The following is a 132,711-nucleotide window of genomic DNA, read 5'->3' as shown; positions in this document are numbered from 1 at the left end:
ATATTCTAGGATACACTGGAATGTCCATCCAGCCGTCTACTGTCAGCATCATAAATACAATCCAGTGTGACAGGCTGGAGTTTGACAGCACTCCACTTGACAGCGCTCTGACAGCCAACATGGTGCTCCAGCTGAAAGCAGACAAACAGCTGGTCTGACTTCTGAATTTGTGTCGAATAAATGAACTCCGGTTCATCCTCTCAGGGCCACTGGGAGCTCCGAGGGGCCGGGCTGGAACCACTCGGAGCACTCTCACCCTTTCTTAGCCATTTTACAGCCAGGGTTCTTGTGCATCAACAGAGGCGTCGTCCTGGCTCGTGCTACTCGGACAAACAGGGTGGAAGCAGTGTCAAACGGGACCTGCTCTCTCACACTCTGGATCATTCCAGGGTACGTCTGAGTGAGCAGCAGCTTCCCCACTGTGAGTCACAGCTCCTGTAACTCTGAGCCATAACAGTTTGACTGAAACAGGTTTTAAAGATCCTCCATGTCTATCACTGTTCACGGTTTAGGTCTCTGGTGCGAGGCAGAGCTCGGCCGCCTGGGTTTCCACTGTTGTGTTATTTAATCAGAGCTGTAACTAATACAATTAATGTCACCCAACTTGCACAAAATACACATTGTACCTCTCCTTTAGTTAGTTGATCGTGTTACAGCTTTTAAGCAGCTGTTGAGATATGGTGTTAAGGCAAATTCCCAAAATACTATCCTGCATCTTTGACCAGACTGTCCCCACTATACTAAATGCCTGTGTCTTTCACGCCCATAAGGTTTGTAAGTTTGCAAACTTTATATATAAAACTTCAAGGACTCAATTTCAACAATCTAAGCTCATGGTTCTAAAAAGCAAACGGTGCAAGAGCATTAAGGGAAGAATCCAAATCCAATTTTTTCCGATTAGCAGAAGAAAAAATAGTCACTGTACTGGTTTCATGGTTCATAGCGGTGGTACTCTCCCGCTTAATTAATCATGCCTGTACTTTATGTACAATATGCAATAAACCAGTCAGAGTGCCGTCTCCTCGTCCCTTTTAAAGGCCAGGTGTGCCTGCTCCGTGGTGGTTTGCTATTTGCCAGGTAGCAGGAGTGAAGCTTCTCTGCAGAGAAAACCAATCCTGTCTGTGCCCGTGTGTGGAGTCTGACAGCAGACCATCTGTGTGTAGCAAACACAGAGTATGTGAATTCTGCACCAGCCTATGTATGTGTGTGCTTGTTGTATGATAACACACCCTTAAAATAACAGTGAAATACTGAGCCACTGACTTCAGCTACTGTTGGTCAGTCGCACAATCTCTTTCACTGCCTCAAGAAAGCAATGCACCTGAGCAGACGCACATTTGGTATGAAATATGAAAATGACAACTGTTGTGTTGAAACTAACAAAGATACTGGCACTCTTTTACCACAGGTGTAAGAGAGGGTCTAAGTTTCAAGTCCACAGCCAATTGTATTTATACAGCACATTAAAAATAACTTGGTTCACCAAAGTGCTTCACAAAGTAAAAGGTACAACAAGAAGACAGCAACACGCAATACATCAAGATACCAACACCAAAAATAACATAAAATAAGATAGAATAAATAAACCAAGATAACCTAGATGACATCACTATGACATCATTCAAGTTGAAGTACTGAAGCAGCTGTTAAGACCATAAAGAGTGAAGTCAAAATATCCCCCTGCATAAAAGCTTGCAGAACATTTGTAGTGTAACCTTGTAGCAGGTGAGTATAACTTTAGCATATTCTCTTTACTACCTGGCACTCGGTTTGACACATTTAAATACATTGTTGAATAAATGTGGGGCTCTTCGATTCCGAGCCCGTGACGAGCGCCACGTCAGTGAAGGTGCACGAGCAGTTTCAAATGGAGTCGTAATCCCTTTTAGAAAAATATTGTCATTGTCGTTAAAAGAAATCGGGATTTGACTTTATGGTTTAGCGCCGAGCTAAGCTTTATAGTTCAGCCAGAGACACCTGATAAAAGAGGCCGTGGCACGTCTCCACTGAAGGTATTTAAGTCGACATGCACCCACCCCACGCAGCTCTGAACACTAGCCTCAGGCACTTTCCCCAAGAAACAATAGAGTTCCAGTGCCTCGCAGCGAGCTTTGTGTGGCAGGGAAATGTGAGAAGTACTTGTGAGAAATACAGAGAAGAGTCACCTAGAATAAAAGTCACATTAACACATACTCTTCTTTTTATAAAATGACTCTAAAAGTGTCGTTTTCTTTCAGGTTTAGACTTGCACTTCATATATCATTAAAATTTATTTTCTTTGTTTCTATTTCTTGACTGCATTTAACCTATTTTCATATGTTATTCACTGTATGATGTGTTTCTATATCTGTGGAGCAATGTAAACTTATTTTTAAGGTGTAGAATTTATTTTATATGAGAATGTGCAGTATTGTCGTTTAATATAGTGCAAATGTGTAAAACCTGGAAGGTTGATTGAACAGAAATACAATCCATGCTCATTAAGTGGATGTGTGCGTGTGTTTGTGCGTATACTATATAATAGTAATAAAAACACACACATATATATAGACATGGAGAACATGGAGGTCTACCATGTTGCTGTTTTCATGCACGGTCTCCACAACAAACCATCTTTGTCTTGTCACAACAGATACAAAAGCTCCATATGACTTTGTCAGGCAGTCAATGTTTTGTTTGTTCTCTCATGACTCTTGTTTGCTTTAAAGCAAACACAAAATAAATTGGCTCCATGTCATCACCACTACCCGGCGAACAGAGGCTCACAAGACAGCAGCACAAATCTGATGCTAAACAAAAGGGTGTTTATGACACGAGGCATCGTGATGCAGCCTGTTATCCATTTATAATAATCAGAATGGAAAGCCTGGAGTCGCAGTAAGCTGTTCAGCTGCTGAGCAGTAACATCTGTACATCCATGAAGTACTAAGTGTCAGCAGCATGCACGTGATGGTGCGGGCACTGTTTGAATCCTTGTGACATGCGTATCATGTGTACTCACGCCGACAGCAAGGACTCGCTGAATTAACCCCGTCCTCTCCTGTCACCCCTCGCCGCTTTCCGGGCAACCTTCTGTTGATCGCAGCTCTGTGTGACAAGACCTCGCTTTCAAAAACACAAACGTGCACACCTGAGGGAAGAGGCGCACGAGAGAAATCCCTCTGTGAATGTGCCGTGTGCTTTAACGCAGGGAGGACCGGAGTCACTGGAACCGAGTTTTAGTGCTCGGTTAATTCGGTGGACCCCTAATTAGGTGTGACGTCCCATTTCCATAAATTCAAGTTATAAACAAGAATATGTGTTTGACTTCAGAAGCAGGAGCAGTGTAATGGGGTTGCAGCAAATAAGAAACAGAAATACAATTGTGTTAGTCCTGCTAATAACACTTTATTGTGTATAGTATTGTGGGTGAGTCTCTGCAGGTTCTCCTCTCAAAATGCTGCTGATCCTCATGATCCTAAAACAATGGATAGTTGCCAATCTCTTGATTAGTCACAGTTACATTAGTATTTATTGTTCTCATGATCAAACTAATATTCAGAATGTTTTAAGCTTTAATTAATACAAATGCTCACCATCATCCCACATGATGTCTCTACCTTGACGGGGCCTGAAGTTGTGAGTCAGTCAGACCTGACATCACAAGTTTCTCACTCGGCAGATAAATACACCTGAGGTGGCAGACTCATTCATTTCCACTGACAGCAGAAAAACAATATAGCACCTTAAAATCCTGTCGAAACATTCAGCCTCGCCGGCGGATTCGACGGGAAGCCGAAGGTTTGAAATCACCCGAGACGTCTCGTCATGGACAGAGAGTTCAATCCGATCGCTTGTTGACACGTCTCTTTTTTTTTGTTGGTGTGTGTCCCCGCTGAGATCAGCAGGCCGTCACAGCCGTCGTGTAAAGTGTTGTGTACCTGTCAGGGACGAGCCTTGTTTTGGAAGATAGAGACGACATAATTCATCAGGCCGAGGGAGAGGCTCTTGAAGAATGGAGAAGTGACAAAGTCGATTCTTTTGAGAATAATGACGGCTGCCAGCGTGCTGAATGGATGGAGTGTCTTTTAGGATCTATCAAAGCCTTTTTACGAGAGGCTAGAAAGCCCACAGGTGTGATGCGCCTCGCTGTCACTGTCGTGTCAAAGTATCTGAAGGACTCAGATATTTATATGTGAACAGCTCATTTTTTGTTGGATTCTGTAGTTTGGCTAATATTCAGTTTAATTGAATTATATGAAAATTCACTTTAGAGAGTAAACATAACAACAACGCACCTGAGAAAAGACACACTGGACATTTCTTTAGTGCCGTTTCCACTATCTCTGCTGCATATATCATGTATAGTATAGTTTCACACAGGCTACATATACCTTATAAATGTTTTTTTATTTTATGTACATCTTGTTCTAGATCTGTATCTGGGTATATGGGAAATTTGTCTAAACTGGGGCAACGGTGTGTGTGTGTCTGTGTTTAATATCGGACTGTGTATGTTTCTATTGGAGTCTGGATGTGTGCTTTTGAGGACCTAAGAAAAGGTAAATAGGTTACACCGGTGCTGCTGTGGTTCCTCTCGCAAATTCCTCATTATTTGGAACTATTCCTGGTTGTGGTTGCCAGGTTTGAATGTCAAATGTCGCATTCATTTCATCTTCAGCTGTGCGAGGAACCACTGTCAGGCGGTCGGGTTTAGACCCTTGGACAGTGTGACGAGTCTCATTCACATTCTGTCCAAACCTGACATCATTTGCATGAGAATAAGCCCAAAACTCTGCAAACGTGACACGTCCCAGACAGGGGATCACAACTTGGCTGTCATATTAGGCCGGTAAATTCAGGTGACACAGATCCTGTGTCCTCATCTGGGCCAACCTGACAGTGGTTCATGTTCCCTGCTGTCTTTTTCTGAGGGGCTTTGTGGGGGGGTGGGGTTGCTTTTAATCAGCATGACGAACCCTGCCGGTGCACACACAACCACACACACACTCTCACACACACAGACACACATATGTGAGAGTGGGCATATGCTGAGGGGCAGTGGGCTGGCCGTCGTGCCATCATTAGTCCAAGCCTACACGGCAAGCTTCTGACACATGTCGAAGGAGCTTCATTCGACCTACAGAAGGCGCATCCGCATTATGCAAAGGTAGCAGTGTCTTTATGTGCAGCACTACTGTCAGAGGCTTGAAGGAAGAACTGAGGAGGGAAGTGCAGGGGCCCGGGGGAGAGAGAGAGGGAGAGAGAGGGAAAGAGAGGCAGAGAGAGAGGGGAGGAGCAGATGTGGAGAGATAAGCTTCAAGTCAATGAGAGAAGTGGAGGAATCTGAAAGTCGTGTTTTTCCGAATAAACAAAATTGTTTCTCGAGATTCTCTTTGGCTTTGAATCCAAGGAGTTTAACAATCTTCCTCAAAGTAAAAGCAGTTATTATATATTCTCATTGTCTCGTTGTTTTTAAGAAAGCGTTGTTTCTGTTCTGCATTTCAGAGTAAAAGCTGTGAAAAGGCATTGTGCCGTGAAGTGGCATTTTGTGTTTCTGTGTGTGTGTGTGTGTGTGTGTGTGTGTGTGTGTGTGTTTTTCCACCTGTGCCCTCTGGCATTCTGATGACTCACTCTGAATTGGACGGTGTTCAAGTCCGAGGCACAGTAGGACACGTGTCAGTAATGATCACCAGCACTTCTGCAGTGTTAGTGTCGTGGACTGGACTGCACGACACCAGCTAGAACACTAAAAAGGGCACAGTGTTGTGTTTCGTTGTGTTTTTGTTACTTTAGTGTGTGTGTGTGAAATCCACGAATGAATCAGATACAGATGCTTCCAGACGTCTTTTGTTTACTGTGGAATATTTACCCCTTTAGCAGATAAATGTGTCTATTTAAACTTACACATATGAGGCTGACGTTGCAAAATTATTTAATCTATCACCGGAAAAATGCATTTTAATGCTTTAATTTAAAGTGCCTATCCCTTTTCATCTTGCACTCACATAACTCAATGTGCCTCGTGCACCTCTGCCAGCGAATTCACCTCGTAAAGAATTAATTTTCTTTGTGAGAATTAGGTTTTGTATTTTGCAAATGTCACTGCACATAATGCAAATTCTCCCCTCTTTAAAACTCCATTCTATACAGTACAGACAGCTTCTATATATTGTTATGTGCTGTTGTTCTGTTACTTTGTTCAGGGAGAACATTGCTTATTGAAATATCATCTTACCTAAAAAGAGCATTTCTAAAAAAAAAGGTGCTGCAGGAGTGACTCTGCGTCCCCGTGCAGCAGACACTGATTAAAGTCACTTTTCGTTGTGTTTTTAAACTACTGGCTGACTTAAAGGTTAACTGTCACACCAGCCAATGAGAACGCACGCTGCTCTCGGGCCGAAACACTCCGGTCTGTGGAGACGTGGAGGTAAAAGTTGGAGGCGAGAGGAAGTTGTAAATCATCACCCGAGTTCCTCTCGTCTCTGGATTCAAACAGCCGCTGTCTTTTAAGAGATGTGTTAATAGAAGAACCGACAATCCACCTAATGCCCAAAGTGAAGGGTGGAGTCATATTTACAAGTCCAGTGATGAGCTCCTGCTTTCATTGGCCCACGTCAGGATCATGATTTAGCACCGAGCCCTGCCAGTCCTTTGTCACTTGGGCACTGCAATCTTTCTCTGTCACTTGCCAGGGGGGAGGACGGAGATTCCTCTTCTTTTTTTTTTCAATAACGCTAAATGCATCGGCAGCGGCGCATGGTCCAATGGCTCATGAATATGAATATACATATAAATAGACAAGTTGAGGAGGCGGATGGATGTTGGCCTGTCACTTCAGCCTTGCCGCAACATCTCCACCGAGGATAACTCGTGTCCCGGATCTGCAACAACTTCCCACAAAGTCGGAGGCACGCTCTCCTCCCTCGTTCTCCCTCTTCCACTGCGTTTAACTGGTTTATTCTCTGCAGCCCCAAAGGAAATCCCCATCATCAGCGTGAGTTTAGCATCTCTTTAATTAACAGTTCTCCAACACTCCCAGTGGCAGACGGAGTGGAGTGACGGAGGATTGACAGGAGGGCGGTGGAGGAGCGATGACAAGTGTGAACTTTGCAGGAAACTGTATTGACATGATGTGTTTGTTTGATGAGGCAAAAACACCCAAACAGCTGTTTCACCTGCATCTAGAAGAATCCAAACCGAGGCCGATGCTACTCAGCTAGAAAGAGGAAATCTGAGATGTTTATTTCATCACATGGCAAATGACTGCTCGGATGTTATTTATTAATTTACGCTCGTGATTAAGTGCTGTGATCTTGATACGGATTCTAATGTGGTTCCTGTCGCTGTTTGTTCTTACGCGGCTTTTATTCTGTTATTTCCAGTTAAACACGTTTAATGAGGCGCTCAGGAAACAAATAAGAAGCCTCTTTGTTTATTTGACAGGTACATGACAGTGACACTATAAGGAAACAGTCAGCAAACAGACAACATCAGACTTCAAGTGTACTGGTTTTAAAACAAACCATCAAATTAGCTGAAGTTTTGTGTCGGAGAATCAAAGTCAAATATTTGCTTTACTTAATGTGTCGAATGTAGATTTCCATCACACTTTACAGACCAACTCCCTGGTTCACATGTGATCAACATGCCCAACCCTGTGTTCTAGAAATTATATTAAATGAATTTTCTTGATAAACTTAATAATCTTATCCTTTTCTCATTTATAATCCCTGTCATTGAAGTGATATTGTTTTTCAGCACTGGTTTCAAGTGTTTTAACTGGTGTTATATTCATCCAGTTTCTCAAATCAGGACTGCTGCCCAACCCTATGTCGTCCTATAGAGCTATTGCAGCGTCTTGTCAGATCGACCATTGAAGCTTTTATTTGCGGCTCTTCAAACAACTTTATTCATTGTTATCTGAGACTGAACTTCCTGTCACTGCACATTTGGTGCTTCCATAGCCTACATCGTCCAAACCAGTAAGCCGGAGGTGAGGCTGTAAGGTGACAAACTGGGGAAAAGTTAAATGTACGTGTCACAGACGGAAGAAACAATATCCCCATATCTAAAAATGAACCTGTTATCTGTGTTAATACAGACTTTATTGAATCAAAGAGGATCAACCAGACTTAACCACTAAATAACAGAGGAACCTTATTATGCAGTTTACATGCTGGTGAAGCTCATGGTTGGAGCGTTCTTCTCGGGGGAAGCTCCACATATTGCTCTTGTCGTACCTGTCCAGCAGACGATGCAGGAAGCAGCTCTGCTTTGTTTGTCAAGACTCTCACCAAACTCGGCTCTGCAACTCCTGGTTCGACTCCCACACTGTCACTATCGGGCTCGCGGCTCCACCGCCGTGGGAGTATTAACAGCGTGACATCTACAGTGGCCTTAACACAACACACCGAGATTGAGTTCCTCATGCGGCCTGCGTGCGCTTCTTCTTACCTTCACTCTGAGTTAAGCTAAAACCCCACTGCTGGGAAAGAGATGTGACAAAACCAGGGGGAAGGGAAGTGGAAAATAAGGCAGAGCCAAAGCCGAGCTGCCACTCAGCGACAGGCGTTTTGACAATCATAGGCTGTCATCACTTTCTGATCAGACCTGTCAGCAAGAAATGCGGCAACAAGACAGTGCTGCAGACGGAACATCCGCATACCCCCCTATCCCCGTCTTACTGCACACGCACACACACATACACGCACAGATATTCAGAGTTGTGTTATTTATGTACACTCACATCACACCGAGACGTGCAAACACATCAAAAATGTCAGAAAGTGCTACGTACCGACCCCTAAGAATAAAACAGGTTTGGTTACAGAGTATAGGCAACAGTGAATTGAGTGCACTTCCTGCGAGTGCTGCAGGAATATCCCTGAAAACAAAAAGGCAGCACGCAGTGGCATTTCACACCGACAGCTGACGGAGGAGAAAAGTATTCAAGGAGGAAACTAGTTAAACGATTTCAACACGGAGCTCGATGCATTGTGGCTGGAAGTCAAATCCCATCAATCCTTTAAGGGCAGTTTTTTTTAGCCTTATATTGAATTTGAAAAACACTTAATTTTTCTTGTTTTCATAGTTTGCACTCTGTCGATAGCACAGGGTTTAATGCTAAAAATCAATATCAGCAGCGGTTTGAAAACATCGTGGAGCTGAAACGCACAGTGAGCGGAAAAAAACAACCATTCAATAGATCCAATTAATATCCTCTGTCCAAACAGAGGAAAACAAGAGACAGAGAAATGAAATAACATCTGTCATGTCATCTGAATCTAACTGCCAGTCAGAGGAGCCCAGCTGCCATCTGCCTGAATGCTGGAAATGAAAGGGAAGCTCGGAAGCAGTTCTTTGATTTAAATTATTAAACGACAGAAAGTGGTGGGAGGACATTGTATTACATTTTGTTTTTGTATTGTTTGTTTTTGATCAGCTTTTAAGCTTAATCAGACTTCAGGGGAGCAACTAAGTCTGTAGTGTAACCTGGGTTATGTGATGAAGGCTGAGAGATTTAATATATTTGTAGAAAATTGGAACATAATTACTTATTTTTAAGTTGTTGTTTACTCAGCCACAACTGATACCAAGGTTAAAACACCGAGAAATGCTGCATCAAACCAAAATGTTCTCATATTTCCTATAACCTTAAATGCATCATCAGATTGTGGACATTATACTTAGATTTCAAATTATCAAAAGTCTTGTTGGATCTTTTGAGCTTCAGACAAAAGTTTGAAGCTCTAATTACAACGTGAAGCCTTGAAAAGACTTAGCACGATGAATTGTCTCTTGTGTTGTTGTGGTATCAGCATCACAACAACAACAGAGGTTGATTCAACCCGGTGATGAAATGAAGACAGACACGTACTTCATGTTTATCTGTGAGCCGCTGCTGTTTCCGTGCGATCTGCTCTGGTCATTATCTGTTCATCTGTCACTGCCGATGATCATTATCACACTAACGGCCACTGGAGCCGAGCAATTACTCCACAGCTCTGAGACACACCAGAGGCTGTGAGTGGCAGCTGTCATCTGCCTCATAATGACGAGTGGAGTGAAACAACACGCTGGTCATATCAATGTGAAGCGGTTCAGTCAGCGAATGAAACAGGCCAAGAAACTGTTGTCTTCTTATTTCCGTGTATTTCTTAATCTTTCATTTCAGTTTTGCATCTTTTATTGATACAATTACTTTTGCATTCAACTTTTGTCTTGTGGTTGATTATTTTTGAATCGGTGCAGGTTCAAGATTATTCTTTTTTATTAAATCTATTTTAACAATCTAAGCACATGGTTTAACGTGCCTGCTGCAGGTCTACTTCTTCTACTTCAACAACAGAAGGTTCAGAAGTGTTTTGTTCTTCTCTGCTTTCCTGGTCTGTCTCTTTCTCTACATGCTTTCTGTAACAAACCAGAGAATACTAACACATGTAACCAATACAAGGTTAAATACCAATAATAGAGCTTTCCACACCCGACCTCTCTGAATTCAATTCTGAAGCCATTACCCACATAACGGCCTTAATGGCACATGACATCACTCGACCACTCAACTGCCACTCTAACATGTTGTGATCAGGACGCAGGTTCGGGTCAGTGAGGTCCAACAGGGCTTCAGCAGAAAGAACACGTCCAGCTGCTAACCCGGCTCTTTACTGGCAAATCAACAAAACCAACTCAAAGCCACATGTGCTCACTATATGGCAAGTTGCTTTTATGATGGAGAATTGACCAAGTAGAAGGACAATTAGTTCTCTGCAGGAATGGTGCAAAGTGAATGACATCTGCATCCGTCTTTTTTCCAGGCGTAAGATTTGGCCCATCAAACTATGCATGATGAAAAACCATTCTTGATTTGTTTAAAACCAACCTGCTATTTAAACCATTAACCATTACACTGGTATAACAATATGAATGAGATTGTTGAAAGTGTCGGCCCCAGGATTGTGTTTTCTCTCCCACACACAGATTTGTTGTTCTTCTTGTTGTCTCCTTGTAGCTGCTTGGAATTCACTCGGGAACAATTTTACCTTTCACGTGAAATCAAGGTGTTGGAGGGAGGACGGGGAATTCCTGCTGCCAAACTCCTCTTAATTAGAAACCTCTCTCGCTGGGAGCCGCGAGCCTGTCTCAGCCTGCAGCTCCCAGCTCGCACCCAGCACTGTCCTGAATCCCATTTCCTGACCCACACATGCCCCCCCCCGATCCCCACAAAGTTTACTGTGCACTGTTGTGTTTTTGCAGGATAATTATGACAAGAGAGAAAGCAGGAGGGGGACGGTCCGATGCTGTGGCAGGCGAGGAGGACGCACGTGGAAGTCCTTCCTGTCGTCCTCGGGAGCCACAGTCTGGTTGGCGTATACAAACACAGAAACAACAAACGCGACAACACACTTGGATGATCACAATCAGCTCCAGATTCCTGTCTTGAAGCTTTCGTCTAGTTCCTGTGATTGTTTTTTTTTCCTTCTTTCTTAGTTCCTCACACAAACAACAAAACAAACACGGCTCCCACAACCCAGTGCGTGACTGGTTAGCCTTCATCTCACTCCTCAGTTCCTCTTCAGCTCTGTTCCTCCCACTCAGGCGTCACTCCGACACGTCGCCATTGTGTAGCCTCGCTCGCCGCTTCTCGATGATCCCGCGTTTTGAGTGCGAGTCTGAGGACATCTTGGCGGCTCCTCTCGGTTTCAAGGTGTTTTACAGATATTAAGTGATTGTTCCACGCGGCCCTAATTAAAAAGGTGAATTTCAAAAGGAGGAAATGAATATGCAAATCGTCTGTGTCTGCGCCTCGTTTTCTGAAGTGCCGATAACAATGTGGCTCTAAGCTCTTCTCTTAACTGTAATTTTCTTTATCCACCGTGACAAACAAACAGAAACGATAATCCTATTATATTTTTAATGGCACGGTTTTGTTTTCTCAAGGCAGTTGGTGGGAGAGGCTGTTCGCGTGTGTGTGTGTGTGTGTGTGTGTGTGTGCGCGCTGTTTTCCTCACCATCACTGACAGAACTTGAAATCAATTTTCAGCCACTTCTGTTTCAGTCTGCTCAGATTTTCAGCTAATTCCTGTTTCTTCTGTTTGTCTCCATTGTTGTGATGTGTGTGTTTGTGCAGCGGTCAACTGAAGAGAGCGCACGTTTCTTCTCCAGGGCAGAATTTACATTAAGTAGCTTAGCATCACTCCAGGTTATGTGCACATGCTGCCATTTTTCATTTCTTCGGGGAAGATAGGTTCATTTGTTTTGGAAGGTTTTTCCCGAAACCCTTGACGTTTGGAATATTCCGTTGGATTTGAAGTAATGTCTCTTCGGTGAATTGTGTGTTGTTTAGCTCAAACTTAACAGCGATGGGTTTGTACTTTTGTCTGAAAGTCAAACCCAATATAATTCAACTGCTTCCCGGTGCTTTATGCAAATCAGAAACAGAACAGCGGTCAAGTTATAATTTACATTGCTGAACTTCTGACTTCTGACGTATTTCTGGAAAGCTGTATATCTAAATGTGCATGAAAAAAAACTTGAAAATCTCAATACTATATATGAGCTTAGTATTAAACTTAGTACGTGAAAGAATAATTTGATAACATCATGCTAATAATTGGAGGAATTTCCTTGACAAATACCCTAAAATATGAAGGAATTCTTCTCTTCTCTTTATATATGTTGAATTGTATCTTTACCAGTATTATACATCACAATCATCTCTTTAGCAGACCTGCTGTCAGTTCTAAGACTCTCTATAGCAGTTCATTTGGATCAAATTACTGATTGTGTAGTAATTGCACAATGTCTTTGTTATTCCCCATTATGAATACGAAATTTACTAAGACATTTCTTGGGAAATCATTGGAATATATGGACCTGTAAAATACAATTTTATATGATAATTGCCTTTTACAAATTACTTATTCAGATGTTTGTAGAAAAATAAACCTTTGAAGATTTACGTCTTCTGCACTAGACCACTAGGGGGTGCTATATTTGGAAATGAAAATGTTCAAAACGTTTGAATGGTTTTCGATGTTGTTTATAAAATACTACACAGAAACAAAAGACTTTGTGACAGAACAATCTCAAGGTTCACTTACTAGCTTGTTCTGGACATTTCCACCACATCCCAGTGGCTTCATCGGCAGAGGGAGTTTATTCAGACCGTTTCACGAAGCTTAAATCTCTGGAACGAGCCTGTAAGAGGACCTGGAGATGAGATTGTTGTGTGACGCTGCCCTTTCAAAGGTTAATCTACTGTCAGAACTACATGAAATAACATCACTGTTTGTCTATTATTCCCTGAAGATGTCCAGAGTGAGACAGGTAGCGGATTTGCGTCTCTCTGTCTCTCTCTCTCTCTCTCTCTCTCTCCTCAACCCAGGTTCTGACAGTCACCTCTCAGCCTGCCAAGTTCATACAAATGGCCACTCATGTTTGCATTCAGCAGCACCGGTCACAGCTGCTTGGACGTCTGACAGGCCCGTCTAGAGTTCAGCAACCCTGTCTGTGTTGACAGCTTCTGCTATTAAGGACACCAGCAGTCCACAGCTTCCCACTGAGCTGCTGACTGGTTTCCAGAACACAGTGAGTGTGTTTTCTTTCTAAACTCTCCAGTTTAAAAAGACATGGAACTCGAGTGTCTTCGTTTGTGATGCGTACGGTCATTTTCCATCAGCGGGGGGGGGGGGGGGGGGTCATAGGTCATGAGGCTGGATGAAGGAGTTTGTGTCAGGGCTTTGTTGAAAGAGACAATGAAGGACAACAGAGTATAAGAGTCACTTCAAGAGAAGAAGAGTCAGAGATTATGAGAATAAAGTTCCTATAATATTAGATTAGAGTTCACATATTATTAGGATAAATGTAAAAAGTCATGAGTTGTATCAGAACTGTCTATTCTACAGGAATGAAACGGATTGACGTTGCCTCCTGTGTAGAGATGGTAACGTTTGTTTATTGTTCTGGCAGTATTTTTTTTAATAATTTAATTACGACTTTATTCTTGTTGTTGTTTATTCAATATAGTATTATTCTCGTGATATTAAACGCTATTGTCATTAAAGTACAACTTAAACCTTTTTATTATAATGAACTTTTATTCATTAAAATTAACACGTTATACTACAAATGGGATTTCCGTCTCAATTAGCACCTACTTAAATCATATGAATTGGTAAAATGACAACTTAAATCTTTTAATATTATGACCTCATTAAATCACAACTTTATTCTCATTGAACTGTGACTCTATTAAAACTTTTTCTCGCTAAATGTTACAACTTCATTCTTGTTGTATTAAGACAATTTCTTTCCCTACAGTGTAACCTTAATACACTGTGTCATAATGAAGAGCAGCGATGACAGTGACTTCACGTACGGTGCGGTGTAAGTAACTCGAGTTGTATCTGTGTGTGTGTGTTAAGCCCCAAAAAAACCTTCAATATGAGCCCAGGGTGTCAGGGCTCTAAGCAGGATACCCTCCAGGAACCACTCGGGCCCGGCTGCCTATTCCTCCATGACAGCACATTCATTTCCCAACTAATACCTGAACTAAATACCTTCCTCCTGTTCAACTCCAAAGGCTTGTAAACCCACCGGCATTATGTTTTCCGTGCCACTCGTCCTAATCAGTGAATAATGGCCTCAAGCATTTCCCCCCTCACGACTTAAATAAACAGAACAGAGTACTTACGCTTGACAATGTGCGGAGTTTCATTTGGAAATGTTTTACCTTCTGCTCCGGCAGAGAAGAAAAGTCAACATGTAATTATTGTGGAAGTGTTTGTTTGAATCTTAGTCGACAGAGGTATTTAAGAGCCTGAGCCAAATCCTCATGCAGTCTCCCTTGAACCCGACAGAAGACACCGAGACCCCTTTAATCTCGGCGGTAATGCACTGACAAGCTCTTCTGACGCACCTTTCATTTGAAATGTTTTAATGTCTCCTCACATTCTGCTCCTGTCAGCTCGCTCTCCTTTGCTCCCCTCAGTCTCCTCACTCCTCTATCTGGAGGTGGGCGTTGTCAGGCGTATTTAAAGAAAATAGAGAGAGAGAGAGAGAGAGAGAGAGAGAGAGAGAGAGAGAGAGAGAGAGAGAGAACTCAAACCAACTTCTGAGGAACATCAGTCCAACTTTCATCAGAATTTCACTGCAGCTATTTCACAGAAGCTCATTTAGTAAAGTGACGGTGTGCCCGTGGCGTCCTGATCTGTGCCTGCTCTCGTATTTTCCCAGGAGAGGAGAAACCCAAACGTTTCTAGTTCTCAGCCATTAGAAGCTGTTACACACAGTTTGGTAGGTCTCTCACTGACCTCCATTCAGTCAGGGAAGTGGCTGAGGACCAGGATGGAGTATTGGCCAAAATAATCTATAGGGCACGACTCTTAGACTGAGATGCAAATTGATCTGTTGTCATTTTCTTTGTGTTCATTTTGTTTTTCTCGTTTTTGCATCTTTGTAGTCGTTTCATGCATCTTTGTTGTCATTGTAGGCGTCCTATTGGACATTTTGTGTCCCTCAGGTGACCGTTTGCATTTCTTTGCAGTTATTTTGCCTCTTTTGTTGTAGCTTTGCATCTCATCCTTTTGCTTTTATTCCAGTTTGTGATAATTTTGCATCTTTTTGTTTTAGTTGTGTGTCTCATTTTGTCATTCTTGAAATATCACCCTCTAAATATTGAAGTCCCATTCAGTAATGGTGTCAGGGACTGGGGGTCAGGGAACTGGAGGTTTGGTTGTTCACCACCTCATTTTTGGATTCAGGCTTTTAGTAAGAGGGTTCTGGGTTTGACTCCAGTAAGGTTCAGGCCTCGTGAGACTGTTTCCAGTTATTCTTTAGTTTCAACTCAGAACTTTAAGAGCAGGAGAAATAAGTCTTTCTATCGTGAAGCTACAATCAAAAGAAAAGTGTCAGGGTTAAATTTTTCTCTTGCACTAATAAATACATCTGCAAAGTGAAGTTTAACATTATTTACCTGTCTCCGTTTCCTTCTCGTCGCTACATAATGGACTTAACCCCAGTTGGTCCTTAATCTCAAGCACTTTGTTAATCACAGCCTCTTAATTGTCTGTTTCCTCTCAGACATCAGACTCGGGTAAGAGGATTGAAATGCGTCACATTCTGTACTTTTCAGACTGATTTGTCTAAACACCAGAACCAGACAGGAGGGAGACTTTTGAGGATTGTTTAGTTGAAGGTTTGAGGGCTGATGAGGCTGAAAACTGTCCAACGTCCCACTGAGTCCACTGCAGGTGTCCACACTTCACCATATGGAGACGCGCTCCCATGTTTCACGTTCTGTAATCCAGAGCACATCCCTACTAGTGTCCTACATGAAGTGTGTTTACACTGTGCAGAGCCGCCAGCAGGAAGTGAAACGGTTTCTGACGACTTGTTTACTGATTTAAAAGACGTGAAGGAAATTTAGAAAAGTGTTTCAGTAAATATCCTGGGATCGGAGACGCTGATGGAGCTGACTTCCCCTTTATTGTTTGAAATCTTGGATATAACCTTTAAGTGGAGCTTTAGATTGAAGTGCATTGCTGCTTTCTCCATAATAAGTGATAAATTACGCCAGCCTGTTTCCTCAAAATAATGTTTATTTATCACTAGATTGCTTATTTGGTGCTGCTACAGAGGAACTGTTGCATTTGACATGTTGGTGTTCCTGTATTAAACCCAGACAATAATCTTTTATTTCACTATCCTTATTTTTAAATGCTTTAAGTTTAAGACGTGGCAGACATTGAGCTGCAAGATCATGCGTTCTGGTGGGAAAACACAAATTATCTTGTGTTTTCCCGCCAAAACAAAAGAAAAAGCATCGTCACTTACTTTATTGTTTTGCTTAATTTCATTATGAAAATGTTTGCAACTTATTTGAAACACATCCTCTGATTTGGGTGGCGTTATGTTTCCTTTAAAGCAAAATTGTTGTATATACAGTGTATTAAAGTACAACACTGTTTACTACCACAATGTTTTGTAGCCTTTATGATCAATAAGATTCAACATAGTCCAATCAACACTCATTTAAATCCTCAGTTGTACGCAACAAAATATAATTGTTAGAAGAATATTTTACTCTAATGTGTCAAATCGCTGATATTTGTAGTATTTCTCATCTGCAGCCAATCAGCTGCTGGGATTTGGGCTTCAGCAGCTCGGATTTGTGCAGCACCAGCGTCTTTAATTATTGGAATAACAGGAAACTGCCTGGAGACGTATAAAATGTTAAATTCTATTTCCTGAAGACAAACATTGATCGCAGATGCGAAAACAGTTTTGTGGCCAAAACAGACCACAACCTCCCTCCTACCCCGGCAAATACACACACGCACACACACACACACATACGCACACACACACACGCATCATTAATGTATTTCACTTCAAAGTCTTGGCAATTTTCTGATGACATTCACACTCCTCCAGGGTCAAACAACATCTCACTGCCTCCGTATCAATTATTAAATATTTTAAGCAGCATCCCGCCTTCACCTCCGTCATCCCCTCAAGACCGATGCCGTTATCATTTTTGTCAGAGTCAGTTTCCATCTGCATTTGTCATCCCCCGCGCGCATTTACAAGTTATCAATCGCTGTGTCAGGATGCAAAATAACTGATGTTCTTTGGGGCGGGATTGGATGGGACTATCTGGGGCTTTCAATCAATGCACATTCTCTCTCGCTTCCCTCCCCTCTCCGCCGCCACTACACCCTCATAAATCCCAATGCATTGTGGGGCTTTAATGTATTTGTGAGGGGGGGTGAGGGGGTGGAGGCCCGGGCTGTGGGCGCAGATGAGGTGGGGGGTCTGGGTGACAGAAGCAGTAGTTATATTATCAAACATTACACCTTAGGGGCGAACACGGTATCAAGGGCTTTCAGACTGTGTAAGCTCGGCGCGGTGGCGAAGGAGGAGGCACGACTACAGCGCACAGGACAAGAAGGGATTACTTTCTGTCGTCCATAAATCAACTCTCCAGCTAAACTAATCTTTCTGGCGGGGTGACAGAGTAAATACTCAGGGTATAGGGATGTAATGTGTGCTTGATGCATCTGGTTATGGCTGCCTGGCTGCACACAGAGAGGGCGAGGGAGCTCTCCGCCAGCAGTTACAAGTTAGTTAATGTACAGTTTCCTGCGCGCTATATCCTTCTCCATCTTGTTTCAGACGACTGTGGTGAGTGGGCCAGCAGGCATGATAGTGTGTGTGTGTGTGTGTGTGTGTGTGTGTGTGTGTGTGTGTGTGTGTGTGTGTGTGTGTGTGTGTGTGTGTGTGTGTGTGTATGTGTGTGTGTGTGTGTGTGTGTGTGTGTGTGTGTGTGTAGATGTGTCGTCTCCTGTTCCTTAATATTAGGAATAAAGTCAAATCAACAGAGTTAAATAAAGAGCCTTCCATTGGTCGATTGAGCACTGTTGTCATTCTTTCACGATTTAAGGAAGATTGACATTAAATGAATAAACTGCATTAAAATATGGAGGAAAAAAATGTTTAAAATACCAGAATTTGTATCCACTCTTATTAGTGTGAATGACCCCAACCTGTTTTTTGTTAAAGAGGGACAAAAGTCATGCAATTAAAATGTCCAATATTAACCCACATAATTATTTCTTCCTTTTTTTTGTTTATTGTTTTTCTCCATTTAACTTTGATTACAGGAGTCAAACAGCCTGAATGATTTAATCCATATGATGAGACTGTGCACATTTTATATGAGCAACTTACTGCACAGAGTCACCGACATGTCGAGGATCAGTTCATAAGCAACAAAATAATAATAATAACAATGCAATAGTGTTATTAATCTGGGTTGTGTTAAATATATGAACATTTTTACATTTGTGTGGCCTCTCTGCTTTTCCTCCTTTTGTTCTGTGACGACCTGGAAACTATCCCTCTGAAACCCCTCCTCTGCAGTTAAACACATGGTTATACAGTGAGACTGAACTGATGGGGGCCATTACCGCGTGAGGGTACAGTGCATCACACTGCAATGTGTGAGCAGTGGGAGGGGCGACATAATGAGAAGCCAGGCTGAGCCCTCACAGAAGCAATTTAAGCTGAAATCAGACCAGAGGGGAAACAAAGAAAACCCTGGTGACATGTATCCTGCTCAGACTAAATCACCTCTCGCATTGTGTCTGCGCTGCACCTGATAAGTTAGTCGTTTTTTTTTTTTTACATTTCCCGGTGAGAAGGCTTTTTGCCACTCGGCTTGAGGACACCACTGGGGCCTCTGGACCTAAATGACAATTTGAAATTGCAGCGTGGCCAATTGTGCATCATTTGGCTCTCCCGGTGGAAAACAATAATTGACTCGGAAGATGCATAAAGGACTCGTGGAATTGTAACCGGACGTTGTTGAAAATGATCTGAACAGATAGTCTCACTGCGAACTGAGCAAAATAAACCAAGCTAGAGGAGCAGCTCGTCTGCAGGAAGCTGCTGTGAAAACACAAGTCCGTTAATCATTTAGGAAATAGAAAGAAAATTTGTTTAGAAATAATAAATCAATCTTACAAATACATTTTCAATCCAAATGATAATTTACCTAATTCAGCCTTTCAGTTGTAAAGGTTTGCAGCTTGTATATGTTAAATGAGATGAAATTGAATATATGTTTTAGTTTTAGTTGATGATCTTTAGCCAGTGAGAAATAGTTTTTTACTTTTTTCTATAGCACTCCATTATGTGATTCTTAATTAATCTCATAATCTGAATTAAGCAATTTTCTACGAATCACATAATGAAATAGGATTGGCTATTTTCAAATGGTCAGGAAATAATTTTGTGAGAATGAGTTCACCAACCTATCTTTATTCATTTAGTTTGTTTACACATTCATTCATTTGGTTGTTTGTTTATTCATGTATTTATTTCTTACCGTTGATTGTGTGGTTGAAGGTGATGACAGATAACAGATTATTGACGAGGGTGGTGAACAACAATCCACTACTTCATGGTAAATGACAAATCAGTGACTGCGACAAAAATGAAGAAGCAACTATTTAAAGCCGGATCGTTTTATGTATTTATTTATGCAGGATCCTGTTGAATTTTCAATTTCAGTTCAGTCAACACTATTCAGTTTACTTTACTTCACCAGGAGGATTTACTTTGTGTCAGTGCAGCTGTAAAAACTCAGCTAAGATGGTTACTTTCGTGTTTTTGCAAGCTGATATTTACTAATTAGCACTGAACACAAATTACAACCGAGGCTGATGGGAATTATAGAGATGTTGTATTCCAAATCAGAAATATCAACCACATGGTGGCGATAAAGAGGAAGAGTCAGGGGGTAACCAAAGCCAGTAGGAAGTATCATCTGGCGACCATGAACATGTGCACGGCAATCTATTCAATAGTGAATAAATGGTACGGCCTTAGAATAAAACATGTTAGTTTTAAAATAAATCGTATTTAGTTTACATTTAAATTTTTTTGGCTATGGCTGTTTCGTGGAGATAAGGACCCTCAGTTGACCCTTTGCAAAATGTCACTTCCTCTTCACATTTATTTAGGGAAGATTGAGTTTTGTGATCGGACGTATATGTTGATTAAATTCTGAATATTCACTTCGATGATATATAGTTTGGACCAGGAATTAGAACAGTTAACAAACAAGTTAAACCAGTATCACATCTGTATCTGCACAGCCCTGAGGTCACATGGTGAAACCCTAATAGGATCTGTTGACCTTCATGTAAACACTAACACGTATTCGTCTCCTTTTCTTTTCTAACTGAGCCCTTTGCTCGTATGTCGACTTCCACTCATCTGGCCGTCACTGTCCACTATCCAGCTGGCCACTTGCAATATTGCATTATTCATAAAACATAAACACACAAAATGGATTCCTCTGGTCCACTCCCCACCAAAGTCAGAAGATTAATGATTCACTCTTTAGGTTATAATTCAAAGTTCATCCTCACATACATCATATTTTGAAGCACATAGATTATAAGAGAGAGAACATTTATCATGTGACAGGGCAAACGCAAGCTCCCCTGCACACATAACACACACACGCTCACACACACACACACACACACAAGCGGGACTCCTGTCTTCCGCTACACACACACGCACACACACACACACAGACTCATGCTCACACAATTTGTTTTAACACCAGGCCCCACCAGAGTGAACCTCCTCGTTCACATCCAGTTATTCTAATTTTATTCCGACACATCTCCTCTGAAGCAGTAAAGTGCCGTTTGCACAAACAGATGAGAGATAATAGTCGAAGGACCTGGTCACTCCTATAGTCTGCTGCCCTGTGAGAGCAGGAGAGATGATAATCATTCATCACAATAATCAAACCGTGAGACACACACACAGGATTTCATGTTCCTGCAAGTGTCCGACTTCCAAAATTTGTATTTTTAAATAACAGGACGCGAGAAAAACGCAAATTGCAGATGGCAAGAGGACGACTATTCATTTAAATGCTGTAGTGGGTATTAATTCTAGTCAAGTCAAGTTTATGTGTAATGCACATTTATAAGAAACAGAGTTGAACAACAAAAATATAAAGAGAAGTACAAGAATGTAATGAAAAGAAGGAAATTGAATTAAAAAAAGGCAAAAACGTGAATTAAAAAAACTTAGAGTGACTCAAAAGCCCAAGAAAGCATTTAGGTCTTTAGTATAAACCTTAAAATATAAACACTGTATTGTAAATGTGAACCGTTCCAATGGTTTGAGGCGGTTACAGTTAAGTGTCTGATCGTTTATAAATCTTGAAATATCTTTTCTCCCTTTTTAATAGTTCAAAGCTTACTATTAGCATATATCCCTCACAGCATTTACATTGCAAAATTACTTGTAAAGATTCCGATGTTACCTCATGATACATGCTGTATTACTCCACAATACTTTAGCTTTACCTTGCGATGCTTTTGCGTTACCTCTTAATACTTGTCTTCTTCTGTTCCTTCTGAGCTGCGTACAGGAGAGAACCCGACACGATTCAGATTTTAGTGTAAAGCTGCAGTTTCGTTACTAAGATCCTTTGGGCTCCGTAAACAGTAAATATACAGTTTGTAGCTAGCCAACATTTATTTGGATGTCGTTATAAATAGTTATAACTAATAGTAAGTTATTGTTTCATCAGAAGTCAACATAAAGGCTCAATTATGATAGTAAAAGTTTTTGGAAAAAATGCTTATTAGCTTTCTTTCCCAGTTAGATTCGTACTTTGACAACACTCTCGTGATTTTACATTAAATATGAAGCTACCGCCATTTAGCTTAGCCTAGCAAGAAGTGAAACGTTCCTCAGTCTGCAGTCTTTGTGCTAAGCTAACTGTCTGAAGGCACCAGCCTCCACATTTACTGAGCCCTGACTGTGACCATTACATTTATGGACTGTATCAACACGCGTGAAGATTGATGAAAAGCACGATGGCAGGCTCATCAAAAATGATTCTTCCCAGAATACAACTCTGGTGCATTGGATTAACCGCCGGTCGTAAATGAAACACAGACTTCATCAACTTTCCAGCAATTTCTACTGACAGCTGATAACCCCTCAAACATCCCAGCAAACATTAGCCCTGCCTCTCAAAATGATAGACTGTATTATGTTCTAATCTTCCCTCAAATACTTGATAAGAAAGGCTAATTTGAGCGCTGATGGAGTTGAGAATACGGCTGAAGCCCAGGACTATAGATACAGATATCGTATCATAATCACAAAGAGGCCTGACTGCACACATTTAGAAACAAATTGGTCTCTTCACAAGTCCAATCGCAGTTCCAGAGAGTTGATGCGGGCAGATTGAATTCCCTCCAAATTGGCATGGCAATGTCACAGATGCCACTTCAAATGAGGTTTGAACATATATTCATTCTGTAGCTCATTGGCTTATGTTAATCCTTCCCATTTGCCACTTGTCAGAGGCAAGTGTCATTTAGCGTTGGCATCATCTCGCCGTCTTTCAGCCCCTCAGCGACTCGCACAGGACGTGTCAGTCTCTCAATCAGCCGGCGAGAGACTTTCACATCAGCTTAAACTTTTTCGAGATAATAAATTACGCCAGAAATGCGTCCAATTTGGAGAAACACCACGGCTTTGTGGAGTGATTTATTGCTCTCGAGTTGGTGATGTGGGGATGTGGAGTCAACGCAGCATTGACGGACACGTGATGAGCGTCCTCTGTCCTAATTGACCTGTACAATGTGTGTTACCACAAGTTGTCACACTGCAGTGGGACCAAATATCAAACTAATTCACATTCAGAATAATTCACAAACAAAGAAAATGCTGCAGATCCTATTGTGTTGCTGTTGTCTACATGTAACCGTGTGTGTAACATGGGATTTAGTATCAATGTAGGATTATTTCATTCTGGAGATTTTTATCAGTAGAGCTTGTTCGCACTTATTTTTGTTTCATGGAGTTTATTTATTGTGATGAAATATGAAAACTTAATTCTGAGTATTTACACTTGACTGTTTGTGATACGTTTCCACGTTGTTTGCCATTTTTTGTTTGTTATTAGAGACAAATTATATTTTTTCTATCGGTTCGTGAGTATCAAGTTTGTTTTGCAGCTTTTTCCTTAAATATTTGTCCTGTTTACCATCTTCATTCTACATATTTCTCCTCCTTATGTTGGGTGAGGTCTTAACATTTCAGATTGAAGCATGCTCTAAATATTTTTAGACCTTGTAACACTTGTGCTTCTGTTTTAGCATCACGCTGCTGTAAAAATCAGCTGTTTTCAATCTTGAACTACTATTGTTCTGGTCATCTGCTTCTTATTTATAGTGATCATCTGCTGTGTAGCTGCTGTGTCTTCAGGCTGCTTCTACCAGCCCTGCATCAGGTGGGTTTCTGGCTGGTGCTGCAGCGTCGGGCCACATGCTGGACGGATGGACGGTAGATTTACAGGTAATACAGCTGCCGGTGTTGGGCTCTGTGTTTAATGTGGTATCTAAAGCTTTATTATGGTCACTCATCCATCTCCGCTGTGCTGAGCTCACTGCAGCCGTGAGTTATGAAGGAAGTACGATGTGTACAAATTGAACTTTGTGCTCGGTTTTCACATGACTGATCTTTTCCACATGATATCAAAGAGTCTGGAAATGTCAAACTGAAGCGCTCCCATTTTCTTTGTTCTTACATTTCTACCGATGTGTGGCTTCCGTTATTTATTCATGTCTTTTCATTTATCTACAATCGTTTCCTTCATCATGATAATTTCCTTGGATATATGCAAAAATATAATTTGGAAAAATGCCAAATTTCGCAGTGGTTAAGAAATTGAGAACAATGTTTTGGATATGCACCATCGTTCAGATCTAGATCCTGGTTTTATCTTTCCACCAAGTTCTGTGGAAATCCTTTCAATAATTACTTTTTGCATAATCCTGCTGCAAACTAATGGACAGGGAGTAGAAACTCCTCTGCAGAGATAATAAACTTTAAAAAATTCAAACCTCCTGTTTGGCTTTAACTATTTTCTCGACTCGAAACATGCAACAATAAACACACAACCCCCAATGGTTGTTACTACCATTACAAATAATACATTTCAAGTTACTTAACACAAATGGGAAAAATCTGATCTTGTTTATTCGACCTGCTGAAGGAACCCCCCCCCCCCCCCCCCCCCCCCCATGTTTTCATTGGCCGCCTCACACTCGCCGATCTGCTCCGCGGTTCCCCTGAGGAGCATTGTGGGTAGGTCATATGATCTGGCACTACTCATCATCTTCCCTTTGATGAACAAATGAGAAAGTCCTGCGCCCTTTGAAGCATTCTTTGCGTGGCACGTTCAGGCAATTAATGCGCGCATGAAAAGCCGAAGTGAGAGTAGATGAGAAACGGTGACAAGGAGCGCAGGAGGAGAAGGAGAGGAGGGGACAGGAGGAGGGAGAGAGGAGAGGACGGGAGGAGAAGGAGAGGAGGGGACAGGAAGAGAGGAGGTTTCGAGCTCCATCACCTCTTTTCCAGGTGTTTCAGTCCGCATGATTTCGCCCGTGATCTGCAATCAACTTCCTTAATGGAATAAGTAATTAACATATTATAATTGTGCCACAGTTTGATTTGACAGAAGTCATTTTCCATATCTAATTCTATGCTAATTTAATCTGTTGCTCGTTCGCCAACACGACCTTTTGTGATTAAGTTTCACGGCAGATTTCGTCTGTGCTCCCGTGTGTGGGAGGGATTTATTTCAGTGGCTGAAAATTAGACGGTTTTACAGGAGATATATTTTTGGAAAAAAACTTTGTGTAGGAGCTGAAGTTGAAGGAAGCTGACTTTCTCTACTCTGACTGTTATCCCTGTGACTGCTTATACATGAGTAATACACTGATATGTTCGCAGGATCATTGTTGCTGCAGATTCTCACCTTGGGAAGGTATCGGCAGTAATCACATTACATTCAGTGACTGAAGCTACAACACATCACACCAACACATAGTTCAACGGCTACGGATATAAGGTCATGTGCTAACGTTAGACTACATCTTAGTCTTGACCATCTGATGACAGTAAACAGTGAGGAGGGAATACATCGTTCAAGCAAGTAGGTTGTTGGTCATTTAAAACACTGTAAATTTGGAAAATACAGTTTTACACAAATACTCCCAACCCCCCCGCTGGAGGAAGCTTTATACCTATTGGACAGACAAGAGAGTGGTAACAGTCTGTATTTATAAGATCAATGCCATCATTTTAACTTCATAGAAGGACTAGCTGCATTCATTTGACAGGGAAATGTAAGCAAGTTGAGTAATTAGAGAGAAGTCATAAAGAATCATAAACTTTGTTTCTGCAGATACCCTGAGCTGAGGTGTTTTATTATCAGGAAATACAAAAGTTGGATTTATGCATCCGTCCGTTTGAGTCTCACAGCGTTTGGCTCCTCAGCTTGTTGCTCCACATCGTAGCTGCAGCCGTGTGTTAACGTCATTATTTCAATTCCAGCGGATGTTGTTTTGTTGTGGCGTCTCTCGGCCGTCCCTCCTGCCACTCTCCACTTTCCATCGCGGCGGAGGTGTCACAACAAGTAGCCTCCGATGGAGCAAGATATCCTCATTGATACAGAAGAACATATGATATGTTCCCGGGGTTCTCAGATAGCAGCAGAGCACTCGGCCTCTTCAGGGCACTCCTCCGGGCTCAGAATCATCAGACTCCATACGTTCCAAGAAAACAAGCTGCCCTCAGCTATCAACGCACGAGCAATCACGCTCCTGAGACACTGTGGACGTCCACGGGAGACTCCTGCTATCACCATCACAAGTTTCCATGTACGGGAGGATTTCACCCTCCAGAAAGAGCGGAATGAATATCATTTTACGTAATTACAAAAGGTCAAGCAGTCTGCGAGGGATGTAGCAAGCGGAGAGGAAGTAATCAGAGCAGCAGCCTGGCGTTAGGAAGACTGACAGGATGTGAGCCAGCCAGTAACGAGACGGCGTATCGGCGCGGCTCTTGTTTTGGATGATGGCTCCGAGGCCTCGGGGGTGCGCTGACAACATTACCACACTCTTCACCTCCGATACACAATGCTCGTGTCACCATCGCCTCGGTGTGGCGTCGCCCATTTGGGACTTGACACTGTTGCTGTTTTACAGTGTCACTTAAGGTTTCAGGCATGAGCTTATTAGTTCAATCAGCCTCAGCGCGGTGCTTAGCGTGTGCCGACTTAAAATCAAATCGGAGCATGTTGAATTCCGACTTCACCGGATCTCTCCCCATGTGGCTTTTACAGTTAAGAGTACTATTTGATTTCCTAGAGCGGATGATGGCGTGTAGCCGTCACAGTGACGGATCTGAGAGGAGACTTTCATTTAATCTTTATTTGGAGAAAAAGTAGTTAAAATACAGTCGCTCTTGAGTAAATAGCAGGACTGAGGTACAAGTGTCTGCGGCTGTCATGTGCAGTTTTATTGTCCATTTTGATTTTTTTATTCGTCTGCTTAGCGTCTTTCCCCTGAGATCAGTTTTCACTGCTGTGATATGTTCTTTCATTTTCTCCGTTCCTCACTTCTCTGCACAGTCGAGTCCCAAACCACGACAACCACAACCAGGCTGTCGATTCTGATGGGAGAGCGACCAAGCCAGGCAACTGAGGTGGGGATGGATTTATGATTTGAATTCAGGAAATAAGAGTAAATCAGAAGGCCTATGATCTATTATTCGTCTATAAACTGTAGAAAACGGCTTCATTTTTAGTTTCCAGACATTAAATATACTGAGTGAATGTGCCAACATATCCATATTTATAAAAATCAACCAGAGTATAAACCAGTAGCAGTTGATTAGTTTTCAGAATCCATTGTTTCAAAGGACAATTTATGCCTTTTGTTCAACAGCCTGATTTCTCACCTCAGGATTGATATGACAGAAATGCAGCGGAAGGAAGATTTGAGCAGTTTTCAATAAAAAGTGTGATTCTACTTCTTCATGTTTGTGTCGCTGAGTGTCCGACAGAATATTTTTTCTTCTCTCTGTAGGTGTGATGAAAACACAACAAACTAGAAATGGTCAATCCCAGTTACCCAATATCTACACTGGTGTCTTTAAAGGGTTTGTTTCGTCAAAAGACAAAAACCCAACGAGATGTAAAACAAAAACTTCCAAAATCTTCACTAGTCAAAAGCTATATATGGAATTATTCTTTTTAAATGAGTAATCGGTTCCAAAGCATATGTATGAATATATAATTATTATATTAATCAAGAAACTGTTTCAGCTTTTCTGGATAGTTCAGATTCAGCCACTGAAATAACTTTTATATATTCCAGCTAAATTATGACATTGCAAACTCACACTGTAGATGTTGATGCATGATGATAATGGCACGGTGCAAAATGCATTCCATTTCCTCAGTCCATTTCAACCTTTAATTATTGACTGTTTGACTTTGGCAATGTCAGGCAGTCAGGTACAAGCCAACAAGCCAATCAGCATTTGTCACAGGCAGAGGAGGAAAATCTTGTCTATTCCAACTGTCATCGTATTTCACATTCAGTGTGATATTGTTGTTAAAAGGGAAACAGACACTATGCTCTGATAGATCTGTTCACTTTCTGAAGTGTGTAAAAACGGAACATTTGTTCACATTCACAAGTCAAACGTGTTCGCATCATTTCAGGCAGCATGAGTGACAACATGTTAAAAACATCTGGCGTGTGAGTGATCGAGAAAACAGAGTGTTTCTGAACATACAGACACACACAGGAAGAATAACAATGGAGAGCAGGGATTTGAATTTTCGTACTTTTTCACAGAACAATGAATAAGTTCTTTATTCACTCCAATTATACAAATTCATTAACACATGCTCATCACTCCGGATCTCCAAGCAAAAAATCGCAACACATTAAAACATGTTTTATTATATATTCATTATGCAATCAAAGTTAGAATTCAGAGCAGTACGATATGTTGTAGGCCTATTTTACTGAGTATGATATGTGTATCTATGTAAGTACTGCTTTATTGTTTAAACATCTGGTACTTATAACTCCAGTGTGGGTGTGCTTTACTTGTGTGTGTGTGTGTGTGTGTGTGTGTGTGTGTGTGTGTGTGTGTGTGTGTGTGTGTGTGTGTGTGTGTGTGTGTGTGTGTGTGTGTGTGTGTGTGTATACATGTTTATGTTTGTGTGCAAAAGAGCTTAAGCTTTTCACGACACACGCTTATAATTCTGCTATAAGCACTCAGTCACACAGCAGCTCCCTGGAAAAATAGATTCGAGTAATGTCGGAGAATCGTCCTCCTTGGTGTTTTCCCTCTCCCCCTCCAACCCCGCTCTGTCCTCACCCTCACCCACCCCCACTCCGTCCTCACCCTCACCCCCCGCCCCCCCGCCCTCGTTTCCCCTGCAGTCTCTGTGAGTGGTATCCATCTGTCAGTTGTCAGTGCCAGGGAGTGATACAGAGAGCTGTCACTTCTCGTCAGCCTGCATTGCTGAGGCCTTTTGCAGCTGCCCTGCCTGACTCGGGGCCAGAGGAAGAGTGTGTGTGTGTGTGTGTGTGTGTGGGTGCTTGTGTCTATGTGTGTGAGAGAGAGAGAGAGAGAAAGCAGAGGGTATTCAGGGGGCAGTAAAGCAATTAAAGCCGAGACAATTGCAGGAAAGCTGCAGAGAGATTGGAACCAGTGCAGGACACACAACAGACTGTAAATATCACATTACCTTAATACGCTCAGCACTGTATCACTATGTGCTCCACAGGACATGAAGTCATCCGTGACCTTTATCAGCCTCTGTTGGTGACCAGCAGCAACTGCAACAACATCCACCCAATGTTGTGAACGTGTCTGGTACCAGTTGGACACTCGAGGAGCGCTGGTGTTATTTTTCCAAAATCAAATCAAATCCACAAAGAGCAGTGTAATACAGCACTGTAAGATACGTCCAGTGTTCTCAGTGGGACTCTGTGTTTGATCAGTGACGACCACAACAGACAGATGAGCTTGTGAGTCAGAAGAAAACCAGTGGAGTTATTTTCATGTGCTTCTTCACACACGGGCTCCTCACAACTAAGGGGAAAAACTAATTAAATGCATTTTAATGCAAGCAACACAACTGAGTTGGATTCAACAGAGTAAACCTGCCAGACTGAAGTTTATCAGGAGCTCACCCCCTCCCTGCTCCCCTCCTCTATGAACAGGGGCGTTAACGTAGTAATGGGCTACACAGAAATTGATAATACGTCGAGCGAATGACATAAAAACATTAAACATTAACGTAGTGAGTCCATAAAATAATAGGGATACATAATTTTATTATAGACTGATGTAATGAGCCATCCAGTATTGGAGTGATTTCCCTTCATAGGCCCATAGCAATTACAAAGGAGGGAAAGTAGATTTAATTTTTAAGATCCCAAAAATTGGACGGCAGAGAAATGACTGTGGAACCGCTTTAATTCAGACCTGCACTGAACTCTGGGTAATCTCCTGAAATCACAAGGAGAGGCTGAACGTGAGAAAGCAAGCGTCCGATTCGGTTGCTCCGAACATTGTCTGGAGACTAAAGGATAACAAAAATCTCAGGCTGACAAAAGGAGCCTTACAGCTAGAAGACATAGACCAACATGTCAACTTGAAAATACAACAGGATTCGAGAGCTGTCGGCGATAAGGGACAATGCCGCTGTTGTTGATGTGCTGTTTAAAAAGAAAACACGTGATTTCGGCCGCAGAATTTGAAGTTCGTTTTCTGCTCTACCCAGACGCCACTTCTCGCCTGAACGCACCTCAGAGTATCGTGCTGTTGGCAACATGTCCGATCCAGACAATCTTTATCTGCCTTGTTCATTTGTAAAAAGGCAAAGTCAGAATTAGGTCCAAGCGGGAAAAGTGAGTTACGTGAATTTAGCTTAAATCATGATTCGAGATACAGACAAGTGGGGAACATGTGAAAATGGAGACTTGAATTGACCTCAAATTCGACTAGTGTGTCCCAAAACAGTAAATTGTGGATTCTTTATACCGAGCTTGAAATGTCAGTAAATATGGGTCATGAGAGAAAAACTGTGAGCTTGATAGAAAACACTGAGCCACAGCAGCAGCAGACAACAATAAGAGTCTTTAAATACTTCAGCATCAATCCTTGACTTGTCACCATTAGTAACAGCTGCGTGACTCTGAAGCCATTTTTGGTAATTTACTGCAAAAGATGTTTATCGGTTGCAAATGAACAAAGTTTGTTTTGTTCTCATCGTTTTCTTCTCGGGAACAAGTTGGAGTAGAAATTACAAAGTGTGAACGAGCTGGGCTCTAGTTCTAAATCGGGTTCACATGCAGAGGAGATTAATTATCACTTAGTGATTTACTGACAGAATTAATAATTTATTGAATGTGAGCCAATAGATCAATATGAATCTGAATTCATCAGTATTCGTGTGTATCTTGTGTTGTTAAACTCTCCCTCTCTGAGCAGCTACACAACTGACCAACAAATGCTCGCGGGCCCTTTGTGCAGCAGTCTCTCCCTGGAGGATGTTACAAGTGAATCATTGTTACGATCTCGTCAAAGATGTGTGTGTGTCTGTTGACGAGGACGCAAACCCCCGATCGTATGTGAGCGGCTTTCATCTCCCACTGAAAAACCTACTTATTTTCCGCTCTGACGTCAGTGTGTGTTTCTTCACCTCTCTCCCTCCTGGGCCTTTCAGATGAAGCGACCTTCAGGAACATTGAAATGACAAGCATGACGAGTCCTGTGTAGTGGTGAGGGATCCGAGAGCCGAGCCTCGGGGGGCCCTCACCGTGAGAAACACTTTCTCTCACTTTATCTTTCATCTCCCCGTTGAGTCATTTTCGAATAAGTCTGAGAGAAACAAAGATAAAGCCACAGCCGCCGCCGCTTCGGTATTGATAGAAATACAGTTTAAAACCAGTTATATTGATTTGTTGCTGCACTGGGAGCATGTGTTTGTGTCTGCGCTTTTCCTTTTTTCTTTCTCTTTTTTAAAGCTAGACTTGCCAATAAATGTGCGTATGAAGCTCTGCCCCGTGAAAGAGAAGCTCGCTCACCGTCCTTCCTCCTTTTTATTGTCGAGTAAGATGAGTAATTTGGCAACATGATTGCCACCTTCAGCGACGCTATAATTCAGAACGGAGCTATTATGGTGAACGCGGCAGAAGAGAAATGCCCACATCTCTGCAACATGCGGACTCAGCAGAGTTTATGAATCATTCGGTAACACTACACGAGCACAGTCACAGCACCTGAGCTTTACGGCCCGGGAGTAACACACATCAGTGGGAAAGTGTCACTTTATTGTGCAATGCTGAGGAATGGTGTGTTCGCTGGCAGTTTATGACCAGGGTCAGGAGGAAGAGCACTGTAAATACAGTCTGGTGTATTTTTGTTTTTACTAAAGAGGTGAAAGCAATAAGGTAGATGTTATGATAAGTCGATTTTTACAGCTTGATGGAAAAGCAGCTGAGCTCTCTGCCTCTCACACACACAAACCCACGGTTTTCTTCACCTCGCTTATCTCACTATAGGCTTATCATCAATCTCATCTCTTTAAAATCTTGTAGTTTTGCTCTGTGGCGCAGGTAACACAGTAATTGATGAAGAAAACCCAAGAATTCAGTTGAAAGTGCTATAAGAAACACAGTAAGTGGAATTTGAGTCATAATAACGATGCTGTCTTCCTATAACAATCAGTCCTGGCATCTAAAACATAATCTTCAATTTCACTGTTCTTATTATTTTTGGGCCATTTTATGAATATTTATGGTTGATGGCCAATAAAACACAAATAATAGAAAAGGAGGTGGAGACAGAGATTGTGGAATAAAGTCAGAGCCTTTCTTTTACAGACTAAACAATGCAGAAACAATGAGCATGTATGATAACCTTACATTAAACTGTTCTTTTTATACTCAATTGCAATTTATGTTGAAATCTCAAGTCTCAATTACCTATGGGTCACGACTCTAAGGTAACATAAGGGTTTGATAACAACATCTAAGGAATCATTGACTTTTCAAAAATATACATATCGGTCGACATATTGATTTATAGTTATGGGAAATGTTTACTCTCCAATAGTGGATTTTTTCCGTTGCGCCCTCAAAATCTATATCGATCGGACTTTCCAATAAAAGTCCTCGGCTGGATTCTAATTCGGGCAGTTGCTGTTACAGTTGGTGACTCAGCCTCTATGTAACCGATGTGCCTCAGTACAATAGTTCTTAAGAGAATCTCTACAGAACACATTGAGACTAAATGTTAAGATGGAGTAGTGCGGATGAATAGGAAAATAATAAAAAGGACCAAAGAGGAATACAAAATATTGTTAAACCCTCCCGGTTCATAAGAATGTGTGAAAACGTATAATCTTAGAGCTCGGTAATGTATTCTGTCTTTAAGAAACATTTCTCTGATCTAAGAATGTGTGCGAGTGTGTGTCTGTTGTGTGTTTTGCTGGTGCGCCTGATACCTGACATTAGCAGGATAAATAAAAATCAAATGCTGTTTGGAGACGGGAAAAACATTGCACACCTTTAAGAAAACTCTCTTCAAAGCCTCGGCACTGAAGCTAGAAATTCCTTCCTGAGGCGTCAGTCGAATCAAAAACAACAAACATCGCACTTATGCTCCTGTTTAGTTTCTCAAATTTAGTTGCATTTTTTGTGTGCTGCTAAAAAGGAGCTGTACTCCAGCAGGAGAGAGAACCCAATATCAAAAAAAGTTTAAAGGCACAAACAAGCTGCGCTACCCTGTTGGAATTTATCCGTTTTTTATCTTCTAATCTCGGCACGTTGGAGGCAGACACCCGCAGAGCTTGTTTGTTTGTTTTTGTTGATTTGTTACAAAAGGTTTGCAAATTGTGACAAATTACTTTTCGTAAATATACCTCCTCTTCGGTGGGCTGCACCAGAAAGAACGGATTGATCACAGGACTTGTGTTAATTATGTTTTATTCACACCGAATCCTGTGTTGGATTAGAAAAGACTCATCTTAACAATATCAAGCAAAAGTTAATTAAGAACTATCAGAATATATCAAGACCAAATGTACGACAACAGCCTGCCCTGCTGGTCAGCGTGTTGTTGGACACACAGTAGTTTGTGTCACCGATGGAGGTTCAGTGGTATTTGGTTGTTTGTGGATGGAGGAGACTTCTCACCACTCAGGAGAGAGAGAGAGCGACAGAGGGAGAGAGTTGGAGTTCTTGCCCTATATAGACGTCCCCATGGGAGGGGCTGGGAATCTTTGATTCTCTCTGAGTAGACATTTTGTCATGTTTTATATCGTTCAACCAATAAAACACAAGTCCTTGACTAAAGACTTGCTCTCCCCCCGGACGTCTGCTCTACATGGGCAGAACTTGTTTTGCCTCAGACGCACTCCTCCGTCTCTTCCCTGCGTCGCCAATTACCTAATGCACTGTTTACTGCCCCAAAGCTGCTCACTTACCAAACGCTAGGAATATTAATGCTCATCTGAAGGGTTCTTTTAAATCTGGACACAGGTGAGTTTAGACAGTTTGTCTTTAAAACCAATATCTGACTCATATGTGTATTTTCAAACTGGGATGTATTAGATCAGACTGGGGATACAATATCGTAAAATTACATGATTTACATCTCTCTGCCATTTTCCTGCCAAATTTCAGAGGCGGAAATGAGACATTAAAACATTTTATAGGTGAAACGTTGATATCAACAGCAGTGCTAAAAGTCAGGCTCAGATTTGTTCGGAGCTACTTCCAACCATAGACTGTATTTAAAGATGGACGACATGACGGCTCCACAAAAGTGAAGCCAAAGCTTCTTTATCACCCCCTGGTGGCTGTGAGCAGTGTAGGTTATGAACCCCACCTCCTCTGTTAGCAAATGTGACTTTGACCAAACTAAAAAGAAAAAACACACGTCAAATACATTTTTCTCAAAGATGGTTTCTGTCGTTTATGTAGCTGAGACTGACTTGTGATTGGTCGAGCGGAACCTCGATGATGCAGCTCCAAACCCTGATCGCTGTGGTGTCGACTCCACCTCCAAATGACATCATCGGGGCAAGATGGCAGCACTCGTATCCGGGATCTTCTGCATGATGGTAAGTGAAGATACGCTGGCCATCTTTATATGGCAACATTTACTAATTAGCCCTAGACACAAAGCCCAGTCGAGGCTGAATGGATTGAAGAATAACAAAATATCGACCCATGTGACTAAAGTGCAACATCAGAATATTTCCCTCCACATTTCATCTCACGCACAAATTAAACAAATACATTCTCATGTTCTTCAACATTTTGTCCTGCGGGCGGGTGAATCCCCTTCCACAGTTTGTGTCCTCTCTCTCAGGGAATTTTAAAAGGTGAGAGCGGAGGGGGGGGGGGGGGGTTTATTGTTAAGTGGGCTCGGACACAGTAAAGATCCAGGAGCTGGTGTTTAACAGGACTATTAACAGCGAGATAGGAGATCGATACGGCGAGGTAGAGAGGAGGCGCATCTCTGTCACTGTGATGTGTTATTAGTGCCCGACAGTGGAGGGATCTGGCTTCCCTCCAGTTCCTGGGCCTTGTCATGTACTTTGCTCCACAGCAATTAAACCAGAGCCCCTCTCTCTCTCTCTCTCTCTCTCTCTCTCTCTCTCTCTCTCTCTCTCTCTCTCTCTCTCTCTCTCTCTCTCTGCGCTACAAATTCAAAGTCTATAAATAAGCGTTTCATAAATTACAGAAGCATTAACAGGTGTCGGCGTGCACGCAGATCTTTGACATAAGGAATAATGTGTTTATCTGAGAGATTTATTTTGGCAGCGTCGAGATATCCTCCTCTCAGTCTATTTAACAACTGTAGTGGAAGTGGGTGAAACCTTCAAGGTCCTGGATGATGCAGATAGATTCTCTCATTTTCATACCTGTTTTCGCAACGTATGCTTTTGCTCCTCCTACTGTTCGGTTGATGGCCGTATTATGCACGATGGCTGCACGCTCCCCTGCCCCGTTTGACTGATGCTTTTAAAGCAGATTCGAAAGATTGCAATCTATTTTTTTGCTTTTTTGCTCCATGTGAGTGATGCAAATTGCGATGAGCAGCTGTTTAAAATGTCGAGGATTCCTGTTGGAAAGCGGGTTCAGGAGAATGACTCTCAGCAGGTCCTCGCCATTTAACAAAAGAATCCAGAGCAGTGAGTGAACCTAATACCAGGATCACCTGTGATAAAGAGATTCTAAGTGTTTGCACCCTGTTAACTTGCCTGTTTAGTAGAGGAAGGTAAGATTAAGATCTGGGATGTTAAAATAACCTCTTTATGCAGAATATACATGTGATTTTATGAGGATTGCTTTATAGAAATTTTAGATATACCGTCCTGCACCCCCCAAAACCTGTATTCCCTTTTCTCACTGAATTTATTTTTGACCCTGACTTTAGGAGCTCGATGCAAACTGCTCCCTCCCTGCTGCTGAGCCAAGCACAAGAAGTAACACGTAGACAAAGATGGTGAATAACACAACAGCACAGAAGAAGAAACTAATTTCTTCGACCATTATGTTCTCATCTCCGATCACAGAGAGGCAGCACGACACGAGTGTAAGCACACACTTTAATTACACCCTCTTTATACTTTAGTCTAAGCACTTACAGATAAAGCAGAGTTATTTTAAAACAGTCATGTATCTGTAGATATGGTGACTACTGGTTAAATTAAAAGATGTAATTTACTGTAAACATTCACAATGTTTTTAAATTTTTGATCTCATTATTTTTAATCGTTTTCAAGTTATGTTAAAGTCGGCATTCAGATATTTTGCGTATGTGGCATTGAGAGGATTGTAGATGACTGACAAGTGAAAAATGGAATTGAATCTGTATCATGTGGCATTTTTATTTTCACTATATATATTTATAATAACACACAGTGTTCTCTGCAGCTGAGAGGAAAGGACAAATAATTCTGGCTCTGAGTAAAATCTCCAAAAGGACCTGAGGTCAGATAATATTTCATTTTATTTCCCCACGCAGGGAAAAACCAGCAATAAAACCTGTGATAAATTGATAGTATAGACAAACATGCAGTCTACAGTATATCTATATCTAGCTTTCCTCTGTGCTGGAGGCCACAACCATAGGCTAACATGTGTCTTTGAATCTTATGAACAAAGCCACTGTGGTGTATTTGTGGTGGGGCTGTAAACACTCACTAAAACAGAAGCTGTGTTTATTCTTGTCTGAGTAACTTGAACATGAAGAACCCAACGACTGAGTTTTAAAAAATAATCTAAGCAAATAGTAACGGCTCTAGTCTTTTAAATCGAGATATGTTCGAAATAATACGAATTCAGAACCAGGTCTAGTAATCGTAGAGCTTTATCATTTTTTAAAGAGAAAGCCGTTGGTTTGGGTCCAAGCTGTAGATCACGGCAACAACACGTGTTCACCTTGTAGCGGTCGAGATCATCGCTCAGCGTAAATCAGCGGGGAAAAGAATAACGTGTGTGGAGGCGATGCAGCGCGAGTTAGATAATACCAGAAAATAAGAAACAGCAAATTGTTCAACTAAATAGAGGTTAGATTCCACTCGATAAAATGTAAAAATTAAAACGTACATCCCTTTAAGACACTTTATTTTGAAGGGGGATTATAAAATATGACTTATTTTAACATCTGATGGCTCCGATTAGAAGCAGCTAAGGATTTATGTTGTGTATCTTTGTCAGCGACTTATATTATATTGACCTCTGCCTTATTCAACAACAAGCAAGGGATAAATATTGTGGGTCTGTGGTGACTGTCTTGGTTTGATGTGTATTCGGCTTTTTAGACGATTAATATTAATGAAGTCTTCACACTGCAACTCCTGTATGTGTGTGTGTGTGTGTGTGTGTGTGTGTGTGTTTGTGTGTGTTTGTGTGTGTTCGTGTGTGTGTGTGTGTGTGTGTGTGTGTGTGTGTGTGTGTGTGCGTGTGCGTGTTTGTGTCGTGTGGAAGTCCATCCTTTCGATAAAACCTGAGGTTCCGACACAGCTTTAACCTCGCAAACAAATGATTTGTTGTTTACTTCCTGTTTGTTGTCGCTGTTTCATCCGAATAAAGTCGTCACGTGGATTTTTTTTCTCTCTTCCTCCTCTTCTTTAAAAGTGTGTCCTAATGGAGAGTGCCCTTCCTGTTTGACTTTGTCCTCCAGATGTCTCTGTGAACTCCAAATGCTCTCCAACGCTGTCTCGTACCATCATCCCTCTTCATCCCCGCTAACAATTAGGTAATGAAATATTGATTTTTAGTTAGATTCATATTGATGCTATTAGCTTTGCATTGATAAATCACTGATGCCGGGAGCCAGAGCAGGAAGATATTACTGTGTGTTAATCTGATGGATATGTCTTCTTCTTCCTGCACGTCTCCCTCCACCTGGACTGTCACCCTCTGTCTTTAGTCCAACGTCATTACGACCCTGTTTTCATTGCATTTAGGTTTTTGAGTGAGGACTTAAAATGATTTTCAACATATAAAGAAGAGAGTAAACGATGCAACCCAGATTAAAATTTGAATAAAATTTGTGCAAATAAATAAAAGATGAGATTTAAAAAAAAAAAAAACTTTGTATTCTGAGTATCTCACAGTATAATAATGCATCTCTGACCCTCCTTACTTTAATGCTATGCTCTAACATTTTTAGGATGTACCGGACATCTCCATCACAGACTGGGGCTGCAGGGAAATCTCCTCATCACCAGTGTCCGACTGTCACTATTCCAGCCCAGTGTCGAGTCATTCCTGTCACAGTCAGCATCTGAAACTGAGCCGCAGCAATTCACAGAGACTTGAAAGGAATTTAAATGTGCTTTTATATGGAAATGTGACTGCGTGCTAAAAAAAGGTGTACGCCTAAATTAAGATATGTAAAAAAAAATGTATGACTATCATATAACGAAGAGGTCAAAGGCCGTTGGTTTGTGTTGACCACTGTTGTTTCCTTGGGGCATCTTAATACCAATCTGTGTTATGCCTGATGATCTCCACCCACTCAGATATTGTTTGATTATTTTTATTTTATACATCATCTTCTTAAACTATCACAGATTTTCAAAAGCCAGGTCCCAAAGTTAATCCAACTCTTTTTGGTCACATGTTCAGAGCTGTAGATCCACGAGACTCTGTTCATCATTCTGGCCTTTTACACATTTGATTTATTTATGCTTCCTCATTTCTTCCCACATTATTGTCTGGAGTGTAAATTCCTCCAACTTCCCTGTCTTTAGGTCGACCCTGTTAAAACATGTCTTTTAGTTTATATTCTAACCTTAAACCACCCAGCATAGTTACTTCCCAGTCCTAACTTCAGACTGGTTCTTATAAGGACAGCAGTGCAACAGTGACAGCTGTCACTCCAATCGGCCACCAGTCCGTCTCTCCTCTCAGCTCGACAACATCCAGGCGTTTCACTGTCAGACAACATATGCCGCTGCGTTTGTGCAGCTCCGAGCGGCCTGACATTATCTACTCTCAGGCCCCGTGGCCGGCTCCAACCCTCAGCCCTCTCGCTGCTGGCACTGCAACATGATCTCTGATGTCTCTCCCGCAGCTAACTGATGCTGTCACTGCACCAAGATATAACACAACCCTGCTGACAAACACATTGTGACAAGGACATACAGGCACACCAGCGTGTACACACAGACACACACACATGCACGGTGGCACAAGTGCTCATGTGTCGTGGATGTGCCAGACGACAGCAGCTGAGAGTACAACCTTTATTCAGTATTTATTTTCTCCTCCGGCTTCCACCGACCAGATAAGGTCAGCTGTGCATATGTTGACCGTCACGAAATATATTAGAATACAAACGTTTTTCTGGGACTCTGTGACTTATTGTGTTTTTCCATAAGGTTAACGTTACACACTTGACACGTTTATGAAAGCTCAAATGCAAAAAAGTTTCCCGTGGATTCAGTGCGGCCCCAGGTTTGAGATGTAGCAGATCTGACGTCTCAATCAAGCCTGCAGGCACAGCACTGTCTGCTGATGGAGGGAAATAAGGCCTCATCTATAATTCGAAGCTTTGTCTTTGTGCCATGACAAGTCTATAGTGGGAGTTTTAGGGCAAACACGTATAGGGGTTAGTGGTAAAGAAAAAAATGGCACAAAAAATATAATGTCACATGCAGCAGTTATGTAGACGGTGAGCAATTTAACCAAGAGGGGCAGAATTTGTAATGAAGCAGATCTCACACATTTGTAGTTATTGACTTCCACCTGCTGGCAGAAGGGGTGAACTGCAGCAAGGATAAGGCCCAATTCAGCTCTGATGTGTTACTTTTATTTATTTACAGAATGAATTGTGGGCAATTGATCATATTAATAATAATGTGATTGTGACTGACATAATTCCTAAAGTCATCAGATTTTAAAGCAAAATTAGGAAATCATCTGCAAATAGAGACTAACAACAGTCTCCATTTTAATATGAGGATCATTTGAAGAGAGAAACCTAAATACTAGACATTAAAACGACTTGTTCGTGACCCTTTAAACTGAAGCTAGTTGAACTTGTGATCCCTCGTGGTCTGTGGCCTCTTACATCAAGCAGATGTACACATTGGTTTGACTTCTTTTTTTATTATCAACCAGCACAGATTATTGGTTAGAAACAACATCAAAACAAGAAAACGACTCCTCAGATTGATCCTCTGGAGAAGTGTCGGGACCGAGTGCTTTATATCATTTGTAGGAAATATTCTCAATATTCCTCCAAAAACTCCAGAGATGAGTCTGTCAAAAACAACAAGTCATGTGTGTTTACTGATTCATTTATATGTTAATTTGAATGCTGGAGTTTCTGTACTTCAGGACGTTTGGTCAGTCGTCACTGAAACACCATCAAAACGAGGTTTAAGACTATGAAGGTTTGGGGAAAGGATTATGTTGAGATTATGGTTGGTCGGGGGTCGGAGGTTATATACTCACAAAGGTAGAAGACAGGAGATGTAAGTGTTTAAGTGTAGTGTATTGACAAACCTCGACACTCTTATAAATCAAGAATTAAACAACTTTATTTGAATAATTTTACAGACAGACGTAGAAGTGGTGAAAATAGAAATTCTGATACCGACACAGTCACAACAATTAACCCAGTAAGAGCTCAACCTTTAGTTTCACATTTAAGTTCAGGCTCACTTACAGTAAAACGTCACTGTCTCATGGTTTCCTGCCAAACTGTCTGCAGCAGCCTCCTCAGACTACTGATGAAAATAATTAAAACAATAATAATAATAATAATAATACCCGCGGCAGGTTCTTCACTTCCTGCGGACCCTGCACACCTCAAGTGTCACTGGAAAAAACAAAAACTGAATTTTTTTTTTACATTTTCTGCTGTTGCTACAAATATCAAGTACTGAGGAGTGTTTAATACCACTCTTATCAAACAAAAATACCATTAAATAAAACTATCATTTACAATATTTATCAAAACAACAATTTTTCCACACAAGTCATAGAGTTAATACTCCTGCAATAATTTATGTATTCTCAAGATCTCCCGAGAATCCATAACTCGATGGCTTTCGGTCAAATGCATAGACTATTTCTCTATGGGAGATGAATACACTGAATCGGTGGAACTAAAATATAAACATACTAAACAAATCTGCAAACAGAGAAGACAGGAAAACAAAGTGAGAATGAGGTGAATTCCAAAAAGTCAAAAACAAATATTTCTACAGTTTTTTTTTTAAACCGTAGTTTTCTTTTTCAGGCAGATGTTGGTCGGGACCACATCAGTAGAAAGTCTTGCTACATGTTCTAATTCTAAAAAGAAATTACAGCATTAAATTGCTACATAACAAGAACAATGTGAAAAGATGTTTACACCATTTTCCTGATCTGCGACACAAAGGACAAATTCAAGCATCTTTCACCACAAACCTGTTTGAACAAACTCGTGAATTTATATCATCCTGTTTTCTCAGAGTAATTAATCATCTATTCTGGACAGTCATGGTTTGGAAATAGATAAAATGATATTTGATGGTGAAGGCCATGGTGCCATTCTGCTGTTCGATCAAAATAGGATTGAATTCTAACCAAGTTGATGCCAGTTTACAGTCTGAGGTTTCGTTTGAAGCTGTAAAATAAAGAGTGTGAACCTTGTGCCTGGTACATTGATGATACCCATCAACATTTTGGATGTGGTGCATATTATGTTTAACGATGTTTGTGTTATAACATATTTCATTTGAGTGACAATGAAAAATATGTATCATACAGATGTGGCCAAAATAAGGGGAATACATGTTCCGGGTTTTTGAGTTGAACCAGTTCACCGCATCAGATTTTGTGCTGCAGAACCATTTGATCAAATCGTTGAGTTTTAAGTGAAGATGACACAACCAGTGCATCCTGTTCTTTATAAACCTGTGTGGGATGGAGAACTTAATAGTGCCACAGCTTAGTTTAGCTCTAATTAAGCTGGTGCTGGCAGAGGGAGGATGGTGATGTGCTTTGTTAGTGACTGTGGAAGAGATCCTCTGCTGCTTCACTGTAACTGAAGAGGGAAATAACTGACTGGGAACCCCTCGGTATTCACTGTCATGATACACAGCAGAGATAACAAAAATTGGCCATTAATCACTGACAGTTCCAGGCTCAGGTCAAGTTTGAATAATCTGTAAATATGGACAGATTTCTCTTTATCATTTGATTGCCCTGTTGTAATAAGAATCCTCCAGAGCCAAAACATAAGCTTATAAGCGCCATAAAGAACATTCAACTGAAAATGTAAACATACATAAAAAAGGTCAAAGTGAAATTAAACATCTTGGGTATCCTACTAATAATTCTGTAAGTTTTAATTAAATCGTTATTTGTAAGATTTGGTATTCCAGATTTTTTGTCTCTGGGCCCTTCTCCAGTTAAAGTTGTTCTTGTCCCAAACCAGCAGATGTCCTTGTGTCTCTGTTCACGTCCACATGTGCTGCTGTTCCAACACAGTGGATCCATCATATTTACAATAAGCTCAAATGGTTCTGCCTCCTTTCCTGGGAACGTTCATCCATGTGTGTTGCAGTAATTAATATATCAACATTCTTAAAAAAAATATTAATGAATTCCAACACTTCAAATAAAACAACCATATATTATCACAAAAGAAAGGTGAGTCCACCTCATTGCTTTGCATACAGTATAATGTGGATTAACCTTTCCCCCTGTCCTTTAGGAGTTATGGCTGGTTCCTGGAAAGAACAACAGGCGTCTTTGTTCAGCAGTTATTGTTGTGCTCGCTGGAAGCCGACAGGAACACCATGTGTCTTCACGTTCCTTTATGAAGAGACCCTGAGGATGAAGTGGAGCGGCTGTTTGCCTGCAGGACACAGAGTTAGAGGTGCAGCAGTTAGATCCAACAGTCAGGGTGCACACACAATATACATTCACATTATCTAGACGTGCAAATCACAATTAGGAATATTCTAATATCATAATACGCCATTCATTATTAAAGCAACACACTATATTATTTGTTTATTGTTGTCTTTAATGGAGGATGCTAGATAATCTATCTTCTTGTGATATGATGATGGTCCAGCCAAAGTAGGACACACACAAAGAAAACAGAAACAAACATTTTTAGACAAGGAGACATAAGAAAAATAAACATGTATGATGAAGAAAAATAAACATCTTTCATAATTTGTCAGCTCCTCCAGAAAAGCTATATCCCCACGATACTGTTTAATATCACCCACAGTGTCATCCATATTCATTTCATCTGATTTATAATCCCTCACCCCTACACGAGGAGATGCTGCCAATCTCCTGTGTTAAGAAGTTACCCACACATTCCTCTAGGGGGGAAAGACAGAGCAGTTGTAGGTAGCATCAGGGTAGGCCTGACTGACAGGCTGCTGATGACACACAATATGGAGATGCTGGGCGAGTTTTACCCTGAGGGGCACAACTGTGTCTTTTTTTTTTCCCTTGTTTGTTTGCCTCTTCCTTGTCAGAGCCTCTTATAACAAAAAAGCGAAGGAGGAGACAGCCAGGTTGTGGAAGTTGACAGGCGGACACGCTAACACATGAAAACACACGTGTGACAGACTCTTCAGACGCAGACAAGGCACAAACAGGAGGACAGGGACAGTTAGTGGAGATGGACGTTCATGTTGCTCTAGTGAAGGATCACGTTTGATGTTGACTGACCTAAGTTGCACATTTTAGTTTAAACTTTAATTAAAGCAAAGGTCTGATTTTAGAGCTGACACTCAATGACGTTATCTGAAATATTAATATTTCCTGATTCTGTTAATAGTTGATTCGTTTGTCAGCTGTAAAACAGGCCTATATATATTTAGAGTAAGAAATGCTTTTATTTTTTTAATTTGTGGGAAAACTTCCTTATAAAAATGAATATCTTGATAAAATATAATTTAATTAGTGAAGATAAGTTTGAAGGAATAAACTTTTTAGTAGCCACTTATTTGCTTTAAATCCAGACCCATGTAGTGCCGGTGAATGCTTGAGAGGAAACTCACTTGTTTGGAAGCTTCAGGAAGGGAATGGACTTCGTTTCCAAAATTTCCGTTTAACGTCAACATTGCTGTAAAAACAAGTGTTACAACATTATAAATATTCCACTCAGCAGGTTTGATCAACAGTAATGAAGAAAAAGAAAATGTGACACGTCCATTTAAACATCACAACATTAACAATCAATCTAGATGAGCCTTTATGAACTTTAGTTACACAGTTTGTTCTCTCTGCCTACAAAGAAAATAAAAAACTAAAGGTCCTCCTCACCTTGTGGATCGATCCGGGGGTCGATGAACCCCCAGTGCTGATAGATAGCAGCCAGGTCGTGAGGATTGTAGTTCTTCAGGACACTCAGAACATCAACGTCCATTGGCATTTCTACTGTCGACTCACTCTTTCCCTGAGCAAAATGGAGTGGATCTAAATAACCTTTGCTTCCGTGTAGCCCCCACATGTTCATGGCAGCCCACAGATCAGGACCCTTGAGCCCTGAGGAGGAGTCACATGACTGCCTGCGGGGATTGAGTCTGTCTGCAGCCATGTTAGAAGTCCCACCGTGGCTCCTGGCCAGCATAAAACCCAAACCCTCTTGAGGGAAGTTCCCCTCCACTGCAGCCCTGTGGCCTCTGTGCTTGGGGCTGCTGGTTGGCTGGAAACTAGAGACGCTCTTGTTGTGCACTACACTGCTCGATGAAGTAGCTTGTACGCTGGAGCCTTTACTTCCCCCCTCTGCTGCCCGGTTATGTCCACCAGACTTTTTCGGAGGTTTGAGTCCCGCCCTCGCACTAGAATGTGTCCCTTCTACAGAGCGCGACTCCTTTGACTGTTGCTTGGACTTGGGGACACCTGACTGGGTTTTGGACTGAGCATTGGTGCTTGCTGTGTGCTTCTTGCTGGGGGTTGGGGGGCCTGGGGGCTGCGTGCGCTGAGTTCTGGGGGCTGGTAAAGTTGGACAGTCCTTGCCTTCGAGGAACGGAGGAGGCCCAGTGCGTCTCCACTGGGAGACACCAGCCTTTGGACTCTTGACATTGTTAACGCACGGTGCCCACTTGGGCGCCATGGAGCTGCCGCCATCCACCCTGTGGTTCACCCGCTGATGGATCCACAGAACTTCTGGGTAGCCGGTCGTGTGGGAGCAGTACGGGCACTGATGTCTCACCAGGCCCTCTGTTTTTAGCGGGTAATTAACAGTGTCGTCTTCTTCACTTACAGGCAATGCAGACAGATTGAGAAGACCGCCAGCATCATCAGTCGTAAGTCTTTGCCCTTTGACCTCTGTAACACTGGACTTCTCCGTTTTAACATTTGACTCTATTAAGCTCTGGCTGGGCAAACATGGGTAAGGATTCCAGTATGGCTGACTGAGTAGTACACTCCTGTTTCTGAGGTAGTCCATGTATCTTGAGGTTTTGGAACCACTCTGGCTCAGGTTGTCCGAAGTGGTGCCGTGTTTGCTCTTGGACCCCAGGACGTCCTGGTTGTGCTTGTGCAGGTGCGACCTGAGTAGTGAGGCGTCAACAGTGTGGAAATCACAGTGCTCGCAGAAGTAGGGCTTTTTATCTGCAGTAAGAGAAACAAAAGCAGTGTAAGGAACAGACATAGAACTAGATGGTGTGTTAGTGTCAGTTTATCAGATATAACATATAAAAAAAATACTTTGATTGAATATAAGTTTTCTGAAAACCTTTAGTGATTGTTATCTTGATCATTCTAATATTCAGACTTGGTTAAATACAAATTTGTGATGTGGTTGATAAAGCAGCCCATTAACAATCCTTCCCCTCATCAACTATCAACTTTAACTAAGCAAGATATTTTAATGTTAGTCAAGGACTTACAAGTAATGTATGTTACCTGATGACAATGCAAAATTTGAAGAGAAAACTACACAAAAAAAACTAATATATTTTATCGTGCCTTATTCAAAAAAAAAAAATGGATCAAATTCAGAATTCCCAATGAATCTCTTTGTGTGTCATCTTCTTCCTCAAAAAGTGTGCAAAGAGCCTTCTTAAGTTGTAAGCCCTTTAAATCCAACAAAGATTTTTAACTTTTTCTTTAAAGAATACAACAAACACTACACAACAAACAGGTAGTTGAATGGTGTTATCTATCAGCCCATTAGATTATTTTGAAGCCTCTGGAGAAAACCTAGGATGTTCATTTTCAAACGCTAAATACAGTTGTATTTCATTATAAATCCACTAGAGGTCTCCCTCCCTCACAATATAATGGTAGTAAATTCATCTCTCGCCTAATACAAAGCGGTTACATTTGTTATGAATTGCTGTTGAATTGCTGGCCTGGTTGGTGTATCTTACTTTAAGGCAAAAAACGTTTGATCTGTCCAGGAATGTGGTTCCATGAAACATCCACAAACATGACCTTTGATTATTGTTTCCCAATTTAAAGGAATTCAATCAACTATGTTGTCAAACCGCTCTGATGAGGTGCAGTGTTCTGGACTTACCCTCCAGGTCCAGGCTACTGATGCTCTTGGTCTGTTTAGGTGAGTAATGAACATCTTTGACCTTCTTATTATGCAGCGCTTCATAGAATGCATGACCAAGTCCATTCAACAGTATCCGATCCTTCTGGGATATCCTCTTGTCACCTCCTTTAGCATGAGCCAGGCTGTTTGCCGTGTGATCGAGGCCTGTGTCCCCCTTCCTCTTCTTAGCGTTGGAGCCAGAGGAGTCGATCTGCTTCCTCTTCTTCTCCTGCTTCAGGGGAACATACTCGCCCTTGTCCATGTCGTATGCCACCTCAGCATCGGCAAGTCTTTCCTCCCATCCCAGACATTTCTCCGTGGCCTCTACTAGTCGTCCCTTTGTGGCCAGCTGCCACGCCTGGTAACTACAAACTGGATCCAGCTCTGCAATTCTCGTGCCCACGGTTTCTGCCTCAGATGTAATTCTCTCCCCGACATGTATGAGGTTCAAACTTTCCAAAAAATGGCTCTTAGAATTCTGCAGCTCAGAGGCTTCAGCGTCTTCGTGTGGTGGATTTTGTGTTTGACTGTGATTCAGTTTATGTAGCTTCTCGTGTGTTCGCAACGTCTTGAGGTCAAAAAAGAAATTACCGCAGCCAGCGCAGAGCTCATAGAGGCAATCTTCATGTATCAGGGATGCTGGGTCCTGGGGAACTCCATTGATTGTAGCAGGCGGCTCGTTGCTTTTGCCGCCCTGCAGCTGGTCTTTGACCCGATGAATGCGCATGTGACTTTGGAGGAACCAGGCTTGGCGAAAGCGACGTCCACATATCCGACAACCATGATCCTGGCCGTTGCGGTGTCTTTTCATGTGGGATTTGAGGAGCAGTACCTGAGGGAAAACCTGGCCACAAATGGCGCAGGTAAAAGGCTCGTCATCATCAGCCTGGACGCTCTCTTTTTTCTTCACTTTTTTCTTGGTTTCTTTCTTTTTCACCTTCCCGTTGACATTGTGAGCTTTGTCCGATTTGGGGACGATTTCAGGAGGATCAGGAGACTCAGTGTTATCTTTCTCCTCCTTGTTTACGTCCCCCTCCTTGTCACTGGGATTGTGGCCCAACAGGCCCAGTTTATGGCTTCGGATGTGGGCTTTCAAACTGCCCTTCTGAGCCGTCCTGTGCTCACAGTATGGACACTTGTAGGGCTTCTCTCTTGTGTGTCTTCTCATGTGCTGGGACAGAGAGCTGAGAAGTGGAAAGCTGCGACCACACACCCCACATGTGTGTCCAGAGGTCGCGTCTTCCTCTGCCTCAGCCTTTATACTAGCTGTGCGTTTTTGTGAAACGTCTTCCTTCTCTTCTGTCTCCATTACGTTTCCTGGAGCACAATAACCAAAGCCTTGTAATAAATCCTCAAACTATGCAAAGTTTATGTTCCAGAAGTTAGTGAGCTCTCAGTTGCAAAACATTACAGCTTCAGTATCCATCCTGGTCTTTGTCATCTTTGGGAAGAATATCTGAAAATAGAGAATACATTTATTAGACATGCAATATCTACCTTATAATCAAACTCAAACGGGCACACGGACGGATGGACGGACGGAAAGATCCCGACTTGCGTGTGCTCGGGCCGGTTCAGTGCTACAATGTAGCCATAGTTTAGTTTAATATACTTTGAATATTTGTGATAGATAGTTAAACTATTTATGAAATCTCTCAGTAAGGTTTGAGGTCAAGGTTAGATTTCTAATTAGAAAGACAACTAAACATGTAAGGCCTAAAACTGATATGAAAGTCTTTATTGATACTTTTTTTGCGTGTTTCCTTTTATTCAACCCTAAATGCCACAGAATATAGTAAATAAGGACTTTCAGAAATCCGTGATTAGTTTGTTTTATCATCAGTCAGGGGATTGGTTAAAACTTCCTCTTTAACTCAAGGTACAGACAACTTGAATGCAGAAATGCAGAGGCTGGTTTTCTTGTAAATACACCAACAGTGACATGTAAGGCAGTTTCACTCAGCATGTGTCAAAACCACAAGCTCTGTTGTGGGAGAGATGGCCCACTGAGGTAATTTGCATCACACAGATTTTAGAATAACCTTTTGTCCCTTAGTGGAAGAGCGACGCCTGTCTGTACGTATTAGAGCTCGGGTCAGTGTCTCAAAATGCGTGTGTCCTTTGGTTTCCTATGTCGAAATTGAGTGCATGAGGTGAAGCATGAAGAGATGTATTCATTCCTGGCCGACCAGGATGGACCCCGAGGGGCAGTCCACTCTAATTCGCGATCAATAACACATTATCAACAAACTTCATTTCACAAACTCGCACACAGACCAGACACAGCCCTGATTTTACGATGGAGTAAAGATTGTGGTTCAAGGTAACAAGGGACATCTGTTTTTCTATTGTCATCTCGCTGTCACTTATGACCTTGTGTGTTAACCATTATGTTTTAATCCTTTTTATAATTTACAATCATAGATGTGGGCTTAACTATGCCAGCGACCTGGAAGATAACATTGACATAAGAGGCTCTGATATTTCTGAGAGATCTGACCCAGAACAAATCCAGCCTGAACCAAAACAAGCCTTGGCTGTACTCTATTTAAAAAAAATAGTATCATTGCACACTCTGATGCGGTTGAACATGTTCCTCGGGCAAACATTACTATCTGTTAGATTGTTAATAGCTAAAGAAAGTAATCTGTGGTGTATAGCCAGCCAGCCAGGCAGTCAAAAGAAAAACCTGCTATTGTGTTGGCCGCACTAGAACTGTCACATCGCTTCATGTCTGGCCCTCCACCCCTCATTGGGGGGTCAAGAGAGTTATTGTTAAAGCAAAGAGGCCTGGGCCTACATGTCACTGTCTTCGAATACAAGTCTGAGCAGAGAGGCAGGACAAAGGACAACTCCCGTTGTCTTGTCAGGCTCAAAACGTGAGGAGAAACTAGGTGCACGAGCACTTAGAGGCTAGAAAACAACCAGGCCAACTCTAGTAGGATTTTCAGGGGATGCGATTGCCTGTCTAATTATCTGTATTTGCATCCAGTCGCATCTGTCCGCATGCATGCCTGCCTGCCTGCTCGCGGTCATGTGTGCTGATCCGCTCACGCTGGAAGGGGTGCAGTATCTGGAATATGGGAGGAGTTTGGTAGGTTTTTCCGGACATGGCAGGTGTTTGGTAGGCAGACGCCATCAGATTAGTGCATGGGCAATGTGGCACACTGTCTTCAAGAGGGGGAGGATGTGCAAGAGAAACTGGAGGGTGGCAATTAAGGGGTTAAGGTTAAGGCGAATGTAATGAGTTAACACAATGGGGATAAAGTCAGAGAGCTGAGGGCAACAGATGGGAATAAACGGGCCATCAGTGTGGAGTTAGCCGCCTCTACAGTATGAGCTTAGGTCTTTGTCAAAGCAGCATACATGCTTAGTGTGCTCTATATATTTGCATCTGCAGTATCCTACTGTTGCTCACTCATAAATTATATATACGTTGTATAAATGAGGGAATGTGTGTATGTTTATGGTTTTCAAGACCAAAATCAATCTTTATGTAACATTTTGAACCTTCTGTCTTTCTTATCCGGTGTTTTTTCACCTCCCCTGCTCTCATCCCACAAACACTGAAAGCCCTTTGGAGGATCTGTAAAGTAATGCAGATAGCCAAACATGTTGCTCCGGGGGTTTAGCGCATTTCTTTTAGAATCCCTCGCTTTTTTTCTCTCTCTTTTCTTTGGCAGATGAATAGGCATGTCCAGTCAGCTGTCCTCGCATTGATTCATCCTGACGTCCCAACCAGCTCAGCACAAACTCCCTATGGTCAGGGCACTGATGCTGAGAGCCTGTGTGCTGTGGTGTGTGTCTGTGTGTCTGTGTGTGTGCGTGTACTTGAATGAAAATATCCACTGTTGTATGTGCGTGCACTCCTCGTGTGTGCCTGGTCGCTGCACCCAACTGAGGGTGTAATTTCCTGCCAGGGACTGTCAGTAGAATTTGTCATGTAGGACTGCAACTAATAATTCAAACAAGCCAGAATATCTCAAACCCCTATTTTCTATTTGTTGAAATGCAGAAATGAAATGTAGACTTATAGCTAGTGTCTGCAAAAAGCTGTGACCACAGGCGTTTTTCCCATCATGCATATGTGCCTGTGTGAAGTGTGTGTGTGTCTGTGTGTGTATGTGCTGAAGTCATCCAAATATTCTCAACAACCAGCAACAAACCTGTGCCAACATACCCCTGACTGGAGATAGCATGTGACTGTCCTTATGCTAGTGTTCAAAGCCATAGTCGGTCGCTAAGCCTCACATCTACTGTTTTGTATCCAATAATCCTGTCGGTCTCTATCAGCTGAAAACACGACAGAAGCATAAAACAAAACCGATTCACAGATTGAGAAGTTGTCTTTGTTGTAAATGCAGTCGAGATACAAGGTGCTGTTTTTTTAAAGATTGTTAAGACATATGTCTTTAGTCTTAATCTTCAACTCATCCCTCCAGCTCTGTGTCTGTGTCTGCTGTGGCCCCTGTCAATGCATCCATGCACAAAATCAAATCAATGTTTTCTTACAGAACATTGAAATTGCTATTACACAATTTTCGATACAGTAGACATGCATGTCAAAATGTTGGATTCTATATGTACCAGAGAAAAATTTAACAGCATGTATGATGTAAGATGCAAGTGATGAGATTATTACTGATTCCTCATATAGTGGAACACTTTGCTGGTTAGAGATATGAGGCAATATTAATACAAGAACTTATATCTTTCATGCTGTATTTTACTTTTGGACCTTATTATCCTGCACTCGTTGCGAGGTACATTTAGAAGAGTGTCTACTTATTTTGTTGTTAGATAAGGTGTATATATATATATTAACATCTTTAAAATGTTGAACCTTCTGCTTCTGCAAATTTAATGAAGCTCAACACTTATATGATATTTTAAAGAACAAAATGAAGCACAGCAAATCGTGTCACATTTTTTTGAAGAATCAAATCTCTAAGATTTTTAATAGACAGATGGCCTCTCAGAATGTGATTTTTATTGAAGAATTTCATATCACCAATGCCTGAAGCCATTAGGGTTGTGCTACTACCCTTCGAACTGAAGCAGAAACATATCCCGCTCAAGGTTGTTGCACTAAAAATTAACCCTTTCAGCATCAGCATAAAGTGCAAGCTTAGATTGGCACAGCAAGAGGACTGCCATACTTATAAATAGAAGTCACAGACCACACAGTCGGCCATATTGAGCACCTGCAAAGCATTACACATGACCAAAGATAGGAATTGATTTCTTATCGCCTCCCTTGTTCCAATACAGCTTAGTGTATGCAGGAAAAATAAGTAGTTACTGCTTCACTGCTGAAACAGATGGAAATGACTCATTCCAGATGTACTGGAGTCAGACCTCAGCCCAGGTGGCTCACGTCACCTTGCATTGAGCATCACTGGAATGGTGAGTGCAATAGAAAGGGCCTTATCGTCTGAACAGTAACCTGTGAACACTGAACAACTAAGTGCTTGACAAAAGAAATATAAAGTGAATTACATAAAAAGGTGTTACTCACATCCCTCCCAAACAATCCTGCACTCTCCCTTGTATGAAACACACTGTTCGGTGTTGCACACTATAATAAGCACTCAGTGACTTGTGGGTCACTGACGCATACCAATATACCTCAGTACAAACTGTTTCCGATGCATAATTGACACATGACCCAAAGACGGTTTTCAGCATCGTTCCTCGAGTTACTTAATTGCACGAAAAAGCGTGAAGCTGCACAGGACTGTGGGCAAACAGCCTAATATACCTAAGAGATTAGATAGCCACGGGCTCAACAGTCACAAGCACGGACAAACTTGCACACATCTGAGCCCATCCCCCTCCTTGTCCAACTCTCCACTCAGTTACACAACATGTACACGGATTACTCTTCATAGCATGAGATGAGCTGCTCAATGAGTGGTCTTTTTCCGTGCATGCCCCCTCAGTGCAGTGAAGCACACACAGGAAAGAGATGAGAGGGGTACCTGTATTTGAAACATAAACCAATACTCTGTGGGTAAAAGACACTGAATGTGTGATGCAAACCCAAACGCAGACATCAGTAACGATGCCATTGAAAGCAGGAAGGCAAAGGTGAGGAGATGCGATCTCTTAAGACCTTTTCAAATGACTCTGGAAACTGTAATGTATCCACTATGGTGAGTGTGAGGATCCACTATGAACCCAACTCTCTTTTCTGTGTGGATTGGCTAGTGTTGGAGACACTGGAGTATAATCTGCTGGCATTAACTTGCTCTCTAAAAAAAGCACTCTCGACAGGGATTAGATTATCATGGCAAGGTCAGCTCAGACTCGTGCTGACAGTCTCTCTTTATGTCTCTCTTTACGTCTCTGGATCACTCTGCTTTCTGTCTTTCTCTTTATCAGTCTTCTTGACGCTGTCTGTCCTCCCAACTGTCTTTTGGCAGGTGAACGTTCAAACACCGTCTTTGATTTCAAAAAGATCACACTGCCGATGCAATCAGCAGAAACCATCAACAGATTAACACAGATTAAATATACCACATGTTATAGTACACTTAGCAATAAGCAATATTCATGTTACTTCAGCTACTTTGCCATTTTTGCAAAATGGTCTTTGAAAAGTATTTCTACTATAGAAGAGTATTTTTTAAAACAGGAATACTTTTCAAATAAAATAAAAAAGGAAATTGTGTTTTGTGTATAAAAAATATATAGTGTTTGTTCTATTAGAGAAGAAAACAATCTCACAAGGGCTGCAATTTAAGATTTGCATTATAAACTCAGATGCCAATTTTTATTATCGCTAATCATTAAATTATTTTGCATATCAAATGTAAAATAGATTAATTAATATTAAAGAAAACAAAAATACACAGTTAACTGCAACAAAGAGAAAAGTAGAAATTCTTGCATCTGAGAAGCTGTAAAGTGTTAATGTTAATGAAATTAATGAAAATTGCTTCAATAATTAGCGGATTATTCAAATAGTAGCTTGAATGTTACTCAGTAGAGCTTATACCTCCTCCAAGGCCACCACTCCTCTTTAATTCAATCAAGCTGCACCAACGTTGACACACATATTAGTTCCCTTAATATGCCTGATTTGTTTTCATCAAGATCTATGAATTATTCTTTGGGAAAATGGTTAATGTTGAAACGTGCCACAATGTTTAAGAGCATCCTCCACCTGATCTGGATCTGTATTTAACGGACTCTCTCCTGACCCACAATGCATCTTTCCAACCAGTTTCATGAAAATCCGTTATGTTGATTTTGTGTAATCTTACTGATAGTCAAACCAAACAAACAGGGGTGAAAACATAACCTCCTTAGTGAAGAGAACAATTTTTTATCTTATCTGCAATTCGGTTTATAGACAAGTCGTTTCAGCTCTAAATCTCTTTTGTGGTTTTAATCTGATGGATAATGAAAGATGCAGAGCTCTTACAGTTGTACTTGATTCATCTTCAATGAAACAATTTTAAGATTTAAACTCTGATGTAACCTTCAGTTGTAGTGGAACCTTGAACACTTCACTATTGACAGTAGAACTTGATAAATCTCACTCCCCTTTTATCTTGATTACCTCAAACAGTTGTGATACAGTTAACTCAACACTGTAACTGATTGTGGTTTCAACACATTATTTTCTTTTATACATGGAGTCGATGTAAATGGTATCATATCCCCTCAAATTGTTATTGCTACAGACTGGAGTGTTTACATTTCTCATCTGTGTTTTAGATAAGACTGATATGAATGCAACTGTTTTTTCAAAATACAATTTCAATAAACCTACAGCAGAACCTCACAACTATTTATAAGTAGTTTCTAATCTGACTTTGCCTATAGGTTTGTTGTTTTCATGGTATATAATGTGGATATTATCAGTGTATAAAGTCAAAATTGCCCTTCTCCTTCCCATACTGTGCTATGATTAAGGTAAGGATTGAGGAGGGGTAAGGCGATACCTGCTTAGCGATTTTGCCCTGGAGCAAAAGAATGACAGCTGGCAGCAGGGTCTGGATTAGGTTTCCTTAGGGGTATTGCATCTTTTACACCAGCGCTTCTTTGGAGTAGAATGGGCCGATAGTAACCCGACTCCCTCAGACCCATCCAATCTCGTCTCCCTCTGCCTCAATGGGGCCAAACAGAAGGGATCTGTGAACGCCTTACTCATCCCTCCCATCTTCCATCTGGACATTTTGTCGGTGTTTGCACTCCAGTTCCTCCACTGGAGACTTAAAGGGGAAGTTCTGTCTATTTTCTCCTCATTCATCACAAACTGGGGAATCTTTTCAGTCCATTCAATACTGACTCAGAAAGGTTGCATCCTGAACAGTGAGAAATGTTGCACTTCGTTAAAGCAATATTTCAAAATTAGATGACAGTTCCTTTTATATGAATAAATACTATTTGCAGTAGCAGATACATTGACATGGTTACTACTGTGATATCCCTGCTTTTTTCCCAAGACTTTTTTGAGGTGTGCACTGATTCTACTTTTTCATGAAAGATAGCAAACCAATTTCCTGATTAAAATACAAAGCTCAAGTTAACATCCAGTAACAATCGTCTCAGTTTTGGAATGACCCAAAAGGTTTGTATTTTCCCACTGATCCGCTTACTAGCAAATTAACTTATTTTTTGTATTCTATTTAAAGAACTTTGCTTTCTATAACATGGTTCAGCAACTATCTTAGTCTTTTAGTTGCTGTTTTAAAGGATACATGTCAGAAGCGCTTTTATTCCCATCTGTTCACACATGTAGTCCCTCTGTAAATAGATCCACATTCAGGGCCTGAAGGTGCAGGTACCACGACCCACACAGAGAGACGACATGGGAGCGACAGCTAGCATATGTTAACACGAGGCCGAATCCAGTACGGTCCATCTGCATGCTCCGCTCTGAGGTAATAACATCATAAGAGAGGATGCACCCTCAGCAGAATGTGCACCTGTATACGTGCACAATCATTCATAAGCTGATATCCATATTTTTTACTTAACTACAGTGCAGATGACAAAAAAATAAAATAAACCTGTTCAGGAGATTTGTTTTGTTAAATTCTGGAGCCGTGTAAAACATATCCGTGAGATGCTGTGCTGCGTTTTACCTGTAGATGCAGATGTCAGTAACAACAAGGTTCTTAACAATTAAGAGTTTCATAGTTACAAATGAGATGAATGGATTTTTAAATATTTTGGGGGGTGTTGGTATTGACAGCAAGTGGAAAAAGGGTTTGATAAGATAGAGATGTTGTCGTCATAACTGATTAACTTCCTGGTTTTGCATGAGCCTTCATCAAGTGATGATCCTACTTGCACAAGTGTCTTAGGAGACATGATGAATAGTCTCCCTTGTGTTTTCCTCCCTGCAGAATCAGCGACTTCATCTCAACACTTGAAAGCTTAGTTTTTATCTGATCTGTGTCATTTATTTCCAGAACAGATTGTCACTATTATTGTTTGATTAAAGGATTCTCTCCAAATTAGGTTAAGAAATGTGAAACAGAATATTTGCCTCGGTTTTATCTTTTTCAAGAGATGCTTTTGTTGTTACATACTTAATAAATAATAAATTCCATAAATGTTATTAAGTGTATTTGCATCCATTTTTGGGTTTCTCACAACAGTGGCTGTGTCACCGTCTATTTGATGCTTTTGCTTCCAGATGTGCGGCCGTATCTTTCTTTTGATTTGACTCAGATCGAGAACAAAAACCAAACTGCCCCAGCCCATTGTCACACGAGGGGAGCTGCCCAAAGTGGAGATTGGCCTAACCCCACACATCTTCCTGTCTGCTCTGTCTGCACCCTTCCCCCCATCCCAGCATCAAGCCCCTGTCCACAGACCCCAGTCTCCTGACCCAGTCTACACGATTAAATCATTTTTCTTTAGCACGATTTTTTTGTGTGTCCCCCTGCTACTACGTCTGGTAGTCGTCGCGCATGCACACCCTCCCCTATTGATCGTCATGCTGAGGAGATTACCCTAATAGCTGGGATTACCTCCCCACATGTTGGCTGACCACATACTGGGGGTGGAAGGGGGGGCAGGGATGGTGCATGTCGTGCATGATGTGCAAGTGTACAGGAGGAAGGGGGGTGGAGGAGGGAGGAAGAGATAGAGACAGGTTTGTTTATTTGTCGTCTGCGATGATCGAACGTAAGAGTGGACATGGGCAGACCTCAGGTTGTGTGTGGGATTTAATTATACTTTTTTTTCGCAGCCTACATCTCTATCTTTATCCTTCGCAGGCGCTGATCAGATGTGCGACAACACACAATCTGACACATATGAGACACATGCTCCTTTAATGTGTCCAGTTCAAGGCACAGCTCCATGTACCTGCAGTGAACCAAGAACACAAACAGAGAACTATTTGGATAATTGATTAATTGTTTCAGATATAAAGTGAAACATCATTTGGCCTTGGGTCATCCGATGTGAGGCTGTTCAGCTCTACTTCCTGTTGATTCGAACACAAAGCAAAGCCACTTAATCACCTTTTGTGTACTTGTGACAGGTCTTCTTTTTTTGTTTCCCTCCTTTCTGACACGTTAATAAATTGCACGATGAGTATTAGACGCAGCCTGGTTGTTCTCTAATCACCAGCTTTCCTGCCACATGCCCTGACAACAACACCTCCACCCAGGGTGCAGGGCAGCACCGTCCCATCCACATGTTTCCCCCGCAGCTCATCCCGGGTCAAGCTGCTGCTGCTGCTGCTGCTGCTGCTGGTGGGTCAGTTTCTCCCAAGTGCTAAATGTTTGGATCAGATATAAACCCGAGGGCCAAGGAGGCAGGGATCGAGAGGGAGAGAGAGAGAGAGGGAGACTGGAGGCCATTCAGACGGTGCAGAGAAAGAGGAATTCCGTTAATCCGCCGCTGATCCGGTACAATGGCAGCCTTGTTGTCTGTCCCGTTAGCGCTCACTTAACCACAAGTTTGCGTGCGTTGACAGTGTTCGCTCCGCGGCCAAGACAATTACAACCCGCCTGATAGCGACGGGTAGGTGGGGGGGTGGGGGGACAACAACGCGGGGTCAGGCTCCGGCGGCCGCGGAGGACACTTGACTTGGCGACGTTTCACTATAGCTGACATCCGCGTTACAGCCTCCCCCGGACGGGATGGTCGCGGCTAACTTTCCTCCCCCCGAACAAACTCCCACACAAAGCCGCCACACGAGCACCCACAGCCCCGCACAACAATGAGCCCCGCTCCCCGCTCGTTAGTTCAGCGGCACTTTGCCTCTTACCTCGCACTCGGGCTGGGGGTTAGGCGGCGGGTCGCTCCTGGAGGAATCCCATCACCGTTAAAGAAAACAAAACAATGGCGGTTGAAGTGATACAAAAAAACACTCCGGGGCGCTGCGCTTCACCTTCCTCCTGCTCCTCCTCCTCCTCCTCAAACTTCACCGTCCCCTTGTTTCAGTTGCAGCGGAGCACCTGCACCGCGGTCCCTGTCCTCCTCCGCCTCCTCCTCCCGGGCAGGCAGCAGCAGCAGCGGTCGTCGTCGGGGGGGATGAGTGACGCCACAGATAACGTTATTAACGGTAATGGAGAGCCGGCGTGCGCGCGCGTCTCTGCCTCGTTCACCGCAACCTGCAGCCACCGACTGCGGTCAAGCCAGCCGCCACAGAAATTATACTGCGCGCATATACTGACATTTATGGTAAACGCATTCTAAGCGTTTTTTCCAAATTAAACTGTTGACATGGAGCATATACAAAATGCATAATTGAAAAGGAAATGGATTGGATTATATTAACAAGAAGTATATATCTTCTCTCGTGTCATTTGTATGAAAAGCTTTTTGACTGTATCAATTAAGAGATTTTACAAAATAAAAGTCACACATTTTTAGCTTCAAGTTGCTAATTTCTGGCTACTTCAGAGCTCTATAAAAACACTTTGCTCAATAAGTTCAGAGAGAGACTGAAATGCCTGTGTTCAGGACCTCTCTGGCTACGTACCGACTGAATATCAAAACATTGTCCTGTATAGATTTGGAGATAAGTAAAGTAAAGAAAGAATTTCTAAAGTAGAAACGTGTTAATAAAAAACAATACCCATGTGGGGCAGCAGAGGGCGCACTTGGTAGTCACTCAACGTTACACAGTGTTTCTTTAAAGATGTAAAATAGCAAGAGCAGGATGATAAACCCAACACTTTGCTATCAAAGAAAGCAGAGGACTCTTTGTGTCTTTGTTTTGTCGGTCCATTCAGTAGTACATAGATATTCTCCCCTAGGTTCTCTGAGCGAGCCTCCTACTTCCAACCAATCAGAGGAGGCCAAAGTCAGTGGTTGGAGCTCACAGCTGTCAAGCAGTACGAGAAGGCGCCTCTGGTCTGTTATGGCTCGGGTACTGATGAAGCTCGAAGCTCAGAATATCTGCTAAAAGACCTCACTTTACAGGTCAGCAAAGTAATATCTCAGTAATATCAAATCTATTAATGGTGAATACACAAGAGATGTATTTTTTGTCTTACACGTTCACATATTCCTTCACTGAACACTCCACCACAGAGCAAATGGGTTTTTGGTTGTTGGATCTAACATTTGTCACCAGAGGGCTCACTTTAACTGAGAGTGAGTGCTGAGTGGAGCCCCCCTCCTCCTCCTCCTCCTCATTCTCATCCTCCTCCTCCTCCTCCTCCTTCTCTCTTTGACCCTCTGTTGTATTCCTATTCTTACAATGGGTGGCGACAAAGCGCTGTCCTCACAGACCTATCCCCCATGGCACAACTCAGCATGGTGCACACAGCATGGTGTTAGAGAAGGGAATGGACCCCAGTGTGTTATCCATTTATAAAAGTGGAAACTAAAATATAATGTGTTTGACAAGAATAAATCAGGTTTAAAGAAGGACATTTCATTCATTTTCTTCTTTGGAAATTTTTGGTGTCTTTTTTAGTTGAATGTGCATGAGCATAAAACCTTGTTGCTCATGTCACAGTCCCTGTTTTAGAGTGGCTTTCAGTTTGTCCCACATATGAGGTAAAAGCACTTCAACTCTCCCAGTGTTCCAGGGGTAGATTATCAGCCCTTTTGAAAATCAGGTGAAACCCGGTACACCTCATTGTTCTTCTTGGACATTTGAAATGCCAAAAGTAGGTCACTTCCACTTTTCTTATTTAGTAGAAAAACAGAGATATGATTGGCCTTGAGTCTCTTTTGATTTTATATAATGAGTAAGCAATGAATTTATCAAAGGGTGGAGGCTAGTGAGGCATCTTTAAATATGGACAGAGACTAAAGAATAAAATCCTAGAAAATGAAAGAATTTAGGGCTGAGTTGATGAAATAATTGACATTGAATGGATTGATAATTAACAAGGCTTGAGTCGTGCTGCAGCGGCTGGAGATTCAATCCCACCTGGCCTTTGCTTTGTGTCGTCGCCGGTCTCTCTCTTCCCTTTTATTGCCTAGAAATATATCCCAAAAATAATGATAATTAGTTTGACATAATTGGAAAATACTTACCTTCTTACCAAGACTTATTTGGGAAGATGTGTATACCAAAACTTTAGCTCAGCATAAAGACAGGAAACAACTACCCCTGACTTTGTAACTAAATCCTTTACAGCTCTTATTATTTGTCTAGCACTTAAATCCTAATTTTTACACTTTAGGTTTCATGCAAAGTACAATACCTGAGATATATTGTATAAATTAGTGAGTTTTAGAGGTGATAACATAGTTTTAACTTTGGAGTCTGAATAAGATAGAAGAGAGATACGCTGCTTTGAATGTACAGGGGATAATTAATCTGCAGTTATACAGACCCCGGGAAGATCCTTGTCTGAATCAAACACTGATTTAAAACTGTTTAAAGATAATTCAAGTTAGAATCTTCAGTCACTGTGCAGCAAGTAAAAATAAGGAAAAGAAATGTCAATGAAAAAAACTGGCAAAACAAGAAAAACAGGGAGAGCAATTGTTGTTCCAATGAAAACATTGGGAGTGTGGGAGCTGTATGTTTTGTCCAGCGATTTTATGGAGACGGCTCCACAGAGCAGCATTAATCAACTTCCCCACGCTTCCGCCTCGTCCAGGCTAATCTCATTTAGTCATTCAGTGCTGATGTCCTTTCCACTATCAACATTTCTTAATGAGGAGTCGTCCCTGCTGCTCAATCTAATCTCGAAGCAACACAACAGATATAAATAGAAGAAGAAAAAGCTAATTGTCTAATTTTCTGTCAAAGCCGTGTCATTTGTTTTACCTGTACCTGAGGTCAGAGTGCCTATAATGCCTCTGGTGTTTTCTTCCATGCAAAGACCCACAGTGTTTATTTGATTTTAATTACATTTTGACTCTGAAATGACAGGCTTCAAATATGTTCCATCAAATTCATGTTTAGGTGAAGAAAACGGAGAAATAAATGGTGAATGATAAACCTGTGATATTGATTAATATTACAGCATATCCCAGATTGACAACAAATAGTAAGATTTCAAGAAACTTTACAAAGAGTGTTGATTGAATACGGATCAGAAAACCCCGGTAAATATCTGAACAACAACAAAGTAGGCAAGCCTCAAACTGGTGCATATCTTTTTGAAGTGCTTTACCAAAAGTCAAACCATTATAGTCAACAGCAAGAGTAGCTAAATTCAGCTCCCAAAAACAGCAGGTTGCAGTTAGAGAAAGGAAGAAGGAGGGTGAAGCACACACGTTCAGGGCTTTGTACAAGATCACTGGTGACTCACATTTGTTTGACTTCCTGCTGTTACAAATTCTATAAAATGCCACATAATAGCTTTGAGTACACGTGTGTAGGTCTAACTTTAATTGCACAATTTGTTCAAGAGTTTTGACATGTCACACATGTTGGTTGAGATATATATATAATTTATATAATACATTATAAAATTATACATATGGATTTGGGTGAAATCGTAGAAAGTGTGCAGAGAGAGTAATTTAACAAAAATAATGAATCAAGGAGATTCAAGAAAAAAAATCTGTTCTTTAGTTCCTCACTCAAAACAACAACAAAAAAACTCTTAACTTGGCAAATTATCCAGAGTCCAAACAAATGTGTTGGTATATTCTGCATTATTCTTTGCTTTAATTGTTTGTTATTCTGTTATTCTGTTATTATGGTAATCTGTTATTCTGTTATTCTATTATTTTGGGTTTTTACTGTTTAAGGTGGAGCTGGTGTGGGTGTGTGGAAATGATGATGCTGGGTGGAGCATGAAAACAGGGTGGGTGACAAACACATTGTCGTTACTGTCGTTCTGTGTTATGCAGCAGAGCTGGTGGGTGGACTGTCTGAATACTGAAGATCTGCCTCCTTTGGTAAATATCAAGGTAAGTTCCTCTTTATCTAGATGTAGCTGAGAATTTGTGTATTTAACGGACAATCACAGCTTTTAGGCCAAGCAGCTTCAGTAGATTTAACTTTTTTATGTCTGTGAGCTCCTGTTTCAAAACAAACCTCAGTCTGATGTATCTCTGTTAATTTAAAATGTAGATGAAATAGTTTAGTTACTTATTCCACTGTTTCTGGAGTTTAGTAATAAATGGCAGCTTGGATTGTAAAACAAGGCGATATGTTTTATCCATGGATCTGGTACATCTAGCTTCAAGAGTCATTGCTATCTTTGTTTTCCAGGTGATGGTGCATTGTAGTTGTTCATGATGAAGTGTGATGGCATATGAGGATTAATCAAGTAATTCATTCATCACTGTTTTAAATCAGAAAAGTTCATATAAAGTATCTAGTCACTTTACAGGTTCTCGCAAATTTTACTTGATTAATGTAACTACACAAGCAGGTGACAGCTTTTGCTTTTTATTTGATTTAAACCATGAAAAGACGACATTACTCCCACGAATCTAAAGATGAAATAGATCAAGTGATAATTTTTTTTAAAGCTCCTGTAAAGTGTGTGAGTTACAAAATTACATGAAAGTTAATCCAGATTCTATTGATTTAAACTTCAGATATATTCATTATTTCATGTTGAATGTAAAACTCCAAATTTTTTAATAGACATTATGTAAATATATGATTTGTGAAGATTGTTCGCAGGCTTTTCCACTTCTTAAGGTGAATTATGTTTATTTTTGGGTCCTCCCAGAGATGTTCGTTTCTTTGAGATGTGAATTAGATTAGCTAATTCTGTGGCTAACACTTTAGCCTAATCTGTTTATCTGACAAGACTAATCTACTTATTTGCTCATAAACAGTGGCTGCCATTATGTAATAATGATTTCCGCTTTCCTCTCAGGGATAGATGAGTGTCTGCCAATAAACCGACAACCAGAACTTCACATTTTTAATTTGTTCCTTAAAGAAGGAGGACGAGAGATCCACATCTTGAGTAATAAGTGAACGACACTGACCCATCAACAGTTTGTCAAAATGTCAAACAGCGACTTCCAGAGACTTGAGTTCTTCCGCAGCCTCCTGAGCGGCTGCAGCCTCGGCCCGTTCTGTAATAACTCCCCCCTATATTTCCAAAACACAAGTGATGACCACGAGCTGGAGATTCTTGAGGATGGACCCCCCTGGTTGCGAATCGTCATCTCCGTCGTGTACATCATCGTGGCTACTGCCGGAGTGCTGAGCAACTTGCTGGTGATGTTCCTGCTGTATTCCACACACACCATCCACACCGGCACCATCAATTTCTTTGTGTTCAACCTAGCTCTGGCCCACCTGCTCTTCTCCCTGGCCTTGCCGTTTTGGGCCGTGGACATTGCTCTGGACTACAGCTGGCCTTTCAGCCTGGCCACGTGCAAGGCCGTGTCCTTGCTCACCGGACTGAACGTCTTCGCTAGCTGCTTCTTCCTGACGGCTATGAGTTTGACCCGTTACTGCTTGGTGGCGACTGCCCTCAGACCCAGGACCTCCCTGTGCAATCGATCCTGCACCTCTCCAGTGGCCGCGGCCTTTATCTGGGCCGCAGCGCTGATAGCCGCAGTGCCCCGAGCTGTGTTTGCTGACCTGTCACTCGTGGGCAACGACACAGCATGCCTGCTCCGTTTCCCAGCTGGCACCGCCTGGCTCGGAATAAACCAGCTCCTGCGCATGGTGCTTGGTTTTCTTCTGCCCTACGCCATCATACTCCTCTCCTACCTGCTTCTGCTGCGCTTCCTCTGTCTCCACAAGCTGAAAGGCAGCAGCTCTCGGCGAAAGGCTGATATTTCAAAGTCTGTGGCGGTGGTGGTGCTTTCCTTCTGCGTCTGCTGGTTCCCGTACAACGTCCTCACGCTTTGGGGCGTCCTGATCCAGCTTGACATCCTCGATATCAGCCTCTCGTTCTACGCGGCTCAAACATACTTTTTCCCTCTGGCTAACTGCTTGGCTTTCACCAGCAGCTGCTTCAACCCTGTCATCTACTGCCTGGTTAGAAAGGAATACCGCTTGGCACTCCACAACGTGCTCCTCAAGTTGAATCTGGCCGTTGTGTCCAAGGTGCCCTATTGCATTTACTCCAAGGAGAGATCGGCACAGGTTGGGCACCTGGCTATTCCTCTCAAAACATACAGCCAGACCACTCCATCTCACACACAGGGATACGCACCAGTGTCAATGCTCCCAACTGCAGTGTCCGCTATGTAAAGCCAGAACGATCAAATTCTTTACTCCTAGACTTCTAGAGAGGATGCAGCCAAGCTTCTGTGGGGTCCTGTGATTTACAGTTCGCTCTCTGTATCTCCGTATTAGTTGCATGAAGATTTGACGCTGAGTCATGGCTAACCCCTAACCCCTAACCCTAACCCTACAATTCACAGCAAATGTAACATCTGCATGAAACCTCACTATTGCTTTTTCTTTTTCTCTTTCTTATGATAACGAATAAGTGTAAGATGGTTTATTATTGTATAAAACTACTGTGCACATATTTACTGCTGCAGTTTGGACCGACTGCACTGTACTTCTGGTTTGTTATTGTCTTAGCTTTAGATCGTCAAGAGTGAATAAATATTGTCATTTGTTTGAGAAATAAATAAAGTTATTTTGAATCTATATTTTCTACAACTTTATTGTGTTATCATTAGTGTAGAAACTTTCAGTGGATCAGTGTTTACAGAAATAACGCAGAAAAATCAAGGAAAACGAATTTTGTGACAAACAAGTAGTGGCTACTGAAGAACTTTTATTGCAATTTTCCTGGTATTTTGGGGGATTCTTTTTGAAACCCCCTGAAATTCTTAAGAACATTTTCAAACATTTGATAGTTTTTGATTTCGATAAAGATAAGGGTTAGGTTTGGGGGGGGGGAAATTCCATGCATTTTTGGAAGATTCATGGGATTTTTATCATTCATTTCCTGAAACCTTTAGGAATTTGTCCTAAATATTTTCCAGGAAATTTTCTTGAAATATCCCGCAAAATTTCCCGAAATTGCTATATTTTGGGTCTGTTGTCCCTTCACACCACAAGATGGCGGTGTTCTTCAGGTTTAAAACCAGCTGAGTCTGAAACTGATCCCACTCACACTTTTACCATGGATCAATAATAAAAGTTCTCTATTTAGGGGTTTATTAATTTATTGAAATCACTCAGAAATCACCTGAAAAATGAATACATTCCCTTTGTTCAAACAAAACAAATCATATCAATCAAGTATAGTTACACTAATAATAATCATTACAAGCGCAATCATACCTACAATAACTACCATTGTAAATAAAACTACCAACATTAAACATCCACCATATAACATCAGGGGTCTGGAGGGTATGGCTTATCCATGGGGCATGGCTTATTTCAAAAGAAATGTCAAGTAAATGAAGGTATTACATCCAGTAGGCCGAATTCAAGTCAGAAACCCCACCAACTATATATTTGTAACACAGTAGATCAATTGTGCAGAATAATAGCTGCCAAGAAAAATACTTTGTTAGATTCCAAAACGCTATACATCCATTTTATAAACATAAATATGTTGATTGTTGTTAATTACCTCTTTTTCTTAAAATATACAAGATATCTCATATCATTTATAAGGTCCTGCTTTAGCTCCAGCAAAGAGGCAGTTCTTCTGTTCCCCTCGGGTCAACAAAGGTTCATACATCCTGTAAAATGTCACGACTCTGTAAACATTAAGCACTTCCTCCATCGTAACTTCAATAATAATTCCCACCAAGTTTTATTACAGTGGAGTCTTTATCACATTTTTTCAGTGGGAGCAACAGACAAAACTCTTGGTTCCTTTTAAATGCAACAAATGATGAGATAAGGGTCAGGAACCAACCAAAAGAAAAGCAGAGTAGTTTCCTTTAGAGCACAAAACCCTCATTTCGTATGTGTTCAGCTTCTTCGCCAAAGATTGTGTGTCAATAATTTGTGCATTTTGGCATCAAGGGTATGAAAAGATGTGTCTGTGTTCCTCCTAACACCTGAGAGTCTGACAGATTACTAGAACACGCTCAATCTCATCCCATTAATAAAAAGGAGATTCATGTGAATGTTACGGTAACGGCACTTAAATGCAGTAGTAAACAGGACAGAACTTTAGAAATGGCCCTGTGATGGCAAAGGTTTTTATATAGAAAGTCTTAACAACAAGCAACCAAAATTAAACCTAAAACTTTTGTATCTACTTATGAACAAAATTAACTATTTTTCTCAGAATCGCTCATAAATAAATAAGCTTTTTTGGTGGGGAAGGGGCAAATGGAATAAAGTATCCTCTTAGGTTGTGGTATGAAGAGTTCAGAGGTAGCACCCTGTACCACTGCAGCTAATACAGAGAAGTTTCAATAATATATGGTTCTAACATATATATATATATATATATATATATAACATATTATTTATGTCTTTAAAATCATTTTCCTCAGTTTATGGATTGCAGCTTCTTGTAAAATGAAAACAGAAGTGCTTTATAACGTTTCAAAATACTGTATTGCAATGCAGGATAAAGAAATAAACACGTATTTGAAAAGAAGATGACTTAAAACTGCAATCCAGTATTGTAGAAAGCACCACAGCTGTTTGGGTTCTCACAACATTGGCAAAGATGTTTTGAGAACGTGTCCCCGTTAGTTCATGTGAGACAGATGTGCTGGGAATTCGTCCGACCCTCGTCCCCTGAACGCATCAGGGCACCGGAGCTTCTGGATTGCAGCATTAAGAGTTATAATATATAAGAGTCGGTGTTTACCACACGTCCAACATGCCTGAAGGCCTACCCTTGATTTGAATACATTTTACATATAAGAATAAATATACATTAAGCTATTTTATACATTTCTGGTAACATAAACATATAATCTTGTGTCGTTTTTATTTACCTTGAAAGAAAATGTCTTTTTAAAGGCAAGAGGTTAAGATAAATTATATCAACCATGAAATCTGTAATATAAATGATTCTGACTAACATACGGAGTAAACCAACACACTGCTTATTAATTCATCACCTGACTACAAAAAAAAGGACATTTAATATACAAAGTTTACAAGTTGCTTTGTGTCTGCATTGTTATTTGGGGCCCAGTGTCACGGACTGTAAGGCAGTCGAGTCCTATGCACATATACTACACGTTTTTCTCCGTCTCTCGTCTTTTTGTTCATCCTATCCTCCCAGAACTTTCTTGTTGTATAATGCAAAAGACTGAATGCTGCCCTCTTTGGAAAAATAACAGAAGAGTCAGCAGGTCGTAATAAAAAAAAACAAAAAACAGATGCCTTCCGAGAAGAAAGCCCCGTTTTTATTGTACATTAGAATATCTGACTGCAAACTGATTTACTCGTCCTCATGTTTAAAATAAAAAAAAAAGCTCATGCAGAAGTGTTGCACATCGATGCTTCAGAAACAAACACACAACATATGAATAATTCTATACTTCCCTATAATATCATTTGTTTCCAGTTGCAAGTTGTGATTACAATCATAGATATTTAAATGTATTTATATATCGCACTTTTCAAAAGTATGTTGCAAGGTGCTGTGAAAGAAATCGACGTAAACATGATAAAAAAGCAGAGGTGGACGGCTGAGAGGATTTGATCACTTTGAACAGGTTGACAGGTTTAGAAAGCTAAAGGCGAGTTGTTTGTGGTTTAGTTTAGATTGATCCAAGAAAGGGACCCTAACCCTGATCAACACCATCCCTCAGATTCAACCAGAAACAAACCGACTCCGTCCATTTTTATCTCTCAAGTAATTTACTCATTAGCGTGTCTATCCAATTAAATATCAGAAAACGGCAAACACCAATTTCGAGACCCTCAAACTCAAACCCAAAGATATTCAGCTGCAGCTGTGACAGGACGTTAATGTCGTAGCTTCTTTGTTCCCTCGAAAAAGGATGTAGTATGACATTCACTGTCGAGTTCCACTGTTTGAAATGTTGTATATATTGATTATTATTGTTTTCATCACTATTATTATTATTATAAAGTGAACACTGCATTTTGACTTCCAATTTCTTTTGTAAAATAGGACTTTTCTATATTAAAAAAATGTGTAGCTTTAAGAAATACTTCAACGCACAGAAATTTAACAGATTGTAGTTGTGGTTTTATACTGTCCACCACAGGAAAACAAGGGGATGTAGATTGTATTTTAAGCATTGATAATATACGTTGATTGTAGGAGTTGTTTTGTGTCTATTCACGTAGGGTAGCTGGAATATAAATAATGCAAAAAGATGCAAAAATCATTAATGACAACCACCTCTCTGAGTGCAAACGTCTTTGCGGTGAGAATATGTTACGAAAGATTTTTAGCAGTGTCAAATAGTAATAATGTACAGCAGGTCTCTGGTCAGGCTCTGATTCAACAACGGGCTGGTTCCTCGTCACCAGGAGGAGATTTTGTGCTTGTTAAAGCCGTTTCTACATTTTGTCAGCAGCCACTGAGGTGAAAAGCGAGTGTGGCACTTGTAACAGGGAAAAACAAATCATAACTCCATTTTCCTCCTCACCATATCTAGTCTCACCTCTCCCGATCAAATCAATAAATTCAAAGGGTTCAGTATTGCCGTAATTGTGGCGTTGGCTTATATTTCAGTCAACGTGTGCGGAAGATACACCGCACGCGTCGGTCCTCACGCTTAACTGATTGTCAAGTTCTGGTACAGGCAAAGTTTGAATATGTGCAAAGTTTTTTGTTTCGTTTTGTTTTTAAGAATGTCGGGAGATGAAGCCTCCAGTCGTCCTGCTGGATCCACTGCAGAGCTTCTTCTTCTTCTTCTTCGTGTTTGTTTTCTATTTCTTTGTAGAGGATCTGAATCTGAGTCTTCTCTCGCTCAAATGACCATCAAGAACTCTGGTCACTCTGGAATTGGCAGTCAGGATCCTGGATGTCCGCCATAGCCGTGGTTGATAGACTGGAGGGGAGAGAAAACAGGTGAAATTACAAGTTGCAGTTAAAACCTCATGAATGGTGGAGCTTTAAAATAACAGTTTACATTTTTTGGGGGTTAAATGTTTATTCCCTTTCTTCACAGAGATTAGATACTAGTGGCAGGAATCTCAGGGTAACCCACGATATAATACGCAACTACGATTATATCACGATACAGCGATAAATGTAGGATGAACATAAGGTGCAGTATCGATACTTCCTCCAATTAGCTTAGCACAAAGACTGGAAACATTAGGAAACTTCTAGCCTGGCTCTGTCTGAAGGTGATTTTAGAAAGAGGAGATATTTCTTGGCTGGGATCTATTGCCAGGCAACCAGCAGAGACTCCAGGAAGTCACTGCTCCTGGCTAATTATAGTCCAGCACATGAGCCCCTGCCTCAATTCTCCATTTCCAGTCCTTGTGCTAAGCAATTCAATGCTAACCAGCTGCTGTCTGTAGCGTTATAGTCACCTGAGTGTTATAAAGTTGTACGAGTCCTTGGTAAAGGAAAAAATAAACGTATTTCCCAAAACTATTGTTATGGATGTGAAAACTGTTCATTCTCACACATTGTCGTTGAAACTAAAGCACCGATAAGCATTTTAATTCTTATCTTAAATTTGATCATGACTTTGAGCCACAGAGGACGGCTCCCAAACTATAGACTTTGGATCATCGTATTTGTTTGAGTCTGGTGTAGAAACAATTACTCTCTCACAACAGACCCAGTGGAACGCTTCTATAAACGGTCTGATTTTCCAACAGGCAATTATATCTGTTTGCCCTCCATATTGATGGCTGCGAGGAAGGTGACAGCGAATTTCAAGGACGGTAAATGTTTCTACAGAGTCATTTTGGAGTAAACACAAGTGCACACACACACACACACACACACACACACAAAGAGCCTCTTCCACCTGCGTCACAATCCAGCCCACATGGTGCATTTATAAGGCTGAGCCCTGAGGAATTACTGCGATGCTGCCGGTGACTCACAGACAAGGTTCCTCTAATGATTAATGCATTATGTGGTAAAACAATAACCTTTAAGTTAAGTGCTGAATACATCTTATCCCTTCACACAAACATAACAACCTCTGTAAGCTCAATCCAGCTGTCAATCGACCCCCCCCCCCCCCCCCCCCCCCCCCCGGCACATGTGCAGTAAAATGGTGAAAGCTCAGACGTGACATGAACGGACTTCTTGAAAAGATGGGAAGTGGGTGACGTGCATGGCAGCTGCAAGCTCCTCTCCTGCACTGGCTTAAGCGAATGCTCTGGGTAATGATGTAAGAATGATGCAAACTGTTTGTTTTTTTTCTGTTTTTTTTCTCAGGACAAGACTTGGTTTGGCGAATAGAGATGATAACAGATGTAGACACAGGCACAAACCTGGTCTGTGAGGATTCGAGGCTTAATATCAGGAATGGCACCCCCTCTCAGCTCATCTTCCACAGCCATGAGTCTGACAACAGGGAAAATAGAGACAAACAAACCGGTTGACAAAAATAGAATGACGAACCCGGCGTTCTTCAGATTTACTCTAGGATTATGTGGCCATATGATGATATTAAGGTCCTGACACGTTTCCGGGCACGTTCAGCTATCCTCCTGAAGCTCAAGCTGAGCTGCCTGCAGAACGCTCAGACAGTTCAAATTCAGCTGTCAGCTTGTGGAAACGTACGCGTGTGTGCAGGATAGTGAAGTGTGCACCCATCTGCCATATCTGCATTCAGACTATTTAGGAATAAGTTAACTCTGAAGGAGGCTTTCTGCCAAATGAGATGAGACCTCCGTGATAGTATTAAAATAATGCTGGCTTAGTCGCCTCTATGTTTATACTTAATTCATATGAAGTATGGATATTTATTTCTGCATTCGTCATGATATTTAAATGAGATACTTTTAAATGAATATTTTGGGAAATAATAAATGTATTTGCTTTCTGAGATCTGGATGGAAAAAAATGGTAAAAGTATAACCCTAGTAGTGCTATGGGGATATGTATTTATTCATTTATTTCTATGTCATATTCCACTAGCATGGCCATAATAGTCATGTTTCCAAATATTGCACAAATACTATCTGAATTTCCAGAAAAAATAAAAAACGAAAATGAAACTTGAGCCTGTGCATTTCATCTGCTATCATTAAGCTATCATTGGCCTTCGGCGGACAGGAAACCTGAGTAAGGTGTAGCTCACAAATATTTATCTTAGATAAATCTGTTGCATTATGCTATTATTGATAAATCAAATTCCAATTTAAGCATTTGCATGGAAATGTAAAATAATTTATTTGAGGTTCTACTGGGAAGAATGTTTTAAATGTTCTGACAAAGCTATTCTACCTCCTGCTTACAAGCTTAATGCTAGGCTACGCTAACTGGCTCCAACACAAAGTAATGAGTAATATGTATTCTCCAATTAACTCTCAGCAAGACAGCAAATAAAACTATTACCATGGACTGTAAAAATGTTTCAATCAGATTCATATGACACAGCGCTAGTTGTATTTTTAGTGGAAAACTTTTAAATTTCTCTCTGAGCTGGAAAACATTTTGTTGAATTGGAAAAGACTCACCACTTCAAACCTTTACGTTGCATGTTTCCCTCTGTGTGTCCCTGAAAACATTTGCAGCCTGTTACACTTTCCAGCAACAGCAAATACTGTTGTATAGTTCCCTGTCAGTGCCTGTCCAGGTCACGTGAACACGAGGGGCCTTGACAGACTGGAAAGTATCTCTGTGGTCAATGCACCGTCACTTATAGATGTACAGCTGGAAATAATTCGGAGATATGCCACATGTGGATTTTAAGTTTGCACAACATATTTCAACCTGAACACAAGTCACCTGTGGATGATGCCTGTGATCTGAGAGTCCTTCTCCACTTGCTGCTGCTTGAGGCGGCGCTCACTGTCGTCCAGCCGGTTCTGATACTGCATCAGGATCTTGCTGGTCGTCTGCTCTTGTGACTGGAGCCGGTGCTCGTACTCCTCCAGCTTGCGATGGGACATCTTCAGCCGTTCCTTCAGGGAGTGGATCTCTTCTTCGTACTCTCTGACCTGAAACAGGAAGGAAATATGGTAAAACAATTTTTGATGAGTGATTTTTATGTATCTATAAACCACAGATTACAAACATCTTTTGATGTTGTTCAACCTTTGGTAGTTTTTTTTATTTATTTATTTTCTTTTTAATGATTTGTTGTCTTTCTTTTTGTGCAGCACTTTGCAGCTGAAAAGTGGAAAGTGCTTTGTAAATCAAGTTTATCATTATTACTAAAATACCACAGTCATGTAATATTTGTAGAAAGAAATCAGTCCAAACAACCTCATGGTACTTATTGACACCATTTCTACTTGTGGTGATTTAAACACCGTTCATGTACAATAAAATAAACTCTACCACTTTGTTAACAAAATATAAAAGTCGTGCTTCAGGAAGTCCTCTATATCTCAGTCACATAGTCTTTAATATAACAAATTAAACTTTGTTCTTGGATTTGGGTCAATAATTGATCTTTATTGATGATACTATTTGGGTTCTGGATGGCTCAGCTGGCAGAGCTGAATCTTCATGTATGTTTCGTGTCTAAATATACATATATATATATATATATATGAGAAAAACTCACAACTAAACAGACCAACCATTGATTCTTGCAGCTTAACTGACAGCGTCCTTTACTAGAGTTTTTCACTCAGAGTGTGTGCGTCACATATTAAGAAAACTTATTTTTTAAGGCGAGCAGTTGTTTTATGACATTACGCCTTCAAGATAATGTTTCTTTGAATCTGCTTCTTCCTGTAATCCTCCATTTTCATCTCAGCTCTCACTATAATTAGTCATATTTACGACAGACACACACACACACATTCCCACACTTGAAACTGCTGTATTTTTAGCCCACTATCAAGGGAAGCAGGTGAGCGCACTAACCCTCTCTAATCGTGACTCATCCATGCTCTTGGAGTACTCCTTCAGCTGACCCTCTCGGTCCGGCCGCAGGCTCTCGATGTCAGCAGACAGATGTGGCATGTTGGACACCCAGGCCACGGTCCGCTCGTTCAAGTTCGACTGAGAACCCTGGAACAGGAACACACATTTCAAACTGATGCCTGAATCATGTCCTAAAAATAAAAGTGTTTTTGACCGAAGTGGGAAAATCAAAGTTGCAAAGGTCCAGGGTGTAAGATTTAGGCGGAAAGGGATCTATTGGCAGAAATTAAATATAAAATCATCCTAGTGATGCTTTCACTAGTGTGTTTCATCGTAATTGTATGAATTGTTGTTTTCTTTACCCTAGAATGGGCCCTTTAGATTTAAATCATTTATGTTTACATTGGGAGCGGGTCTTCTCTACGGAGGCACCTTGTTTTTTACAGTAGCCCAGACTGGACAATCTAAACACCTTTTGAGTATTTATGACAACTGAAGTCTACCACAGGTTCTCCTTCATGTTTGGAGGGGTAGGGTGAGGTGAGGGGTGTTCAGCTGCAACATTCAACTTCACCACTAGATGTCACTTAATTCTACACACTGAACCTTTAAATCTACTGAAGGTTTTCAGGTTGGACTCACCTGTTTATTGACTGGTTTGAGCAGATGCTGCTGTGGAGGCTGCAGCTGTTGAGGCTTCTTGGTGCTTTTCGTGGGAGTGTCAGTTGACTCCTCTGCAGCTGCTGACGGGCCCTGGTTCTCTTTGGCAGCACTCGTCTGGTACGGAAGCCCGGGAGCCGGACTGTCAGTCACCGACAGCTGTGTGTCCTGTTGTTGCTGCTGAGTGTGTTGTTGCTGCTGCTGCTGCTGCTGCTGCTGCTGCTGAAGCTGCTGCTGTTGTTGCTGCTGCTGCTGAAGCTGCTGCTGCTGCTGCTGCTGAAGCTGCTGCTGCTGCTGAAGCTGAAGCTGCTGCTGCTGCTGATGATGCTGCTGCTGCTGCTGATGATGCTGCTGCTGCTGCAGTTGCAGTTGCTGTTGCAGCTGCTGCTGCAGCTGCTGCTGCTGCTGCTGCTGTGATTGCCGTTGTTTCGGCTGGCTGCCGCTGAAGCTTGCTTCAGAGGAGTTGAGGAGGAGGTTCCTGCTCTGTGGGCGAACCTTCGGAGGCGTGGCGGTGGCCGGATTGTTAATGGACCGCTGTGACTTGAGGTGTTGCGGGGCGATGGATGACTGGCGGACAGGATGGACTGTAGTGGGAGGCGTAGCCAGAGAGGCGGGGGTGCCCGTCCCAGTGGGAGTTTGTGATGCGACTCCCATCAGGTGCTGCTGCTGGAGAGATTCCTGAGAGGAGGGAATAAAACGACACACACACACAATAAAAAAGGAAAAATAAAGCTCATTTACTGAATGAATTATTCACTTAAATCAGTTTCCTGAAAATCTGTATATAGAGAATTTGAAATGATCACGCTCTAATGCCCCCCAGTGGTAAAATCCAGTAATACACAAAGGCAGATTTGAACATGACTACCCCTTAAGTCCAAGTCATGTGTTTGACCCAAGGATGTAAAAGAAATTCTATAATTTCACCACTTTCTTAAACAGATTCATAATTTGTTTCCAAACAAAAACTATATTGCATCTGAATCGATACGAGATGCTGCGAAATGATTACATGGATGGACATGCAGATGGATTTATACAAGACGTAAAATGACATTAATTCAACAAATAAAAATTGTCCAAGCTAATATAAGAAGGTACATAAGGAGGATGTAAAAACCTAGAACTAAATAGAAATACATTAAAAAAAATGAGCAAACATTTATGAAATAAGAATAAATGTTAAAGCCTCACTTCAACTAAGTGGTGCTGCTCCAAATTCAATTTTAACAAAAGGCTTTTTCTAACATGTCTTGACAGTTTGAGCTCAGGTTTTCTGGGGCATGAAAAGCCGAATGCTGATGTCTCGGTCGGACTCTGGACTCGGATGAGTGTACAGCCAAGACCTTTTGTGTTTGGGTAGTTACACAATTTTTTGTTGTTCCGGCTCTGTGCTTCAGTATGTAAAATTTGACATAAAATAATGGATGTTACATTAGTCTGAGCATTAATTGGAGTGCATTTGTCATTGTCATGCATTTGCATTTGCATACTTAATTGTGGCATCAATTATTTTATTTAATGTATAAAAGCGCAGAACCTAAAAATAAAACATGTGTACCTGTTCTAGTGTGGAGGCATGGATGGATGATTGATGCCTAAAGCACGGTCCTGATCGCACCATCTGTATTAATAAAACAGGACGCTCTTGTGATGTTTGTTCCATTAAGGCCCACGCAGCAGGACAGGAATAGCTGAAGACGACATGACAGTGTCATTAAACACTGTAATTCTACACGGACGCGCTGTAGTAAACTAATGAGTGTGATCGTGTCCACCAGTCACTAAATTCAACAAAATACAATAATCTCCTGAGTTTAATTTCTATGATTTGACTGAAAACGCTCAAACTGGAGTCATCAGTGTAGATGAGAGTTTTAACAACTCTCACCAGCAGATCTAAGTCCGATCTGCAGCAGGCCGAGGTTTGAATTCATATAACATGATGATATTTGTACCGTCCACAGTTAAGACACTTCTCGCTGCTCCATTGACCTTAAGCTAGCTTCCAGCCCTGTTGACACAAGGACGCACAGTGTGATAGATGTCGAGCATGCTCCACAGCTCGGCAGAGGAGGTGAGGGAATCATCTGGCCTCAGCGTGCTAGCTGTTGCATAACGAGTGTCTCTCAGAGGTGTCCTTAGATTTACATATTCCACACTACTCAGGAAAACCACTTACGGTAGACATTTGCCATTTTGTCTGGATCTTTGTTTCGTACGGGAAAACAGAAGGGCTGATCCGAGTGGGGCGATGAGATGGTAAAGGTGATTATGTCTGTCAGGCAGTTCGGCTTGGAACACGAAAATTTGTCTCCGGGTTTTTTTCAACAAATTCTAGACTGTCCTCATCGCAAAAATTAAGGAAACTGTGGGAAAATGTGGAATTCAAACCAGCATTTCCACGGATGTTGCCAAAAAATATAAGAAGAGTTAAAGAGTTAAGATTGTAAAAGATGTTGGTGCCTCATAGGTCAGGTTGGTCATGATGGTGCATCAATACATGCACTTTAATACACAGGTTATGGGTTTGTAATATTTTGCTTGTCACCTACAGTAGTCATCATCATTTTAACCTTTTTGTGTTTCTTAATGAAAAAACAAAGCTTTTAACGAAGGGTTCTGCAAGAGACAAATATAGTTTGAGAGTTTCCTACCTGCACCTGCAGCGACAGCTGGTGCCAGGCGAAGTCATTATTCTGATTCTGTCGGGTGAAATCGTCACTGTAGCTGTGCGAGTGGACGATGCTGGGCTGCACCAGGCTGCTCTGTGACCGCAGGCCGGACAGGTCCTCGCTGCGGGAGAAAGCACTGTTGCCAAAGGCGGGTGTGTAATCATGGTGGCCATTCTCCGGCTCTGGGGCGAGCAGGAGAGGGGGGGGATGTTGCTGAGACTGAGCTGGAGAGTTCTGGGCGGCCAGATGGAATAGCGGGTTCTGGAAGGATAGTGGGAAGTGCATGGCCGCTGCTGCCTGCTGTTGCTGTTGAGAGATGGATTCTGTGGGCCCCCCGATGTGGCCCATCTGGCTCAGCCTCAAACCGGAGCCCGACGAGCCCGCCGGCATATGTCCTCCCATACGCAGAGGACCGCCGAGGTTCCCAAAGCTGTGGCCGAGCCCGGCGATGGAGGCTTGAGAGGAGGTGAGCATGTCTCCCACCGAGTTCAGGTTGGAAATGCTATTCATGCGGGAGTCCTGAAGGTCCATCATAGAGACACTTTTATTCACACTGTGGACCTGAGACACAAAAGACACACTGTGATTGTAGATTAATGAGTTTTCAAAACAAAGAATATTAACAAAAACTAAAAAAAATCTCTCAGTTCCCTCTGTAGATTTTATTACAGCAGAGATAAAAGCTTTTTATCTTTAATCTCATCTTTTAAATGTAATTTCTATATTTTAACATCTTATTTAGAGCACTTTGAGTAGCTCTGTTGTTTTAAGGTGCTTGAATTACCTCCTTGCTGTTGTATGGCTCCGCAAAACAGTCTATCCACATCTGTCCAAGCTCAAACTATACTGTATGTAGTGAGGATTGTGAAGCAATTTAATAAAAAAAATATATGTTTTGGCAAAATATAAGTTTTCACTCTATTCCCCAAATATTCTGGTGAGAAACATGCTATTATTACTCTGAGACTTGTTTTTCCAACATGATGTTGAATAATGAGCATAAAAGTATTTTTGCAGAACATGATGATGTCACATGGGAAGTTAACCTTAGACCGTTTGGATATTAAATTCTGTCACTTCATAATTGGACTATGATGTGAAATCTTTCAATTAGTGTATGTTATAGCCAAGAAACTGATTTTGTAAAGTCACAGGGATCTTGACCTTTTACCACCAATTTGTAATCAGGCGCTTCTTGAGTCCGACTGATTGTTTGTAGCAGGTGTAATGAAATACATGGACTGACGGCCTCTGACCACTGCTGTCTCCAACGTAGAGGTCTTAAAGTGAATGCCTTTCCTCCCTGGGGTCTCAAACACACTCACAAAGTTGTCAAAAGAGCTTTAAAAGCTTCTTAATTATGACACCAGAGTGAAAATAAACGACTACATGTCCAATTTCTCACCACACCTTCGGATCGGGCTCAGTAATGTCCGAGCTGCTCGTGCAGTACGCAGGGCTGGATCGAGCCAGCGGTGGACGGGTCACGTAGAAAACCTCCCTGGACGAGCGGAGGTCTCGCTCTGCGTGGCGCCTCATGTTCAGATTGGATGAGAGGGACTCGACGGCTGACACTCCCGTCGTAGGGGACGGCAGGCGAGAGACGTCTATTGAGCTGCAGGAGCAACAGGGAGAGATAAAAACAACTGAATACGGTTTTGCATCAAATAATTATCATGCATGGGCCCTGGGGAGGGAAGCAAAAGTGTAAGCACACAATGAAGAGTCCCAAGTGGTATATTCGGCTTTCTGTCCTGTGTTTTGACAGTATTTTGGGATGTGTTATACCTTAATTAGACCAAGGACACTGGAGAGCTGAGCTGACAGGAAAGGAGAGCAAGAAAGAGGAAGAACAGAATGGAACTAATATGAGGAAAGACTCCTCAGATTCCCTGTGATCAGCCCTTAGCTCCTCTAACACTGCTTCCGCACACGTGTGAGAAATCTGCTCTTTATTGGAATATGTTTTTGTTTTCTTATTTGGGCAATCATCTCGATTTATCCAGTTTGCAACTGCATTCATCTGCGAACCCCTCACAGGGTGATGAAAATCATTTTTAGTTACAGGCCTAAATAAAGTGAGCACACATGATTCTAGACAAGATGTTTTAACCTTCACACACATGTCTATGGGATTAAAAGGTTTGTGAGACCTTCATGTTTTATTAAGAATGATGAACGAGGCCTGACTCCCTCCTGTCACTCACTCTGAGCGCTCTCTGAGTTTACTCCGGCAGATTTTGCTCCCGGCAGACAGCCGCTCGGTAGGAGGAACTTCTAATAGAAAACACAAAATAGCTGCGGTGGCGTCCTCTGATATTTCCTCTGTTCTCATTCTCATTTAAAGACTTTAAAGACTAATTTAAACAGTTAGGCTGTAATTAGAACAACCGTCCCCCGACAGTAGCCGAGTGCTGACGTGAATTGAAACACAGAGAGAAACAGGGTTTAGGTAAGAGCGTGTGGGAACAGATGGTGCCCGACAGTTATGGATTGATAGAATACTTAAAAAACAGCCAGAGGAGTATTATGGGCTCTTTAGAAATACACCAGTGTTTTGTTATGAGCTTTCGAATTCTCTCCCTCTGTGTGATATCGATCATAAGACAAAAACCACGATACCTGTTTAAGTCCCGCATCATCAGGCTTTGGAAGTCGGAGGACATGAGACGATTGAAAGACGGCCGGGAGAACAGCCGGTCCTTCGGCCGGTCGGGCTGGTGATTTGCCGGCATGTGCAGCTGCGGGTTCCTCAGGGCGACGCTGATGTCGTTCAGCAGCCGTGGTAGAGGTCCCAGTTTGAGAATGGCGTCCTGCAACACAGAGACAGTCGTGAAATCAAGGAAATCAAGCTTTCTATGTTCAGATAGACAAAATGACAATAAAGTTACTTTCTATTGTAGAATTCAAAGTTTAATTTTGAGAATACGACAGCATAGTATCTGATCTGTACTCGGTATTGACAGATATGCTCATTTTAGGTGGTGGAATGTGTATTGGAAGAACTGAAGTTGGATCAGTGCTTTCCTAAAAATCATTATTCAGTGTTTGTTTTTGCAGAATGGTATCGTTTCCTGCCTGGAGGCAAGTGTAACCGAACCACGGCCCAGAGGCTGAGAACCTCGGCTGTAAATCTCACTTCATCTGTTCTCTAAATTCAAATGATCCAGGAGGATATTCGGGGCTGACCACAAAGTATTTATATCTTTAATTACCTTGAAACTACAGTAGAAATTTGGTTACATTAACAGTGCAAGAGCTAGAGTTAAATATTTAAGTTCTAATTCCACTTCTGTTTTCAAAGTTCAAATAAGATTCATTATGTGAGTTAAATGGGAGAATTGCAGAACATCATTATCCAAATTAAATCCTATTAAATATTTAAATGATCAAATATTTAAATTGCTCTCTAAAAGTATTGTATTAACTAATGTAATCATTATTCCACCCACCTTGCTGAGCTGGCCCATGACTTCCCACAGTAAGCTGTGGAGCATGGACAGCTCTCTGCCGAGGTCGATGTAGCCCTCGAAGCCGCCGGCGTTTCCTCCCGTCTCCATGTTGGAGATCTCGTAAAGAAACTGCTGCATGGAGCCCCACTCCATCTCCAGGAACTCGTTCATGAAATACATGTACTCCTCCTTGGGTCCAAATCTGTGTGACAGACAAACAAGGGAGTGAATATGGTAAATGGATTTGTATTTATATAACGCTTTTCTAGTCTTGATGACCACTCAAAGCGCTTTACAGTACAGTTTTAAATTCACCCATTCACCCATACATTCATACAGTGCATCTATTCGCAGCACTTTGTTATTCTATGGGGGGGCATTCAGGGTTCAGCATCTTGCTCAAGGGCAGTTCGGCATGCAGATGGTTCAGCCTGGGGATCGAACTGCCGACCTTCAGGTTGGAGGACGACCACTCTACCCCTCAGCCACAGCCGCCCAATAGAGCAACCAAAGAGTGGATATAAGCCATCGTTAGCCATCGTATGGGAACATCACATTTCAGGTGTGGAGCACCACTGGTACGATATATTTCAGTATGACAACTGTGATCATCAGAATATTTTTTCCAATGTTTTTCTGAAAAGTTGACTTTAATAAATTACATTCAAATTTGATGTTTTTATTACATGTTCCAGTTAAATTCAGTAATATTCAATGAATTTCAGTAAAACGTTCAGAGTGAAGGATCGAATCTGTTCAGAGCTCAATGACCATGAGTGACAGTCCAAACTGCAGCTCTCCAACGTTTCACTGTGCACGAGCATCAACGTCCACACCTCTGAACCCAATCAGAGGGTGTGGAGATCCGAGCGAGGACGAACACTCACTTGTTGAAGCTGGCCAGGTTCTGCATCACCTTGGCGATGAGTGTGAGCGTGCGGGAGGTGCGCTCGGCCGGGTACTCCTGCATCAGGCTGAACAGGGAGGGCGACATGATGGCCGGGCACATGAAGCGGAGGAACAGGGAGGAGCTGATGAGGCTGTCGGCGAGGTCCTCTCTCCCGCGCTCAGCACATCTGGCTCTCCACGAGGCGAAGACTTCCTTCAGCTCGCGGGGGAATATGCTGAAACGGGAACATGACCTTAGTACCAGCTGTCGAGGAGGAGGGAGACGTGCAAATCTGGCGTTTCATCAAGTTCCAGAGACGTACGGAAAATTACTGGACTGTACCCTGCTCAGAATGAATAACATACTTATAAAACCCTATGAGACAAATTGTGATTTGTGAATATGGGCTATACAAATACAATTTGATTGATCGATTGATAAAACCTTTTTCTTAAGAGGTTGGCTCTAAGCTTGTCACCCTGGAGGAGGTGGTGGAGGAGAGGATGCTGGCAAAACTGCTGACAATCATGGACAATCCCTCTCACCCCCTTCAGCTTCAGCCACAGACTCATTCAACCCCGCTGCTCTAAGGAACGATACAGGAAATCGTTCCTCCCAACCGCAATAAGACTATACAACTCCTCTACCTCTGTCAGAGCCACCATCACTGAACTGATCTAAATAAACCTGTTTCCTTGCACTGTGTACCCTGTAAAACACTCCACTATGTGTTAATATAGACCATATTGATACTATATATCATTTTATACAATAATATTGTCTTTTGCACACTGTCTACATATTCTTACACTCATAGTATATTATATTATCTATTGTATAGTCGAACACTTATATTTATACCTCTACTATATATCATATCATATTATATCATACTCTTTGTATATTCTTTGTATATAATATTTATACATGTGTACATGTTATTATTATTATATTTACTATTATTATATAAACTGTTGCTGCCATTATTACTATATACTGCTATTATACTGGTAGAATTACTATCATATATAAATATATATATTATGTTATATTATATACTATATATACAGTACTATTGGTATATACTGTCTAACAATAACATTACCATCATATCATCAGTACTATTACCATCATCTTGCCACTGCACCTTATCTACCTATTTATCTTGTGTTCCTGTTTTTTTTATTCTTTCTACCTCAATATATTTTTTATTTTATTCTATTGTATTGTATTGTATTCAAATATACCTGCTGCTATGACGACTTAATTTCCCTTCGGGGATGAATAAAGTAATCTATCTATCTATAACACTGAATGATAATGTTCAAATTTCTGTTTCAATATGAGAGTTTGCAAGAAGAAAGCTTTTACATTGATTTTACTTTTTTTTGATCATTCATTAGATAAATTTGAGAAAGAAAGCGTCACATTTGAAATCGAAAGTTGTGGTGCTTATTAAAAAAATCTAACAATATGTGATTGTGTTGTGTTGCATGTTTTATTTCTGTCTTTACATTTATTTTGCTTGTTGAAAATGACATTTGTCTCCTCTGATTCTATAATGAAACACTTTCCTTGGGATATAGTTTCTTGGAGTGTACAAACTGACCAGAGAGAGTTGATGATCTTGCAGAGTAGCAGCTCGCAGCACATGCGCAGGTTGGCCTGGTGGTCGGCGAGCACCGAGGGCGGGACGCGCATGGGGTCCACCTCACAGTTCTCCTCCGACTCGTATAAGGCTCGGATGAAGTCACCTGGAGGTTGAAGAACAGCCTTTCGTTATGTTTCCGAAAAATGCATCATCAACTATTTTAATGTGATGTTTATGTCTCTGACTTTTTAGCCCTCGTCCAAGTTATTATTAATTCAAATGTCATATATCAGATTCTGTTGGTCTGCCTTTGCAGAGCTGAGCTGCTTTAATCTTAAGTCCCTGTCCCACTGAGAACCCACGGCCGGATCAATATTCAGGAGGAAGCATTTAAGTCACCTGCAACCATCTGTGTTAATAATTAATTACAGTGAAATAATTACTAGCAAATGTTACCAATACATATTTTCTATATCAGATCATTCTCCTGTAATCTGCCAGTTGCACTACCTCCATTCCTTTAGAATATTATTATTAGATGTTAGTTTGTCGTGGTCTAATACTGATATATAAATATAGCTTTAAGCATATTAACACATACAGGCGGCTTAAACATGAAAATACTGTCATTTTTTTCTGTCTATGTGCATTAAAATCATAATAACTATAATCAGCAGATTAACATTTGAATAACGTAAAAGAATAATGTTGTATTTGATGTATTTGCATAAGAGTTATAATGGCGTGATTCATATTTGCTGCCATTTAAACGTTTCTTCTTCAGCTCAATTATGTATTAAATGCTGCCTCCACAACAAATAAGGGGACCTCTGGAAAATGTCACTATGTCGACTGTAAACGTGACATTACCTTTGCTAAATGCCAGACGTTTGGATAAAATGTTGAAGTGTTGTTAGGTCTAAGACATCAACTTATCAAAATATCAGATTTACGTTAAACTTACACATATTCCCTTCACTCTTTCAGCAGGAAATAGGAAACACGGTGGTGCTCAGGTTTACCTATAGCGTCCTTGAGGTATCTGTGACCTATCAGCTTGAGGTACTCTTCCACAGCCTTGGTGGCCAGCGTGTTCTCCCGGAAGATCAAGTGCTCGCGGTCCATGAAGCGATCCACCTCGCACATCGCCATGTCGGACAGGAACTCCTGAGACGAGATCCCGTTTGCAGGTCAGTGGAGCACAGGCAAAGGAAACAACACTTTTCCGTAGAGACATTTAAAATGAACTGGTCATAGAGAACTGTACGGTGGTCGACAATGTAAAAAGCCACACAACGGAAACACAACAACAACTCAAGTGAGCGTCTGGGGTCAATTTGGCATTTGTGAAACTCAGAACGAGCCGATTCTCTCTTAAAATGTAATGCTTGTCTATTTGTGAGTTTACGGTACAGGTGTGTTTTTCCTTTTTGGAAGCTTCAAGCACCTGGACTGTAATACCTCCAATAGACAAGCATCACATTTTAAGCGCCAACTGATGGATGCACTCAGATATCTTCTATCTTCACCTTTGTCTTCCCTGTGCTCTGAAGGATGTGCACCAGAGCAAACGCCACCTCCTCTTTGCTTTTCACGCTCAGCAGCGGCTCCAGGACGGCACACAGTGTTCGGTAGTTGTTGGTGATGTACTCGGCGAACTCCTTGTACAGCTCCATCGGCAGGATGTTCATCGTCTGGTAGCGAGACTTGACGCGCAGCGAGGCATTGATGACTTTGCCACTTCCGACGCCGCCGCTCTTGGCCAGAACGCTGGACTGTATCACCGGGTACCACTGCTCCACGAACTGCCGGCCCGTGATGCTGGAGATGGGGATGCTGACCAGGCCCAGGTATGTGCTCTTTTCCTGGATCATGAAAAACAGAACAACATGTTTTATTAGCTCCATAAATCCATTATCTACACCGCCGGCGTGTTCAGCCTCACATTTACACCTATGAACAATTTAGCATCTCCTAATCCCAATCTCATCTCATTATTATATACCAACCCACTGTCCATCCCTTTACTGGCTATACTAGCCCCATGCACAGACTTTACCACTACATATTCTTATATATTTAGATATTTATATATTTTTTTTTTTCTGCTGTTTTTATATATATACATTTTATAATCCAGCAGCACAAGAACACTTTCCTACTGGACACTGACACAATCACATCATTGCATTCCATTCCTGTATCTGTAAATTTGTTCTCCGTATGTGATTTATGTATGTATGTCAGTGATGTGTTAAGTGTACAAGCTACTGGATGATCTGAATTTCCCACAGGATTAATAAAGTATCCATCTATCTATCTATCTATCTATCTATCTATCTATCCATCTATCTATCTATCCTTGTGGTTGGACTGTGGCAAGAAGTCAGAGTAGGCCAAGAAAATGTAATTAAAAAAATCAGGCACCAGTCCAAAATAGTGCCCCCCCATTTATATTCTATGGTTTCACTGGCACCCTTCCTCTACCTTGCGTCTTTTTTTGTCCGTTTCCTTGTAGAGGTGCAAGCGAAGGCTACGAATGGTAGGCAGATTGTTGAACTCAAAATGCTCGCCCCAGAAGACGGTGTCCGTGCGGGGCTTGCTGGTGGTGCGCGCGTACAGCATGTCGTCCAGGCACAGCTCGCAGTAGTAGCGTTTCTTGGTGGGGAGGTCCCGGGCCTCGATGATCCACAACTTGAGCACATTGTCCACCCGTCTGCTGTTGTCCTGGAAGCGAAACGAGGAGGTCTGTTACTGCATTATAACAGTCCTTTTTCACAACTGACATTGATGTGGCACCCTGGGTTCTGCTGAGAAAGGAACCAGTGGACCATAAAGAAAAATCTATTGTATCAACCTTGTTGGGTTTGACAGCTCGCTGGAGGTTCTCAATCCACTTGTCTCTCTCTGAAGCCGAGCGGCAGGCAAAACATTTTGTCCCTGAATTGGTCGTGACCTTCAGAAAAAAAACAAGAAATATATATTTGTCATAACCAGGGATTCAGCTTTTTCTGGCTGCAAATAACAATTACTTTATTTTGATAAATTGAACTCATTTTTTATAAATTGTTAAAAAGTACGAGAAATGATAATCACAATTTCTCACAGCCCGTCTTAAAACTGAATAATTGTGATTGTGTGTAAAAACAGAATAATCATGAAATTTAAAGGTAAACCTAATTGATACTTTAATACAGAGCATAAAATTAGTATTTTACTTGGGAGAGAAGGAAGAGAATCGGGAAAAAAAGTGGGAGAATTGTAGAAGGGTTAAACAGCTTCACACACCTCAAAGCAGTACTCCTGTCCTAAAATACTCGAGTGGACAGGTTTGATTATGGCCTCTTCATCCAAAACTAGGTCCAAAGCCTCCGCAGCACTGCTCGGCGAGAGCAGGGATTCATGGGAGTGGGATTCTTTGAAGCTCTGCATCAAGCGAGTCCTGGCATGAGGGGAGGAAGATGAAGAAGAAGAAAAACGAGGGGGAGATTTATTGACAATTCAAAGTCAGATGTGATTATGTCAGTGCTTCATACAATACAAAATGATTCAGTGGGGCTCAGGAATCCTCGTGAGTTCCTCCTGCAATTTCAGCATGGTTCCTCAGACCAGATCCTTTTATAATGAGTTTATGGAGACGTTAAGACAGCCAGCCTGTCAGTTCACAGTTTGCTCTGTTGACTCAGCTCATGTGGCTCATGCTGTATGTTTTTTAAGAAATGGCCGACAGTGTCTCAGATTATAAAACCCATATATAAAAATCTTGATACCATTCAATTTTTATAACATCTTAAAAATCTGATGTAGAGCATCAAACTCTATGTATACATTGATATTGATGCATACACTCCCCTCATGAAACCACATTTAAAATTACGAGATCCATATTTTTATTTGGATCTGCACCAAATTGCACAGATCCAATAAATAAATATCAGTCCCATAAACACTGCAGACAGATTTTCTACCATCAAGATTCATGAATTCTTCTCTGAGAGATCAATAAAGTGTTCTAATACACCCTATCTTTCAAAGTTCAAGAGAGTTACAAAAAATATTTCAAATCCGCCCCCTTATTCTGATCAACACCAACATTTTATGGGTTTTTTTCATGGGCCAAGTTGTAATAAACTGTTCTGCAGTTAGAGTCTACAGCAACATTATAGTGCAGGTATAAAATGGCCCAAAGGATTTGACCTGGTGACCTGGTGACCTTTAAAACACAGCAGCTCTATCAAGGCACACAAAGTGTTGGTGGAAGTGGAAGAATGGAGGTGAGTCAAGTCGGTCTCTCAGGCGAGGCGAGGTCAGTGGGTCAATTGGAAAAGAAAATGTTGTGAGGAAAACATTCTTTTTCTGACCAGTTGTGGCAATAGAGGCCAAAACAAATTAAACCCACTATTGGGATAGCCTCAGTGTGTGTGTGTGTGTGTATGTGTGTGTGTGTTTGTGTGCGTGTCACTACCCAGACAGCTGAGTGGGAGCCTGCCCTTTGAGTTCAGCTGAAGCATTTCAGGCTGAGGTGCAGCGAATAGCCTGAATGTGAGTCAGTAAATTGATTTGGTGGCTGATGGATCAGTAAGATACACAGGTGAAGTCCCCCCCCAAAAAAAAAATTGATATATTCTCACTTCAACTTGTCACTTTGATTCAAAGGGACAGATAACATTTTGCTTTACCCAGCTAAAGTCAGATAAGAAGATGAATGCAATTTCTAATGTCTGTGCTTTAAATGTGAAGCTAAAGAGCCGGCTGCTGTTTAGCTCCCAGTAAAGTGACATGCCGAGGGAAACTAACCACTACTCTACTGAGGTAATGATCTGGATTACTCCTCGCAGTGCCCATGGTTACAGTGCTCATGCTGAGGCTTCAGTATCTCTCCGGGATCAGGTCAGACGCCTCATCCATTAGCTGACATGGTCAAGGTTTATTAGTCCCTCAACATTTTCTGAACCTACAATTGAAACACGTTGAACTGAAGCTCTGGTGTTCATCGGCACTGAGGAGCTGGAGCTTCAATCATTATTATGAACATTAGCTTTGTTCATAGGAGAGAAAATAACAGGGAGGAGAAGAAGAACAGGGCAGCTTTTAAGAGACACCAGTTAATTGCAAGTGACGAGCACTAATTGGAGGCCAGATTTAATGCTGCTCAGAGATGCAGCAAATCGTCCGGTTTAAGAGCCACGGCAGAATGCAGTACGTGGAAAAGGCTTTGGTGAACCGACTCGGCGGCGGTGGTAGAGCGGCTGTGCTGGAAAGCTCGAGTGTGAAGTTGGACGGCGAAGGGTTTATAGCTAAGTCAACTTAACACTACTGAGTGAATTAGGCGTGTGTGGGCAGCACTGGGGGCCGGCTGTGAAGGCAGCTGTCTGAGGCAGTGGTGGACGGCCCAGTGACTGAAAGACAGAGTCACTTTCACCCCGACAACATTGAGCTTCCTCCCCATCGTCCTTCAGTGCAGCCTCCACAAGATCCCTCTGGTTTTTACTTTTACTGGGCTTCTCACCCTGTATTTTTAGAACTAAAAGATTTCCACATCCTTTGCTAAATGACACATTCCACATCTCTGAGCAGCGGACATCCACACCTGCCCTAAAAATGTCTGCTCTGCATCCTGGTGGGAGGAAAGTGAACTGTCAGCAGGATATGTTTTTTGACTTTCTGCCTCTCCCTCTCTCCCTCTCTGCTTTTCCCATGTGTGCGTCATGACTGGATTGTGTCAGGACAGCATAAAATGTTGAACACGACGCAAGCCAGAGTCCTGGGGGATGTGACCTCACGTCAGAATACAAAACAAGAGAAAGCTCATGAGAGCATTTAAAAATGCAATATATTTCATCCTGACACGATGATAGAAATCACACTGAGGAGATAAATGTATGCATAATTAAACTGTGAAACTAGAATCTATTACATTTTAAACTTAAAAATACAATGTTAGCATGAAAAAATTATAATGTTACTATTATGCCTTTTTGCTGTACTACTGCACCCACATTAGCATTTAATGAAATAGATCCTGCCTCCTGCACAATTATAAGCACAACAACATGACACCATTTCCATCATCTGTCTTTTTCTGCATGGAGTTGCCATATTCTCTCAGGGATTGTGTGGGTTTGATCAAGGGTGTTGTTTTCTATCTGTGTGAGCTCAACACAACATGAGCTGTAACAGAACAGGTACCGAGACTGACTTGTGAATTATACATGTTTATAACATTATTGCTGTTTTGGGGATTATTTCGTAAAGAGAACAAATCCACAATACAGACCACAAGGAGACGCGTGATTAATTGCACCCATGGCCGTTTCATAATGTGCCTTGGCTGAACTGCGAGCACTTAATCACTCAATGGGTAAGAATATATTTATTACACTTGTAATAAACTGGCAACCTGTCCGCAGCCTTTTGGCTTGGCTTCTGCCAAAAACATGCTGGGACAAGCTCCAGAACCCCCACGAGTCTCAGTCAGAGTAATCAACTAGACTGGATGAATGTTATTGCCTGAAATTATTGGGAGGCTTTGAACCATGAGGTTTAATTACCTCTCCTGGTCGGCACTTCGAAACCGGGGCAAGATCATCTGTCGGAAGCTGCTGGTCCGGTCCAGTTTGGGCTGGCTTTTTGCCCTCTTGATGGAACCCTTCAACCTTCGATTGAGAAAACTCTGAAAATTCAAAAACAAACCAAACTACAGATAAGATATATAAGAGCAGAGTAAATACACAATGTTATTCAGAACAACTTGTATTGAACAAATGTTTTTATCCTAGCTCTGCTCTAACTGACAATTTTAATCATTTTAGAATGTTTCATTGTATTAAACTATATTCCTCTTTTGTAGCATTTTTACTTTTACAGTTCTGCCCTATTGCTTTTTCAATGTTTTAACTGCTTTCAAATGTATTCTATTGCTTGCCTTGATTTCAAACTATTATAAAATCCTGCATTATTCAATGAAATACAAAAATATAAAACAATGTACATTGAAATGTTCTTATTATCAATGAGTGTGTAAACTCTAACTTAAGCACAACAAATATTGGCTTTGCTTCCCAAGTAAGAATTGGTATTTTACAATATCAGACTAAGAAAATCCAATCTATACATTTTTCTCTGTGAAATGGCAAAATAAGACAAAACACTCACCGGCTGTCTGAAGGGCTGTGGGGTGGCATTTGGAGGAGTTTCCATGCTTGACTGTCTTACAGAGGCAAAACTTGCCCTGCGAGATTGGTCTATGAGGAAAGAGTGCCAAGAAAAAAGGGTATTAATGAAATTGAAATCCATAGAAAATTATTCATTGTAATCTAGATAATATAAACAGTTTTAAGTCTCAATTTGTATCTGTATCTGCTTCCATATGCTCTTTAAACTACAAACAGTACAAATCAATATAGTAAAAAAAAAAAACGTGATCAAAAGTGACAAAATGTTCAGTTTTCTTATGAACTGTGCAAAGTTAGCACATTATTTCCAGCAATGGTATCAAGTCTCTTATCTTTAGCTTATTCCAGCTCACAACAAATTGACCTTTAGGCACAAGACGTAAGATAATGATGAAAAGGAAATGCTAACATGCACCAAACAATATGTCAGAGTTTGGTTTGAGACTTCCGGAGCAAACTGGACTACGCTTTTGAAAGAAAAATGTCCAAAAAAATTCAAAATTGCTAAAATCATTACCTTGCAGCCGCTTCGGACACAAACAGAGGGAAACAGCATCAGAAATCATGACAGAACACACACTGATCACAAGCAGGCTACCGACACACCAACAATGCAGAAGAGAAGAAGAGTCGCCAACAAGGACAAACAGCCACAGCTCAAAACAACAAGAAGAAACAACGCTGTGTCTGGAGGAGACGTGTGTATTGTCTGAGAGAGAAGCTATTTAAGACGATTCTATTGGAAAAAACTTCTTCTGTGAAGGTCGTCAAAAAATGACGCAGATGCTGGAGTGAGAACTCTTCCTATATAATCTGAAGAGGAAACACTCCTATGACTCAACTTCAACTCTCCAGCCTCAGTCTGACTTGAGGCCTGTGCAAACTCTGGAACATGGTGATGGATCTATAAAAGTATGAGCAGTAATCTTATGGGAATCCGACCTGATGCTGCCTCCATATGACTGTTTGCTGACTAAGAATACCGAGCAAGGAGCATAAAGATGGTGAATACTCCATACATGACTCAAAAAGACTTATCTTGCCATACAAGGAACAATAGAACCTGAGAGGGGCTTTACCAACAGCACAATGAAGGCAAATGAGATCGTGTCCTTCCAATCACAGAATCTAGGAGCAGTTTATTTTGGAGTATACTATGAAATTCCTCCCTATATCCTACGTAATTGTTCCATTTCCTCGCCTGGTCGACTTGTGAATCACTGCCACATTCACATGAGTAATATGTTGATTACAAAGAGGTCGTTTCCCCCCTGATAGAGGAACCAATCAGATTTTACAACAGAAGGATGAGGACCATCCTTTAACCTATCAAGTAACATCTGATTGTTTCTCTATCAGGGGAAAACGAGCGTCCATGAACCATCTTTCTAAAGAGCGACCTAGCTAAATGGTAAATGGTTTATTTATAGTGCTTCTTCAGTCTTATCAACCACTCGAAGCCCTTTACTTTACAATTCAATTTCACCCACATACTTTCATTGAACAGCATTCATTCGCTGTCAGCTCGGCCGTCAGGGGCACTTTGGGGTATAGCATCTTGCACAAGGACACGTCGGAATGCAGACTAGATGAGTCAGGGATCAAACCACATTCTCTCTGGATAGTGGATTCCCCCGTGGACTCCAGCCGCCCCTAAGCCAGCCATGTACACAGATATAGCTTGATGTGAAAGATATGTATGAAGATATAGCAGTGTATGAGTGTAGTTGGCTAGCTGGCTAAATAGCTATGTTCATGAAAAATTATGAAAACGGTGTCAAGCCCAATATAAGCGGTTCTAAGCAGAGTTCTAAAAATAATAACGTGTGAGTCGTTATGTTTGATCAATGTGAAAAACATTCAGTAACTTCCGGCAACTCCACATCTTTTTATCAGTGAGACGGATAGATCACTCGCTACCAATTTATGACTTGGGCAAAACATAACAAATTATCCTCTATCTTAATGAAATCAGATGATATGAACATGATGTCAGGCTGAATCGAAAAACTGAATTTTACTCAGCTGCAGGGTTTTTCGATGACTTCAGCACAAGAAGCGGTAAAGCATGTCTAAGGTACTTAAGGGCATAATAGATATTTCAGCCATGCTTATACAAGGGAGGAGGTGCATTTTATTTGATACATATTGTCAGGATTTCATTCATTTCCCTTAAAAAAAGCTGGGTTGTGTAATCCAAACCACGCGTCATACATTTGATCCTTTGAAACGGAGCCCAGTCATTAACTCCATAGGTTCATCTCTGAAAGCTGCATGTGATCGGGTTTCAAGTCGATATTCACTCGCCGCTGCTATTTCTGTCTGTGATTCATCTGAGGGGGGTCATTTCTTCTTTTTTTTTTAATCGCCCATTACCCAAAGGAGCTTCCCCCCCCCAAACCCTCCCTCTCCTTTGCCACAGAGAATCAAGACCCTCTGTCATCCTCTGATTTGCCTGCTCCCAAAGCCTGTGAACAGGCGACTCTCCAGGTTCTATTCTGAATCCCGGCTAATTGTTTGGTATCCATGGGAACAACTCGGAGGGCCTCTACTCGAGCTGGAGAAGATGTTGGCTCGAAGCCGACCGGTAAGAGATGATGAAGAAAGTCAAAACTCTGCACCGGCCTGCGCTTCTGCAAACACGCGAATCCGATCGGAACCTGTCGGATGCCCACAGGAGGGAACCTTCCTAGATCTAGATATTCAGCCTCTTTCGTGTCTCATGTGGGTTTGAAATCTGACACTTCACCGAGGGAAGACCTGCATCCAATTGATGGAAGGCTCCTGGCAAGGGATGATTTAGCATATTTCTAATTTTAAACGTTGCTGCCACTAAATACCTGCGACACGAAGGGCCGTAAGTAAGCGTAGATATATATATTTCAACACACAGATGAATTCACAGGGGCAATTCTGAATGTAAATTGCTGTCAGGACGGAGTGTGTGGGTGGCAACAGCCGCGAGCTAACTGAGATACAGAGGGAGAGAAAGACAGAAAGAGGAAGACTGAGTGGGTGTTAGAGAAACACACTCAACCTTTACAGTATCACTCTCTATTAATACATGTTTGGGAACTTTGTTTTTAAATGAGGTGAGTAAAATGACCTTTTTCACACGATTGGACACATGAATTTGATGAAGTATAATTAAGAACTCAATGTGCCATCGATCAGAGCAAGTGATCAGGACACAAATAGACCTAAAGAAAAATACACACACAAACTGTGCATTTAATTAGCATGAAATCTCACAGCAGCTATTCATTTAGCATAAAAGGTGCTCAGTGAAAACTGATACCAACTTATCATTCAACCGATTGGTAGAGTCCTCAAAAACTGCACTTGCACCGATCTGATGTAATGGATTGGTTACAGCTCATATACTGGGAATCACCTATGACGAGGCTAATCCCCAAATACATATAGAATAGACTAGAAGAAGTTATTGTCACTGCACAAATGAAATCAGTTTTGCAGCATCTAAAAAACGATATACGTACATATATGCCTTGCTGCACACACATCTGTTTTAGGAGGCCCTGTGCTGCTGCATCTCTCCTCCTATAGTAAGTTTCAACAACTAAAAGGTTCAATGAAATAGAATCCAATGTCGAGAAAGATGTTGGTTGAGAGAGTTGCCAAAGTCATCCGACAATCCAACGAGGTCGAAAAACTTAAAAACACTGGACAGAAGTCAAGGGACCATAAAGAACCAGTAGGATTCATCCTCTGGTCACCATGGAACCAAATTGAAATCAATAGCTGTTCAGATATTCAAATGTGGAGGACAACCTAAAATAATCTAAAGACTGCACATGGTTTTGGATCAGTGCTTTATATCAATAAATAATACTAGCTGAGGTATCAGGATCAATATCAGAGGATTTTTTCCTAAAAAAAAAAAAAAAGAAAGAGTGAAGATTGCTAGTGAACAAGTGTTCACACATATTACAAACAAGTTCTCAGCCCCACTCAGTGTCACTGGTCTGGGAAGTTATTAGAGAGTTTCACTGTGTCCTGTCAAGTGTCATGTGGAGGACAAAGCTAGGACAAAGGGAATACAGTAGCATGGCCAAATTCTTAAAACACTCTGTGGGTGTTGTACGATGGAGGATTCAGGGTGGTGGGTTTGTCCAGTAAGTTTTCTTTTTAAAAAAGAGTCAATAAACACGATATTGGAGAGGAGTGACATTATTCCTCCCTTTGTCTTTCAATATGAAGAAATATATGAATTTTCACCAGATAACATCAATGACATGTTTGAGTTAATTTGCCTCACGACCTACTTGACATTATACACCTCTCCGTCTCTATTGTTCATGCTCACATCACGATAGCGATGCTGAAATGATAAACTGTGCAGTCGAGGACATATTTCAGAAAATCCATTATACTGATGTCACTCAATAAAAGAAGTGTCACTTGCATTTTTTTACTCATGATGAGAAGCGTCACTTTTTATGCTTCTAAACGAGGCTCTTTGATATCTGTCATTTTCATTCAGTTTTATGTCCCATGTATTATATATATATATATATATATATACGTTTTCTCCAGTGTTTAGCTTTAATGCTCAAAATGCTCATCTCACTGCATTGGAGGTGGGAGCTGACACTTCTGACTTGAGTGAGCGAGCCTGATTTTATTGTGACGGTCCGGCCGGCGAGGCTTCCTGTCCCAGACCACGCACACAGGATCTTGTTCTGTCTGACTCTGGACCATCTGACAACGAGGACTCTCTGCTGACTCACAGACAGACCGGCCAGGGCAGATGTCGCGCTCATGTCATATGGAAGTCTCTGTAATTGCCATATTCCAACGAGTAAATACTGCTCATGTCAACAACCACCTGGTAATTAAAGCCGGGAAATTGCTATTTTTTTCCACCAGCACCAACATGTCTGTAATAAAGTCAATATGACACGGTGGCCCAACTAAATCCTAATTTAACTACTGCAAAAATCTTCCTGTCATAGAACTGTGGTTGACAAATTAATACAAGTTCATAACCTTTGGGAAATATAATGACATCTATATATCACAGCACAAGTTCTTCCATTAGTAACATGGTGCTGAAGCAAAGGCTCATCTTTCATTTACTTCAGAAGGTTCATGGTTTGTGACATTTTAATCGCTTGCCATAATGTTTATATTTATCTACTCAAAAGGTTATGTTGTTTCTATCAAACTGTTTAATTTTAAATATCTATACAAATCAAGAGGACTGAAGGCGTTTGATGGTGCAGTTAAAAACTGATCTTAAGCAAGCAATATACTGCAGGTACGTGCATTTTCAGTCCATCCTTTTTGTAGCACTACAGATGAACTGGCCGGCCGATATAATAATGTCTTCAAACAGCCAACAGTATAAACATTTATGATGTTCCATAAGTAGCAAATTGCACCATAGAGATGCTAATGAAAAGTCTGGGTTAATTAAAATTAATAAATTCCGTGAATGAAGGCCAAACATCCAGCTCAGTCACAATTCAAATTTTAGGGATCCTTATATCACATTTAATGATTACAATAAACATTAATATTGGCTATTAGATCATTTTCATTTTGTGTATCGTAAAAAAAATTTTGTATGTCTCAAAACAAAAGTACTATGAGTGGGACAATATTTGCTACTTCAAGCACCATCTTTATTCCTTCACGGTTCCACAGTTTATGACATCATCAAAATTATATATTGAGAATCGTTTAAGTTCACTCTGATCTCTGCGTCTGGGATAAATAACTGTTTTTGAGTATGATAAAGGAGTGGAATTCAAACTCAGGGTGTTAAGTTGCTCTTTAAATGATAAGACAAAGAAAACTCATTTTCACAGGGACATTAACTGAAGTAGGAAGGTGTTCTGGAGAAAGATGCGTTTCAGAGGAGCACGTCCCAACTACGCAGCACAAAAAGCCCAAACCTATTTCCACCAGGAGCAAGTGAGAAAATATGTTTTCTTGTATTTCAGGTTGAGTGGACTCTCTGAACCTGAGAATTTCTTCTTCTTTAACAAAATAAGCACAGACTGCTGGAGCGCCCTGTGTCAACGATGTTTTATCCGCAACCACAAATTCAGTGCAGCCCACAGACAAGTGCAGAAGGTTCATTAACAGTGAGCCGTCCAAACAATCAGCCTGCGTGACTGACAGGAGCAAAACCTCGCTCCATCAACCTCGTGGCTCTCTGACAAGCTGCCGGCATCGCCCGGGAGGTTTGACACGGTTTGAGCTGGAGCAGCGGTTTACAAAACACGGGAACACAGAGAGAGTCAGCTGCTAAACGGAATCAACTCCTCTCTCCTGCCTTGTGATTTCAAACGCAAGGCGAATAAACATCAGGGCTATTGATCGCTACAGTGAAACTGCTTCTTGATTGCAAACATCGAGGAGTTAATCTATTCAGACTTACTCAATTATGCATACTACATAATGCATACCCTAGAAAATAGCCCTGAAAATGTACCAGTGATTTAAATACAAGATGTTTAAATCCAGCGAATGGCCTGTTGGCTTTGCACTGGGAAAAGTTGAGCAAAAATAAAGTACACGTGAGGCTCCTGACTGTTTTCAGACCCACTCTGCTGCTATGTTTAGAAACAGCCCTGTAATCAAGTAAGTGTAAGATGCACAGAACTGGTAGAGCTGCAGGATTTGAAAGCAGAGGTGGGTGGAGGGGTTGAGGAATCAGGGGCAGTGTGGGCGCCAGGGAGCCACGGGAAAGAACCAGCGATCGGCTCGGAGAAGCTCACAGATATTTTGGGAGGAAAAGAAACAGAAGGGACTCTGAACATTTTCTCAGGTTCAAGATTATTGAGCAAATGCAAACACTCTATAAGATGGGAACAAGAACAGTAACCTGAATAAACAATCTGAAGTCGTTTTCTTTCCTCCAGCATCCCTGTCTTCATCTCTCCTGCCTCTCGCTCTGCCCGTGTGTGAGCCAGCCAACGGGAGTGTGGCCTAGTTACCATAGGAACCTGTTTGTAGTTTGTGCACTGCTCTCCATCCAACTACCTTCACTTTCACCAATGTATTTATAAGCATTATTGCTGAGGCTGTAAATGAGAAAACCCAGATTAAAGGGATGGAAATCTGGTGAAATCTGGGGATCAATCAGGAGTTTGAGGCTCTCATCAATGACTGAGGTGCTCCTGGATGATATCATTACATCACAGTTCACACCGAGGTTATTTTCAACCCAGACTTCCCCAACAGAATAAAAACCACCTTGTTTGTTTCAGCTCAAAACAAAAAAGACTAAATGCTCGAAAATCAAACGACAGCTTTACGCGCTGCGCAAACCAACAGAAAGAATGATTTCCTCCTGCCGCCCCTGGAGGGAGCAGAAATGGCTGCTTTCATCTGGGGGAAGTGAAAGGCACAGAGAGGAGGACGACTGGGAGAGTATCAAAGCTGGAGTGAAAGGCAAATGGTGCCATCAAACCTAGGGGATGTCAAAATAAAACTCTGGGAGTGTGACAAAGCAGGGCTCAGAGGGCGAGTGTTGCTCCGCTGGAGGATTGAGAGTAAAAAAAAATAAAAAATATGATATTGACGGTACTTGTAAAGGACTGGAAAGCCCCAGCAGAGGAAAGGGAGCAGAGTGGCACAGGCTGGAGTACGTGTCAAACATTTTCATTAAGCATTGGCCACGGTGGTGTCGGTGGATTTTCGAGAGGAAACAGCGTGTTAAAGGGGAAACACATAAAAAAACATATACAACAGAAAAAGAAATCTCCTCGGACCACGACAGACTGGAGGAGCTGGGACGGTACAGAGGGCAAAGCGGACGGCGGAGACACGTTGACAGATTCGGGGCTGAACCGACTCACTTGGGGTTAAAACTCCAGGTCCGCCACAGCAAACCTCCGCTTGACCAACCAACCCAAACTGACTCTGATGCGGCAGCCACGTCTTTGATGTGTCCATGCAGCTATTGTGGCAAAGACAGGTTGTTGTTTTTAGATATTCACGACACGACAATGAACATGATTTTTAAAAAACAACACAAGAAAAATATTAAAAGTGCTTGAGGATAAGAAATAAACGCTGAAATGTAGAAAATTTGGTTTGGCTAATTTTTTACAAAGGAAACAAGGTGAAATGTTACTTGTAGCTTAATTTTTTTATATATATAGTCACACCTTCATTTCATTCACCATGGATAAGACATTTGAAAACATGCAGGTCTGGGTAAATGATCAAATCGTATTGCAAACCACAACGAAGTGGCCTTTATAGACTGAGACTAAATGTCATGCTGCTGCCTAACCACAAGCTGTTACTATGATTAATTGATCAGCTTTCCTACAGGCACATCAGTGTGTAACTCTCTAGTCTTCTATTCCTTGTTCTCTGAATGGGCACTAATAGGTCATTAAACAGCCATTACATTAATCAATCCAAACAGGGATGTTGGCAAAACATTGAAGATATTTATTCTCTCATAACAAGAAGCAGCCGCGTCCATTTACAACTAAGGCCCCATATTGTATAAAGTGAGATGTCCGTGTCTTAATTGATTATAAAGCCGGGAGGTGATATATAAGTATTGGGGAAGTATCACAACACACAATCCATGGAGAAATGCACAAAGACCAGATTCAGACACTATGTCCTTAACTTTGTGATGTCGTTAAACAGTCACCACCCTCTGCCCTCGGCTACAGAGCTCCTAGGTTCTTCTGATTGGCTGATTGACTTTTTGTGGAGCTCCAGAGAGAAGTTGTTCAACTCCTTTATGTGATTTAAAGCGTTGTTAGATTTTGTTCATTGGAAACCAGAGGCTCAGGATGGACAATTACCAGAATGATAATAATACCTGATGTTTTCTCTGTTGGGTTACTCCAAAAAAATAAGCATGGGTCCACACTTCATGGCCTGAGGCAAAAGAAAGCAATACGCTCACTGACAGGCGTCCATTCGTTTTCTCTCTTTTTTAAAGGAACATTCAAACAGACTGACAAAGGCTTTCTGTCCTTGGCAGCAGCAGAAAGCCCCTCTGTGCATTTCATTGAAGATGGCGGCAGAATTATGAGGGAGAACTTGGTGTCGGAGGAGAATCAGCCCTTTGCCAGCTGACAACTGTGGCAGAGCGGCAAAGACACCAGATTCTCACCAGTTCAGAAAATTAATAAATGTCCACGACTAAAATAGCTAAAATCATTCCACTAGGAGAAGTACGAGATAGTCGTTCTCCCACATAGATGGATGTTTCATATGGAGGAGGAAGAGGAAATCCTGCGGGGGGGCAGTGAGTCAGAGTGAGCCGGACTTATCTTGTTCCATCAGAGGTGCAGCCTCAGACATTTCATTAAGTGTCGCTCGTCTCTCTGCACTGCATTATAGTTTGTATTCCTTAAGGTGGAGAACTGTACAAAAGACATCAGAGTATCTGAACTGTACAATCAAATAGACGATGAAGATGGTGGACACCTTTCGTCAATGCTATGTTATCAAGTGTCTGAACTAGAGCTGATATTAGGGAGTAAAGAAATTCCAATACCGATTCCACCATAGTATTTAAATCTTGGGTTTGCTGTTCATATAATGCCCATGAATTTTCCATTGATATTTTTTATTATGTAAGTGAGGTCATTATATTTGATTTCAGGTTGCTATAGGCACAATGGAGCAACATTTGCTTATAATTCTAATTGGCCCATCTTGCCTGTTGATTAAAGAACACTGTCCCTATCAGATAAACAGATACATCACCCGATATGTTAAGAGTTAAAGTCTAATAATTGTGACTAAAGCACAAGCGATTTGAATATTTGGGGTTGATGCCAATACTATAAGGTAATTTGGTAGTTTCCTAAGATGTCATTATTAAACCCTCATAATAAAGAAATGTTATTTAAGCAGTAAAGTTAACTTTAAATGAAAAGAGAACACAAATACTAGCAAATGCATCGAACTTGAAAGAAAATAAACATTTTATTGTAAAATATAAAGATAAATGCACGTATACTCTTATTCAGGCCTATCGGAAAACACCGACACTCATATCTACGTGTAAGGCTCATGAAGGTCAATATTAACGGCCATACAATACAGCTGTCGTGCTCTAGTCTAAACATCATCAGATCTTGCCTGTAGAGATGGAGGAAGCTGTGGAAGGAAAACGGTCAGACACACAAAAGAAAACATGTCACCCGCTGATGTCCTTTTACCTGTTTCTCCAACTCTAGTGAAACACTAATCTTTATCGTAATCTTATTTGAGAGGCTAAATAAACCCTGAAAGTCCTGGTGGGTCTCTTTTACTTTTCGTCTAACCTAAATCAAATGAAAGAAGCATCTAGTCAATATCTCATGATTCATATCCGAGCTCCCAGAAACTCCCCTGTAGTCTGTGCAGGTGTTCAATGCACACCACCGAGGGGGGGGGGGGGGGGGGGGGCTCATTAGCAAACTGCAGGTAGCGGAGAAATCAGTGCTGATTGGAGAGCAGTCGACCACGAACCTGCCAATTTCCTCAGACTTCACTCAGCGTGCCATCATAGGTTGGAAATGTCTTATCCATTAACGTACGCCCAAGATGCAGCTTGGCATAACTTATAAAATCAATTATGACACTCGGCTAGCTTTAGTTTTTTGGTAACTCAATGGCACTACATAGAATTGCAGGTATTTTCGATGCCACAAAATTGCATTCATAAAAAAGGCATTTACAAATGGGGAGAAAATGCATTTCATGTACTGGGAAAATTCCGCAAGTGATGCTTGCTCTGATTGGTGCGTAATCAGAGCTTCATGAGCCAGAACACTCCATAAATGGTCAAACCGCCAGTGGCTACATTTCAGTTTTATAATGCACACGTTTTAGACGTCTCCAAAAGACACCTGTCCCTTTGTGTGCAGCTGTATTGGACACTTGATAAAAGCTGTTATACATCATCCTGCCTGAGCTGTAGACTCCTGGAGGCTCTACGATGGACAACCATCTCAAACGCCTCATGAACATCTCCAGGCTAGCTGACTCTAACGCTTCACTCGGACATGGGGTATATCTATCTCTGAAATATCTTTACGTGTTGGTGCATGAAACTCAGATTCCCACACTTACCCAAAATCTCAGGACTCCCTGGAGACGCAAACTTGACAACTTGTTACATCTGTGGTTGCAGACTGAATCCCGGGGGGGGTGGTTTCCAGGGCACTTGGGGAAAGGGGCTGAGGTTCCAGGTTTTACTTGTAGAATCAGTTTGTGCAGACCTGAGAGAGGCTTTCCAGTTCAAGGCCGGCGTCGTCCACCTGGAGCTGCATCTCAACCATTGGGCCAGTTTGTTGGGTTCAAAGTGGGCGGCTCCTCTCACCTAAGCTGTTGTGTGTCCGTGCACGTCAGGTGTGAAGGAAAGTGTCAAAAGGATTCCTTCTTCGTTTTAGTTCTGTGTGTGATCACCTTCCATCACTGGAGCCACAGCTTGTCCATCATCTCCGCGGTGCAGCTCAGCAGCTCTCCTCTGCTTCTCCTCCCTCTCCTCTCCCTCCGCTCCCTGTCCCTCCAACTCTGTTGCAATCCAGGAACTCGGATGTGATCCCAACGGAGCTTCCTCGGTAATACAGACTCTCTCCCGCGAGGACGGCTCTTGTCATCTTACTTGTCCGTCCTGGGCACATGTGACTTCAAACGGCCCCTGGCTCGCTTCAGTATCTGGCCATGATGGGAGCTCCTGTCGGGCGCTGGAGCTCTAACGATCCACGGAGCCAATTAGTTCATCCCCTGTCACTTATATTTTACATTTAAAACAAAGCACACGCATTGTGAGTGGCTGCACCCACGGCCCCCCCCCCCCCCTCTCTGCACGTTAGCGACGATGAGTGATGTTGAAACGAGGATGAAGCCAACTCTGCGCAACGCTGCCGCACGGCGCGCGCACTAAAACCAAAAACGCATCCAAAATAAACATCCCAGAGGTTCTTCTACAGGCGGAATGACGAAGGTGTGCAGCAGCAGCAGCATCTCCACAATACCTGCCACATTTTGTTGGGGGGGGGCTCCTTGTGTCTATCTCGGCTGATTTAATCTTGGAAAGCGTCGGTGCTTCAGCCTGCGCGGCGCCACCACGTCCCCAGGATAATCCACAAATTCATCCCGGGCAGGTGAATCTGGAGCCGGGCGCGTCCTTCAGCGATCGCTCCGTCCGTCACACCTCATCTTCGTTTAACAGCAGTGCGTGAAGAAGGAGGAGGAGGAGGTGGAGGAGGAGGAGAATAAAAGGCGCTGGGTGAACGTAGTAGTCTCTCCCTTGAGGGCGGAGATAGCGCGCGAGATAGACACAGAGAGAGAGAGAGAAACCTCCGCCTCCGAAAGGCAGCAGCAGAGTCCGCCCCGCGCTGCTCCGGCTCGGGAGCCTGTGACAGCCGGGGCCCGGACCCGCCGCCCACTGCACCGAGCCATCACCCCAACAAAGTTCACTCAAGTTACTTCTGGACTGTGGAGAGCGAGTAAAACGCATCCCGAGGAGGAGGAGGCACTTTTAATCGATAACGATGTCGAGTTGGCAGAGTGAACTTATTTTGAAGAGGTGGGGAATGGATTTAATATTCCTGGGATTCCATCAGGGCAAACATTTTGTATGTGTTATAAGCAGCTGCACGGTGCATTAGTGACAAGTCATTAGACAGCTCGTTCTATAGCTGGAACTGAACATTTCAGATAACAACATCCCAAAACACCCTGGTTCACTATGTAGGAATGGGTTTGTGCAGGGCTGGGACATAAGACAATATCAATAAGTATCGCAATATCATTTCCATCAATGACAATATCAAAAAAATTGTAAATCTTGATGTAATGCTTATGCACTGTGCAGAGAGGGAAGGTAACACATAATCAGAAGTGTTTGTCATTTCATTTTCTGTCCATAAAGAAGAGTTTAGATCTATAATCTTACCTATGGAGCAGAAATCACTCTTTAAACTTAAAGCTTCCGTGTGTAGAATTTAGTGACATCTAGTGGTGGAGTGTCATGTTGCAGCTGAACACCCATCACCTCACATGCCCCTTCCAAACATGGAGGAGATCCTGTGGAACACTTCAGTTGTCATCAACCCTCCAAAGGTGTTTAGTTTGTCCATTTTGGGCTACTGTAAAAAGAATGGCGGCCTCCATAGAGAGGCCCCGCTCCTGATGTAAGTATAAAGTATTTCAATGTAAAGGAACCATTCAAGGGTAAAGACAACAACAATTCATACAATTCAGATGAAACACACTAGTGAAAACATCACTAGGATGATTTTATATTAAATTTCTTTCTTTTTTTGAATGAGGAGAAACCAAAAAGTTGTATCAATCAAAGTTAAATGCACATAAAGAAGCTATATATCTCCTGTCAGTGGAGAATGTCAGTGTGTGCTGAGGTGCTGCAGAGGTACAGTAACACAAAAAGAGTTAGAAGTTAGAATGTACACACTTGATTTGACAATCCCAGATTGCTGAATGTCTTTTTTGCTCCTGCCTTGTTTTGCACAGAGTTAGACGTTAGATTTTTGATTTCTTACAGTGGGGTCCTGCGAGAAGGCATCGCTTAATGGAGACAGAGTAAAACTCTCTCAGTGCACATGGTGCTTAAAGGTGCTCAGTGACATTTTCTCTGTTGAAAATAAACCTAATCGCCCAAATGCAGGAGAGATCTGTGTGTCAGTGTGACTCATTTGGATTTTATTAGTCAGCACCCAACTTTAGTCTGGTCACTGAGAAAATGCCAGTCCGACAAAACTCTCTATATAGGTGGAGAAGTGAGGAGGCAACAGCAACGTCTGGTCGAGAGGTTTTTTATTTTGATATCTGCTATTTTTGAACATGTTGCATAAATGTGTATTGCTAATTGCTAAATCCCGAATGTGTCATAGATCATTCCGTGGGCTTGTATATATACATATATAAAAGCAGAATTACATAAATCCCAGATAATGGAGGTGCAACCCAGTTTTGTTTTTTGTCATAGCATCACTAACACGATGATAAACTGTGGGTATGAAACGGCGGAAGAGATGAGTAATAATGATATTTCTTATTTGAATAAAAGATTATAGGCCCAATCTAAGAATAGAATCAAAAAATCTTTGTGTTCTATGTTGTGTTTACAGACTGTTATGCAGCGGTTAAAATATAATTACTTAAGGGATTTTCATTTATGTCGCTGGTATAAAATGAGCAGGTTTGCAAATTGCATGGGGAAAAAGGCTAAAATCATGTTTTATTACAGTTTTTCCAAAATCCTAACTGGGGACACTGGGTGGCACAGGCAGTCCTCATAGATGCACCAAAAATATCAACTGGAAATGACACAGCTCCACTCTTTCACTCTCAAGCTTCACTCATTCACTCTCACACACACATAGTCAGAAACAGACTCACACATCGCCATGGAAACTGATAAAAAGAAAAAGCTGGTCTGCAAAAAGAGGAGACCGATGATGAAGATACAGTATCAGAGTTTGGAGGCTCAGCAAGAAACAAATTCGCGGAGTAAGGAAAATATTTAACATTTAAGGCCATCTGTCATAGAATATTCCCCTAGATATTATATTATTTTTAAATGAGTAAATAATTGTGCTCATTTAAATATTCCAAATCTAAAATAAACAGCTTCTAAAGTGTTTGCAATGCATCTCAATTTTTTTTACCAGTTTATTGCTTTATTTTCAATTAAATCACATCCTAATATATATTCAATATGAGTAAAGAGCCGGAGGAAACTGCCCCGATGCAAACGATGCAAACGTGGCAGGAAGGACTTGAGCAAATATGAAGGAATGAAAGTTGCGCTGGATGTTGCAGATAGCCGAGCAGAGAGGGGGTGGGCAGCAGAGGAGGGGGAGAGGACAAGGGAAGGAGAACAGCACAGTACACCACCTACACTCGTCTCCATGGCAACTACCACACGAGAACGAGTGATAATGCAGTTCCCTCTCTTCCTCTTCTGAAAAGCTGTTCACTTGGTACCGTGTGTGCACTATGTGGAAGACAAGCGAGGAGTGTTTCAGAAACGTCAAATTAAAACACTATACCAGCCTAATGATATAACTTCACTCATTTCATCCGTGTATCCACCGGAGACTTCAGCCCGACACTGAACTCATCATCATCGCTTTAGGGGGTAACTTGTTTTTTTTGTTTTTTTGTTAATTAATGTTTTTTTTTGTCTCCTTCTTTGCCAAAGCCGACGGCTCAGTGTGTGGGCAGCGGGCGCTTTCAAAGATGCATCGAGGTTGATCGGAATTGAAAAGGCACGATAAAAAATAAATACACATTTCTCCCAACGTGGTGCCGGCTGCTGCTGCTGGTGTGAACGTGATGCGACACCGTGACAACTCCGCAAACCCCCTTTTTCACGTGGGGTTTTTTTATTTTGCGCAGCGTCGCTCTTTGAAAATCTGTGTCCTCCGCCTGTGAGGACCTCAGTGTGCTGAACACACAGGGGCTGTTACTGTGAAATTATGTCACAACAATCGTGCAGAGGCCATGGCACGATCTGTGCATGCAGCCTGTGCTCAATTACAATTTGTGCTTAACCATCAAAGTCTGGGGGAAATTAAGTGAGAGATAGACTCTTTGCGTCACCCACACGCCCCCTCGCCGTCTTTGCAGGGGGCCGATCCCTCCACTCTGGAGTTTGGTGATTTCCAAACTGTGTGTGTGTAGAACTCCATCCACCATTGGTTTGTGGTGTGAGGTTCCGTCAGAGGTGATTTCATTCTGTCTCTCCGTGTTAAACTGTCAGGCAGATTCTCATGATTAATAAAAGAGTACAGGCAGTCTGGTCTGTCATGCACAGAGACTGTACGGAAAGCTGTCAACTCAGCATACAGTGCAGGCGAGGTCGGGAGTCGGACTGCCCACCGGGACGGCTTCCAGATGGCCAGTCCGCCTCTGCTCTGCACATCACCAGTCCGGTTTGCATCATGACCATGTGACTGAGCGGTGACAGATATTTTATCTCTTATCTTCAGCTCTGCCCTTGTTTGATCTGCCCCCCCTCTCCTCAATTTTGGTAAAAATTCTAGAATATTCATGTTTATTCAAATTAGGTTGAAGTAATGTATTATTCACTTCTTCCTTTCAGTGGATCGGCGTCTTAATAAATGCACTGTCTACATACAGCTGAGCTAAGTGACAGATATCCATTAACACATCCAACAACAGCCTGAGCTCTTTGACACATGAAAGAAATCCTCCTGTGTTCCCACAAACTAAGTGTATCTATTGTTTACTATATGCTGGTTTTTCTGTTTGTATAATAGCAACAGACTTAACAGCATACGTTATCTTTCTATACTAAGAGGAACTAATGCAGTATTTTTGTCTAGAGCACAACCCATATGGCTTTTTGGGAACGATGACAATATCTGAGGAGTAAAGAATTTCTAACGCTGATATATCGGCCAACATGTAAATATACATTTGGCAATGATTCCAAAGACGTCGTAATCGTACCCTTATGTCAAAGAAATATATTCGAGGTTTAATGTTTAATCTATAAACTTTAAATAAAAAAACACAAATACACCTAAATATATATAACTTGAATTAAAAAAATACACATCTTTCAATGTGAAATTCAAATGCACTTCTTTTTTGCATTATTCTATAAATATACAAGATTTCATATTGGCACATATCAGCAAATATATAGGTGCTTGATACAAATATGAAAATAAAAAATATGCGACACTCAGGCTCTATTTTTCGACATTTAGTGTCTATCAAACTGCGACATTAGAATGTTGTGTAAATAAAGTCAAACTTTGTGATTTATTCATAAAGCTTCAGCGATTAAACGTTAAATGAATGGTTGTTTCACAGAAAATAAATAGCATATATTTTGATTACAAAATAAAAGAGATTCTAGCTTTTCAGTTTTGAGGCTTTGAAGCTATTCTTGGACACTTTTCACCATTTGATCAACAAAACTATTATTCACTTACTCAAAAATTAATACTTAGCAGATTAATAGAATGTAAATATAGTTGTTAAGTGAACCTGGAGCCATTTTAATACCATCTTATTGGTTGATAAAGTGTCAGCTTCTCCTTCTTCTTGCAATTGACACTTTTGAACACACATCATACTTGAAGCCTACGTAGATTATTATGGAGGATGGACATATAGCGTCAAAGATATTCATCTTGCAAGTGATTTCAACTTTTAATTATATATTTCCATTTTCTAAATCCACAGGCAGGCTAAGTTTAAAGAAATATGAAGCATCCACAGTAGTTGGTCTTAGATCAGGGACGTGGATTCTAAATAAGGTCATTCAAAAAAGCATTTTCTCCTGAGCAGCAGACATAAAAGAGATGAAGAACATCAGGCATGAAAAGGCCTGGTTACTTAAAACCGAGCGAAGACGTGGCCGACTGTTTAGCGAGATGCTCTGTTGAACATCATCAGGACATTACAGGCTCAGCAGGAGAAAATATGCTCGAGTGCAGCTCGGTCCCTTTGGCAGAAATGTCAAATCAGAAATTTGGGAGCCTTCCTGCAAAAGGTAGAATATTTCTGCCTGAACCATCTGCTGGAGGCTTCAGTGACATGAAGGCAGACGCAGCAGGACTGGTACCTGAAAAGAATTCAAGGTCATCCTCGTTCATCACGTGACCGGCTGAAGCACGAGCATCTGCTGTGTGGATTTTACCCTCACACCCTGAAAAGCTTCTGGACAAAAACTTTACATTACGTTTTGTTTCTCAGTGGGATTTTTATATAAAAATGAGAAAGGATGAGATGGCCATAAGCTGCACGACGCTATGAAGGGGAGGGCTCCCTTTCCGAGGGGTCGAAAGGTCCAATGCTAGCCGAGCACTAAGTGGAGTTCAGGGTGACTCTGTTCCTCGGTGAATGTACTCTGAGAGAATAAATTTAAACTAATAAAGGTCCTGGAAGTCCAACAGTGTTCTCTGCTGTAACACTCAAGACTGGAGCTTAGGCAATTTGGACAATGAACAGAAAACAACACATTTCACCTTAACAAATGTGTAACCAGAACAAATGTGGGCAAGCATGTAAACCAGCTGTCTGGCTTATTTGGACGTTATTCAATGTCATATTTTACAGGAAGTTACCAATAGATGAAATATAAATCTGATAAAACATTACAAAAAATTAAACAAATACATTATACATCATGATTTGTCATTAACAAACCATACAAGGTTTTTCTGTATTTCAAAGCCTCTTTTAAATTTGAGAAATGAGAAATGAATGTGAGTATTTATAGCTTTAAAAAGCCTTGTGTCTCCGGTAAGGGTTTGAAATGAAGGAAGAAAATAATGTTTTGGGATTATTAAACTCTGTAGTATTTTGATTGCATTGCAGCTTTTTTGCAGTTCATTGTTGTCTGAGTCATTTCAGTCTAACCGATGTTTCAGTGTTTGATGTTCATGAACACCAGTTCATAGAAAGTAAATATAAATTATTCAAAGTTTCAAATATTTATTTTTTTAGTTGAGACGTATGTACATTTGTAGAAACAAAATATCTGAACAGTAAAAAAAAGAAAAAGAAGAGGCATATCATTATTTTAGAAGAATCAAAGCTGCCAGAGTGCAGATGTTAACGATTTTTGAATTACAAAAACAAGTTGGAAGTTTGCATGCACTCTGTGTTGATTTTACAAAACAAACTCTTACTCACAGAGAATCACAGGTAAGACTGTGTCTGCAGTTTGAAGGGAATAGACCAACTGGTTGCTGTACTGCAAGGAAAACATCTCCAAGATATCACCATTTATTATTCCAGCAACTGTAACGTAACCATCGCAGTGTCTCCTCGGTCCAAAAATGTCAAATGCTAATGATGTTTCCCTCATGTCACACGTTCCAGTGACTGTACCTGAACACATTTCTTTAACTCCTCAAAAGTCCAACCTATGTTCCAACCCCACTCTGCTTGACCACCACTTTCTGACGAGCGCCCTTCGACGCGGAGGAGTCAAGTCCCGTCAGCCCTCCCGAAGTGTTTGGGAATCCATGAGCGGCCACGTATTTGCGGTACGCTTCCCGGATGATGCGGAAAGCCCGTGTGTTAGCGTAGGGTATATCGGTGACCGGGTCTCGGTACAGCGCAGCCTTGTGGGTGACAGGACAAACCTCCTGGACGGGGAGCGGACGGCTGGACTGCGCGCTGCGGAGGAAGGCCGCCTCGAACGCCTCGTCGTCACTGAAGGTGATGTAGGTCCGGGAGCACAGGCCTCCGGCAGCCTGCTGGGCCGCTGTGGTGGGGTTTTGTGGAGCAGCCTGAGGAACATCTTGATCCAACCTTTGAAAAATGACAAAATGACAAAATAAAAATTACATTGCTGCCGAAACATACCACAGGGCTAAAGATTTATATTGATTCCACTTTCTTCCAGTTCTTTTTATTTCGTTAAAGTCATCGTGAGCTCATACGTACCCTTCAACATCCACATTCTCCTCCTTCAGGACGGAGTTAGAGACGAGGGGCATCAGGACGGAATGGTAGCGGATGGTCGGTCCCTCGAAACGCCGCTTCTTGTGGACTTGTTTCTTCTTGTCGGCCTCCAGACGCTCATAATTCTCTACATGCAGAAAGTAAAATAAATCGGTGGAATCCATACTTTAGACTTATAAAAATTAAGTGAAAGAAATAGAGACAACTTGAGTAAAAGACCCGTCATATTATTACTAATTTAATAAGAATAATGACTATTGAATTAATCCTTATACAACAGTTAGTTTACTCTGTTATGTCCTTGTGAAGCAGATGGGCAAAATGGATTCCTAAATATTCTGAAGAAAGTTGGTGACATCTGTTCCAACAAACACTCGCATACAAATTCCTCTTTACATTCATATGGACAGGATATGGAATAAACACGTCACTAACCATATCAGGTGTAATGTCTGTTTATGAGGAAATATTACTCGACATAATGTTATTTTAAGGATACTTAGACTTTTGATTTGGTTAGCTAACTTTTAAGCACAGTTATATTGATATGACTTTTGCTGTTTTTGTAAAAAAACTCAATTAAATTGATATAAAGAGCAAAAATTATCCTGATGAAATCAGACAGTTTTATTAAAAATCATTTATGGTATATATCTTTTAAATGATGTCAGCAACCCAGGTAATTACTGCTTAAAAAAGGGGCAATTTATAAAAATGTAATGTATGTACTTAAGCTTAAGCATTAAAACTTAACAAATATTTGTGACCAACAATCTTTTCTTACCTAGAGATCGAATGTTGAGCTCAGCTGTGATCTTGGCCCCAGCCAGCAGCTCCTCCTGGGTGAGGGGCCGGTCCCGATGAGCACCTCTCCTCCTCCGGGGGGCGTCCTGACGCTCTTGCAAGCGCAGGTTGGTCTTCCTGGTGTGTTCACTGGTGGACTGTCGCACAGACTTCCGAGCTATGAAACGATTAAGGCATACAGCTCAAACAAAACCAGAAACGAAATTTTGTTTATGGGGACGCATCTGAAATTGTGTGGTTTTCGTGGGAGGTGTGTAGTCAGCTTACGTTCACTAAAATCTTGGAATTCTGGTGGAATCCTCCTTTTCAGCTCCACTTTAGTTTTCTCAGTCTTCTTCAGTTCCTCAGAAGGTCTTTTGGGTTTGGGTTTCGCAACCTTTATAGGTTCCTTGAATTAAACAAAAATAAAAGCCATCGTTTTTGAAAATGTATGACAAATCAGCAAAGTCCCAACTCTCCAGCAAGATAGAAATTCTTGTGCGCATAATAACCTAATTCAGAAGTGTGGTGGCAAAGCTAAATCTATTATCCTTCTGCTCCCCATGGCTTCATTTGAAAGAAAAGCATTTGGCAGCTAATTGCTCCAGTGGAGCTGCACGTGCTACTGGTTGCAGAGCAGCCACAGTAGAAAGCATCTAAAAGTGGTTCATATGTGAAATAATGTGAAAATATACAAAAGAACACATATGCTAAGAAAAATACTCAAAAGATGAAGCACAGGAAAAAATAGCTGCCGACTAACTGCTTGAAAATTGGTTTTAGAGTTTCGATGTCTATGTTCGGAACAGAAGAAAGGTCTCATCTAAATTCATGTCCTACTTCAGGGACATGATTCAGAGTCTGACAGCTGCTGAAGTGATGTTACCTTATAAGCTTTAGTGACAACTCGGCTTTTCCGCTTCGGCGCGTCGTCCTCCTGGTCGCTGTCTGGCTCGTCTCCTTCATCGATGTCAAAGTCACTGTCCACCTCGTCCTCCGTGTCTGAATGTTCTCCATGGTACTCATCATCTCCTGATTCCTAAAAGGACACAAAAAATGAACAAAAATTTAGAGGCATCTCAGGATTCATTTGATCCATCAACTCCTGTCGCCCTCGGCTGAGACGAAACATCAGAGCAGCCAGAGCCGTCACTGTCAAATCCCCCTACACAGGGTGACCGCTGATCCAACAGCAGTTAGAGGAACATTAGCTCGACTGGGAAACGAGGAAACAAATCAGCATCTTAAAATATAAGCCTCCGATCACGTGGCTACAGTAAAGTGTGTGATGTTCTGAAACTTAATTTATCTGGAAGCCGTTATACTGTAGCTTCTCTTTTCTTTCTGGGTCTAAAGAGAGAAAGACACTTTCATCCAGTCTTCAAAGATTTTACAGATCTAAAGACGGAGTGCCAAGATGTTTTGGAGTAGCGGACATGTTTTCAAGTGAATCACGTTGGCATGGCAGAGCTGACGCATGTCTCACCGAAAAGGACATTTTGTAGAGACTTCATTTTAGAGTGCTTTAAATTTTAGATTTGTCTGTTTATGTTAATCAGATTTGTTAATGTTTGTATTTACTTCACACAATTAAAGAACAGTTGACAACTCTCAGACCTGACAAAGCTAAGATGTATTTGTCCCACTCTCAAAATCCTGCAGACGGAGAAATGTCCTTTTTAAACACTGAGTTAAGTTTAATCATATCACAATATTTCCCAAACATTAAATATTCCCTATTGATCTGCACGGTTATTTTAATGTTTCGATTTGTGACTCTTAATAAATTATTACTCTGTCTGCAGAAAAATCATAATATCTTCTTTCCATAATTAATATCAAACTGCTATTGTGGTCTTCTCCAATTCACCAAATAAAAACAATCTCAGCTAAGGTTCATGGACACACCCCTAACCCCTTTCATCATGTATTTTACATCTGTCAGGTTATTTCTTAAGGGATTAATGGAGTAAATTTTGATTTAAATCAACTACAACCTCATGAAGACTCATTTCTAACATCTCCCTTTATGCTGCAGTGAAACGCCTCCAGCAGGCGGACTGGATGCTAAAGCTAGCACATTAGCTCCCTCTGTGTGAGTTCACTCGGCTCACTCACGTCGTTAAAGCCTCCATACGTGGTCTTGTAGAACTCGTCCTCTTCTTCTGCGTCCAGTAACTTAGACATGCGGTTTCCCGCAGACGTCCTCGGTTCACGATCGACTACGAGAGTCATGGCTGCAGATTTCTTACCTTCGGGTATGAATCTGGTAGCTAGCGTCGTTCTAACTTGTGTAAACTACGGGAGTTTATATCGCTTCGTCGCTACTATCTGTGGTTATTTGGTTTTATGTTAGCATTGATGTTTTACTTCTGTTTAATGCTCTTTAAAGTCGCGTTAATACGGTAGACAATGTTGTTGTGGTCTCAGCCAAATACAAAGCTAGTGCTAGCTGCAACTAGCCGCTGCCTTCTGCAACACTTCCGGGTAAGGTGATGCACTTCCGGCTGACGATAAAGAAAAAGTGTGTTCATAATAAAATTGCTCATCATTTATTTGGGCCCTAGCACTGGCAGGCACTGACAGACAGTAAGGATTATAATTTTTGTGTTATTGTACATCTATTTTGTTTTTAATTCAATCAAAAAAACTAAAATTATTTACATCCTGCGCAGAAGTGGACTGCGCAGGATTAATTTAATTTAATTTCATCGGGCTCGAGCACTGACAGACAGTTAGGCCCTATTGAAATTGTAAGGATTATTATTATATTATATATTATAAATTATTCCTACAAGAAAATGAGTTGTGTTTCTTTTCTATTTCCTTTTTCTTTTAAATCTCTTTTGAACATGTTCTTAGGTGACTTCAAATGTGCTCTCTTATATGAATATTTTTTTTAGTAGTAGTAGTAGAATCACTGTTTTTATTATTATTATTATGCAGAGCGTGTGAGATACCAAAAGACAACATGTGGAGTTGAACATAGCATAGCTGTGTGGGCTTTTCACGACACAAAGGTAAACAACAACACTTTACTGCATCAAATATGGCGTCGTACTTTGGTGGTGTGCTGCAGTTGACCGATCTGGTTATTTATTAATTTTGACTTGAAAACACAGCTTGTTTAAAACTAACATGATAATTCACCTCGTATATTTGTTAACATACTTTTCATTAAACATCCTTTGGTTCTATCGTCATGGAAACTAGTGCTGTTGATGCCCAGAGACTGAGCTGATGTATTACCATGGCAACAGCATGACTTGGCTGAACCACTTTGGTGATGAACATTATGATTTTTGTTCATCATCTTATATTAACGAAAATGAACGTGCCAAACTGTGTCACACATTTTACTTTCATTTGTGTAATTTAACCTATTTGTATTTGAGACTTTCAGGTTTCGTATGAAAAATTACCTGCACGATAAGATATTTACTGTGCCTGATAATTTCTGTGTGTGTGTGTGTGTGTGTGTGTGTGTGTGTGTGTGCGTGTGTTCGTGTGGACTGAGAATACAGGAATAACGACACCAGAATCTACATATTTGAAAGCACAATAATTTTAATATCTGCTGTTGTTTTTCTACAGAAGACACATGAAGGGATTTATTGGAGAAATAAAAAACGACAAAAATACAGTGCACAGGTCCGATAAAGAATGAGTACAGTAGTAAATATGGCAATTTCAGAAGAATAGCAAAAAAATGTAAAAACTAATAGATTAGAATAAAAAAGACATGCAAGTGTTTTACACATTAACCTTAACATAAGGTTTCTCTGTTATATTCTTGTTATCTAATAAGTCAATATCTATATCTATAAAACTGAAAAATAAAAGAACATAAGATAATTGAACCAGACGTGGATATGAACTGTTGTATTCTACTTTTTGTGTACTGAGATCTCAAATAGTTTCTATGAATAAACCTTAACAATGGGAAATAATTGCAACAGGCAGTCAACAAATAAATGTATATATCTGCATTGTGTATTTTTATTCCACCGACTTTGGTTGTTATTTTTCCCAGATGAGCAGAAAGCAGCAAAAAAATAATCTTTGCAACAGAAATATTAGGTAATGTTCTCACACATACATGAAAGTATTAATTTTCAGCTACTGCACACAAATTAACATGACATTAAAAATCAACTGTGATTTATTAGAATTGCTTAGAATGGACATTTTCTTTATTGACTCATATCAGTTTCATGGTGAACCTGCTTGTCTCCATATAATTCCCTTTGCCCCCGTTACTGCTCGAGCCGGAACTGCGCGGCACGTACGCGATGGTGGCCGTGTGCTTCAGTTGGCCTTTGCTCTTACTCCAGAAGAACATGAAAATGAAACATACACTCACAGAACTGAAAAATGAAAGGAGCCCAATGGCTGCTGCTATCAGCAAAGTCTTGACATCAAATGGGTGTTTCTGATTTCCCTCCAACCCCGGGGCGGGGGACGGGAGGGAGAACCAACCTTTAAAACGAGGTGGCGACGGAAAGGCTCGGACTCGAAGGCTGACGGCCAGGCTGACATTTCCTGCCGCATTGGACGCCACGCAGAGATAAGTGCCGCTGTCTTGAGGCTGCACATAGCGAACCTCCAACGAGCCATTAGAGAGAGTCCGTATTCTACCAGTGGGCGTTAAAGGTCTCAGCAGTGGGTTTAGCCAGCTTACAGACGGCAGAGGGTCACCTTCCACATCGCAGTAGAACACCACCGTGTGCCCCTGATCCACTTTAACTTCTTGAGGTTTGCGGTTCAGAATCTGCGGCCGGCGACAGGTGAGCAGGCCCGGGAGCTCGGCGTCAGAAAAGTCCAGGAAATTCCAGGCCTCCAGCTGGAGAGAGGTAGTGCAAGTGGGGGACTGTCCGCCAAAGTCCAGGTGCAGGCGTCTTCGCACCACCCAGAGCAAACGGCAGTCGCATGCCAGTGGGTTATTATCAAGCCCCAGAGTTTTTAGGGCGTCCACTGATTGAAGAGCACCGGCCTCGAGGGTGGTGAGAAGGTTTCTAGATACATTCAGCAACTTGAAATGCGCTAGCCCCCGGAATGCTCCGATTCCGATGCGTAGCAACGATCCGCCGACCAGATGGAGCTCCTGGAGCCGCAGCAGGTCTCCGAGCAGGTTCCCGTGAATGTGAGTGATCGGATTGAAGGAAAGGTCGAGGTGCACGAGATATACCAGATGATGCAAGGGGACGTAGGGCACGGCACTGAGGTTGCAGTGTGTGATAGTGAGGGATGTGAGGTTCAGGCCGAAGAGGCTGTTTCCAGTCAGCGTCTCCAACCAGGGGCAATGAGAAATGGCCAGCACCTTGAGGCGCACGAGATGATGGAAGGAATAGTTTGGCAGCGTGGTGAGGCCCAGGCGGTGAAAGCGAAGGCTCCTCAGCACGCCGAGCTGGGTGAGCGCCTCCGTCGGCACAGCAGTGAGGTTGCAGCCGTCGATGTGCAGCTCCTGTAGACTGGTCAGTCCAGAGAAAGCTTGATGAGAGACGAAAACAAAGTCGTTTTCCGCTGCTATAAGACACTGCAGGGCGGCCAAGTCACGGAAAGTGAAATCGAGGAGCACGAGGATCTCATTGCTGCTGATGTCCAGCAGCTGCAAGTTCGGCAAACCGGCCAACGCTCCAACGGGAATGATCTTCAGGCGGTTGCGGGCGAGACGCAGCGTCTGCAGGCTTCGCAGGCCGAGAAAGGCCTCAAGTTCAACTACAGTCAGAAGATTGTCACTTAAATCCAAATCTAAAAGTTGTGTCAAACTCTGGAACTGCTGATGCACCAGAGTCTTGATGTTATTGTGCGTTAAGTTGAGCGTTTTGGCGTCTTGAGGCAGATCGTCAGGCACCGTGCTGAGTCCACCGCGAGAGCAGTTCACCTCCAGCAGCTCGGCGTCGCAGCGGCAGGACTGTGGACACGGCCGGCGGGTTTCTGACGTCAGCGCCACTGCGACTGCCAACAAGTAGAGAATTCCCCAGCACAACGCCTCGGACATCTGGTGACGTGCCCGCATGTGAGTGAGAGAGAGAGAGGCAGCTGAGGAAAGAGGGAGAGGGGATTCATGTCACGTCGGGGAAAATTCGGGGGGGGGCTGTAACATCCTGCAACACGATGATACAACAAACTGACAATATCTTATATGCAACAACTGATCTTTTCTTACCTCTCAGCGAACAGGAAGTAGCTTTTCATAACCCGGCAGCTGCTGATGTTGGGCCTGTCTTCATAGACTCACAAACACTGGAGACAAAATCAGACAGAAAGGACGCTGTCAAATGATGGAAGATGATGATGATGATGATGATGATGATGATGATGATGATGATGATGATGATGAGAGCCACAAAACTTGGTGGAAAGATGTGTAGGTATGAGTCAGGACAGAACATTGCGAGATTTGACAGGTTCCTACATTTATCAAAGATTGACTTGATGAAAAGAATTCTACCAACCATTGCAGCTGGCACCACAGACATACACACAACCTCACTATATTTCAACAAGTTGTAGTTTCGTTTATGAAAAGCGCACTCAACATTTTAAGGAGAGATTTTAATTTGTAGCTGTTCTTTGAGACTCAAGCTTTCTGGCTGTGATTTAACCACGATAAACCTCTGAACTTCTAAACCGCCATTAATTAAATGTCTGACCTCTATAAGAGCAACACCAATCAATCAGCAGAGCTTATCCCCTTATACACAACTTAATGCAACTCTAATGATGCGACATCAGACTGACTCATCTAAGAAGTCGTGGTCCTGTGGATGGTTTTTATTTCAACTTGACAGCTCCGCCGGGAATGAATCACATGAAAAGCTGGAACATGTTGTCACGACAGATTGTCCTCTCTTGTTTGATTTATGCAGTCGGAACGCAGACAGAGGGAGACGGTGTAACCTTCAAACCAAGTGAAGCATCACACGGACTTAAACGCTCAATTATCTGCGGGTCCACAATTACTGCAAACATCGTCCGTCTCCGGGACAAATTACAATATCAAAGTGGCAGCATTTCCCAGACTTTTGTTATATTGAGTTTGTCATGCTTTGTTTGTTAGAGGTCGTGATTACAGGGAAGGCTGTTTGCAGGCGGAGTTAAAAAAGCCCTTTTGCCATTTTCCATCATGTTCTGCATCTTTCAGGGCAAATAGATTTCTACTTATATGCATAATAATGTAGAAGCAACATACTGATGAGGACGTGTGGTGGCATTTAGGGCTAAATATCACTCACAGCTTAAACATACAATCATCAACTGTGTAGGACTTTGCTTGTATTAGGTGATGGTTTAATAACGGATCAAACATGCACTTTAGTCTATTTTTGTTTCATTTAGAATTGATTATCCCTCTGTGGTTTTTTTATTGTTTATTGTTCTTTTATCTTTTTTTTTTTCTGCATTGCTGAGTGTGATCTGGTTTTTCTATGATTTATCTTTTCAATTATATATTTTTTTTGTGAAGGACATTTCATCTCATAGAAATAAATGTATATTATCATCACACTTATTTTTATATTATGCAAAATATATTAGGCTTCCATTTAAGGAGAGGAGGATTAATACAAGACAAGCATTTTCATGACTCATATTTAATAGTGTTATGAATGTGTCATAATTCACAAAAACCTTTTGATATTTATTTCTGCTCCAAATGTGGCCACATAAAATAGTTAAGATTTTATTTCAGGCTTTTTCTTTGTATGTTATATTTTTCTCAAACACATCAAATAATAAAACCTTGGATTTCAGGTATGTGCTCAGATCTAGAGGAACTGGAGTGAATAAAAATAGTAAAAACTTCCAACACAGATTAAATCATATTGAATAAAAATAACATTAACAATAGTTTAAATTCTACGTTAAATTGTACTATATTAAGACTGTTTATGGTACTGCTACTCATCCAATCAAAACATTTTATTTACAGTTTCTAAACCCAACACTAGGGAGCAGCAGACGCAGGAATACATCAGTGCACTGGTTTGCAGTGATGTTGACCATCTGCAGGATTTTTCGGTCACTGCATCAAAGTCCACTGTGACTGTTCAAACGTTACCGTCACATATTTCATGACCATCACAACTAATGGATTCCTGCGGTGGTCTCGTCACGCGAAGTACGTAAACAGTTGATTCATTCTCATGTGGAAACAAGAATCTGAGGCAGCAGACAAACTGTAAATCTGTTAAAAGAAATGACTAATGCAGCAGCTCCTCGGACAAAATGTGCTGTTCACATATCAGCCACCGAGAGAGCGAGAGAAGAAAGAAAAAATAGACATAACACCTTCTAGTGGGAAGCCACCCTCGGCTGTGGCAGCTCCCATCGCATGTTGTTGTGCAGGAGGATGCAACACTTAAAGAGCGTGTGTGGACAGAGACGATACAAGAAGAGCAACAGGAGGACTAACTCCAGATACATTATCAGTAGAAATATTAAAGAATATTAAATATCAGTCATGGAAAGAGTGAATGCTATTTTTCTTTCTTTTTCTCATCCCTGCAAACTAATTTGTTTTGGTGCCACAGTTAGTGATTTGATTTAAGTATCCCTGTGATTTCCAAAACATAAATCATCTCAATTTGAAACTTGTGGCGGCCCGAGGAAACTTGGTCTGACATTCAAGATGTCGTCGGACCAACAGGACAGAGGGAGGCAGGAGGATTGTGTTTTCAGGTCTTGAATGGACCCTGGGTTTTACAGGCTGACTGCTGCTGATGAAAGACACCGGACTGATGGAGGCTGACTGCTGCTGAACTCCTCTGGGATCACAATGGTTGAATTGCAGTCACTTGCTGTGGCTTTCAAAAATCTGAAGCTCAACAACTCAAATTATGTCACACACAAAAAAAAAACACACACAAAATGTCAGTAATTTGTACGCGAAGAGGGAGGGAAATCAAGTACTGTGACTCACCGTCTCTTCGCCGTGGAGGGCTTCTCGTTGCGATGGCTCCAGTTTCACAGTTTTGTAGTTAAAAGAAAAACCACCAGAGCCTGTTTGCAGCACGTCACTTTTCACCGCCTCAGAAAAACATCCGGATGAAACCTGCAACGTGAGAGTCACACACGCACGGTGAGAACAACGCCTCATCCTCCCATCGTGATATTTTTTCCAATTGATGCTGCAGCTCAGTTCCCCTGTTGCTCTGCTGTCCTCATGGCAACAACAACAATCTGGCTCTGCACGCGCAAGTGCATGCTGGGGGATTATATGCACGCGCTGCTGGACAGCATCCCAACGCGCTGCGCTGGATGACGGGAGGCGCGCACGGGTCAGCCAAACGCGGAGATTTAAGGGGGGCAACACCAGATGGGCTCGAATTTAGGAACTGACACTTGAAGAATATCTTTTATCCTCATCTCCTTCGCAGCCATTTGAAAGTTTGATAGTGATCTATATACTATATATTTTTTGTAAATTCATGGTTTAGTGCTGCAGGTAATTGAACAATCAATGTTTAATTGGCGGATATAAATGAGCTGGGCGTTAAGTATTTAAACAAACCAAAATGTGGTGGACACAGGGTCTGAGGCTTCAGTTATATCATTGATCAGTGATTAGTCAATTAACATTACTCAAGCACGTTTTTATTCAAGCTGAGATGTGTATATTATGTCAATATTCTGTATTTTATTTTTTATTAAATTGCCTTTTTCACTTTTATTCTCTTGTCTATCTCATACTGACTCTGCTTCTGTAACAAGTGCATTTCCCCAGTGAGGGATCAATAAAGTTTCATCTTATCTTATCATTAGTCAATAATAATATTTCTGCACGTCCAATATGAAAAATGGTTCAATACAAGTTTGGGGTCACAGACCGACAAAGCACTGAGATCAGGGGGGATATCACACAACACGTGATATCTTTATCATTATATTCATGGCATTACCACATATTAACTATTGATGAATACACATTATAAAAAATGTATCAGTGAAGGAACAGTCCTCTTTTCATGTATGAATCTTTTTCAGTTACCATATTAACAGCTATTATCAGCTGCTTCTCTTTTCTTTTTTTTGCCTCACAGCAGATCTATGTGGAGTTTCAGTGGAAGGTTGTGGGTGTTAACATTTCTTATGAATTCAACATGTGCTGACAATTCAGGATATTTTTTTTCTTTTCATGCGGTTGAATCCTCCCACGTCTGTAAAATAAATAATTTTCCTCTTGAACAGAACAGGTGTTAATTAAACTGTGAATCTTGATGTCGTCCCCCCCCCTTTGTTCAGTCAAATACTCCAAACACTTTGATGAGCAAATGCTTCTGCAGATTCTATAAAAAAGTTAAAGCAATAGAAGAATGGAAACAATCAGGTGTGTGATTGGGACGTCCCGTCTCAGTGCTGCAGGATTATGTGAGGAGTGTGTGTGTGTGTGTGTGTGTGTGTCGACAGGAAAGATGCACGATCACCACAGAAGAAAAGGCCACTGCTGAGTCAGGGACTCACCATCTGGTACCTCGGGGACGCTGTGCTCGTCAGCGAATCTCCGTCCAACCCCGGATTCCGGAAGAGGAGAGATCAGAGATCAACGCCAACTATACGGCCTCCACCAAATCAAAGTTGCATAATATCCTCCTGACGTACCATCATCCCCACAGCGAGGCCGGCTGTGACTTCTGGGAATTTCTCTCCTGTAGATGCTGTTTTTTGAGTTTTTCCCATTTTTTCACATGGAAATCCGAGAAACGAATAGAAATCAACGAATATTAACTCATATTTGAATCATATTATTAGTTGTTTATATTTTGTATTTTCTTGATGATTCGATTACTCTCTCATGATATGTGGTTTATCGTACCTTTGCTTAAAGACTGGAAACAGAGGGAAACAGGGAGCATCGCTTAGAATATGATAAACAAAATAAGCCTGTCAGCATCTATCAAACTCACAATTGAGTATATTATGATATTTTCACATCTTATTTCATAAATCTGCACAGAAAAATAATGTGTAAAAATTATATATTGTGGTTTTATGGTGGCTTACGTTGCCTGACGACTTGGCAGTGACAGAAAAAACAATGATCCAGTCCAGGAACTCAATCCATGAAGTGGATTAAAACAAATAAAGAAAATAAAAGGCTTCTAATGACTGAACTCACATCACAACATCTGCCTGACAGCATCATCAGCACTAAATGTGTGTTGTGGTTTTCTGATTTCTCACTTTAACCAAGTGAAATGTCAAAGTGCTCGACTGTGAGTGAGAAAACAAGAGACAGGTTATCTCAACTATTTAACATTAGATTCACTTTCACTGTTTCATTTGCTGAACGCCTCCTCTCCACTTTCACTACCATGTCTTCCACCATGTCTTCTTTTATCTACTGGCCGTTTCCTGTCAATCAGCCTCTGTCGCTTGCACGTCTCGGACTGGAGAGATATTTCGGGCCACTGCAGCAGCTGGTTGAGAATTAGATTCACATGACGAACCAGTGGGGGGGGGGGGGGGGGGCAAGAAAAACACTGTGTAAGAAAAATTGAACTTCCTCTTTAAAGTGTGACGGTTCTCTTGTCCGTTTGAACACGGTTGCACTTTCCTCTTGTGACAAAATATCCTGTTGATTATTCTACAACAAGGTAAACGGTATATATGAGGTTATGACACAACGTTGTTGGGCTCATTTGTGTCGCAGCGAAAGACGATGAGAGATCACAGGTTTGAATTCCTTCTGTTTGAGGAGAAGAATATTTGTGTGTCTTCTATTGTGCAGGATCAATGTGTGTTTCTGAATCTTATTTAACTGTAAAGCTCCATCTTACAGCAGCTTTGACTTTATTAGATTGTTGTGCACGATGTTGAGGTTTCAGACTCGGTTAGCTGAACCGTGCATGATGACATTTTGCTTTCATGACTTACTTGTGTAGAATGTTTCTACTCTACAGAGTGGGGGAGTTTAGGTTTTTAGTGTCGGGATGGGAAATCAAATTCACTGTTCTTTAGAAAATGCCAAATTACTACAGATTTAAATGTGTATTTTTGGAGCTTGGTCCAAATCATGACATTTTTGTCTAGAATCCTGTTTATCTGCTTATGTGTTAATGGTCCTCCAGTAAAGTGACATTTGAAGTGATGTTTTTGAGAGTAATTTTACTGGGATTATTTTTTTAATTAAACAATTATTGAAAAGTATATTGATGAGTCGAATAATAACATCCCATATAAAACTCAGATGGGGGCATGATTGTGATCGCTCACAATAAGTGATCAGTTTGACTTTCTTCCTTCACAGGATGCACATTTCGCATGTGGTTTTGCTTTTGGCCTTTCTGGTCCTCGGCCACTCTTCACCTGCTGTAGACAAGATGTGGGAGGAGTGGAAAGTCAATAATCGCAGGGTCTATGACAACGAGGTGAGACTTTTCTTTATCGATATACACACATAACAGCTCCCACTGGTAGACCAGTAGTTCACCCAGTCAGTGCTGGTGTTTCAGATGGAGATCAGCTTCAGGAGAGCGGTGTGGCAGAAGAACCTGAACCTGGTGCTGAGACACAACCGGGAGGCGTCAGCAGGAAAACACAGCTTCACTTTGGAACTGAACCACCTGGCGGACATGGTACGAGTCTGCTCCAACGAAAACACTGACGTTTTGACAATATGAACTTTCGACTTCTCGGTTATGGATCATGACAGAAAGACGTGTGTTAATGTGGATAATTCATAGACTTACAGATAATAAGCTTATTATTGTCTGGATTCACATAGATAAAGTTCTAATTATTAGCAAAACTATGTAGAAGGCGTGTGTGTTGTATTTCAGATGATTTATAATAATCAAGTTAGTGTAGAATGACAAGTGCAGCACCTTTCTTGTGCTCTGTATTAATGTAACTTAGGTAAAATCTGATCAAAACCTAACTCTAATATTTTGTTTTCTTTGAGCTACAAATTAAATACCTGCACAGAGTAAAATCTAATACTATCGTACTTGGATTGGTCTATTTTTCACTTTTTTTCTTGTCCAACCTTGTGTAGTTAACTGTCTATTCTGGATCTGTTCATCTACTTACCTAACAACAGTGAACTGAATAACTGCTTCAATACTAGAAGGGATCTCAAACCTCCACTGACTCCCAACAGTCTGTTTAAATCCTGAATCTGCCCCTTGGTCCGGATATGTGTCCAAACTGAACGGGTTGGTTTCTTGGCCCGTGTCCCAAACATCCACCAAGTTTCATGGAAATCTGTTCTGCAGTTTTTTGCGTAATCCTGTTGAAACAAACAAATCAAACAGCCGGGTGGAAGCATAACTTCCATGTTGGAGGTAATAATCCGAGTTTACTGGCTGCAGTACTGTGCACATCCTACTCACATGGCTTTAACAGCTAAAGATCAAATAGTTATATAACTAAGGAAAACTACTAATCCATGACTTAATATATTCAATATAAAGGAATTTGCAGCCAAATGATGGTCGTCCAGCAAGTAACAGACAGAAATGTGCGTGTGAGACCTCTGGTGGATACAAACTTCATGACAAACATTTCAGCCAGAAGACACAATTCTCCTCACACTGTGTCACCACACTGAGTCATAAACTAAAGTGAATTCATTGACCTTCACTGGTCCAAGGCAGAGCAACACTGTTAATCTGCATTTAAACCTGCACCGTGTGGGCTTAATTTAAAGGCTTGATTTAAAGCTCAACCTATAGAACAGCTTTAATCTGACTTTATACAATCTGATTAAATTAATCCAGAAGAGGCTGCTGGGCCAATCTGGACAATCAGTAGCGTTATATGACCTACAAATCTTGAGGGGAGGCAACAAGGTTACACAAATTCATCTAAAAAATCAAATATTTATATAGATAATTACTATAGGTCTGCATTTTGTTCCATATTATAATTTCTCTCATTAAATAGTTTGCAATTTCAGTTACTTCAGTTCAGGCATTTGGGGGCTTGATAAAGATGCCGGAAGGTACCGGAAAGAGGTTGTTCTGTATCAAGAGCCTGAAGACAGCAGGAAGTCTGAGGAGTGGAGGAGTGGAGGAGTGGAGGAGTGGAGGTGTGACGTGTTGATGCTGCAGGAAGCTGGAAACAGTGATTCTGAGACATTCAGGCGTTTGGCCTCAAGTCAAAGATCCCGAAGGACGAGCTGACACAGTTTCCTTTGAGACAAATGAAGGTGTCGGGATTAATTAAAGTAGGATTATTGTCCAATCTGACAGGAGACACAGCAGGACTGTGCAGCAAGAAGTAAATGAAGTGCTGGATCATAATCATAATCATAATAATCACAATCATAATGATCATAATCATAATAATAATGCTGGTGGTTAAAGGACAACCTGCTGTACCTATGCCATAGATGGTGGTCGGTGGTTCGATCCCCCGGTTTCACCAGTCTGCATTCCGAGGTGCATAGAAACGGCAGATTGCAACTGACAGTGTGTGAACGACAAGTTGTGAACGACAATGTGTGAACAACAATGTGTGTGAACGACGTGTTATAGAAAAAGCACTGTGTATAGTAACGCTGACTGAATTTGTGTTTGAATGGGTGGATGTGACTTGTACTGTGAAGCCCTTAGAGACGTCCATGAGATGAGAAGTGCTGTAGAAATACAGTAAATACATTTAACCTGCTGATACACAAACTCTGAGGAAAAAACGGGTCCAGACTTAAGATGTGTGTTACATTTCTGCATTGTTTCCTTTCTAGTGTTTTACAGTCCTCGTTCTGTTTAGACAGCCGAGGAGATCAACGAGAGGCTGAACGGTTTGAGGCCGGAGGAGCTGCTTCTTCTCAGGAACGACACGTTCAAGAGAGCGAGCGGCTCAGCGACGCCTCCGAGTGTTGACTGGAGGAAGTCGGGCCTGGTCAGTGCTGTGAAGAACCAAGTAAGGAGTCACCTGAGCACAATCTGATGAAGAACCTGTGACGAGAAACGTGGTCATTGGGTTTTCCCTCTCTTCAAAAGGGCCGATGTGGGTCGTGCTGGGCCTTCAGCTCTATGGGGGCTCTCGAGGGGCAGATAGCGAAGCGGACCGGCGTCCTCGTCTCCCTGAGTCCACAGAACCTGCTGGACTGCAGCACCACCGACGGCAACCATGGCTGCAAAGGAGGATACATCTCTAAATCCTTCAAATACGTCATCCGCAACGGAGGCGTCGACTCCGAGAGGTTTTATCCCTACGAACACAAGGTTGTCCCCAGAAAACACAAGCAAAAACTTTTTTTGCTTTGTTAGTTTTACTTGTTTGTTGATTCTTTTGTTTTTTTATTGCAGTAATTTCCAAATATTTGATTTTTTTTACACACACTGGGAATAACATTTATAACCAGTTGTCATTTTTTTAGAGCTGTAAACCTGTTTTGATGTGTAAAGTGACTAATAATCCACTGTCCATAATGTAGTTGCACATTGTGTCTAATCAACTGTGCAATATTGTGATGTTATATATGTTTTTATATTCCATTTCTGATTTCCTTCGTCTCATTTCTCTTTGCAGATAGGGACATGTCGTTACTCTGAGCAAGGGAAAGCCGGATTCTGCTCTAATTTCCACATCCTGCCACGAGGGGACGAGCGCGCTCTGCAGGAAGTGACGGCCTCTGTGGGACCGGTTTCTGTGGCTCTGAACGCTGGGCTGAAGTCCTTCCACCTGTACAGAGGAGGTGAGGCTGGCTCTCATCTGAGAAAACTCAAACCCTTTATTGTAGTGAAGTAAATCAGTCACTGAACATGAGGCTTCTGTGTAAATATAACGATTATATAACATGCACAATTCTTTCCTATTGACGTTTAGCTTTTATCTCATTTATCCTTTGTTGATTTCAGATTTGTAGAAGTACATCCACTATATTAGGAAATCTGTCAAACAAGGAATAAGTCTGATTTTAAAGTACAAGTAAGACTGTACTTGTAAAATACAAATACTCTCAATATTTCAGTTTTATGAATGGAATATTATGTGATATTTTCCTCTGATTCTGCATTTGAAGCTCACACTGTCGTTATAAAGTGGATAAATACTATTATCTCAGCATTTATACTGTTCCCAAGTCTCTAAAGATGACTGAACACGACCTGTGGCTCTGCAATCTTTCCAAAATGTCTCCTAAATAAATGATTGATTATTCTTTGGGTCAAATCAGATCCGATGTTAAAAGGGGTTAAGGGTTAGTTTAGTTTGGCAAATCAAATATAATATAAGTTCACAGCATTAACTCATCTCTTACACTTAACTTCTGAGGCGTCACTCAATCTTCAAACATCAAGAGGGTTTGTGACACTTGATCATTTTCTCATCAACTGTATCATGTTACTAAACTTCTGAATCTTTCAGGTTTATACAACGTCCCCAATTGCAACCCGAAGCTTATAAATCACGCTGTCCTGCTTGTGGGCTACGGCACCGACAACGGACAAGACTACTGGCTGGTGAAAAACAGGTGACTGCTGCCTCTTCTGACCGGATAGTTGAAACATGTGACTCCACGTGTATGATCAATATTAAATCTGACTCTCTGTTCTTGTGGTTTCAGTTGGGGGACTGCGTGGGGAGAGAAAGGCTTCATCCGAATAGCGAGGAACAAGAATAACCTCTGCGGCATCGCCAGCTTTGCAATTTATCCAACTCTGTGAAAACGTCACCGAAAACATCTCATCATCATCTTCTTTTTTTTTCAATGTCAAAGATGAGATGTGTTTTTTATTTTAAGATTGTAGATGCTGTCCTGAATGTTAAAAAGAAATCATTAAAAAGGTAAATTTCACAAAAATTATGCTTTCTGCCATGGTGGCCTTTCTTACAGATGATTTTTAATTCTTGAATGATAATCAAGGAAAACTTGCTTTGTACTCTTTTGCATATCTCATACGTTTTAAGTGTATTTTTTGATATTATGTGTTTATTTGAATAACAATGTCCATGATGTCAAATGTACCCAATTGAATAAATAACTCTCTTGCTATTAAAGAAAACATAAAAAGATCGAATTTTTATTTTATTTGTTGCATTTAATTTTAGTTTCATGTGATTAGTTCTCACAATGACTTGTCACCATCTTCCTACATCTCATCTACCACATTATTCTTCCTCAGATCCTCAGAAGAGCAGTTTGACTCTTTCATGTTTGATTGTTGTAAAACTTCAGACTCATATTGAATCAATTGAGAACAGAAAATCCCACAGGGTGTAAGAAACAAATAGAGGAGGAGGAGGAAGAGGGGGAGGAGGAGGAGGAGGAGGAGGAGGAGGAACTGTGTTGTACTATAAATAGAAGTGTCACCAGCGGACACGGCAGTGGCACTAGTATTATTATTAGAGGTAGCAGTTAAATGTAACAGTAGTATTTCTGTAAAGCTGTAGAAGCCTCCATGAAGAGCTAGAGAGTGTAACCTCCACAGACTCAAAGATATCAGTCCTCTAAAGATTCCAGATCTCTGCATTGTCCCTTGAGAAATTACAATTAACAAAATAACGCCCTATCTCCTAATTTTAGTAAAAGTAAAAAACTAAATCCTGAATCCAACACTTTTAATTGAATCAATTCAGTAGTTGTTGAATAATGTTCTCCTGACAAACATAACAGCCTTGGTTGAGGTGATAATAATAATTATAACGGGGTTGATAAATGTAAAGACACAACTTTCTCTACATGAACACTTGAACCCATGAACTGATGAACACACACAAACACACACTGAGACACACAGACACACAAGCCCCTCAGTGATTTCCTGGTTAATGAGTTGCAGGTGCAGTGAGTGGGAGGATGATAAATAGAGACTCTGGTGGAGTCAGTTCAGATTTTCCCAGGCTCACCTGCTCAGGTAAGTTTTATCGTCTCTGTCATTCAAGTGAGAAAATGCTGCTTTTAGTTTTTAAACCATTGAATTGAATTATGGACTAGTATCAGATATATGAAGCCAATCATTGACCGTAAAGAAACCGGAGAGAATTTGCGTCAATCAATCAGAATGTCGAGTTGTATAAAGAAACTGAAAATCTTTGGGATATTTTGCTTACCTCTCCGACTGCCCTGCATGGATCAATATCTTTAGCTTTGACTTCACTAATGCATTGGTTTTGAGTTCTAAATGCTGGTTGTTCTCACCTGGAGGCGTTGGAGCCTTCCTGCAGATGTCCAATCAAACAGGCCTTCAGTCTGTAACAAACATTTGACAAATTCTCCCTTTCCCAGATCAGAAAATGTTTCGGAGCCTGCTCCTCACCGTCCTGTGTGGATTTGCAGCGGCCAACATTAATTCTCAACTGGATGGACACTGGGAGCTATGGAAGCAGATCCATAAAAAAGTGTATTCCCATCAGGTGACTGTCACCTATGTATATATTCTTGTGTTGGGTCTGTGACTTTTGTTGTGAAGGTCTTGATTAGCCAACAAATCCAGATTTGGTTCAGATTTAAAGCTGTGATTTAAATTATTTCAAATTCCAAGGCTTGTCTGTCATGTGGAGAACTATTCATTTCACCAGAGGAAATGTATTCATTGAAGTCTATTGCATTTTCTTTAGAACACATTTTTATTCTCTGGGTTCCAGATTGAAGAGTTGGGTCGCAGGCAGGTTTGGGAACAGAACCTGGAAATGATTAACATCCATAACCTGGAGGCGTCTCTGGGTCTGCATACCTACGAACTGGCGATGAATCACATGGGAGACCTGGTAAGTAGACCACAGTTGTGTTTTTATGAAACTCAGATGGATTTTACTTGGCTGATTTTATTAATTAACCATTTTGGGTTCATACATTTTTGCAAGTGCCTGGAAGAATTACAAGTGTTTTTCTGAATGCCGACAAAGATGCAGAAATAACTTACCAGTATTATTTTGTAGACCAGTAAGGAGATCACAGATACACTAACCGGCGCCGTAGTGCCCGCTGACCTGGAGAGGAACTCCTTCGACTTCATCGCGGTTAGTGCTTCTATACCGAAATCACTGGACTGGAGGGAAAAAGGCCTTGTGACGGAGGTGAAGATGCAGGTAAGATCCTAGTAGGTTCTAACATTTGGAAAGAATCTTGCGTCAACATTTCATTCATTGACAACTTAACCCATTCCCAGGGTTCCTGTGGTTCTTGCTGGGCCTTCAGTGCAGTCGGAGCTCTGGAAGGGCAACTCAAGAAGTCCACAGGCGTCCTGATGTCCCTCAGTCCTCAGAATCTGGTGGACTGCTCCGGGAAATATGGCAACCAAGGGTGCAACGGCGGCTTCATGACTAATGCCTTCCAGTACGTCATTAAAAACCAGGGCATTGATTCTGAAGCCGCCTACCCCTATGTCGGCCGAGTGAGTCCAATGGTCAGCCAATGTCAGATTGTTTTAACTCTCAGATACTGTGGTTAAACTTGTGGAAGTAATTCCTCTTTGTGTGTCTCCTTTCAGCGAGGTCGCTGCATGTATGACCTGACTGGTCGCGCTGCTAACTGCTCCAGCTTTGTGATGCTACCAGAGGGGAATGAGTTTCAGCTACAAGCAGCCATGGCTGAAATCGGCCCCATCTCTGTTGCTATCGATGCTTCCAGGGCGAAATTTGTCTTCTACCGTCACGGTGAGGTTATGATGCCGGTTAGTTTAATAGAAGCTGGATTTGAAGAAGCGAGTCATTGCCCTTGTTTCAAACTGAGCTGCTTCCTGTGCTTGTTTTGTGTGAACTACCAGGTGTGTACATTGACCACAGATGCTCTCGCAATGTGAACCACGGAGTGCTGGCTGTGGGCTACGGCACAGAGGGAGGCCATGACTACTGGCTGGTTAAAAACAGGTCTCAAGGGTTTTTTCTCATGTAATTTTAGGACATTTGTAAGATTCCTTATGATCTTGACTTTGGTTTTTGAATGTTTCAGTTGGGGCGTGAACTACGGAGAAGAAGGCTACATCAAGATGGCTCGGAACAGACACAACCAGTGTGGCATCGCTCGCTACGCATGTTACCCCGTCATGTGACCAGCAGAGGGCCAAACTGTTACTTTTTATGCAACTTAAAAGCTGAGAATAAATAAAGTTTCTATAAGTGTCAACATCTCCAATGACTCCTTGTCAAAGAAGACTTTTGAGGGGAAACTACTGGCTACTGCTTTTGTCATAAATACATATTCAAAGTGACTGTTTAGGAGCAAAGCACACTATTTTAGAATTGGTTTGACACAGCATGTATATGTTGTCAGAGGTGATTGTTATTCATTATCATCAAAAAAGACCAACTGAGAATCAGCTACAGCAAATACAGAGCTCATGGAAAAGAGTTAACAAGTCGGCAGAGAGAATTAAATGGGTGAATAGAGCTCATGGAATTTGAGCTCATGGAAGAGGGGGTTGGGAACCTCTGCAGTAGTGAATTCCTGCACTGGAATGGCTTTCAGTCGAGCTCATGGCTTCAAGATGCTAACTTTTATTAGACCTTTACCTAAGAAATCAATGCTCTTCCAATGTTAAACATCTAAAAATGTGGTGGTTTTTTTTTTTTTTTTTTTTGTCCAATTGGACTGGGATGGAAACACGCCTTGGTGCACAGACTGCATGACAAGAGAACTACTATAGAGAGCAAAGAGTCTTACATTTACTAATTACACTAACGGGACATTTCCATTGCCACCACACAGCTGAAACAGAGCAAACAGTGTGAGACCACTATTTTAAAAAGTGAGGAGAAAATCTGAACTCAACGTAGAACTGATTTCAAGCTGTGTAATGCAAACAATGACTTTTTTTTTTCTTCAAGTTTTATTTCCATTATGATTCTATCATTTTCTTCATAGATCTGGGCAAATGGCACAAAAGTGCAAATCCCAGCGTGATGAACAACTCGCACATAAAATAAATACGGCACCTTTTTAGCATCACTAAAATATTCTCAATATCCAGAAGTAATAAATGTTGAATTTACCAAGATGTTCAGTCTTCATTTTACAAAACACAAAGACAACACACGATAGATTTTTCTCTTCTTTTTTTTTTTTTTTTCTTTGAATTGAATCTTTTGTTCCACAAATTCCATACTTGCACGTACAAACATCTACAGTTTCTACACACAGTACATTGATTTCTGAATTGAACTCACATTTAGAGTAGAACTTCTATCATTGAATAAACAGATCCGAGTCAAACTAAAGAAAAGAAAAAAAACAGCGATCCTTCAGTCCCAGCGACGGTGAAGAATTCTTTGCAGAGGAAGGAGTTGTTCTGTGGCATCGGGCCGGTCCTGTTTTTTTCTTTTGTCTGGATTCGTTCAGGACTGATCCGTGTGCTCTTGAGAGGAGACCAGAGGCCGGGCCATGAAAAGTCCCCTGTCCGTTTATCAGACCGCCCATTGCGGAGTTTATATATATATATGTGTGTGTGTGTTAATGTATGTATATATATATTATATATTATATTATATATATACATAATGTAAATTTTACACATAGTCAACATTAAATAGTAAACTTTAACATTTTGGACAGGAGCTCTTGCCAGAGGATGCTCTTGATGAGTTTTGTGTTTAACGCTCACTTCCTGTTTCCACTTCACTTCCACTTCACTTCCTCTTAAATAAGACTCGTGCGGACAATTGAGCTTGTGTCTAATTGTACTTTTTGCTCTTAATTTGTGCATATTTTTCAGCTCCCTTCACCTTAGCAGCAGCAAAGCCAATTCTCCAGCTCTGCAACAAGATGAATTGCACGAGAAAAAGCATCCTCCTCCACAAAATTCAGGCATATACAGTTTATATATATATATTTATATTAAAGAGTTACCTGGGTCCAAGGTAAACGAGGAGCACAGTCACCACTAACTGACTTTCAGAAACACATACTCAAGTTTTACCAATTTTTAACCCCACTTTGATTAAGAACAATCACTGCAAGCAACAAATCTATGTCATCATACAACAATGAAAACACAAGTTCTTGCTTTTAGACAAAACACCGGCTGGCATACAGGACGTCCAAGAAGTCAGACAATACGATACAAACATGCGTCACAATCGGTTGAATACAGAAGGAGCGGAGGGTGAAGTTGTCTTGATTTAAGATGTGATCCTTCCACCGTGTTTCCCAACAGAGGAACTGGTCACGCGCGTTTTCTCCGAGACTGGTTTCCTTTGACAGGGTTCGTTTTTAAAGACTGAACTGTTTCAGCAAAAGAGCACCAGAGTCTATTATGAAGAACAACACAAATAAATTGGACACTGCATATATTGCATTAAGTTTTTTTCTTTATCTTCTCTTAGTGTAAATATATTTCTGTGGTCCCCAGCTGAGCTGTATTCATCACAGGGATGAAAATACCGCAACAGAAAAAGTAGAAAAATACATGACGGACGATTTAAGAGTCTCATGCACACACACGTTAACAACAACAACAACAACATCCAAACTGCCTCTCAGACGACACACAACATGGAACGACGTTGTTCACTGAAGACTCACAAACAGCAAAGAAGAGATGAGATCCTCAGAATGTGATCCACATTTGCAAATATTAAAGGAAGAGTTCAACATTTTGGGAAATACTCTCGCTACCACTCGGTAAATATGAAGCTACAGCCAGCAGTCAGTTAGCATAGCTTAGCATAATGACTGGAATCAGGGGGAAACTGTTAGCCCTATCAGAAGTTAACATCATAAAAGATACATAACAGATGTTATATAACGTCTCTTTATTCTGTACAAAGAATATAAAAGAGTAAAAATAACAAGTTGTGGTTTTATGGCAGATTATGTGTTTGACCATGCGCCAGGCTATACGCTTCCAGTCTTTGTGCTAAGCTAGCTAAAGTGAATAAGCGTACTCCCAAAAAGTCCAACTCATCCTTCAAAGGCTCCCTCAAACACACACACACACACACACACACACACACACACACACACACACACGATCCAGAGGATGTCTTTACGGCAGAACATTTCTCTCCACCACCACTCATGTACTCAATCACTGATTGTCTGCACACATATTGATGTACACCTTTGGAGAAATAATACCGCAGTAGTGATATGTATAAACAACTCAATTATCTTCCCTTCTGGAGTAATCGTGTCCAATTGAGATCAAATTTCCAACGGACAGATAATCTGTAAAGCAGCTGTGATACTATCAAAGACGGTTGAACAATATCATGCAGGAGCACGTTTGATAACTGGAGTGGAGGAATGACTGAACTCCTTCAATTAAGCCCTTAAAATAAATTAGAGGAGTGACTTTGTAACCTCTGCTTCTCTTCCTGATCAAGCCGACTCTTTAAAACAACTTATTCTTTTTTTGGTCCCGTTCTATATGTGCTTATGAGGCCAATGGACGGCATGTCATGATGCCTAAGGAGCATTAAAAAAATGTTGTTGTTTTGAGGCCAAACAGAAAAAGACAAATGATATCACTAATGATAAAAAA

At 41.4% G+C, this 132,711-nt stretch overlaps 7 protein-coding genes and 1 long non-coding RNA gene across 10 annotated transcripts; 4 read left to right on the top strand and 4 right to left on the bottom strand.

The window, feature by feature from the left end:
* Positions 1–34,415: 34,415 nt before the first annotated feature.
* Positions 34,416–38,220, top strand: LOC128462244 (uncharacterized). The gene is made up of 3 exons (XR_008342332.1): positions 34,416–34,534; positions 37,609–37,683; positions 38,101–38,220. It is a non-coding gene; the product is annotated as an uncharacterized LOC128462244 (long non-coding RNA).
* A 2,257-nt stretch (positions 38,221–40,477) lies between these two features.
* On the bottom strand, positions 40,478–57,813 carry LOC128461876 (zinc finger protein 516). Its single transcript, XM_053447032.1, has 5 exons — positions 57,686–57,813; positions 46,423–47,899; positions 44,220–45,512; positions 43,955–44,019; positions 40,478–42,786 (listed from the first exon to the last, which is right to left on the bottom strand). The coding sequence occupies exons 2-5, from the start codon at positions 47,750–47,752 to the stop codon at positions 42,736–42,738; spliced, it is 2,739 nt and encodes a 912-aa protein (XP_053303007.1). The 5' UTR covers positions 47,753–47,899; positions 57,686–57,813; the 3' UTR covers positions 40,478–42,735.
* A 3,857-nt stretch (positions 57,814–61,670) lies between these two features.
* On the top strand, positions 61,671–64,308 carry LOC128461978 (relaxin-3 receptor 1). The gene is made up of 2 exons (XM_053447190.1): positions 61,671–61,749; positions 62,739–64,308. Exon 2 carries the CDS (start codon positions 62,807–62,809, stop codon positions 64,007–64,009), a length of 1,203 nt encoding a protein of 400 aa, XP_053303165.1. The 5' UTR covers positions 61,671–61,749; positions 62,739–62,806; the 3' UTR covers positions 64,010–64,308.
* A 4,383-nt stretch (positions 64,309–68,691) lies between these two features.
* Positions 68,692–97,063, bottom strand: LOC128461867 (ras/Rap GTPase-activating protein SynGAP). The gene is made up of 19 exons (XM_053447009.1): positions 96,967–97,063; positions 89,115–89,203; positions 88,511–88,632; positions 85,248–85,401; positions 84,817–84,915; positions 84,447–84,707; positions 83,489–83,824; positions 82,982–83,126; positions 81,978–82,122; positions 80,367–80,603; positions 79,480–79,681; positions 78,650–78,840; positions 77,438–77,642; positions 76,010–76,588; positions 73,335–74,030; positions 72,693–72,839; positions 71,604–71,815; positions 70,142–70,214; positions 68,692–68,730 (listed from the first exon to the last, which is right to left on the bottom strand). The coding sequence occupies exons 1-19, from the start codon at positions 97,061–97,063 to the stop codon at positions 68,692–68,694; spliced, it is 4,029 nt and encodes a 1,342-aa protein (XP_053302984.1).
* A 10,774-nt stretch (positions 97,064–107,837) lies between these two features.
* vps72a (vacuolar protein sorting 72 homolog a) lies at positions 107,838–111,830 on the bottom strand. Its single transcript, XM_053446633.1, has 6 exons — positions 111,458–111,830; positions 110,226–110,378; positions 109,628–109,748; positions 109,341–109,517; positions 108,539–108,683; positions 107,838–108,403 (listed from the first exon to the last, which is right to left on the bottom strand). The coding sequence occupies exons 1-6, from the start codon at positions 111,572–111,574 to the stop codon at positions 108,013–108,015; spliced, it is 1,104 nt and encodes a 367-aa protein (XP_053302608.1). The 5' UTR covers positions 111,575–111,830; the 3' UTR covers positions 107,838–108,012.
* Positions 111,831–113,078: 1,248 nt separating this feature from the next.
* On the bottom strand, positions 113,079–118,402 carry LOC128461925 (leucine-rich repeat and immunoglobulin-like domain-containing nogo receptor-interacting protein 1). Its single transcript, XM_053447105.1, has 3 exons — positions 118,263–118,402; positions 115,509–115,585; positions 113,079–115,381 (listed from the first exon to the last, which is right to left on the bottom strand). The coding sequence occupies exon 3, from the start codon at positions 115,356–115,358 to the stop codon at positions 113,541–113,543; it is 1,818 nt and encodes a 605-aa protein (XP_053303080.1). The 5' UTR covers positions 115,359–115,381; positions 115,509–115,585; positions 118,263–118,402; the 3' UTR covers positions 113,079–113,540.
* Positions 118,403–120,804: 2,402 nt separating this feature from the next.
* On the top strand, positions 120,805–126,304 carry ctss1 (cathepsin S, ortholog 1). Of its 3 annotated transcripts, none has more exons than XM_053447158.1 (8): positions 120,805–120,943; positions 121,590–121,710; positions 121,795–121,917; positions 124,055–124,207; positions 124,288–124,512; positions 124,820–124,985; positions 125,657–125,762; positions 125,856–126,304. In XM_053447158.1, exons 2-8 carry the CDS (start codon positions 121,591–121,593, stop codon positions 125,953–125,955), a joined length of 993 nt encoding a protein of 330 aa, XP_053303133.1. In that variant the 5' UTR covers positions 120,805–120,943; position 121,590; the 3' UTR covers positions 125,956–126,304. The 3 variants fall into 3 exon arrangements, with proteins under 3 accessions (XP_053303133.1, XP_053303132.1, XP_053303131.1); XM_053447157.1 differs by having other exon boundaries at positions 120,827–120,936; XM_053447156.1 differs by having other exon boundaries at positions 120,856–121,015.
* Positions 126,305–127,022: 718 nt separating this feature from the next.
* Positions 127,023–129,282, top strand: LOC128461959 (cathepsin S). The gene is made up of 8 exons (XM_053447154.1): positions 127,023–127,146; positions 127,518–127,645; positions 127,877–127,999; positions 128,171–128,320; positions 128,401–128,637; positions 128,722–128,887; positions 128,998–129,100; positions 129,183–129,282. Exons 1-8 carry the CDS (start codon positions 127,089–127,091, stop codon positions 129,280–129,282), a joined length of 1,065 nt encoding a protein of 354 aa, XP_053303129.1. The 5' UTR covers positions 127,023–127,088.
* Positions 129,283–132,711: the final 3,429 nt, after the last annotated feature.

Source organism: Pleuronectes platessa, chromosome 18 (assembly GCF_947347685.1).
Source record: "Pleuronectes platessa chromosome 18, fPlePla1.1, whole genome shotgun sequence".
Classification (NCBI taxonomy): Eukaryota; Metazoa; Chordata; class Actinopteri; order Pleuronectiformes; family Pleuronectidae; genus Pleuronectes; species Pleuronectes platessa.
Note: the sequence above shows the minus strand (reverse complement) of the source record. Positions and strands in the feature narration are given on the sequence as shown.

What these genes read in the sequence shown, in the direction of transcription:
- vps72a (XM_053446633.1), bottom strand. Translation starts at nt 111,574, where the DNA reads ATGACTCTCGTAGTCGATCGTGAACCGAGGACGTCTGCGGGAAACCGC. An exon ending in ATTCCAAGATTTTAGTGAAC is followed by an intron (nt 109,518 to 109,627) that starts GTAAGCTGACTA and finishes ATCGTTTCATAG; the next exon opens with CTCGGAAGTCTGTGCGACAG. An exon ending in GAGAATGTGGATGTTGAAGG is followed by an intron (nt 108,404 to 108,538) that starts GTACGTATGAGC and finishes CATTTTTCAAAG; the next exon opens with GTTGGATCAAGATGTTCCTC.
- LOC128461959 (XM_053447154.1), top strand. Translation starts at nt 127,089, where the DNA reads ATGATAAATAGAGACTCTGGTGGAGTCAGTTCAGATTTTCCCAGGCTC. An exon ending in TCCCAGGCTCACCTGCTCAG is followed by an intron (nt 127,147 to 127,517) that starts GTAAGTTTTATC and finishes TCCCTTTCCCAG; the next exon opens with ATCAGAAAATGTTTCGGAGC. An exon ending in TACTGGCTGGTTAAAAACAG is followed by an intron (nt 129,101 to 129,182) that starts GTCTCAAGGGTT and finishes TGAATGTTTCAG; the next exon opens with TTGGGGCGTGAACTACGGAG.
- LOC128461867 (XM_053447009.1), bottom strand. Translation starts at nt 97,063, where the DNA reads ATGGACACATCAAAGACGTGGCTGCCGCATCAGAGTCAGTTTGGGTTG. An exon ending in AGAGCACAGGGAAGACAAAG is followed by an intron (nt 83,127 to 83,488) that starts GTGAAGATAGAA and finishes ATCTCGTCTCAG; the next exon opens with GAGTTCCTGTCCGACATGGC. An exon ending in AGCTGTCGCTGCAGGTGCAG is followed by an intron (nt 74,031 to 76,009) that starts GTAGGAAACTCT and finishes CCCTCCTCTCAG; the next exon opens with GAATCTCTCCAGCAGCAGCA.
- ctss1 (XM_053447156.1), top strand. An exon ending in GCAGGGTCTATGACAACGAG is followed by an intron (nt 121,711 to 121,794) that starts GTGAGACTTTTC and finishes CTGGTGTTTCAG; the next exon opens with ATGGAGATCAGCTTCAGGAG. An exon ending in TCAGTGCTGTGAAGAACCAA is followed by an intron (nt 124,208 to 124,287) that starts GTAAGGAGTCAC and finishes TCTCTTCAAAAG; the next exon opens with GGCCGATGTGGGTCGTGCTG.
- LOC128461876 (XM_053447032.1), bottom strand. Translation starts at nt 47,752, where the DNA reads ATGGAGACAGAAGAGAAGGAAGACGTTTCACAAAAACGCACAGCTAGT. An exon ending in CCCCCGGATCGATCCACAAG is followed by an intron (nt 44,020 to 44,219) that starts GTGAGGAGGACC and finishes TTGTTTTTACAG; the next exon opens with CAATGTTGACGTTAAACGGA. An exon ending in TTCCTGAAGCTTCCAAACAA is followed by an intron (nt 42,787 to 43,954) that starts GTGAGTTTCCTC and finishes TGTGTCCTGCAG; the next exon opens with GCAAACAGCCGCTCCACTTC.
- LOC128461925 (XM_053447105.1), bottom strand. Translation starts at nt 115,358, where the DNA reads ATGCGGGCACGTCACCAGATGTCCGAGGCGTTGTGCTGGGGAATTCTC.
- LOC128461978 (XM_053447190.1), top strand. Translation starts at nt 62,807, where the DNA reads ATGTCAAACAGCGACTTCCAGAGACTTGAGTTCTTCCGCAGCCTCCTG.